The sequence below is a fragment of the Panthera uncia genome, chromosome F2, assembly GCF_023721935.1.
Source record: "Panthera uncia isolate 11264 chromosome F2, Puncia_PCG_1.0, whole genome shotgun sequence".
NCBI classification, from domain to species: Eukaryota; Metazoa; Chordata; class Mammalia; order Carnivora; family Felidae; genus Panthera; species Panthera uncia.
Window position 1 is genome coordinate 52077109 of NC_064812.1, and position 144179 is coordinate 52221287.

General features: G+C 35.6%; 2 long non-coding RNA genes, 1 other non-coding gene and 1 pseudogene across 5 annotated transcripts; all 4 read left to right on the forward strand.

The window, feature by feature from the left end:
- The first annotated feature begins 16708 nt into the window (after window positions 1-16708).
- LOC125924588 (uncharacterized) lies at window positions 16709-82541 on the forward strand. Of its 2 annotated transcripts, XR_007458477.1 has the most exons (5): window positions 16709-16780; window positions 22636-22731; window positions 27764-27805; window positions 71452-71511; window positions 72084-72123. It is a non-coding gene; the product is annotated as an uncharacterized LOC125924588 (long non-coding RNA). The 2 variants fall into 2 exon arrangements; XR_007458476.1 differs by lacking the exons at window positions 71452-71511; window positions 72084-72123 and adding an exon at window positions 82205-82541.
- Window positions 49251-49641, forward strand: LOC125924587 (non-histone chromosomal protein HMG-17-like; annotated as a pseudogene).
- A 3736-nt stretch (window positions 82542-86277) lies between the features above and the next one.
- On the forward strand, window positions 86278-86385 carry LOC125925013 (U6 spliceosomal RNA). Its single transcript, XR_007458667.1, has one exon. It is a non-coding gene; the product is annotated as a U6 spliceosomal RNA (small nuclear RNA).
- Window positions 86386-111115: 24730 nt separating this feature from the next.
- Window positions 111116-114345, forward strand: LOC125924591 (uncharacterized). 2 transcript variants are annotated; one of them, XR_007458478.1, is made up of 3 exons: window positions 111116-111201; window positions 112028-112185; window positions 114187-114345. It is a non-coding gene; the product is annotated as an uncharacterized LOC125924591 (long non-coding RNA). The 2 variants fall into 2 exon arrangements; XR_007458479.1 differs by having other exon boundaries at window positions 112028-112100.
- Window positions 114346-144179: the final 29834 nt, after the last annotated feature.

The following is a 144179-nucleotide window of genomic DNA, read 5'->3' on the forward strand; positions in this document are numbered from 1 at the left end:
TAAGAAAAATATGTTTTGCCGAAACCTGTTCTATTTCTCTAAGATGTACATATGGAATTTCCTACATATATGAATTTTCTTGGACCAATTTTAGTAGTTTTAGTATATTCAGCATTCTGGTTTTCAGAAACATAACAAATTTAGAAAAATAGATAGGAAACTAAAACAGAAACACTTAAGTATGAAAAAAGTGCCCACTTCCAGTCTAAGGTCAATGGAGTCACTATATATATAAGAATAATTTCAGAGATCACAATAAAATATTGCTAAGCAATGCAGTACTGCATAACTTCTTAAGAATTCTGTATAGGATGGGTATAGAAGAGAGAAATGTCATGGTGATATGCAGATGCTAAGTACCAACTGAGGACATTCAGGGGCTAGATGGCAGTTTTTACAGTGCAAATGATTTGATTTTGCCTAAATAAAATTCCAGAGATCTTAAAGTCAACTGTAAAAATTACCCAATTAGTGAACGAAGGCAACACAACTGATGTACATGCATACTCAAAATCCTAAAAGTTTTTTGGTTCTTGTTGAGTTTCCCACAGTAACCCATAATCACAATATCACTGCATTATCGAGGACTCTAAATTTTCTTTTCCTGCATTAACAGAAACAGCCTCCACCCTCTGATTATTAGATGCTCACTAAGTCATCATCAATCAAGTCATACAAATGTATGAATTCTTTCAGGACATTGCCTTGGCTAATAGTCTTCAGACCACAGAGATGGTCTTGAATATTCCAAATTAATTCTTAAGTGTTCCTGACTTTATGTCTGAAATTTATCAGTTAAAACTTAATTTATATTATCTACTGTGTAAATTACTTGAGAAGTAATATTTCAACTGCTAATAATATTATATCACATGTGAACAGAAGATCAAATAAATGGCTTGTTAACAAATAGAGGGGGGAAAATTATGGATTCCTAGGAATAGATAAAGGAGGGATTTTTGAAGGCTGGAATGTTATAGAAGTTAATCTTCAGCTACTTCACAAATATATCTGTGACTGAACCCATTATCAAATATTCAGCAAAGAAAACCAGAAGGGAAAAAAATATTTCTGCATTTGAGGTTTAATTTTTTTGTTTTTATTTGCAGTGGGGGTGGTTGAGAGATATTTTCCTGATAAGCTAGAAAGTTTGCCCATTCTCTTCAGGTAGCTGAGAGATCAAAGAAACTTCAAAGCAAAGAGGAAAAAATGAAGGGGCTGTTGAAAAATCTCACAGCAGCATTAGAACAGGAGGCACTTACTGCTTCCAGGGATATGTGGCACCTAAGGCCATCCTGTGCTGAGCCAAGATTAAGAATTCGTCACAAGTCAAGATTCAATTTTCAGGTAACTGAGACTGAAAAAGACCTGTGACTTCACATTCTGCAACATGATCAGCCATTTCCAGCAACATGGCCATTGTTCAGAATCTGAATCAAATCAAATGAGGTATGAAAACTATTCAATAATTTAATGCAAAAAGCTCTACAGCTTTCTTTTTTCCTATGGATTGCTGAAACATTCACTGGGAAATTTTAAATCGCCAAATTCATCTCTTCCAAAGTTCACATTGGAACTCTAGAGCCTTGCTAACTCAGTGTGTTCCATAGACCAACAGCTTCAAAATCACCTGGAACCTGCTAGAAATGCAGAATACTGAGTCCCACTCCAGACCTATGATAGGAGAATATATACTTTAAGATTAAAGTGCATTAGATTTGAATAAATAAAAGTTTGAAATACGTTAATCTAAAATCTGCTTGAGAGGTTAACTTAAGTCTATGGGTACTTCCCTTGGAGAACACAGACCACCGATTATTTATGCACAGCACAATGACATAATTGAACATAACCTTAATGGCATGTTTAGTGATCCTTCAAATTTTGTGTTTCTATTGATTCAGAATTTGAGTGAAAGGAGCAAAAGTGATCCAACATTCTCTTTGGTATTTAATGTTATTTATCCTCCTTCCTAGCTTTTCTCTCTTTCTTAAATCACTTTCTATTACCAAAGTTTTAACACTCAAACACACTCCAGCCAATGATGAGGAAAGTATTTATATACTAAATTCCTTACCAATATATGAAATATTTTATAACTATAAATAACATTATAAAAGGTAAAACTAGTATTATTAATATTCAAAATATTGAGGTGTACATATAAGATAGAATTTTGGATATGAAATTTGTCTTAACTAGAATATACTGCTGCCAGCTTGCATTTCCACATTAAACTCCTCCCACAACACATATTAAACATAACCAAAGCTAAAAGCAAAAAGCTTTCTTTACACCAGAAACTCCTTTTTAAACTATGTTCACTTTTTTTTTTATTAATGGCATCACCACCCCCACCAGTCATTCTGAATAATGAAGTCACGTCCAGTTCTATCATTCCCATCTAATCAATAAATTCTACTTCTTTTCCATTTCTTCTTCCAATACCCTAGTTCAGACCCATTTCACGAATCGAATGAACTATGGTAATAGCTTACTACTTGGAGCTTTAAATCTTTAATCTCTACCTTTTCCCAAAATTACTCCACAACAGCAACCATTATTAAAATAAAGCACAAGTTATATCTTGGTCCTCAAAACATTTTACCATACTCTACTACTTATAGGGTAAAGTTTAAACTCTTTATCCTAGTGTTTAAGGCTCTTCACAATTACATATCTCCAGACTCATCTCTTGCCACTGCTTTCATGTACTCTATTTTCCAGCCACTTTGAATTTCTCAACATCTTTCAATGTTCAAATATATTTTCATTCTTTTATCTGTATGACTTTATCCTGTTCTTTCAAACTGGACTTTCCTTTCTTCCTTCATTCTTTATCTGTCTGTTAACATTTGTCCATTTTTTTCAAGGCTGAGCTTAATGATGATGCCCTTATTTGTTTTGTTTTTTGTTTTCTTCCCTTGTTTATGTTAAATTTCATTATTTTTGGACAATCTCACCCAGTCAACTGTAAAGTCCTTGAAAAAAGAGTTTTTAAATAAATCTCTTTGTTAAATAAGATGTAACACAGTAACTAACATTCATTTAAAATATTTGTTAAATTGAACTGAATATTCAATTTGTTACACAGAGAGAACATTTACAGCTCGTTGAGAGACAAAGGATATTGTAAAAAAGAATGTATAGATACTATAATCAGTATAAGAAAACTGGTCTTGGAAATACAGATTTATGGTTGAATTTGCTAAGCTAAATCTGACACAGGTCATGCATTGTTTTTAAATTATTTTCTGTTGCACAGGGATAGTTCTATGTAATAAGAAGTACGGGAAGACATTTAAAATATCCAAACAGGACCACTACTGGCAAAGTAATATTGATTTCTTCTGATGAGAGATTTTCACATATACCAAAATTTATTTTTCTAATCTACATAATTCCCAGGAATCATACACCTGCAATATAAGGAAATTACCACTAGAATATAGGCCACAGAAAGTCAGAAAGTAAGTTTTGTTCACTAATGTATTCCAATCATCTAGTACAATGCCTGACATTGAGTAGGTACTCAGTACATATTTGTTATGAGAATGAATAAACAAGTGGATGAATGAATTAAAGGTCATTTTTGTTCATTCAGACTATTGAATCAGGAAGAATAAAATCAATTTCAAATACTAAAAGCATATCTGCGAAGTAGCATATATAAAATTAAAGCAAAATGACACAGTGAATAGTATGAAGATTTGTATTGGACTTCCTTCTAATATGCTTATACATTGCTTATTTGAATGAAATCACAACTGGAAATTGATTCATATTTCAGGAGGTATTCACATTCTCCTAGCCTTACAGCATCAGTGCACTGAACTAGGAGGTCCCAGAGTTGTGATTCTTTAATTTTTCAACAATTGTTAATGATGATGCTGGTACAAACGTATTTAGCCCAACCAAAATCAATTAGTCATCCCAATTCTCCACAAATTGTTAGACACTAATTAAAAGTTTGTGGGCAAAAAAAAAAATAACAAGTCATATTTTTAGTCAATTAGGTATTTCAAGTCAGTCAAGGTGTCTTTTGTTATTATTCTGTTATCTTAGTTTGTTTTCCTACATGTGTTAAGACAGAATTTGTGGGATTACTTTTCTGATAATATAATGACAACTATATTTTCATGTTTTCATAAATAAAAAAAAGGATGCTGAATTCAATGGTTTGGGTTTTTTTTAATTAAGACTGGATATTACTAGCATAAAATGAATTTACTGATTCTTTTAGATCTACTTCATATTTGTTATTCTATGTATCCTAAAACAACAATAACAATAAACAGCTTCCGCACTCACACTGTGCCAACCCTATGTGTGGTGTTTGAGTGTGTAATCTCATTTTACTCTTTCAAAATAAAGAACTGGTGCAAATGGCATGTCCATTTGAACCTACACAAAATGAGATTTAGTCAAGTTGATCTATTATCCAACGTTAAACAACTGTCGAGGGTGGCAAATAGCCCAGCTAAATGTCAGACCTCAAAGACACACTCATCATCGTATATACTACATGTCTTCTTTCAGTTTTCTTGATGGTTTTGCTGCCCAAAGATACATAGATAATTGGTCTGTAAGTAATAAAACAATTACCTCTGTTTAAAAACATTTATACCTATTAATTTGTGCTAAATGAACTATCCAATTAAACAGATTAACATTACACATGAAGCATGGTGCAGGTTTAGAGTCCGAAAATATATAGTTTTATTGAGTCAAGGCAAAAATTCTAGTATTTTATTTTGAGCCAGAAATGATAATTATACTCAATCAAATTTTACATGAGGACAGTTAAATATATTCCCATTTAGATCTGGTAATATGAAGAATATGATCAATAGATTTCCTAGTACTGATCCATTCTTGCTTTCATAAAATGAACCCCACTGGTCATGATGGATTAAATACAATTGGATATCATTTACTGATAATTTACTTGCTATTTTTATATCTATATTCATAATTGAGATTGATATTTCTATATTCTCTTTGTTAGGCTCTGTTATCAGCATTATAGGGTAGCTTTATCCCTTTCTCTAGGTTCTAGAAACATTTAAACAGGCTGAAAATTAACTGTTCCTTGAGGATTTGAAAAAAAGTATCTTATAATATAATCCAAATCTACTCCCTTAAGGTGATAAAGCAACATTCTCATTTACTTCAGCTTTCTCAGGTTTCCATAATGACTTTGTCAACTTTGTTAATTTCCTGATGACTCATTTATTTCACAAAAGGACCCTGAAATTAATAAGATTTTTACACAACACATTTATTTTCATAGTTCTTCCATATGCACTTTTAAAGACTTTCTGTCTTCTGTGACTGCCTAAAATAGTTTGAACATCTTTCCCACAGTTGATAGTTCCCGACAAATGAATCACACCTTCCAAAAAGCAAATAAAAAAACAGAACCACTATATTTTTTCACATCTGTGTCACTCTGGTGCTGACACTAGATTTCAGCTCTGCCACTGAAGGGACCCATAGTATTCTTGTGTTTAGAAGTCAGTTGCATGATAATACTGGTTAGACATGGAAATTCCATCCTACTAGATGATTACGGACTTAATGTTTCTGCTCCTGTTCCCAAAATTCATAAGTTAAAGCTGTAATCCCCCAGTATGGCTGTATTTTGGAAATGGGGATCCTAAGGAAATAATTAAGGTTAAATGAGGTCATAATTGTGAGACCCCAATCTGACAGGATTAATATTTTTATAACACACATCAGAAAGTCTGCTAACCCCCACCCACCCTAGCACAAGAAGGGGGTCATTTGAACACACTGAACACACAGGGAGAAGGTTTCTATCTGCAAGCAAGGAAGAGATCCTCACCAAAACTTGACGATGCTGACACCATGGCATGACCATACTGACACACTGATCTTGGAATTCTACAGCCTCTAGAACTGTGAGAAATCAATTTCTGCTATTTAAGTCTATGGTATTGTATAATAGAAGCCCAAGCGGACAGGCAGAGTAAAAAAGAAGTAGAGTAGCATGGTCTGGAGTCAGCAGTAGCTTCAGGCAGCTTCTATACCAGAGAGATAAAGCAACTCCTTTAGGTCAATTCTGTGTTTGGTTATATTGTTGTAGTCCCCCCATTAAGGTTCTATGAGCAAGACACATGCCCTACTAAATTCTTCTCTACTTGAACAAGTTAGAGTGTCTTCTGCTAAGAAACATTTTAAGCATATTTATTGCAGTAGACCACTCGAGGCTGTCTGCACCCTAATCTCCAGAATCTGTGAATGTATTATGTAATATGACCAAGGGAAATTAAGGTTGCAGATAGAATTCATTGAGTTTAAAATAGGGATATCATACTAGATTATCTGGGTGGGCCAAATGTAATGAGAAGGTTCCTTACAGGTAGAAGACAGGGTCAGAACAGTATCAGAGTAATGCTGTGTGAGACTCAGTCAGCCATTGCTAACTTTGGAGATGGAAGGGGGCCAAGTGCCAAGAAATGCAGCAGCCTCTAGAAGCTGAAAAGCAAAGGATATAAATTGCCTTCTAGATCCCCCCAAAGAAACACAGCTCTACTGACACCTTGATTCTAGCATAATGAGAACCATTCTAAACTTCTGAACAATAAGATCATAAATTTGTGTTGTTCATAATGCCAACTTTGTGAAATCAGAGACAATAGTGATCAAATTACAACCTATAAACTATGCACTCTTACACAAGAAATTTAATTTCTCTTAAGGCTTTGATTCCTTATCTATAAAATGATGTAATAATAATTTAATAATAATCTATAAAATTGTGTAATAACTGCCTCAGGGTGGTTGTGAGGATTAATTTACACAATCTATGTTACATACTTAGCAAATATTGAACATATAATACCCCTTGAAAAAATATTTACAAGAATTAACTTTCCATTTATCTATTTTGTCATAATTTCCTTTTATATCATTCTTTCCCTAGCTTTCCCTAGTTCTATTTTTTTTAATTTACTGTAGGCTAATTGCTTGAACTATTGATTGGCTACTCTACCTTCTTTCTTATTTACTAATGAAAGATTTTAAAGTTACTGCCTTTCTCCTAAGTATAGCCTTGGTTGCATGATGTAAGTTTTGGTAAGTAGTGTCCTCATTGTATTTAATTGTTTTTAAGTTGCTTTAATTTCTACTACTACTCCAAAATTGTTTGGGAGGGTTTTGTATTTTTTTTAATTTTTTTAATGTTTTATTTATTTTTGAGAGAAAGAGAGAGAAACAGCGTGAGCAGGGGAGGGGCAGAAAGAGAGGGAGATATAGAATCTGAAGCAGGCTCCAGGCTTTGAGCTGTCAGCACAGAGCCCAACGCAGGACTCGAACTCACCAACCATGAGATCAGGATCTGAGCCAAAGCCGGATGCTTAACCAACTGAACCACCCAGGTGCCCCTTGTATTGTTTTTAAGAATGATTGCAATTTGTTGCTGTTATTGATTGTTATTTGTTGTTATCAATAATTTCTAAATCTTCAACAATAATTTCCAACTGTATGGAACACAAATCAGATAATACGTCCTGTATAATTTGATTTTTTTGTATTTATAGGATTTGCTTGAGATCCTGTTAAATGGATATTCAACCTTCTCTGTTTCCACAATAATTAACCTTTTTAATAGGTAATCCATAATCCTGCATACTTACTTATAAATTTATGTCTGCTTATTCTCATAAAGGCTAGAATTTTTAATATATTAAAATTGTCTCAATTATTTTTCCTCAGATTTCTAGAAGGTATCTTTGTATATATTGTTTTTCTCTGCTATTTACTATTAAAGCATATCATCTCATCATGAAAGCCTATATATTTTTTCTATTTAAAATTTATTTCTTTTCCCTTCCAGGACACTCAATTTGATGACAATTTTGCCTTAACGAACACTGAATTTTTTTAATGTTTATTTATTCATTTTGAGAGAGAAGGTGTGCCTACACTGCAAGCAAGCAGGGGAGGGGCAGAAAGAGAGGGAGAGAGAATACCAGAGCCCAATGTGAAACTCAGTCTCAGGAACCTGGAGATCATGACCTGAGCCGAAATCAAGAATCAGACCCTTTCCTGACTAATCCACCCAAGCACCCCAAACACTTAATTTTTTTTTAATTTCCATTTGCCATTTCAACTTTTGCCCATTCTGTGTGTGTGTGTGTGTGTGTGTGTGTGTGTGTGTGCACGTGTGCTTATTCTTACATATACTGGAATTTTATTACCTTTACTAAACCTGAGTCTTATCAACATAATAGTTTAAGCGTTTACATTTTTAAGAGATTTTAAAATATGTTAAAATATTTTAACATATGTTTTGACATACACACGCATGTTATTCTGTTTTAATTATACATTCCACATCACAGTGGTGTTAATCTTATGGCTGGTTACTTTTTTAAAGTTTTTAACACATCACTGAGGCTGTGACTTAGACAAACCTGAAGGCCAACTATATCAACATGATTTAGTCATTTGTTCCAAAAAAAACTCGGTCCATGAAAGATAAGGTTGTAAACCACTATAGAACTTCACTATTTCATTCAGAAAATGCCCATGACCAATTTGTCAAAGACAAATCTGGTCATCTGGACATTTTGTTTATCTGTCAAGACTCAGTTCAAGATTCCTGCTTTGTTGTGTCCACTCCTAAACTATATCATCACGAATTTAGCCTTATCCCCATCGGATCCCCACCGTGATCCTTCATTCCAAGTCTACAAGACTCCCACCTTAGATTTACACTTTTGAGATAGCAGTAAGACTTTGCAGTATTACCCCTTATTAAAGAAAGTTCTAATAAATGTAACTTTAAAGTCTATAGTGTGAAACATTAAATAGTATTAGAATAAACATGAAGTGTCAACTGTTTTTGAGGATAAGGAATTTAACACTTTAATTTTCCCCTACCCATTCCTATATTACAACACTTTCTAATGTAATATGATTTATGTCAAGGTCATTGCAATTAATTTTACATTTCATGTATTCTCTTTAATAATGATACAGGCTTAGTTTCTAATAGTTGTTACATTTTTATACCTGAATTCTCTCATTTTGAGAGTTTATTTTGGGATTATTTCATAATTAGTCAGAATATTACTGAAATGTGTACCAAAAACTTTTAAACACTTTTCAAAGTAACCTGTAAATGAATCCCTTATTTATTTGAATATTGGTTCTATTTCTAAGGAAATTTATTTGGGTAAAAATTATTTCAAGTCTCCATAAACATTCTCCTCTGATTTCTGGTATTTAGTGTTATAATTTGGGGATTAGATTACTTCCATAGGTAATCTTTTTTTCTTCTTTTTATCTGTGTTCTTATAGATTTTTTCACCATGTGTATAGTTGACTTTTCTTTCTGCAATAGAGGCTTTTTTTTTTTAAAGCCTTACCTGAAGTGGGTGGTAAAATTTTTCCTGAAGTTATTTCATTCTGTATATGTTAATTTTTTTCTGAACAAACATTTCTCCAACAATAATTTAATGTCTTCAACAATAAATCTAATTATTTTTTATTTTTTTCTCCTGCTGAAACAACTGTAATTCTATTCTCTGTCATTCCTCTTCATTTTCCTTTCTCCCTGCTATGTAGGAAAGTATCTATAGTCTATATCATTATATCAATTATATCATTATATCTATATCATTATATCATTATATCAATCTCTTTGGGAATCCTGTTCTTTATTTTTTTGGGGGGGGGGTGAAAAGTTAATTTAGACATTGGATGTTTTGTTTCCTTGGTAACTTCTTTATCTTCTCCCTTTTTATCTTACCCTGTTCAATCTTGATGGTTTTCCATATCAAGGATGTCACAGAGCTTTCAAAAGTAATTTTTACAGTTTCTATAATAGCAGCTCATTTGCAGAGACATTGTCTTTTTCTGAACCTTCATCTTGCTATTTTCTTTCCTTTGATCTACATTTTTTTTTACTCTTCTCATATTAAATTTTGTAGGAGTTTTCAAGAGTTGATGTTTACCAAGAGATTTGGTGTTGGTTTGCTTTAGCACTGCTTAATTCTTGGGTGGTGGCTAAATCCTCATTTTGGACTCAGTTGAAAAGCAAGTTAATATACAGAAGTCTCAATCTATTACCAATTTTCAGCAAGTATTCTGCATAGAGCAAAACTTCTTTACTTTCTGTGCCATGTAATAGTTTAGCAATATAATACAACATAAGGAAACCTTAAAAAGCAAATAGACTCCCAAGGAAACAAATTTTATTGAAATACAGAGAGCAATAATCTACTTTAAAAATAAAATATACACTACACATGAATATATGTACTTCTTTATTAGTCATTGATACCAGATCTATTGACAGCTTTCATAACTCCCATAGATTCAAAATATTAATGAGAATAAAAAATACTTTGAGACACCTGAAGTCACTGAAACATGGTATCAAAATATTAATGACCTCCACTGGGGAGAAAGTCACAAGTCCTGCTAATATAACCGGTTTATTGCCTACATTCAAATTTAAAAGGAATGCATTTCCATTATAGATTAATGAAAATAAAGATTTACTTTTTCCTATCCAATTCCATACACCTCCTGAATTTGGACCCCAGGTTAGGGAACCTGCTCTACGGCTCCAGATTTGCCCTCATAGCTTACTTGAGGGGATTTGGGGCCCTAAATGTTGTGAGAGGGAAAAGATTGCACCCTGCCCTTTTCAAAAACCCACATTTCTAAAGCAAACAGATAGCACTCAGGTTTTTTTGCTTGGTACAGATCCTGTGTCTCCAAGAACAGCTAGAAAGTAATAACAAAAGAACAGAATATATTTCTACTGGCCAACAGGTGATAAGGGCTGTTCCTGGGTTTCTTGAAGTGTATCATACATAGGTTACCTACCAATGGTGTATCTTCAAAGACTTCTGCCATCAGTTTTCTCGCCTCTTTTTCTGTATAAGAACCTTGACATATTTGGAGGTAATCTGAAGGTAATAGCTATATCAGGGCTACTATCCAGATGCCAAATTAAACCAAAGGTATATAAAACTATTTTAATTTTACACACAACTACAACATAATTTTCAAGGTATAGCTTGTTTTTTGGAACACCATTCCAAATCTGTATTATATTACAGCTTCATAAGAAAAATTAAATAACTTCCATGAATAAAATGAATCAGAGCTATCCTTGAGTATAGAATCCTGAGAATACCTTTTCTCCAAAGACATTCAATTTTTTTATTTGCTGGAAATACCTTATGTCAAAATACACATTGGTAAACTGAATTTTCTTTTAAAACACACACACATGCACAGACACACATAAGCTCTGATACTGTACTTGAACTACTCCTTGCTTTTTGAAAATCTCAACTATATGAATGAGTACATTCTTTTAGCCATACATTCTATATAAACAGATAAACAGATAATCAATATAGTTACACTTTTGAGTCTTCTCATTCTTGTTCCTATGACATTACCAAACAAGCAGTTAGTGTTGAGGAAAAGCCCCAAGGTACTTTTTTTTTTATAATTGTAACCTTAAAATTGTGTATCTTCTAAACTGCTGCATGGCCATCAACTAAAGAAACTATCTCAGTTTCTGCCTCATTATAATGACACTCTAGCCTTGTTGATTTCCCATCCAGCTCTGCACAGAACCAAAGAGCATAGGACTAACAACAAGTAACCATAGAAACCAAACTCCATTATGTGTTTGCACAGAATGAAAGAGGTTATGCTGCCGTAGAATTTCATTTAAATGAATTTTTCTGATTGTTTTATGAGTTCAGATTCTCTAGAAAAACAAAATGTTCCTCAAGTCAATGGGTTATCTGTCAAGTGCAGGAACTGTGCTATCAGGGAAAATGATAGAATTCCATAAGACAAAAAACTTCAAGGTTTTACAACAATGAAACAGGGCAAGCTATCCCAGTTGAAAATACTTGGCAAGGAGCAAAGAAAAGGCTCTCTACTTACTACTGAGCTGGAGAAGGTAATCCGGAGAAAAGGACAACCATTCTAGAATGAAGGAAACTTTATACTCCATTACTGAATTGACTCATTAATGTGACTTTGCTACTCATTTTCAAAAGGAACTAGTAACTAAACAAAACCCACAGAGGGAATCTTTGAATGTGGAATTCCAAAATTAAATATTGCCCTGTTGTTTGTGTCCACTATAAATGTATCAAAATGGTATTTGCAAAACTAAACCAAATATATTCAGCTGAATATAACAGAAAGTATTTGGGGAGGCAAAAATATTTCTGCCAAATGATTTTCTTAGTAGAGTTAGGGTAGTCAAAGCTAAGAAGGGTAGTTACTAAGGAATATTATTGGCAACTTGTAGATTCCCACATATTAATTTTTTTAAATATCTAAGGAAGAAGGTGCTATATCTCTTTCCCCTCAAAATTTTTGCTCTAAATTCCCATCTCCTTTTGATTCTTTTGGGCAAAGTTGGTCTATGTATAAATATTTCTCCACTGACATTTTTTGGTTGTTACAACCATCTTTGACAAAGAAGGTGCTATACTAAAATTACCTCTCAATTCCCACACAGAGAAATATATGAGATTAAAGGTTTGAATTATGTATTTGACAATTGTGCAACAGCCAAGAATAGAAATAAAGAGATCCATGATGGCTTCCAGAAGACCATGATGCCTCAGTTATAACACCAGGCAGCAACTACCCCATAGCTTATCAACCTATGACTATCTCAAATATATTCTCTTAGAAATTGTTCAGACAGGTTTGGCTGTGAGATATAGCCAACTGGCTCTGATTACTGCATATGATTCCTGGGTATGAACTTTGAAGATCATAAAGTTCTTACCAATACGATAAGGTTGCAAGAGATAGTTTTGTTACTCAAAGCCAACTAAGATAATCAACTATCTTTGAAACACTTGCTCTATCTATTTGACACTATTGAAGGGATGTATAAAAGTAAGGTTCTCATCCTCAAGGATCTTAAAGTGTAACTGGCTTACTGTCATACAAAAGTGAAGAGTACATGAAACTACACAAGGGGAACAGAGGAAGCAAGATAGATATAGGAATTCAGAACAGAAGATATCAGTGTAGGATAGAAAAAAACAGGACACTTGAAGAAGGAAGTAGAACTTGACATGTGTCTTAATGGATAAGTAATATTTCAAGAGGAAAAGCATGTATTATTTCCTAATATTCAAATAAAGATGTGATTTCAAAAGTATGGTTATTAAACAGTAAGGTATTCAAAAGAGCACATAAATTCAAAATGAACAGTAATGAATTTGAATTATCTCCAAGCCTGTGATATTTTACAGATGATCTAGGAAACAGGATTTTATTGAAAAAGAAACAGATGTTAAAACAATTATTTTTGTTATGATGTTTTAAAAAATGCTAGCATAACAGTTGAATACTTTAGTGTTTGGTACCCAGATTTGTTTTCAAAAGCAAGACAATGACAAAAAGAAGTAAACATGTTAGGAAAAGTATAATTATACATTGCACTTTTTTGCTGATACTATTTTTATAAATCTTAAATTAGAAGGCCAGTTAAGTTTTTAATGCTTCTTTCAGTTTTAACCAGAAAAAGTGCAGAGCTGTTAATTTAAGCATCTTTGTTACCTTACAATTCTTGCAATAAATCAAAGAGACCTAAATTAGACACTATTGTCTTTGCAAAGTAACATGGTCGCAGATTTCACAACAATTTTCATAAAATTCTTATTGAATCTCTGAATATTTTATCCCATTTAACAAACTCTTAAGAAGATTTTAAGAAATAAATCACCTCCTTTAATATACATAATGCTTTCTGAAATTTGCTTCATTGGAAAATAGATTAAAAATTACTAATTGATCATTTATAATTACCCCTTAAATTTAGTCAGCATATTTCTTCCTTCTTATAAAGTCGCAACCTCCATTTGACTGAATTGACAGTGCCCATCAACAAATTTATCAGCTCCAGGAATTAACAGAATATTGGCCCTGGGGATGAAGAATTGGTGTAATTGTTCAGGTAACCCACCATTTGCGCTCTGAATGTAGATGAAAACATCATTTTGGATTTGGATATGGCTAGGGATACTTACTGACACCTATGTCATTTTCAGATGTACTTTAAAAAATTTTTTTTAATGTTTATTTATTTTTGAGACAGAGAGAAACAGAGCATGAACAGGGGAGGGTCAGAGAGAGGGAGACACAGAATCTGAAACAGGCTCCGGGCTGTGAGCGGTCAGCACAGAGCCCGACACGGGGCTCGAACTCACGGACCGTGAGATCACGACCTGAGCCGAAGTCGGACGCTTAACTGACTGAGCCACCCAGGTGCCCCATCAGATGTACTTTTGAGTCCCGTTGCAGAACGATGTATTTGACATAACTTGACACAATCTCTAGTGTCTCTCTCAAGCCTTTTATTCATCACAACATGTCCTCTACTAATAACTGGTGTGGAGCAAACAAGATAACAAGTGTGGAAAAGCTCTGAGGTTGAAATATCTGCCACTTCTTGTTTCCCCTATTTCCATTACATTCTCTTACAACTGGAAAATTCCTCCACTTTTGTTTAAAAAGATGAAGAACTTTAAATATATAGTTTCAATAATTCTAAATCTTGATTCCCATCCCAGACAAACATTATTCCTACTCTTTGGGTACCTTGCTGCAAGGTGTTGAAGGTGTGGTACAAAGACAAGGTAACCCATGTGCTTTGTGTTTTGAGTTAAGCACATTAAAATGTATATCTACATACTTGTATTAAAATATAGCAAAAAATTAAATCACTAAAAATAAATATTTAAACTAAAACATGGCAAAAAAAAAAAAAGATAACTGATCCAGATGCTAGAAAAAAAGATCTTTTTGAAATGTTTCTTTCAAAAATTGGTTGATATTCATTGATAAGCTGCCTTTGATTCTTAAATTAATCTGAATTCATCTATCCATATTACGTTGATTTATAAGTCATCTCAAGTTTCTTTGGGAGCTCAAATTTCAAAAACTATACATAATACAAGTTTATAATTTCTAAATAAAATCTAAAAAAATAACGAGAACCATGTCAAAGATGAACTATTACTATCATGCAAGAACAATTTTTTTTAAATATGAAAACTTAAAAAAACCTTAATTCCACTTTCAACCATGACAGAACCTGCCTTGATACTAGCCTTCTTTCCATAAAAGCAAGAACACTGGAAAAGCACGGAACAACTCTTTACAGATACTGAGAAAACACACAAAGCATGGCTGTGATCCTTAAGAAAAAAAAGAAGAAAACACTAAAATCTCCCCCTTTTTATAGGCGGACATTTACCAAACTCTGAGCAGAGAGGAGGACCTAAGCAAGTATAGCAGTCTTGCTAGACTATGGGATACAAAGATAGGAGCTGAAGGAGACGGAGTCTGAATTCTAGCCACCTGTCCTGAGCAGCTTAGAAAGTTACATCTCGAGGGAAAAACTGAAATATCTGATTCACTTCTCTGTGCCACCCTTCTTTCTGGGATATTCATGTTCTTCAAATCCAGGTGATGTGGCAGAACCAAACTCTATTTTTTGTCTCTTCAGATCTGAAAAATCATTTAAAGCAATGCTGACTTCTTTGCCTTGTAGGAGCTTCTCTATACCAATTTTGTGTCCTCTCCTACCGAGAATAAGCAAACATCCCCTGGTTCATAGGAGGTAAAAGAGAAAACAACCTGCAGAATGTTGAGGCCCAACTCAATTGGTTTGCCTACTCTTTGGAAACGCAGCCTCTCATCGTTGCCTTGATTTTCATTTTCCTCCTAATAGATATCAATTTTATACAATTAAGTTTCTCCCCAAAATACACTAGTAACATGTGACAGAGAAAAATCCTTGAGTTGTCTAATTCTCAAATTTAAAAAATCTGAGGGTCTGGACCAAAAGAAGAGGCGGAATATCAACTTGGAATCGAGATAACACACACTGACAGTAACGACTAAATCCAAAGACGGCTTCACTGAAGAGAAAGCATTTTAAGATTTTTAAATTTTTTTTTTTTAATGTTTATTTATTTTTGAGACAGAGAGAGACAGAGCATGAACGGGGGAGGGTCAGAGAGAGGGAGACACAGAATGGGAAACAGGCTCCAGGCTCCGAGCTGTCAGCACAGAGCCGGACGCGGGGCTCGAACTCACGGACCGCGAGATCATGACCTGAGCCGAAGTCGGCCGCCCAACCGACTGAGCCACCCAGGCACCCCAAGATTTTTAAAAAATCCCATAAGAAGATCCCAAAAACGTCCTAAGTGTCATTAGCAGTTAATAAAGTTATTCACGCAGAAGTGTATACAACAGAGCCCTGCACTTTTTATATTTTGTTTTCACTTTTTGGCGTGGCATGTGACACGGTATCAGCTTCATTAAACAAAATATTTGTAAAAAACATTAAAAAAAAAAGTCTGTACCTTTCATGCTACTTGAGGAGGATGAAGCGGGAGTGGGTGCACGGATGCGTCTTGCTTCCAGGGTTGATGGAGAACTCACCCTGGTTGTGGCCGATAATCTCAGACATGATTCCCATAAGGCTGAAGGTCCCTTACAGACGCCCACCAGGTTGTCCACCAAACTAAGCAGGGGGAACACGTCCCTCAGCTGCCTCCTCACCACGGGGCGCTCGCCCCTCAGCTGCCGCCACTTCTTGGCTTTGCGCAGGCGCTTTCGTAGGGAGCGCCGCGCCGGCCGCCAGGCGAGGTCCAGTCGCCGCGGCCTGGGGGCGGTACAGCTGCATCCGGGGCTCTTGGGCTTGTCCAGTAACCTATGCAGGTCTGCCCTGCCTCAGGTGAGCTCGCAGGTGTGCTTCTTCTGCTTCACTTTTGCCATGTTGTCAGGGTTGTTTTCGAATGTTAGTTTTCCTATATATATAAAGGAGGAAAGTGCATGAACGTATTCTCTATATATACTTTTAATCTTAACGAATTTATTTTTTTTAAGTTTATTTATTTATTTTTGAGAGAGAGAGCAAGTAGGGAAGGGACAGAGATAGGGAGAGAGAGAATCCCAATCCCTGCACTGTTAGTGCAGAGCCTGAGGCAGGGCTCAAATTCATAAACTAACCAACCAACCGTGAGATCATGACCTGAGCTGAGATCAAGAGTCAGAGGCTTACCCGACTGAGCCACCCAGGAGCCCTTTCAATGTTTTTATTTATTTTTGAGAGAGAGAGAACGAGCAGGGAAACGGCAGAGAGAGAGATAGAGGATCCGAAACGGTCTCTGCGCTGAGAGCAGGTGAATGTATTATTTTTACATTCAAAAAGTCAACTATGATCGATCAAACTCTAAACTAGCTCTAGCCAATAGAAATATAACACATCTATGTAATTTTCAAACTTTTAGTAGCCAAATTTTAAAGAAACGGGTGAAATGCGTTTTAATAATGTATTTTATTTAACCCAACATATCCAAAATATTATCATTTACACAATATAAAATGATTAATGAGACATTATTAATCAAATACATCTGTCATGTTCTCTACAACACAGTAATGTTGATGCAGTGGTTAAAGTGAAATGTAGTCCCATTAAAGCAATACTTAACAAGGGAAAGTTTTTTAGAGTGGTTTAGTTTTTCAATTGAAGTTAGAAGTTAGTTTAAATAAAATTTAAACTTCAGTTCCTTCAGTGTATTACTCGCATTGGAAGTGCTTCATGGCTGCATGTGATCAGGAGCTACCATCCTGAACAACACAGTTCTAACCTCCCTTGATGATGGAAATTAGTGATTTTCAACAGTCAGTATGTCACTTTTCGAGACGTGTCTATCAGAGAAACATCTCCCTCAGCAGAGAGACACTGTTGAGAACCACTAGTCAAAATGAACTTTCAGTTGTATATCAGAAATTTTTATTAATTTTCAAAACAATAAATAAGTTAATTAAAATAATTAGGAATAATTCTGCAAATCTTAAAGTCAATTCTCTTGTCATTCTGCCAAATATCAGTACTTCAAAAAACTTTGAGTTTAAAAACCCTATTTTATTTAAAAACATCTACCTTGTACACACGTTGGGTTTCATATTCTCACTATACCAATTATTAAATTTCATCAAGACCCCAGAACATTGGCCACTTCATCTATTCTGGATGATCAGCCTCCTAGTGACTGCATTTTTATCCTTGTTTGAACCAGACTCTGGTCCATTACTTTTAAGTACTCTCTACCTACAACCCTCATACCACTTTGTTATCTTATCCTTCTATTACACTGGATCCATATATTACCACCAGAAAATCACTCCATGCATTTGCTTTCTCTGCTTCTATATGCACACTATTAAGCACTGCTGGGAAAAATTGTATCTCTGTGCCAAAACAAGTCTCTGTTCATGTTCAGTCAATGATCCTTCTATTTGTTCTCATCTGTAAATTCTATCGGCCCTTCCACATGGCAGGGTTTTCATCCCTTTAACATTTTCCTCTTTCTCCACTCCATCCCCGCACTCATGCACACCTCCATGCCCTTCCTTCACAGAGAAAATGTATCTCCTTAAATTACAGCAAATTTAGAAACCAAGTAGCAGAGAAATTCCAACCTCTTACCTTTACCCACAAATGAATTTATCTTCGTATACCTCTTTACCTCCTTTTAGATAGATCTCACTGAAAGAAGTGCCAAGTTATCTGTTCAAAGTTTACTTTGAACTTCAATAAAACTTTTAACCCTTTCAGAGACCTTTTTCCTAAGTATCTTATCCCTTTTGTTTTCTTACCTTCAAATCATCTCTGCTGTGTTCAACAAAACAAAACATAACAAAAATTCCCATTTTTATGTGTATATTATTCTTTCTCCTTTTCTTCACAATTGGGCCCCAAGGGGGAATTGTATTGTATGACTCTCTTTATCTCCTCTTGATTCCTAGCTACCTTTCCACCTAGCTTATATCCCCACAACTCCACTGAATCTGCTCTCAGTGAGGTCAAGGTTAATGTCCCTTGTGCCAGATGCATCACACACTTCTAAGTACTTACTCTACCTGACCTGTCTGTGCCATCCGATTAACTCGTCATTTCTCCTTTGGCCTTCCTGACACTGCTTTTTGCTAGATTTTTCTCAAATATCCTGGCCACTTCTTTTCAGTCTTTGGTATTAAATCTTTTTATGAGTTCGTATTTTAAAAGTTATGAATTTTATTAATATAAATTTTAAATAACATCCTCAATAGTATAATATGAAAAGAGAACATGGTGGTTTTCTTCTCAAAATCATTCAGCCTATTGACTCGATGAAGAAAATTCACCAAGGCAAATGAACTGATTTGCTTTACTAAGAGCTTATACTCTTGGAAATAAAAACTCTATTCTTCAAATGTGTCCTGAGAGAAAGTTATGTAAAAATCTTAATAGCGATATAATCAGACTATTACTACACAATTGCACCATAAAGAATACCAGTCATGGATATAATCATAGAAAATTGCCAGACAATTGCAACATTAAAATGCATCAATGCATCAATCATAGATACAATCACACAAATGACTACAATCAGTAGTAAAACTTAAAGCAATTACAACTTTTTAAGGAATTATTGTGTGGGAAAATTATTTAAATAGCAATACCATGTTTCTAACTTTTAAATAAATGCAAAAGAATGTCTCTGATACATGAATGCATCACCAACAGAAGGGCACTTCTGTGGTAACCTCCAATTTCTTTCAAATGTCCTGGCCACTTAAATATCAATGTATCTAAATGTCAAATCTCAATTTCAAAGAAAAGATAGATGCTAAAATGTAAGAAATAATGTACGTTGGTATTAAATAATTGTAATTGTGTCCTATAAAAAATGATTTGTAAATTCATTCAGGAGATGCCATCAAAATTATAAGTCATTTAAATTAGTTTTCTAAAAGTGACTTTCTAACTGTTGCAAATAGATACGAGAAATTAATAATACTGTATAAAAAGTAAAAATGTAACTTAAGAGAAAATTAAATGACCAGAAGCTTATAAAGGGGGGGAAAAGTATGCAAATCACCCTATCTACTCACATTTTAGATGTCTTAAATATTTTTCCTTTTAATTTATTTGTTTGCTGCTTTTGGTCCTCTTCATTCCTACTGACAGAAGTATAACAAACTTAGATATGTTTGATTTGAGCCTCCTTGGTTAAATGAAAATTCTATTCTGTTGAAATTACCCAGTGCAAAGTTGCTATGAACATATTCTAGCCAGATAGTAGGTCAGTGTGAGAGCCATTCACTTGTTTTAATGTAAATATGGAAAATTTAAATAAATGTAAAGAATCCAAAATTCCTTACTGATGGAGTAATTTTCCCTAAATATATCTGCATTCTTTACCCAAGAGGAAAGGAGAGTTGTATGTGACTACGCAGAGCAGAAAAAACCACAACAGAATTGTCACATCTTACAAGCTTAAGACTACCGGGACCAGAAGATCACCAGGAAGTGGAATTTATGGCCAGAAAGTCTCATGAAAGGTTGCAAATAGATACAACTTAGATCAAGATAATTCATGATATCAGTCCTGCATCAAGCAATAAGCTAAAAATATGTATTTTCTTCCCTTTCATATGTCTCCTGCTTTGAACGAATCCCTGTTCCCGCAGACTAAATAGAAACTTACTTTTATTGTCAATTCAGCTACTTTGATAGCTAAATGGGCTTTCTTGATCCACCTTGAGAAAATACTATTATGTAAGTAAATAAGCATGTAAATAATATATAGCATATAAGAAAATACACAATTCGTTTCAAATGAGCAAATTACTAGTAAATCCTTGTTTTAAATTCTACACTATCAGAAAGAAATTCCCTTAGCTATGATTTTTATTTCAAAAGAAAATATATTAGACACATAAACTGGGATATCTTGCTTTGGAAAATTAAATATAAAGCCTTATACACCGAAAAATGAGATATTAAAAAAGACCTAACATTGGAACCTGGAAACATAAATGCATCAAAGGACTTCAGATGAAAACGGCAATTTCACTCACTTTCCTCCTCTCCTGAATATTAGTGCTATCATTTATTTAATGCCACTAAACTAGCTTGTGAGTTTTTTCTTGTTTACTTTATAGTGGCAAACATAATAATGTACCCAATTCTTTATGGAGTTTTGTTTATGTGCCAGGCACTTTACCAAATGCTTTGCATATGTTACCTCGTTTAATCCTTCCAGGAATCCCTTTGAGAATTCATCATTTTCCCTATTTTACAGATTAGGAAATTGCAGCTTGGGGAAGATGAGTAAAACTAATTGTCAGAAAAGGTAGAAAGCAAATCTAAATCTGTCTGACTTTGAAGCCTGAATTCTTAACCTGTACAGTAGATGTCCTTCATGAATGACTAAGTTATATCAGCTTAGTTACTGGGAAAAAGTAATTCAACTTTCAAAAGAATATTGCAATGTAATTAAATATAGGAATTTCTAATAATTTGAAAGCATTAATAATCCAAAATTGAGGGTTTTACAAAATAACTAGCAAATTCTCTTCAAAAATGTCAAAGTTATGAAATGCAAAGAAATTCTAAGGAAATCCACATTAAAAAAAGTAATAAAGAAAGTGTTAGGATGTCCTTGGAACCACAGTACAGGGGACAGCCATCTTGCCAGCGCAACCCAAGGAAAAGCCGGTGCCAGAAGGAATTGGAGGTCAACCAATCACCGAGCGACAGCACGACCTGACGCGAAAAAGGCCCACCCGGACCTAAACCCGGAACCACAGCAGCTTAAAAACCCCACCCCACCACACCTGGGTGCGACTTCCCTGACTCTCTCTCTCTCTCTCTCTCTCTCTCTCTCTCTCTCCCTCCCTCCCTCCCTCCCTGAGTCACAGAACCTCGCCCGAGACCTTAGTTCCCAAATAAACCCTTGGCTGCTAAAATTTTTTAGCCTCTGACTCCTATCTTTACCCTGCTTTATGCCTGACCCTAACAGAAAGAAATATGACAGAAAGAATGAAAGAAAGAAAGAAAGAACGAACAAAAGAAAGAAAGAAAGAAAGAAAGATAGATAGATACATGGATGACAACTTCAGGAGTTATCCTGGAATGGATTTGTGACAGAGGGAGAAAAAAGTACCTATTAAGAACACTGTTAGGACAATGGAAGAAATTTAAATATGGACTGTGGATTAGATAGTAGTCTTATGTCAATGTTAAGATTTGTTTTTTATAATTGTCCTGTAATGTATAGGAGTATTGCAACTCTAAGTTTGAAATTATTCCCAATTATATCAAAATTAAAAGTGGCTGATAAATAAAAGTAACCAAAGTAAGGCAAATAGGAAGAAAACAATAGAATGATTGATAAAACTTTATAATTTTTATATTCTGATAATTATATACACTAGGTGATTAAGGAAGAAAATTAGTAAGTATTTTACTATTTGATAAAAGAATAGTATGGATTCCTTGTAGCATATCTCCAGGGGCATCATAGTTGATTAGTATTTTTTTTTTTTTAAATTAAAGACAATCTCTCAGGGTCTTGCATAAGAAGATTTGGCTAATACTTTAAGAGTTTATTAACTTATGCTCAAACTAATCTTGAATTACAATATAAATCCTTTGAAAGAATATTGATAGTCATGTAAATTCTGTATAAATTCATTGCCACTGTATTTTAAATATTCTCCCTTGATATCCTTAATCCCCGTGTATTATAGGCCAATGCTGATGTCTTAACAAGAATGGAAAGAATACTGATTGTTAGTGGTTTTGAATGATACCTAGCTTCAAGCAAAGGTGCAAGATGAGAAAAGGTAGGAAAGCTAAAACTAAAGACTATTTTCCAAAATGATAAAAAATATACAAATATAAAATTATAAAGATGTACCTCAATCTGTTGCTAGTAAAGTACATCTAAGGATATTCAGTATCATATCTTTTTAATTTTGGGATGAATATGAAATTATTTTCAGTTAAAAGAAAAAAGTGACATGAATCCCCTGTTGGTAATGTACTTTAAATATTTCTATTTGGGAAACTTAGAAAACAATTAGACTGTGTAATCATATCTGAATTTAGGAGAGGATCTGAGTTTAGTAGGAGGTAATTTATAAAAGTTCACATACTAGACTACTTGCTCTAAAGTTATCTTTTAGGGGCTCCTGGGTGGCTCAGTTGATTAAGTGCCCAACTTTGGCTCAGGCCATGATCTCACAGTTTGTGGGTTCAAGTGCCGCGTCAGGCTTTGTGCTGACAGTTTGGAGCCTGGAGCCTGCTTCGGGTTCTGTGTTTGCCTCTCACTCTGCCTCTCCCCAATTCATGCTGTCTCTCTCTCTCTCAAAAATAAATAAACATTAAAAAAAACTTTTTTGGGAGGCACCTGAATGGCTCAGTCGGTTGAGTGCCTGACTTTGGCTCAGGTCATGATCTCGTGGTTTGTGGGTTCAAGACCTGCATCAGGCTCTGTGCTGATAGCTCTGGAGCCTGCTTCAGATTCTGTCTCCTTCTCTCTCTGCCCCTCCCCCTACTCGTGTTCTGTCTCTCTCTCTCAAAAATAAATAAACATTAAAAAAAATTAAAAAAAATTTTTTTAAATACTTATCTTTTAAAACAGTTTTGAGTAGATTTTGACTATATCTTTAAAAAAGATATATGAAGCAAATATGTCAAAATGTCTGGTATATCTCGGTGTGAAAATAGAAATGTCTATTTTCATTAGGTTGGGTTTCTTTTAAAATTAAAAATTGTTTTGGGACGCGTGGGTGGCTCAGTCAGTTGAGCCTCTGACTTTGGCTCTGGTCATGATCTCACAGTTGTGAGTTCGAGCCCCACATTGGGCTCTTTGCTGACAGCTCAGAGCCTGGAGCCTGCTTCAGATTCTGTGTCTCCCTCTCTCTCTCTGCCCCTCCCCCGCTCACACTCTGTCTCTCTCTCTCAAAAAATAAATAAACATTAAAAAAAAACTTAAAAAAATTAAAAATTGTTTAATTTCAAATAATAGTTTCTTAGAAGAGTATCACTGGAAAATGAGCTGATATTAGGAGAAAAGCAAAAAGTGATTATCTATTCCCAATCCTTGTTTTAATTTCCTATAAAATGCTGGTATTTGTGAAATCAGGAATCCAAGGATCAGTCAGGACCTTCAATTATCTATGTAATATTTTAACCTCCCTAGACTTGCAAATCTACAAAATTATGATATCTTAGATTCCTTTTAACACTGAAATTGATTCTCACACATACCATAGAAACATTAGCAAGAGAACATGGTTAAAGACAGGATTGTTGGTTTTCTATCAGCAGAAATTTGCCAAAACTAACTTAAGTCAAAATAAAATGGAGAGACAGGAAAGGCAGAAAGTTTCAGCATCATTAAGTGAATTATAACCAGGACCTACCTGAAAAGCAAAGACCACACTAAGCCTTCCCCCCACCCTCTCTTTTAGACCATATACTTTCATCTTTTCTTCTCTGTGTATGTCTACTTCATTTTTATCTTTCTCAGCAGACTGCCTTTCTCTTCTTTTTCATCTACTTGACCAAATACGGTCTCTACAACTTCATCCTAACATTAATCATTGATTGAATAGCCAAGTATACAATCATATCAGGAATAGCAAGTCTTGTCTGACCATCTATTACAATGCAATTATGGTCTCTTGGGCCATGGCTCAGTCATCAAGGCTGCGGAAGCACAATTTCTAATTGCCAGATTCTCCCAAAAAGAGGTCCAGAATTTGGGAGAAAATAAGGCTCAATTCCCTTGCCTCTTCATATGTGATTCCCAATAAATAAGGATACAATTAAATGATTTTTAATATTTCCTTGGACACTATGATTTGTAAGGGAAAAATTTGCATGAGCTTTGTAAGTTTGTAGACTCAGAGGATCACCATTAACTGATGATTGATATTAACTATCCACAGATGTAAGATCCTAAAATTGAGGAGTTGAGCTTTTAGAAATAAGTAAAGGGCTAAATTCTCTACGCTGTAAATTTCTTCTCAAAGACTCTCTGCAGGTGTTCTCATCTAAAGAGAAAAATCATTAAGACCTCTGCTGAATGTTCTGAGAATATTATCTTTCAGATACTTGTTCTAAGATTATTCTATGATTCTTATATTATTCTAAGATACTTTCAAGGTTGTTATCCTTCAGATTCCTAGATTGTTCTTGTTTATTATTTTATCTGCAATTAAATGCACTTAAGTTTTAGTTTTAGAATTTATTATGCCTATTAAACCATATCAGAAACTGTTGGTGCCTTAATCAACAATCATCTCATATCCTTTCTTCCTTTAAAAAAGAACAGAGTTTAAATATCTGATGCTTCAGGGCAAGAAAATATTGATTTATGTAAAATAAATCTTGATAAAATTACATATGATCTTATGAAATTTGGACAAGGACATGAAGGAAAAACAGTAGGTTTGGGGCAGAGAGGAAAATGTAAAGGACCTGAGAAAGTTTACCTCACTCTAAAAAGGGAACACAAGAAAAGGACATTCTTCTGGCCTTGATCATTTCTTACTTAGAAATATTCTCCAAGTGTGTTTAGACTATGAAGGGGTAAATCCGAAAACAAAATTCAATATGGAAATGTGAAGTTTAAAATAACCTGTGCCTTTGAGAATAGTAAGTCATGGGAGTAACCCAACTTAGCCTTTTTGTAGTGAGAGATAGCAAATCTAACTCATGTTTAACCCAGCCTAAGTTGTGTTATCTGTTATTTGAGCCTCATCATTCTATCAATTTTACCGAAGTAGTATTCTTAGTAGTTTTTGCTTATTTGTTTCTTGTACAATATTTTATTTTATTCCATTAATTTTATATCACAACTTCTGGAGGAGTAAAGTGAATGGGAAAAGGGGGAGGCACACATTGGAGACTCCATTGTGAAGGGCAAGAATGTAGAAAATTTGTTTTTCTAAAGAAAGAAAAAAAAAGGGATGACAGAGTCAGAAGTCAAATCAAAACCTTTTTCCTTGAAATTAGCGCTATCCATTAAATAAACTGTACTTCAATATATTAATAGAAAAGAGAATAATGCCTCAGTGCCAATCCAGAGTAATTTTTTAAAAACATTGAATCAACAGAAAATTGTAGATTTACTTCCATACAGAGCCAATATAAAAAGAAAATAAACAAAGAGAATCAGAACATCTCAGATTATAAAAATTCTGTCTAAAAAGTCAATAAGCAACTTAATTAATTTACTAATTAATTGAAGTAAAACTTCAACACTCCAAACTCACCTAAACAACCTTAAGTAAATGCTTTAAAAAATGATTTAAAAAAACTTGAATTATGAATTCTGAAATTCAGAACAGAAATGGACCCCTAGGTTAATTCACTAAGAAATTATTTTTAATATTAAGATAAATATTAACATTTCAGCATGTGAAATGAGACTTGATCAAGCTCAGGCAATAAATTAAAGAAAAAGACAAAATCATCTTAAAATACAAACTAAATTATATAGTCACCAAGAGAGAAAAGCTTAAACTCCAAAGTTAATAAGGAACATTTAGGGAAGTCATGATAATAACTAAGAGAAAGATCAGAATAATGAAAGAAACATGTTCAGAGAGAAATTGATGAAATAGAAAGAGAGGCAAAAAAAGATAAAAGATAGGCACAATTGGAGATGATAAAGAATAAAATGAAATAATTGAAAATGTTTTAAACCATAATTCAAAAATTGAATCTATCACCAGGTATCTAAAAAAAATCTGCCCTTTAATGTTTAACTCCAATATCTTTCTTTAAAAATAAAATTATCCTCAGAAAATTCATTCAAAAAGACTGTCTGAAGTCAGTGAAGGAAAATTCCGATGGCATGAGAATTTTAGACAAAGATATCTAAACCAAGACAAAGGCAGGACAGGTTATGTTTCATAACTCAAGGAAAGAAAGTGTGAGCCAAAGGCTTTAAATCCAGCAAAAGTGTTTTTAAAGTGTCAAGTCTATACAAAACTGTGTAATCATGGGGTGCCTGGGTGGCTCAGTCAGTTGAGGGTCCACTTTCAGTTCAGGTCATAATCTCGTGGTTTATAGATTTGAGCCCTGTGTTGGGCTCTGTGCTCACAGCTCAGAGCCTGGAGCCTGCTTCAGATTCTTTGTCTTCCTCTCTCTCTGCCCCTCCCCCACTCATGCTCTGTCTGTCTCTATCAAAAAATAAATCAGCATTAAAAAAATTTTTGTTTTAAAAAGAAAGAAAGAAAACTGTGTAATCATAAAAGAACTCCAGGAATACTCTATGAGCCTTCCTACACAATCCTTTACCAGTTCACTACAGTCAACAGATGATTGGAGCAAAATAAGTCAGTCACAGAAAAACAAATACCATACGACTTCACTTATATGTGGAATTTAAGAAACAAAACAAATGAGCAAAAGAAAAAAAAGAAAGAGAGGGAGGCAAACCAAGAAATATACTCTTAACTATATACAAAACAAACTGATGTTACCAGAGGAGAGGTGGGTAGAGGGATGGGAATGGGTGATGGGGATTAAGGAGTGCACTTGCTGTGATGAGTACTAGGTATTGTATGGAAGTGTCAAATCACTACATTTGAACTATAGTACACCTGGAACTAATAACACACTGTATGTTAGCCAACTGAAATTTAAATAAAAACTTAAAAAAAATAAAATTAGTGATAAAAAAGGGCTGAATTAAAGCACCTTTTAAAATGTGAATTGTTATCTTTTAAGAAATCATTGCATAGGAAAAAATTAAACTGTAACATCTTTGAAAGAATGTATGAAACATTGTTAGGGATATTTATTTTTGATTATAATTATTATTATTGAATTGTTATTCTTATTTTTTGTTGTGGGCAGAGGCTGTGGTGAGAAAAGATTGTAACAGGACCTACTTAAAAGGTAATGGAAAAAAATCATTTATTATTATAAAGTAGTCTTACTCCTTGAAACATGTAACCCCATTATACTAATGAAATGATAACACATTTCATATAGTAGACTCCTTTGCTGCGAAAAAAAAAATGATTGAAGAAGCTTTAGCAAAAGGGCTGATTTTGAGCTCTAAATACATTTAGTTGTAGATCTAAGATTAAAACAAATTGGAATAGTTGAAGAACAAGGTAAGAACAAAGATAAAATAGCCATTGAAACAGAAGGATTTAATAATGTTATAAAAACCCTTTACACAACCTTATGCAAATAAATGCCCAAACTTTGATGAAACAAATAACATCTCAGCAATATATAATTTATCACACTTGATAATAATAGAAAGATTAAACAGATAATTTCCATAAAATCAGACAGGGAGAAAAAGACACAGGGAAAGACAGAGACAGTAGAAGAAGAAGCAGAGATACAGAAAAAGTGAGAGAATTATTAAAGAACTACCCTTGGAAAAAGTTACTAGGTCCAAGTGATTCTATACAAAATAATATTACATTAAGAAAATAATATATTATGACTAATTAAAGTTTAATAATTGTGAAGATAAAAAATGTTTTATGATACTATATTGATAGATATAAAAAGAAAAGATATATAACTATCTCTATAGATTAAAGCCTGTGATAAAATTCAACATCCATTCTTGAATAAAATTTACTCAATATTATAGATATATACATGTACATATAATACTGTATACTCAGCCCTAAAGCCAGCATCTTAATGTGGAAGAAATAGAGGCATGACTATCAAATTCAAGAACAAGACAAGAATACTATCTATTTCCCCTCTTACTTCACAATATATTGCAAGTATTGACCATGAAATTAGATGAGAAGAAATAATTAAGACCCATAAGAATCGGAAAAGAAAAAGTCTAAAAAAATAAACTCCAAATGGATCAGTGATATAAATATAGAAAATCCATACAATTACTAGAGAAAAAACACAACTGTATTCTTTATAAGCTATATTTTTTTAAATGTCTAAGTATAACTCAAAATTCCAATACAATAAAAGGAAATACTGAAAAAAATTCTGCATGCTGTACCCCAACGCCCCCCCCCAAAAAAAAACACTAAAACAAAACAGATATCATAGAAGGGAAAATACTTGCCATATATATCACAGCTAAAAGGTGATCATTCAGGGGAAAATAATAAAAATAAAAATAAGAGCAAAAAAGTATTTTTTTAATTTTTTTAAATATTTATTTTTGAGAGACAGCGCATGAACAGGGGAGGGGCAGAGAGAGAGGGAGACACAGAATCTGAAGAAGGCTCCAGGTTCTGAGCTGTCAGCACAGAGCCTGACACAGGACTTGAACCCATCAACTGGGACATTATGACCTGAGCTGAAGCAGGACACTTAACTGACTGAGCCACCCAGAGTCCCCAAGTGCACTTGCCCCAAGTGCAAAAAACATAAATAGCTTACAAAAAGAGACATAAGAGACATACAAGTGACCTTTAAACATACAAAAAGATATTTAATCATTCATGATTTTTGTTTGTTTCAGAGAGAGAGAGAGAGAGAGAGAGAGAGAGTGAGTGCAGGCAGGGGAGGGGCAAGGGAAAGGGAGAGAGAGAATCCCAAGCAGGCTCCATGCCTAGCACAGAGTTGCAAGATAACCTGAGCTGAAACACAAAAGTTTGAAAACATACTCTGTTTGAAGGCTGTAGGAAATAAATACTTTCATGTATTACTGGTGTGAATACAAAATAGATCTAGCTCTATGGGAAGACTTTGGCAGTATTCAAAAAAACTTCCTACGTGTTTACCCTTTCTCATAAAGAATTCACTTTAGGAATTTACCCTTAAGAAACACAAAAATACAACTTAAAAACATAACTCATAAAGAGGAGATTGATTCTGCAGCTTTAAACAAAACTATGAAAAAAGTTTCTATGAACTCATGTTGTGATTTTCAGTATAGGCTCTTTTGTGAGAAATTAAGTTCCATAAAGTATAATGTACTACTTTTTTGGATAAGAAAGAAGAGTAGAAATATTTAATAAGTAATGCCTTAATTAAAAAAAAAATACAGGAAGTGAAAACCTGAAGCCAGTGAAATTAACTTCCTGCCAATGTGGGGGACAATGGCAGCATGGAAATGGATACAAAGAAAGAACTTGTCACTTGGAGAAATCCTGATTGCAAGGCTAAGGCAGGAAAAGTATAAGGTAAGACTAGATGGTCTCCTTGTTTACAGAGAGTAAGAAATTTCTTTAGAAAATCATGGGAATATGTCTAAAAGATCCTGAAGCCAGCTTGAATAGGCTCCCACTGGCCAAATGTGGAACTGTTTGGGTATCAATATGAATAAGAACATGATTCACTGAAATGAGAAAGGAACCTAAAGTCTATATTGTTGTTAAATAATAACAATTACAAAGTGAAGAGAAGGGAAAGCTCTTCCTTATGGACTCATATCAATTAACAAATGTTGAGAAAATTATAGAACTTAAAATGTATTCTTTTTCACCTATCAAAATAATAACAGAAATAATGGGTGCTGATTATGTTAGTGAATATATGCAGAACATGATATTCATACCCTCATAAAGTTGTTCCCTACAGATTACTTATTAAAAAGAACTTGTGGGGGTGCCTGTTCCCTACAGATTACTTATTAAAAAGAACTTGGGTGCTCAGTTGGTTAAGTGTCCTGCTTCAGCTCAGGTCATGATCTCACAGTTGATGAGTTTGAGCCCTGCATCCAGCTCTCTGCTGTCTGCACAGAGCCCACTTCAGATCCTAGGAAAAAAAATTCACATTGAACTGCATTCCTCCAGTTTAGAACCATTTGAGCTTCATTGTCTAAGATACTGCTAAGATGCTGTCAAGATGGTGTCTCTCTTACTTCAACTAGTTGTAATAAATTTAGCTTTCATACAAATTAATAATTAACAAAGCTTTGCTTTATTAACAGACTAAAGGGAATTTAGTTGTTAAACTAAACACAATGTGTTTAACTAAATACAATGTGTTATTCTTAATATACTCTGGATCAAAACATCTATTAAGGATTTTATTTGGATAATTGGAGGAATTTTAATATGGACTATATATTAAATAATTGTATTTTTTCAGTGTTAAATTTCCTGATTGTGATAATTTTATTAGAGTAAAATGGGAGAATATCCTCATTTTTTGAAGTTACATTCTCAAATATTTGAGAAAACAAAGCAAATGTGATTAAATGTTATCCTTTGGTGAATGTGCTATTCTTATAACTCTTAAATCGATTTGAATTTTTCAAAATAAAAAATTGTGAAAAGTGATGCAAAAAACTTGATAGTGACATGAATATAACTGTACTTTAAAATTCTGGTTTTAAAATTCCTTAATTAGAAGATTTCTAACATTTGAGTTCTTTTGTTTTTATTCTTTTGTTTTTAAACTTTATTTCTATATTAATTGGCAAATTTAAATGATTTTTCTTATTTTTCAAAATTTATGTTAAAACTGGCATCTCAACTTAAAGGTAATTCTTAAGTAGTCTTGGGAAAAATACCCATAGCTATTTTTGAGTTGTTTTAAAAATTCGTATTAAAAATAATTGAGATTTTGTTACCTAACAAGTGAACCAAAATACTTCCAGCTTAGCAGATGTTAAAACATTTATGAGAAATAATCTTTGACCAAAATGTAAAAATATCCCTATAAGCATCAGCAAGTCTCTCTCTTTTCCTGGCCTTATATGACTCACTTAATGGATAAATTGCTCATGCCCTGGGTTTCCTGCTGATTAGAAGTTGCTACTAGCACGATGCACATGAGAAAAATTGCAAATGTTTCTCAGAGACCCACAGAGCAATGTTTTTCCAACTTTGCAGAACATTGCCAAAAATATCTACCTGAATTATAGGCGCCGGGGATGGATATCATCAGAACACATCGCAAAATTTTAAATTAATATCATTTCATTTGTCATGTCATTACAGAAACTGCCCACTGCGAGGTGGTCAGTCGAGGAGCATAACTACTAAGACCATCTAAGCAAACAGAGTATCTAGTTAGATGTGAATTTTTAAGCTGAAGAAGTTTGTATAAAAATGTAGAGACTGGCTTTTGTTCTGTACAGACCATGATTGGGAGGACAAAAAGTTTTAGAGCTTTCTTTCTATTATCTTTATCTTTATCCAAAAAAAAAAAAAAAAAGATTCACAGTTATTCCTAAGCATACACAAAATTTGACCTAAGATACTATATATGCCTGTGAAAAGAGATGCAACTAAGAAAAATATCAGAGACAATATTAAAAAATGGAGTGGTAAGAGGCATAAGAAATAGAGGAGTTAAGAAACCAAAATGAAGAAATGTGCCTATTCCTTCTGAGTATTTTAGAATTCATACTTTATGAATCTCATGATCTATTTAAATAAACCCAAAGAAGGATTCAGTAGATGATGGCAGGTAGTTTTCCAAAATGTTCTGCAAATTTATTTTCTCTCATGTCTGAGCTTCAGTCACTATTCTCTCTGCCATGAAAACCTTCTAACATCTACTCCTTTACCACTCAGGTTTTGGCCTAGATATGAGAAATCTCTGAATAATCTTGATTGCCCATCCAAATAATCTTATATTACAAAGGGCATTCCGTTTTCATAATGTCCTGGAAATACTGATCTACTTGTCTGTTTGGTCCAACACTTCCATGAATAAAGAGGTTTGCGTTCCTCATTTAAATTCTTAGTATATTGTCTGCAGCCCCAATAAATCTTTGTCGAATGAGTGCATGAATAAATGAGTGGACAAATGCCTCTTTGTTTTAATTCTAGTACAATTAACATACAGTGTTACATTAGTTTCAGTATAGTGTTTCAGTATATTGGTTTCAATATGGTGATTCAACAATTCTATACATCTCTCAGTGCTGATCACCATTAAGTGTACTCTTAATCCCTTTCACCTATTTCACTCATCCCCCTACCCACCTCCCTTCTGGTGACCATCAGTTTGTTCTCTATAGTTAAGAGTGTATTTGTTTGTTTCTTTTTTCTTTATTCATTTGTTTTGTTTCTTAAATTCCACATATGAGTGAAAACATATGATATTTGTGTCTCTCCAATGGATTTATTTCACTTAGCATAATGTCCTCTAGATCTATGCATACTGGTATAAATGGCAAGATTTCTTTCTTTTTTATGGCTGAGTAACATTACATTATAGATATATACCACATCTTCTTTATCCATTCATCTATTGAGACACTTGGGCTGTTTCCATAATTTGGCTATTGTAAATAATGCTACAGTAAACACAGGGGTGCATATATCTTTTCAAATTGGTGGTTTTGTATTCTTTGGGTAAATACCCAGTAGTGGAATTACTGAATCATATGGCAATTCTATTTTTAATTTTTTGAGGAAACTCCATAATGTTTTCTACAGTGGCTGCATCACTTTGCATTCCCACCAAGAGTGAACAACGGTTCCTTTATCTCCAGATCTTCACCAACACTTGTTTTTCATATTTTTGATTTTAGCTATTCTGACAGGTGTGAGGTGATATCTCAACTGTGGTTTTGATTTGCATTTCCCCGATGATGAGTGTTGTCAAACATCTTTTCATGTGTCTGTTGGCCATCTGTATATCTCTTTGGAGAAATACCTTTTTGTTTTTAATTGGATTATTTGGGTTTTTTGGTAATGAGATGTATAAGTTCTTTGTATAATTTGGATACTAACCCCTTATTGGATGTATCATTTGCAAATATCTTCTCCCATTCGGTAGGTTTTCCTTTATTTTTTCTTTTGCTGTGCAGAAGCTTATTTTCATGTAGTTCCAGTGGTTTAGTTTGGCTCTGTTTCCCTTGTATCGGAAGACATATCTAGAAAAATGTTGCTATGTATGGCTACTGTCAGAGAAATTACTGCCTGTGTTCCTTTCTAGGATTTTAATGGTTTCAGGTCTCACATTTAGGTCTTTAATCCATTTTGAGTTTATTTTTGTGTACAGTGTAAGTAAGTGGTCCAGTTTCATTCTTTTGCATGTAGCTGTCCGGTTTTCCCAACACCGTTTGTTGAAGAGACTTTTTACTATTGCATATTCTTTCCTCCTTTGTCATAGATTAATTGACCATATATTTGTAGGTTTATTTCAGAGCTCTCTACCATTCTGTTCTATTGATTTATGTGTCTATTTTTGTGCCAGGACCATACTGTTTTGATTACTATAGCTTTGTAGTGTATCTTAAAATATGGAATTGTGATGCCTCCAATTTTGTTCTTCTCAAGATTACTTTAGCTATTCAGCATTTTTTATGGTTCTGCATAAATTTTAGGGTTATTTGTTCTAGTTCTGTGAAAAATGCAGTTGGTATTTTGACAGGGATTGCATTAAATGTGTAGATTGCTTTGGGTAGTTTGAACATTTTAACAAAGAAAAATTTTAACAATGACAAATACCTCTCTTTAATTGCCATACTCCTGTACCAAAAGGGTCTCCATTGCTGACGCCACCAGTAAATAGTCTAGGGTCCAAGATGTCTAAAAGGTGGCTTCATTGTGATAAGGGTTCTCTGCACAAACAAATAACATCACTGACCCTCTTTTCACATTTCTCCCACATGGATTCCAGAATATTGCTGATTTATGATACCAATGCCATTTTAATGAAGTCACTATTTCAAATATTTTTATTTAATTGGTATTCTTCTGTACTGTTGCAAAAAAAAAAAAAAGGAGAGAAAGAGAAAGAGAGGGGAAATGGAAATGTTTAAGGCTAAAGGTTAATATGATCAACACAGACCCCAAATTGCCAATCTTCTTTAATCCTACCCTATTCTAAGATTTATTTTCCTGACTTTCTCTTTGTTAGAATGAGCTTTTGCTTAGAAGTTTCCTGAATCTTATACAAATAGACTCCCACATCCTCCAATCATAACCATACTTAAGTGACCTTGTATGACTATTATTTAGGTTCATATCCAAATTCTACTACCAGAGACGGTATTGTTAAATACTGTTGTTACCTTTACAGTTAGCACAGTACTCTCATTATAAGATTTACATTTATATTTCTCCCTTCACGATAAAAAAATACCTGAAAAATAGCTTAGAAAGATTTTAGCAATAAAGAATGTGATACTTACAAATGACATTCATCCATTCATTTGTTCATTCAGCTATTCACTCAGCAATGGCCATCAATTTGTTAGGAGTGGTTCAGAATAGAGGAATCATGTGTTGACTAGCAAATAGTGCACCACAGGGAAAGTTACACTACATAGCAGAAGCTTATTGAGGTGTGAAGTAGTTAAAGATCCCATGCCAAGGGCCCTTCCTGAGTCCACTTGCTTCTTGGAAATCAACAATTATTTTATGACTAAAGTACCCATTCCATTAATATGGAAGTTACCTCCAATACTGCAATAAAAGGGTAAGGTTAAACCATTTTTTATTTTTCTTTCAGTAGATTTAACATCAGTAAAAACTTTTATAGTATATGGATTGTGGCATGGCTCCTTCTATGTGCAAACCAGAATGTAATTGTAAGAATTATTTACTATAGGAATATTTTTCAAACTAAGGACAAAATACTTTCTCCAAATGAAATATTGCCCCTGTATCCCAGATTCCAGTTGGGTACTTTAAAACTTGATTCAACACTTCCAACCCCTAAAATTCTATGCCCAGAGGAAGTCAGACTCTCTTCTTAGATTTATACAAATTTCTGTGATGACATTTTTATAGATTCCTCTACCTCACTGCCCCTTTTCTAAGAGAACTGCTTCTGAGTACATTGTCAAGCATCTTCTAAGCTCTCTGAGCAATATAAATTGTAAGAAGCATTCATGACTCGATAAACTACAGTCACAGCTCCTGAAAGCCCTGGAATTTCTGAAGTATTGAGTGGCAAAGGTATTTCTTGTTATGTTTATGAGGTGACTTTTGGACCCCACTTAAGGAAGTAGGATGATTACTAGGAGAACAAAGCAGGGTTAAAGTGTTGGAAGTTTCAGTCTCTGGCAGCAAGCAACCCCCACCTCCAGGGGAGAGGAGAGGGCCTGGAAGATAAATCAATCACCACTAGCTAATGTTTTTCATCAATCACCACAATGTGTTGAAGCCTCCATAAAACCCCAAGAGGACAAGTAGCTTTGGGGTTGGTGACTGACATGTGGAAATTTGGGGAGAATGGATCACCTGGAGAGGACATGAAGGTTCCTCTTACTTTTCTCCATACCTTGTCCAAGAAATCTCTTCCATCTGGCTGTTCCTGAGTTATATCTTTGTTATTATAAACCTGTGATCTAGTAAGTAAAATGTTTCTTTAAGTTCTGTGAGCTGCTCTAGCAATTTTTAAAAAAATGTTTATTAACTTTTGAGAGAGATAGAGAGCACAACTGGAGTAGTGACAGAGAGAGAGAGAGGAAGACACAGAATCTGGAGCAGGCTCCAAGCTGTCAGCGCAGAGCCCAAGGTGGGGCTCCTGTTCACAAACCAGGAGATCATGACCTGAGCCGAACTCAGACACTTAACCAACTGAGCCACCCAGGTGCCCTGCTCTAGCAAATTAATTGAACCCAAGGAAGTCATTGTAACCTCTGATTTCTATCCAGCTGGGAGCAAACTGAACTTTGGACTGGGTTCTGAAGTCCAAGCAGGAGGCCATGGGGACCTCTAATCTCTAACTCATCAGTCGGAAGCAGAGACAACTGGGCTTGTGCCTGAAGTCTGAAGTAGGGGACAGGGGGAGGGGCAGTCTTGTAGACTGAAGCCTTAACCTCTGGGTAGGTAGTGTCAGAATTGAGCTGAATTGTAGGACACCCAGCTGGAGTTCCAAGAATTATTTGTTGGTATGGTGAGAACCCCCAGACCAAAGTGGGAATTGGGTCCAGGAACAGGATGGACTCTCTCTCCTTCCTTCCCTTCTCACCATTCTTAGCAGATTGCTCTACAGCACAAAAGTATTTTGTTCTTTATTATACAGAACAATTAAGCATACCTCTTCTCTTACCGCTGGATGTAGCCTGAACAAATCATTAAAACGTTCCTACAATTAACTAAGTCCATTCTTAAAAGCAGCTGTGGCTAAGAAAGTAATATCCCCCCCAACCCCTTTTTCTATTATGTAAAGAAGCTTAATGTATGAACAGTTAAATAAATGAATAATTGCAGCTGAACTGGAAGTGCCCTGAGAACTCTTCCCTCTCATCTCAAACTCCTCCCCACCCAGTGTCAAAATGAAATTCACAGAACTTCTGGGATTACTGTTTCAAAATAACTTCCCAAGAGGCTCTTCCACAGGACATTACATTTATAAATCTGAAAGCTTCTATTACATAACCGTGCTGCCATCTGGGGTAAAGCATTTAGCCAGTAACATAGTTGGTTACAAATTGGTTAAAGCTCAAGATCTACTGATCCATCCAATCACACCAATATAGCCAAAAAACCTCAAAACACAACAACCTACAACTCTTTACTGAAATATCAATATGAGTTAGATCAAACCTCTTTAAGACTTGAGAAACAAAAAGTGAAATCAAAAACTAGAGAAAAAAATAGCCAATAAAAGATGCCTTTTTCTATGCATATATTGAATGTTTATAAGTTCTAATAAGGTATATTTTAGAGTTGAGTATAGTATATTTTTTTATGATGCCTGGGAATCTATACTCAATACCACAAGATATTTCTGGGTTTATTGTTTGTTTATTCACTGACTGACACTTTTCTTCATTTAATGAACCTGAAAATGTAAAACATTTTATGACACTCATCTCTACTAAACAGTATAAAACTAGTATTTGTTGAATGCTTATAATATGCTAGACACACTATCTCTATTTTAGAAAGGAGAAAAAAATAGAGACTCAGAGTTAATAAGTGATTTGACATAAATCATACTCCTAGTGAGTTACAAAACTGGAATTTGAACCAAGTTTGAAATCCAGGCACCTAAACATGACACTGGTAAGTAGTCCTTCAGAGACTTGCACTGCTGCTGACTTTCACTTTGTTTTGTTGTTGTTTTGTTTTGTTTTGAGAGAGAGACAGCACGAGTGGGGGTGAAGAGCAGAGGGAGAGAGAGAAAAAATCCTAAGCAAGCTCCATACCCAGCACAGAGCCCAACACAAGGCTCCATCCCACAACCCTGGGATCATGACCTGAGCCGAAATAAAGAGTTGTATGCTCAACAGACTGAGCCACCCAGGCACCCCCACTTTGTTTTTTACTGAAGCAAAATTTTATTTTGTCTCCTGCAAGGTTTAATAAAATAAATTTTTTTAAGTATTTACAAATTATTTGATTCAATCAACTTTTAAGCACTCACAGTATGCAAAATACTATAATTACACTGTGATGAATAGTAAAATAAAGTAACACCATGGGTTTTTCTGTTTTTAAAATATAATCACTTTAATTTCATACTTAAAATAACCTTGTGAAATAGATATTACTATCTTTATTTTAGAAGGAAACTGAGGCCTATTCAAAATCAGTGGGTCCTAAGGTATATACATATTCAACTTTATAGCTACAACAAATTTTCCAAAGTGGTTGTACTAATTTATTTTCCTATCAATAGTGTAAGAGTTCTAGTTGCTTCACATTATTTCCAACACTTGTATATCTTTTTCATTTTAACCAACGTAATACGCATGCAGTGGTAGCTCACTGTGGTTGTAGCTTTCCATGAACTTACAACTAGTAAAATAAGCACTTTCATAGCTTTTTTGAACATTTAGAAATCCCCTTTGGAGCGCCCTTTTGTCAATTTTTCTATTAGCTTTTCTATCTTTTGTGATTAACTTATAGAAGTTCTTTATATATTCTGAATCTAATCCTTTTCCAGATATATGTATTGCAAATGTGTTTCCAGATATATGTATCCCTCTACTATGTACCTTGTCTTTTTACTCTCTTAATGGTGTCTCTTATTGAACAAGAATTTTTAACTTTAATGGAATCCAGTGTTTCACTTTTCTCTTTATGTTCTGTTTAATAAATCTTTGTCAACTCCAAGGTCATGAAGATATTCTACTATGTTTTCTTTCAAAAATCGTATTGTTTTACCTTTTACATATTAGATTAATTCTGAAATTGAAGTTTGTATATGGGGTGAAGTAGATGTCAGGATATAATTTTTCCATATGGATATCCAATTGACTTAGTACCTTCTCTATATCTCTGCAATGTTACTTTTGTCATAAATCAATAGACTATATAAGTTCAATCTGTTTCTCTATTTTATTGGTCTCATTGGTCTATTTTATGCCAACACTACAATTTTTTAAATCATTTATTTTAGAGAGACAGCCCACAAGCAGGGTAGAGGGGCAGAGGAGAGAGAGAGAGAGAGAGAGAGAGAGAGAGAGAGAGAGAGAGAGAATCCTCAGCAGGCTCCACGCTCAGCACACAGCCCCACTCAGGCCAGCTTGATCTCACAACCCTGGGATCATGACCTGAGCTGAAAAGAGTCAGACGCTCAAACGACTGAGCCACCCAGGTTCCCCTAACACTACCATTTCATCTTGCTTCACACATCTTACCTCTGAGTTCATTTCACTTCTTTTTGAATATTCTTACAGTAGGTAAGGTGCCTTGCTGGCTTAGTTGGTAGAGCATGTGACATTTGATCTTGGGGTTGTGAGTTCATACCCCATGTCGGGTATAGAGATTACTTTAAAAAAAATCTTTCAGTGGGTTTTGTTAGTGGAAAACTCTGCTTGTGTCTAAATTTTTTTTATTGAGATATAACTAACATAACATTATATTATCTTCAGTTGTACAACATAATGATTCAATATTCGTTTATATTGTAAAATAATAACCACGAGAAATCTAGTTAACATCCATTACCACACATTGTTACAGATTTTTTTCTCCTAATGAGAACTTTTAAGATCTTGCAGGTTTTTTTTATGATTATTTTTTATTTTTGAGAGAGAGAGAGACAGAGCATGAGTGGGGGAGGAGCAGAGAGAGAGGGAGACACAGAGTCCGAAGCAGGCTCCAGGCTCTGAGCTGTCAGCACAGAGCCCGACACAGGGCTCAAACCCATGAACCATGAGATCATGACTTGAGCTGAAGTCAGACACTTAACTGACTGAGCCACCCAGGCGCCCCAATATCTTGCAGCTTTTAAATATATAATATAGCATAAACATTTTTTTTCTTTATCCTAACAGATAACTTTAGCTACCTAGATTTACAATTGTATTCTCCCAGTATTCTGAACATATTATATTCTGGCTTCTTTTAATGCTACCGATCTAACTGCTGTTCTTTTATAAATAATGTATTTTTCTTCATCTTTCAGACCTTCTCCTTCCTTTCAACTTCTCTTGTCTCCAATGTGTCCTATATCAGAGGATGTCTGTCATTCATCAATACTGAAATTATCAGACATTATCTTTTGAACAGGCAATTTTACTTTCTGTCTTCAGGTGAAGAACGTCTACAAATTGCATGTTGAATTTCTCAAATGGATAGGTGTCTTAGGTTTTCAATATCTTTATCTCTATATTTCTCTTCCTGAGTAATATATTTGAATATATAATACCACAAATAACCATCTATCAATACATACAATTTCAAAGAAAATATCTTTTAATTTCTCAACAACTATTTGATATTTTTCAAAATTGTCTATCTTTTGGTCATAGTATTTTCCTCAATTTCTATTTTAATAAGTTATTTTCTTATGATTTTTGTCATTTTAAAATTATTTCATAGTCACTTTCCAATATTTCTATTATGTGACAAGATAGGGGACAGTGCTACTCTCGATGTACTGACTCTTATTCATAGTGCGTTGTTTCTTTGTGTCTTTTCATATAATTTTGGAATGAACTAATCCTCACTGGGGCTTTACCTTTTGGGCTCTTTAACAGCTCTGTTGAAAACACAAACTATTGGGTTTTTTTCCCATGGGCATTATGGGACTTGCAACACTTTTATGTCAATTCCTTATCTGAATGTTCCCAGATTATACAGGTAGGATCAATTTAAATCCCAAACCCATATTTATGAATTATCACAGGAAAACAATTCAACCTACAGAACACTCCAAAATGGCAATCTTTCAAGTCATCTCTTTTTCCAGGGGATGGATTTTTTTCTAGTCCATCACTTCCCTACGCGTAGCTAGTTGAGAGTTCTGGCATTATTAGGTAAACTAAACTGAGTCTCAGTTACAACTCTTCTGTGCTTCTTGGGTGTTAAGACTCCATCTCCTAGTTACTCAGACTGGCTAGTTCCCTCAGAATGGCAAGCAGTGGAAGGCTCAGCATCAGCTTACACCTTTTCTTCTCAAGGCATTTTCTTTTTCTTTGTGATCCTTAAGGCCTTTTTTCCTAGTAAAGTCAGCCATGAGTTTCATTTAAATGTTAGTGTATTGCACTTTATTTTATTTTGTGTGTATTACATATTATGTTTTATGTATCATTCTTTCTTCCTGTTAAGGTCTCTGTAGGTAGTCTAGTTTGCCATATTGCTGGAACTAGAAATTTCTTCTTAATCCAAACTTTATATATTATCAAATTTACTGCACATTTACTTTTTAAAAGAATTTTTATTTATTTTTATTTATTTTAGAGAGGGAGAGAGAGCACAATGGGGAGAAGGGCAAAGGAAGAGGGAGGGGGAGAGGGAGAGAGAGAGAGAGAGAGAGAGAGAGAGTGAGTGTCTTATGCAGGCTCCATGCTCAGCACAGAGGCTGATGCAGAGCTCGATCCCACAACCCAGGAACGATTACCTGAGTTGAAATCAAGAAGTCAGATGCTCAATCAACTAAGCCAGCCAGGCGCCCCATTGCATACTTACTTTTTATTAAAAAATTATTTGTTATTTTAAACAAAGCCAAGATATCATAGCTAACATTTATAGCTTATCCTTTGTTATAAGCAATAAGGAATACCTCATGCTAAAGTTAAAAAAAAAAAAGTTGAACCTTTGTTTTTACAGTATACTTAAAAATTTGATCAGTATCATTCCAGGTCCAAAGTGACCAGGTAGCATGTTCTAAATATCCACATAGCGCTGCCTAGCTCCTGTCACTTTCTCACCAAGAAAATACCAACCAAAAGAAGGCAGTCTAGTTATGAGCACTGTTTTACCCATTATCAAGGTACTCTATTGTGATTCCAAACAGATTTATATAGCCAAGGGCAAAGTATGTGTGAAATAACAAATGCAGTTTAAAACATATAAATGTGAGTAAGTGATGGAAACAAGCTGCACACGCGAGGAAACAAAATCTCCAATAATTTTCATTCTGAAGATTTCCTTTGACTACTTTGTTTACTTTGTTACTACTTTGGTTACTTTGACTACAGTAATAACCAAATGCCACCTTGTCAAAATAGCTTCATATGAATCCCAATGATTTATTCAGTGTTGACTACTATAAACTCTTTTCTGATCACTGACGATACAAAGATGAATACCATTTCAGTGCCTAGGCACAATGTTCATAGTCCATAGTCATGATGTTCAAAGAGCAGATGTGTAGCCAGAAAAATACATTACATTGTGAAACACACAGTATTGGGGGACTAGCTTTGACGAGCGTTGGGCATTAATCAAAAGTGGGATATGAAAGATAGGCTGGTTTTGGGGAGGGAGATAGATAAGAGATTTTATAAAGGAAATGACACTATGCTGAGTCTTTAAGAACAATCATACATTTGCATGATTGGGAAGGGCACTTCAGATAGAAGCAATAGCATATGAAGAGTTCTTTGAAACTAGGAACTATGAATCTGGAATTCTGTTTGTACTTTGTTCTTGATAATAGTGATGAATTTTAATTTCCCAGAATGCCTACTCTGTTGACAGTAATAGATGGTCTTGGGTATTACGGAAAGAGATTAGAGAATTTCTGTTAATGTTTATGAATGTATAAAATGAACAGTTGATATCCATACTTTCACAAAGTTTTTATTCAAATCAGGGATAAAAATGTAACTATGGGGACACCTGGGTGGCTCAGTTGGTTAAGCATCTGACTTCAGCTCAGGTCATGATCTCACGGTTCATGAGTTCGAGCCCCTGCATTAGGCTCTGTGCTGACAGCTCAGAGTCTGGAGCCTTTCAGATTCTGTGTCTCCCTTCTCTCTGCTCCTCCCCTGCTAGCAATCTGTCTCTCTCTCTCTCTCAAAAATAAATAAGCATTAAAAAATTTTTTTAAGAAAAAAATTAACTATGAAGAATACAAATTATGTATCAACAGCTCCAGTGTCAGATAGAACCCCATTATGCTAAAGTATAGAGGTATTAGAGATACATTTGGGTGATATATAATAGAATAAATACTTAATAAAGTATAAAAACCTTAGGAATATTTATGAACAAGAGATGAATAGGAAATATTCAAATAACTGAAAAAGAAAAGAAAGCGAGAAACTGAACAATGGGAATTGAAACTATAGACAAAACAATTAGCACTGCAGAGCAGAATCATATAAAGATATTAAGATAGGAAAGATTTATTTGTTATATTATAAAGTATTTTCCTATCACAAAAAACAGTTCTTAAAATTGTTCAGACCAACTGAATTGGAATGAAGAGTGATGAGTACAGAATAAAGGTAAAGGAAATGATACAAAGGTCAAACCAGAACAAGCCATGAATTGGGCTTTTTTAATAGGAATGCACCAAATATGCAAATTATATCTCTGTGTAAACTGTGGAGATAAATCTTAATTTTACTAGTTTAAAAATGTTCATCAAAATTATTAAAATTGAATCTTCCATAATAAATAATGAATCAAAAAGGTGAAATGGATCAGTAGAATAAGATCACAATGGACTCTTATTAACCAGGGATTCTTTCTGTAGAAAATGAGACTAGAAGTAGATTTGGTATAATTACATGACATGGATTGATGGACAGAAGTAGGGAGAAAGAAATATGCGAGTATGTGAAAAACAAAATCCTGAACTAGATCATTGTGCAGAGAGCAGGACCCTGTAAGTAGTAAATGTCAGTACATTCACTTGACTCCATTAAAACTGGAATGCTAGAAAGGAGTATAAATAGAGGGGGAGAAAGTTTCATTAGGTTCTTTAATGCTACCCTAAGTGAGAAATAGTATGAAAAACAAAGACCAATGTAGATTTTAAAACTTCAAGCAAAAGGGTGGAACTGAAAGGGGAGTAATAGGTGAGGAAGAAAGATGTGACCAAAAAAGAATATATGACAACTATTTTAAGTTCCACAATAAAGAATATGCTTTTCAAAGACACCCGTTGCACACAGAAATGAGTAAATACATACTGCGTGAAAGTACACCATGATAGCTTGAGTCAAATATGCATTTCATGACATTTTCAAAATAGAATACCTCACGACTAAGCCCAGTTTTAAAAACTCGAAGATTGTGTGATATTAAAAATTAATTAGAAAAGTATTAATGTGCTTTCTTTTTTACATTTCTGTGTATTTGACTTTGACTTTGTTGGCCTAAGGCATCCTCTATCTATAAGGAGAACAGAATTTCTTATAGGAGAAATGAAAAGAGAAAGAAAATATTAATATTTAATTTCTGGGAAGCAGATAGGTACTCAGTGAAACTGTAATTGTCTTGCACATTAGTTTATTGTATTGATACTTTTCCTCCCCAAATATCCTGGTAGCCATTTTGCCTTCTTTCATATATGAAAGCCCAAGACTGGCTACTGTTACTAGATCTCCTTTGCAAGAGTTATTATCTCTTCCACCTAGGACCTACAAGGCAGAAGCCTTGCAGCTCGATACCTGAAGGAGGACAATATAAAGAAGAGACTGTGCTTCTTCTAGCCTGAGAGTTGGTAAGAAGAATAGGGACAAGGAGAACAAGAGAGTGATAGGTGTCCCTAATTTCCTCTCCCGAGACTTTGGCTCCAAGAGGTCCTTACCAACCAGTAGACAAGGAAGATAGCCATTTATCCAAAGATGCCACTTGGGTCCCGGATTGGCAGTTCCCTCTGATGTCATAGTCATTTAAGCCACTTCCACTGGCCTATGTACCTATGTGCTCTCATAAGAGGGGAAGAGAAGGCAAGCAGACAGCTTGACCACAGCATGAAGGGACAGATTATAATATTGCATTGGAAAAGTTAAAATAGATTGAGCATTTACTTAAATTTCCTCCCAGGAAGAAATCCAAATTAGCTTAAATACACAATAAACTAGATTTTTCTCTGCACATTTGAATATAGTATGAACTAAATGTTATGACCCAGCTTTAAATGTAGTAAAAACTACAAGATCACCACGCCCAAGATGTTCAACTTCAACAAATCATCTGAGAATATCATTTGTCAAATCAATAACTAAGGATCAGCTTATAGCAAGACATGTTATGGTATTAAAATATTAATGATTATTATTATGACTATATTTACATTCCACTTTTCTTCTGAGAACTCCAAGACATTCACACACTTAGCTCATTATTGCCTTCCTATTAAATAGAAAAAACCTCCAAACTCATTTAGTCAGGAAATAATTTACTTATACTACCAGTTAGTAGCTTAATAATAGGAAACAACAGTTTTTCTGATCTGCTAGCAGTGTTTGATACTTTTATCAGTTCATGTTTTTCATTGTATTCTTTTTTGTAAATAATTTGCAAATGGGAGGGTTCAATTAAAGTATAAAATACTTAGTTTGAGCAGTATTTCTACTGCTACACACTAAAAGAAACTCACAACTGATCTTTTTAAAATGTTCATGCTGATGGGATTTATTTCTAAGTCTTATAGGAATGTCAGATTGAAAGTAGCAGCTAAGTTATATTATATGCCCAATTGTATATAAGAATCTTTGTCAAAGTGTGGTCCAGGGCTTAAGCTTATTTCATCTGCAAGGTCCTTCTGGCCACTCTAAAATTGATACTTCATTGTAAATACGGTTTGTATGAATGGTAATGACTATTCCAGTTTAACCCTAATTTACTTTTAATAGGAAAAAATAAATCAAACATCATCTATTCAGTTTTTCAACTAAATTGTGACAGCCTTTTCCACTCATTTCTTTGAAAGGTCTCTGTGTTCATACAGTGTAATTAATGGGGGCACAAGTGGGAGAGTGTTCAGTGGAGAGCCTTTTGTGCCCTTGATGTGGCTTATGGATTGGAATAATGAAGGACAGGTATCCAGGCCAATTCTTAATTTCCTTTTTATTTCAACATTTTATTTGAATGGTGGTAGGAACTATTACTATAATTTAGTAAGTCTTTTCTTTCAGATAGTTATTTTGAAGGTAATTATTAGAAGAGATAAGATATACATCTGTACAGAGAAATTTTCTAATTGCATACAGGGGCTTCTTTAGAATGTTTTATACATATATTTGAACTTTTTATGATCAGTAAATTCACCAATTAAAAAAGCACATACACACAAAAATCAGTCCTAGTCCCAGCCCAATCATCCTGCTGGACACATGCAGAGAGGAAAAGTCCAGTAAGTACTAACTCAGGCAAGGGGTTCATTGTGAGCCTTGCGGAACTTGACCCACTGACTCATGCTGTGGGGTGCATTCAAGTCTCATAACAGCTTTTCAATCCATCAGAATCAGCGCTCAATAACTAAAACCTTATTTTACTTTTCTTCTGAGTTCTTGGTTACCCAGCATCAGCAGGGCTATTAATGCTTTCATAGGGATAAAAGATAGTTTAGGAGCGAGAGATGTCCTCCTAAAATAGTTTAAGCAAAGAGTGAAATGGAGTTTGGTGCAAGAATCCAGAATTGTTTTAACCTTCAGAAATAGCAGAAGGCTTCACCAATTTGTGTTCTAAGAGAAAGAAAACTTTAAACATGAAGCTGTATCACACGCCATATAATCTCAGATACAGGGCAAGATAGCTGGTCTATGGTTTTCCTTTACTATCACTTGGAGTCTTACAATCTCTCTACCATACTGTAGGCTATGTAAGGGCAAAGACTTCCTTATTCACCTTTAAATCCTGAACCCCAGGCTTAATGCTGGCACCTTGTCACTCCGTGAATGTTTTATGAATTAATAATTATGTATTTTGAGCCCATAGCAAAGCAAAGAATTGTCTCCTCAGGGAGCACTCCTAACTACTTCTGGTTTAAGTACTCCGGACAACTGCTCAATTTGAATCGATTGTTGCTCAAATGAACTCTTAAAATTCTTAATATGCTTCAGTTTATCTTTTAACAGTTCAGGGGTCAGAAGCAGGAACCAAAGGAGACACCCCAGTGGCCCCCAGGAGCAGTGAGCAACCTTGTGTAGATACCTCTTTTCCCCGTGAGCTTGCTGCTTTCTCACCATCTCTGGAGGTCATGAGTAAGTCCTCAGATCCTGGATCCTACCTCTGTGGCTTTTGCATTTTGAGCTTTCAGACTTTATTTAAGCATTTCTCTTTCTGGACGCAGTCAGATTGGGTCCAGATGAGACTGTTTCTGACTTAGAAACCACACTGCATCCAGTGTGAGACATCAGGTGAATAAAATTTTGAGGCTGAATAAGTAAGGTTAACCTTACCAAAGATAATCCTGAACTACAGTGGCCATAGAACAGAACTTTTAACCATTGTAGATAAGTTTATCCATTTACAAGGTGCCCTAGAGAAAAGGAGGTTTCTGGGGTGCCTCGGTGGCCCAGTCGGTTGAGCATCTGACTTCTGCTCAGGTCATGATCTCACAGCTCGTGAGTTCAACCCCCCACGCTGGGCTCTGTGCTGACAGCTCAGAGCCTGGAGCCTGCTTCTGCTTCTGTGTCTCCCTCTCTCTCTACCCCTAACCCACTCACATTCTGTCTCTGTCTCTCTCAAAAATAAATAAACATTAAAAAATTAAAAAAAAAAAAAAAGAGAGAAAAGGAGGTTTCAGCCAGGCATTCAATATAAAAAGTAGAAGGAAACTTATTTTTCCTCCTCTAAAGGTTTTGGTGACCAGGATGAGACCTAATGGGACACCCAACTGTCTCCTAAGCCTGTAGACGGCATCCTGGGAAAATTGGCAGAAGCCAGCAAAGGCTAAGAATTCTTGCCAAAGTCCTCTTTCCCAGATCTTTGATGCCAGGATGACAAAGGAAGGTAAAATGTCACATTGTCCTTTCCTTTTCAAATTCAGATTGTCAGGAAAAAACACTGGTTGGGATCCTTTCCCTTCCAGGAGTAGCTATTGCCTTCTTGCTTGTCACACTTTGTGTCCTGATAATTTGGTTTGGCAACCATTAATTTGGGTGCCCCAGTATATGGCCAGACAGAAATATGGGCAGCACCCCATTTGTGGCGAGACATGGCTGGGCAGAAATGTGGGTTGCCCTTCAAATCCCGTCATAACTGTTTTTAATATCTTATATCCTTCAGGCATATAAACTACCATGAATTCTTCCAGATCCTATAGACCGTTATAAAGAGTAATTAACTTGAGGGGCGCCTGGGTGGCTCAATCAGTTAAGCCACTGACTCTTGATTTCAGCTCAGGTCATGATCTCACAGTCTGTGATCCTCTCTCCCTCTCTGTCCTTTTCCTGCTCATGCATGCTCTCTCTCTCAAGTTAGATAAACATTTTTTAAAAGACTAATTAACTTGAAATTCAAGAAAATTTAAATATAAAGATGTATAAAATCAAATAGGTAATCCAATTGTTTTTTATCGCTTGCAAAATTGCATCCTATTTTTACATACTCAGCTGTACATATACGTGTATTCATTTTTGAATGATCATATATGTCATATATATATCTATATCTGTCTCCAGCATAACACTGATATATTCCAGGGAAACAAACCATTTTCTCCAATACAGTCTTTTCTAAATAAAATCTTCAATCTTTTTCAGAGTTGCCTTTTATTAATAAAAATGTAAAGTTCTTGACATATTGATTTCTATGAATCATAATATTTTATTTTATTATCTTTTAATAAAGATATACTTGACATATAATATTATATTAGTTTCATGTGTAAAAAATAATGATTCAATATTTGTATATATTGCAAAATGATCACCACAAGTGTAGTTAAAATCCATTACCATACACAGTACAAAATTTTTTTTCTTGTGATGAAAACTTTTAAGACCTATTCTCTTAACAACTTTCAAATATACAATACAGTACTATTAACTACAGTCACCATGTTGCACATTACATCCTTATGACTTATTTATTTTATAATTAGAAATTTGTACCTTTTGACTGTTTTTACCCATTTCACCCACTCCCACCTCCCTGTATTATTATTATTTAGTGATAAAAATCCAGGTATTAATTTATCTTCCCTTACTTTTCTCACATAAGAAATTACTGTGATTCACTCATTTTATTTATATATGTTCTCAATCATATTCATGTTAGGACCATTATGAAAATATTTAAATTATGACAACTTACTGATAAGCTATTAATGGTGGATAAATCATCGAAACTAGAAAGAAAAATATAAGTATTGAAAGTCAGTACAAGCAGTGTGAAGAAGAAGAGGCAAGAATGACCCCCGGACCTACCAAAGCCCATGCACCAGGGCATCCTGCGTCCAGCGCCTATGGCCTGCCACTGTCGCCACCATGCCCAAGAGAAAGGCTGAAGGGAATGCTAAAGGAGATAAAGCCAAGGCGAAGGATGAGCCACAGAGAAGATCTGCAAGTTTATCTGCTAAACCTGCTCCTCCAAAGCCAGAGCCTAAACCCCTGCAAAGAAGGGAGACAAGGAACCCAAAGGGGGAAAGGGGAAAGCTGATGCTGGCAAGGATGCAAATGACCCTGCAGAAAATGGAGATGCCAAAACAGACCAGGCACAGAAAGCTGAAGGTGCTGGAGATGCCAAGTGAAGTGTGTGCACTTCTGGTGACTGTACAGTTTGAAATACTATTTTTTATCAAGTTTTATAAAAATGCAGAATCTTGTTTTAATTATTTTTAAACTATAGTATTAGCACACAGAACACTCCCTTGATGTTTTGAGGGAAGGGTCTATGTAACCAATAGAATATCTCTGAAACTCGATTGATACAGGGGGAACACCTTTCCCTTCTAGTTTTCGGAAAATTCCTCTTGGTTCCCAGGAAGAGGGATTCCTTGATGTTAGCAGACATTAACCATCTTGGCACAAATGTCTTGTGGTGTGGAAAATTAAAATTCATTTTTTGTGTCTTTTCTTCCCTCTCTGCTTCAACATAGACTTGACCTCTTTAAACCCAGAGACCTGTTGGAACCTGACCCCCTCCCCCCCAGTGGTTCTCAGTATGTCAAGCATTCTGGACTTCACAGTGTCACCCTGGAGATGGTATCTCTCAAAAAGAGTTCCTTTTTTAGCTTGTGGATCTTCAGATTGATAATTCTGCCATTTTCATTTCATTTCCTAAAAGTCAAGGTCAACTTGTGAAAAGTTATTAAGCGACATGCTAAATGTGAAATGTCAACCCTCCCTCTAAACTTTCCCTGCTCAGAGCATCAAATGAAGACTTCATTGGGTTTTATAGTGGCTTTCTGATTTTGGTAGTCTATTTAAGAAAGCAGTTTGAAAGTTGTATACTGTTAAGATTGTCTCCCCATGTCCTGCCTGAAATACCATGATTGTTTATGAAAAGTAGCTTTAATAAAGCTGGATACAGTTTGTCTGTATCCAATAAATAAAAGTCAATATACAATACAGGGAAAGAACTGTAACAGTACATGCCAATTTTCTTTTCATTTATTTTTCCCTGATAAACCTCATGTTAACAGAGTAATTGTTGTTTATTCAGCTAAGTGTTCTCCCTGCACTAAAAATATGCATTTACAGAGAGAGGAATATAGAAGAAATTTCCCTTCTCATTTGCCATTGTCTCCTTCTGTGGCACTCCCCAGATTCTCTCCTATAAAGAATTCATTCTATAACTCTAGTCCTTGCAATTCATTGCTTTGAAAGTTAAATAATGCACAGAGGGACTCTACATTTTCAAAAAATACAAGTCCTACACACTCAGCAAAACTACATAACATCTTGCAGAACCTGTTTCTTTAGTATTTTTGTGATTACTGATAGTATTTTCTGATATATTCATTGAATATTCTTGTTATACATTGTTTTCTATTTTATCATGTATATCTATATACATGAATAGATTTATAGCATTTACAGTAGAAACTAGAAATTTAGCCCAACATACATTATCACATGTTATTTAACTGATACATTGGGTCATATTATTTATATCAGAATAAATATCTCAATATATATTCTGCTTAAGAAATCTCTTTTAATTTTTGGTATACACACACACACACACACACACACACACACCAAACACACCCAGATAGAGGGATTTTTTAATGTTATATTTATTTTATGCATTTACATAAATACATGCAGTTTTAACTGCATCCTACTTGCATATGTGCTTGCAGTTAGCCGAATTTTAAAGTCCATTTGGGATCATTTGAAAGCATTAGCTCTGACCAGAACTAAGCAGAATAAGCAAAACAGGCAAAATTAAAACACATTTGCTGACTTTTCTCTATCCTCTAAAGTCACCAAAGTAAAGTTCTCCAAGCTTGGACACTTATCCTTATTTTTTAAATAGTTTTGTGGCTATGCTTCTTCTTCTAAACTAAAGACTGTTATAATTTTACATTCACCTCATATCCAGGTCATTTGGGAATGGAACATGAAGATAGTAAAGAAAAGAATTTCCTTTTCTTGAAGAACTGCATTGGACACTCTCTATATAATGTCTCATTTCACCATTATAAAGTCTGTTGACTCTGAAATTGTTTTTGAAAGATGCAATTAATATTGCATTTGGACTAAGTGATATATTGGGGAAGGAAATAAGACTATGAAGGAGACAAGAAGTATGCCATCAAGAACTTGAAAGAACCTCAAACCTTTTATGATATAATGTAGTCCTTATTCCCTTTGCCAATTTATTTTATACTCTAGTGAAATTACTTTCTGATTTGAATCTTTTCTTTTTCCTTCCTATCTTCCATACAAATAATAAAGACATCTTTCAAGTCTCTAGGTCTGACTATGTCATTGCTTTCTTAAAATCTTTTAATGGTCCTTTCCAGCATATGGACAAGATAAAATGTGTCAACATGACCCTCTATTATATGTGGCACTTGCCAATCTGCACTTTTTCTTCATTCATTTATTCAATAAGTAAGTGGCTTAAATGTCTAAACTGAGAGAAAAATATAGCATAGTGATTTAGAACACAGGCTCAGGAAGCAGACCGCCTAGAAGATCAGACTCTGCCTGACAGCTGTTTGAAATTGGCCAAGCTACCAAAACCTTCTAAGTCTTGGTTTCTTCATTTATAAAATGAAATAGGAATAGACCCTACAATATAGGGTATAGGGAACTAAATTAGATAATCAACACAATGTATGTAGAATAATGCCTAGGGGTGCCTGGGTGGTTCAGTTGGTTAAGCATCTGACTCTTGATTTCAGCTCAGGTCATGATCTCACAGTCATGAGATTGAGCCTTGCATGGTATCACTCTCCACACTGGGCATGGAGCCTGCTTCAGATTCATTCTCTCTCTCTGTCTGTCTCTCTCTCTCCCCGTCTGCCTCTCTCCCCTACTTGCACTCACTGTATCTTTGTCTCTCTCTCACCCTCCCTCCCTCCATCTCTCTATCTCTCTCCCACACACACACATGTGCGCACACACACACAGAATAATGCCTAGGACTTTTTGAGGACACAATACAATAAAGGCAGACTAGCATGGTGGTAATGATCCTGTATCTAATGGATAACTGTATATAACAGATTGAAGACAGGCAAAAATGGATAGCAAGAGGAGAGATGAGTTAGGTGCCTATTGTGCTATCATCTGACAGTAGATGATGTTAGTCTGGAGTAGAGTGGTAGAGCTGAAATGGAACAAAATGAACATATTCAAGAAAAATTTGAACTTAGTATGTGTAAGATTTAGTGATATATTAGTTTTGTGGAATTAGAGATGTCAAGGATTATTTCCATTTGTGTGTGTGTGTGTGTGTGTGTGTGTGTAATAGGATGAAGGAAGACTAGGTTTGAAGTAGGACAAGGGCCAGGAAGCAGAATGGAAGATCCTGGAGTTGGTTTTGTATAGGTTGAATTTGATATATCTTTGAGTGAGCAGAGGATAAATGTCAAGTAGGCAACTGAATATACTGGAAAGTATAACTGAGGATGTCTTTGCACAATCTTCAGCTGGATACTAGGCTCACATCTTTAAGGTCCAGCCTGATGAAATCTCCAAAAGCTGTGTATAAGCAGGCTAGTCAGTCAACAAACTTCTTTTCACTACTCCTAGTTCACAGCTTTCCTTGAGGTTAAATGTGGCCATATAACTAAATTGTGGTCAACAGACCATGTCTTACTTCTTGGCCTGGCCCATAAAAAATGGACCTCAAGTCTTCCTCATCCCTAGCTGCCTGTCTGATGCCCATGATCCAGCAATGGACGCAGCCCCTTGGAGATGCCACAACCATAGGATGGAGGCCTTTGAAACCCCAAATGAAAGGGGCTCTACCGTGTACACCAAATATATAGAAATGAATGAGCAAGAAAAAGTCTACTCTATTAAACCTCTGATATTTTAGAACTGTTTAGTAATTAGCCTAACCTGAAATATTCCTAATTCTCCATGAAATATTAAATGTCCCTCTATGTTCACAAAGCCTCATGACATATTTGAATCATTATACTTTTCATATGAAGTACCATATTGGCTTATAAGCCTGTCTCTCAAAAACAGTAAGTTCTATGACAGCAAAGTCCATGGATTTCTCTTCTTTTTATCCCTATATCCTAACATGATTCCTAAAACAACTGGTTTTTGGTGAACATTTTAAGCATGAGAAAATGAAATTATTCAGTTCATTCACCCAAATTTTCATTATACTTTCCTCAGGCCAAGTTCAAAGCATACACTAACACCTATACATTACTAAGGCCCCAATTCCTTAATCATTTATTAATTTCTTATTTGTATTTGTCTTCCTTGACTTTGTTCCCTAATACTCACAATCTTCTTGAGTTGTCACAAAAATTGAATTATCTTCCACTATATAGTTATTAAATAGACTTTGAAGTGTTAAAATTTACTTTTAGGACCATAACTCTTCCTTATGAAATATCTTCATTTTATTGCTGCTGTTTTCCTTTCTGTTGTTTCTATTTCAGCCAAAGTAATGAGCCTTTTATTTTATCCTTTAGTTAAAGCCGTCTCCTTTAATATTTCCAAAATTATTCCAATTAATTTAAAAAAAAAGAACAACAAAAAATTTGGTCAAAAATATTGAATACAAAAAAGTACATTCTGTTTTTTCTTAGCCCTGATGCCTTGCTGTTTTCTAAATTCAGCTTGGCATCTTAAAGTGCCATGAAATAATTAGAGAGATCACAGAAGGCTACCCCTCTCCTTGGCTAGGGAACAAAACATGTCAGATCACCATATGCTACCCCTACTTCAGTGCAACCTTCTGAAAACTCATAAATTTCCAACTTCAGCGTTTCTAAGCAACCACTTTAATATTTTCAACCACGAATTGGATGAAGGCCCCAGTGAAAGCACACAAGGAAAATTCATGGAAATAACCCTAGGAAATGCCATGTGCACTCAAACAAAAGAGAAGGGAAAGTGTGCTTCCTCAAAGGATGTCTGCATGTGGCAGCTGGGTTCTGGTCTTCACAATTAGTGAGCATTGTCCTGTAATAGCAAATGCTTTAATCATCAATAATTTAAAAATGAAGCTTAATGATAAGCTTTCCTCACATCCTGTTGGTGTATTTTGTTTTAGTACATTTAAAAGTATAAGTGACTTAAACATTTTCGTATAAAAGAATAATTTGGCCCTTAGATCTGACTAATATTTTTCAAAGATGCAATTTTATATTTAAGCATTTAATATTTTGTGTTCATTTACTTATATAGTCAGTATGGTATAAAGATGTCTGAATTTCATACATAGGAAATTTACTACAAAATGACAGAATATCCAACTTTTAGTTGTCCAAGATTTATCAAACACATAGTCATGAATTCCTCTGAAAGATATGCAGTAAACCAGTGAAAATTTTGACATAAAGAAACACTGGTTTAATGACTGGTCTTTGGGAATGAAGCATGGAAACAATGAACATGACATCTAGATTTAGAATCACCTAGGTCCAAATTCTAATCCACCACCTACTAGCTATGTGACACTAGTCTAGGCATGTAAACCCACCCAGCTCTAAAATGGATTTTAATACCTATCTGGATTACTATAATGATTAAATGAAAATATACATGAATTCTAGCTATTGTTGTTAAGAGCTATCATTATTGTTTATTTATTATTGACTTGTATCACCCTTCCTAATTAAATGTCCCTTGGGGAAAATCGTGTGAAAGTGTTTTATTCCTCCAAGAAATTAACTCTATCTTTCTGAAAATGCCAGTGTGAAATTCTTCATGCGGTGGAAGAACTTGTCAGGGCATGTGCTAACCATTTATTCTCCCACAGCCCTCAGACAATGGTTTACTTCCTGCTGTCATTTATTGTACTATAATATATCAAAGGTCTTTAGCTCATCTATTTTCTTTTTGTTTTGTTTTTTTTTTTCGGAGACTCTCTGGCCACAGCAGTAATCAAACTTACCAAGTGGGCCAGTAATGAACAGAAATGTCACATATCCAGCAGGAATCTACACACAAAGCAATCTCCTTATCCTTTGCCAAAATCATATTCCACTGTGGACTGCATGCATTCCCAGAGCAACACAGTAATGCCTCGGGCCCTAAGTGCTTTGCCTCTGGCTCCTCTTTTCATGCCTGCAATTGTATTATTAGAGGTGTCCTCCAGTAGATGTTAGCTTTGCTCTCTATTTATTATCACCCAGAAGCCAAGAGCTTATACATTCAGGAACAAGGGAATACTTTTCTGGGCTTCTAATATAGTTTATATTTAGTTTGCAGCTTTGCTCTGAAAATTTTATAACTCCACTGAATATATTTTGTTAGTAACTAACACCTATAGCTTGTAATACTTTGGACTTTCAATATGTTTTCACACAAATTTCATTTGATTCTCAGAACCATCCTGCAAATTAGACTGGACAGGTACTATCATAGCTCAAGAGAATGTGATTGAAACTTGAATAACTTACCCAAGGCCACAAAGTGTATTAATGTCTGACTCAGGAGTCCTTTGACGGTGTCTTTCCTTACATATTACTATAAATTTTTGTAATACAATAGCATGTGATCAATAATGGACAGATAAATGTCCATGTTCCATGACTGAAACATCTGATATATTGTGAGTTTTGTTTTATTTATAGTATTTAATAATTTGACTTTCTTTGTAATCTCAAGTTATGTGCAAAGACAGTAAACAATTGGATTGTAGCCAGCAAATACTAATTTTGATTGTTGTCATGAGAACTATATATCATTGAAAACAATTGTGATGAATCACATAGCTGTACAACTTGTGATATATAATATAAAATAAGAAATATATAGTTGACCTTTTTCCCTGTTTCTGACACATAGGTGTCAGAATTTCCTTGGAATTTCCTAAGTGGTAAGAACACTAGAAGTGTCTTTTTATTTATTTATTTTAGAGCGAGAAGGAGAGAGAACATAGATGGGGGAGGGAACATACAGGGGGAGAGAGAGAGAGAGACTAAGAGAGAGAGACAGAGAGACAGAGAGAGACAGAGACAGAGAGGATCAGAAATAGGCTCCACACTGAGTGCAGAGCCCAACACAGGATTCAATCCCTGGGATTATGACCTGAGCTGAAATCAAGAGTCAGATGCACAATCAACTAAGCCACCAGTTGCCCCAATAAAAGTGTCTTGATATTCACAACAAGCTCCTTTCAACTACATCTGAGTTTATGTTAATGAAGTGACATTCTGTAAGCACCTAAGCATGAGGGCTGATTGCCTTGTCAGTCCCACCCCTAGACCTCAGGGAGGGAGAGGGACCGGAGGTTGGGTTCAATCACCACTGACCAGTGATTTAATCAATGCTGCCCATGTAGTAAAGCCTCCTTAAAAAACCCAAAAGGAGGGGATTTCAAGGGCTTCCTGGTTGGCGTACACATGGTAATTTGGGGAGAGTGGCACACTCAGAGAACATGGAATCTTGGTATCCTTTCCCTATACCTTGCCCTATGCATCTCTTCCATCTGGCTTATAAACCAGTTGTCCAGTAAGTCAAATGCTTCTCTTGCATACTGTGCACACCCTAGCAAATTAACTGAACCCAAGAAGCTGGTTGTTTGAACCTCTGATCTATAGCTGGTTGGTCAGAAGCACATGTGAGAACCTAGGCTTGCAATTGACATCTGAAGAGAAGAAGCAGTCTTGCAGGAATGAGCCCTACCTGTGAGATCTCCAGGTAGATAGTGTCAGAGCTGAGTTGAATTTTAGGATACCCAACTGACATCAGATAATTACATGGTAGTGTAAAAACCACCCCTCCATACACATTTTAATTGGAGTCAAAATTTTATATCTATACATTTGAATAATTGAAAAAAACATTCATAATCATTATCATTTCATTTAGAAAATCACCATAATATTGTGTGAGAAAGGTAGAGCAATTATTTTTCCTATGATAAATTTTCAGGAAATCTATATGAAGTGGCAAATGAGTGAACACAGCCCATTTTTTATGAGGAAATTGACTGCTATGCACTGAACCTATTTCTTCTTGAGGCCAGTTCTTCTGACTAGGTGTGAAAGATACTTTCCATTACCCCAAATTCCATTTTGGTTTAAACACAGTCACTACCTAATTCAGGCATTTAACACTGACTTTATTTTATGACACTATGGAAGACAAAAGAGGTAGATTTGGTTTCTGCAATCCAGAAACTTATATTCTAACTGGAATATATTGAGGCAAGAATATGAGTGCAAAAAAAGCACAGAGGCATGCAGAATATTTAAAACAATGAATTACTGAGACATATGCATGCCCAGTTCTGTTTATGGCTAGAAACATTTTCATGTGGAATTCTGAAAATTTAGAAGACTAATTGTCTATGAATGCCCATCAATAGTCAACACAAAAAAGAAGTTGTGAGAAAGCTATGTTCTAACCTGGCATAGGGAAACTGAGAAGAGTTTGAAAGAGGTAAAAACTTGAGGCCACATAGATAAACGTAGAGAAGCTAGAGAGGAGAAAAAAAGAGAAGAAACTAGAGTAAGAGTAAGCTACTTCTAAAAGAATGGAGCAAAGAACTTGGTGGATCTTTTCTCCAGAAAAGCAATTCAAGTGGTGAAAAATATTAAAAAAATTATTTAAAGTCTCTAAAAATTGTCATAAGGATACACAGAAAATGCATAAAAATTCATTTAATAAAAATTATTAAATATTGCTAAGAACAATGAGAGTCTATGGAATTTGAGCCAACATAATTTCTTTAGCCATCTTTATTCCTCAGCTCCACATTATAAAAGGTCTACCCTAGGCACTTGCAGCCAAGAAAATGGGGCTCCCTCTTTCCCAGAACATATGCTATCATCCCAGGAGGGGCAGGTGCTGGGATTTCTCATCCACAGTCCCCCCTCCCCTGGCCCCTGCAGAAGTTCTATTCCAGGCAGGTATTGCAAAGAAGACCCTGGTCTCTCTCTTTTCCCATCTCACTCCTTCTCTACCCCAGAAGGAGAAAGTAGTGGATACTAGGCTCTGTGACTTCTGCCCCACGACACTGACAGGGTGAAGATTTCAAGCTCAGAAAGGCAAGCCAAAAAGACCAAGGGGTACCATACACACATCCCGGTGTTGACTAGTTAACTACAGATGTCACTCCGTGAAAAAAAAAAAAATTATTTCTACCCTAAGCTCCAGTGCATAGCGCAGTAGTTCTGCCCAGGTAGAAATGTATATCATAAGGATGAAGAGCTCCTCAGCTCTGCCTATGGAGACTGACCTTATTTGTAACAGGAAATTGAGAATTTAATGACTAAGAGTGTTGCTAAAACAATGAATATCTTTATGGCAAGCAATTATAAGGAGGCTGGTAACTCCAATACAAGCAAAATTATAGAGAGGCCAGATGTTTAAAAGAAAGAACCAAGGACATAGAGAGCCCAGAAGAGTCTTCCTATAATCACAGTCAACTTTCAGGGATAGGGAGGCTTTGCACATGCACTAGGTTGCACTCACTCAGAGCAAACAGCAGAATGTAGGGAGGCAGCTTGAAGGCATTCCCAGATGACACACAGACTCATCAATACAGTGCAAAAGTCTGAACGGTAACAGGGGCAGACAAGTTTGACTTTTACTGAAGTCCTCTGATCCTGGAAACAGTCATGGTTAAAGAAATTCTCCACCTTTTGTGTTCTGCAAATGGCTTACTGCAAAGAAACGCCCTTTCCCATATTGACACAGTTGTTTACTTTTGACAAGACCAGACACTCTAAATTCCCATTCTGCACCTCATAAATATTTATGCTTGTCCTCATTGATTAATCCAGAACAAAATACTTGTGAACCAACTTTGGTTAAATTTTTCTCCTTACCACCTACTCCTGAACCCCTGGCTCAGACTGAGTCAGCATACAAGTTCTCCTAAACCTGCCCTCCTGAAATTAGGTTGACATCAGGATAATTCCTTTATCTGCTCTCTCAGTGCTCTACCCTTTCATCCCACCTATCCACATTCACTTTTTTCTAGCCTTGTTTCCTCTTCCCGATAAAAGAAAAATTATTTTTTTTTTTAGTTTTTATTTTATTATTTATTTTATTATTTATTTATTTACATGTAAATATAAATTTACATCCAAGTTAGTTCGCATATAGTGCAATAATGATTTCAGGAGTAGAATCCAGTGATTCATTCCCTACATATAATACCCAGTGTTCATCCCTACAAGTGTCCTCCTTAATGCCCCTTGCCCATTTAGCCCATCCTCCTACCCACAACCCTTCCAGCAACCCTCTGTTTGTTCTATATATTTAAGTCTCTTATGTTTTGTCCCCCTCCCTGTTTTTATATTATTTTTGCTTCCCTTCCCTTATGTTCATCTGTTTTGTATCTTAAATTCCACGAAGTCATATGATAGTTGTCTCTCTATCACTGACTAATTTCACTTAGCATAATACCCTCTAGTTCCATCCACGTAGTTGCAAATGGCAAGATTACATTCTTTTGGATTGACGAGTAATACTTCACTGTATATATATACACCAGATCTTCTTTATCCATTCATTATCAATGGACATTTGGACTCTTTCCAAACTTTGACTATTGTTGATAGCGCCGCTATAATTATTGGGGTACATATGCCTTCTAAACAGCAAACCTGTATCCTTTGGACAAATACCTAGTAGTGCAATTTCTGGGTTGTAGGTTAGTTCTATTTTTAATTTTTTGAGGAACCTCCATACTGTTTTCCAGAGAGGCTACACCAGTTTGCATTCCCACCAGCAGTGCAAAAGGGTTCCTCTTTCTCCTCATCTTCATCAACATCTGTTGTTGCCTGAGTTGTTAATTTTAGCCATTCTGATGGGTGTGAGGTGGTATCTCATTGTGGTTTTAATTTGTATTTCCCTGATGATGAGTGATGTTGAGCAATTTTTCATGTGTATGTTAGCCATCTGGATGGCTTCTTTGGAAAAGTGTCTATTCATGTCTTTTGCCCATTTCTTTACTGGATTGTTTTTGGGTGTTGAATTTGGTTAAGTTCTTTATAGATTTTCGGTACTAACCCTTTATCTAATATTTCCGTCCGTTGCCTTGTTTCCTTTGCTGATTGTTTCCTTTGCCACGCAGAAGATTCATATCTTAATGAGGTCCCAATAGTTGATTTTTGCTTTTGTTTCCTTTGCCTCTGGAGACATGTTGGGTAAGAAGTTGCTGTGGCTGAGGTCAATTCTTTTTAACCAACCCTTGTTGATGTAGTTGTTGCATTCTCCCTATTAAGTCCCTTTCCTCCCCTTTGCAATAATCCCTTCAAAAAAGTCTCTCTGTACCAAACTCTGGTTTTTTTTTCTTTTTGGCTGTGCTTAAATACAATTTCTGACTAAACTCTGAATGAGCAATAATCTACTCTGACCCAAGAGTAACACCTAAAAAGTCAGAATTTAAAACAGTATCACAGTCATCCTGGAAGACTGTGTGCATGCCCAAAGCTGTGCTTTCCCATGAGAAATCAGAGAAGTATTCTCCAAGCCACTAGTCCCAGACTAAACAGGGGACAAAGGAGCATAAAAAGTCCCTGAACTGATGTAGCTGCCTTTAAGCACACATGTATACCAACAGTAAAGGATAAAAGTATATAACTAAGGGGTCCTAAGCACAATCTTAATCGATAAAATTTTATGCCATACCAGAAGTTTCTCCTAGGTAGTTCAGATAAAAGATAAACAAAAAGCAATCATCATCATCATCATCATCATCATCATCATCAGAATCTTAGCTGGGATGTCAGAGGCTATACGTGGCAGGGGGAAAAGGCTTTACAGAACTTGTTAATTTGATAAATAAACAAATGACTAACCCTAAACATCTAAGGGACCAGTTACCAAAATATCTAAAATGTTTAGTTTTCAACAAAATATTAGGAAATATGCAAGGATCAGGAAAATGTGAACCATACTCAGGGGCATAAAGCAGAAAATAGAAATTACCTTTGAAAAAGTCCAGATGGTGAACTTAACAGATGAGGATTTCACCTATTATAAATATGTTCAGAGAACTAAAGGAAATCATGCACAAAGAATCAAAAAGCTATATATAATAACAATTTACCATCAAACAGAGAATACTGATGAAGAGATAGAAATTATTTTAAAAAAACAGAAGGCAGTTATGGAAGGCCGTTATTGGAAATACAATAACTGAAATGAACACTTTGCTAGAGTAGCTCAAAAGCAGATGAACTGGCAGAAGAAAGAATCAACAAACACTAAAAGAGATCAAAGGAGATGATGCAATATGAAGAACAGAAAGCAGAAACAATGAAGAAAATTGCACACAGCCTCAATGAGATGTGGGATACCATGAAACATACCAACATATATGAATAGGAATACCAAAAACAATTTTAAAGGAAGAAAGAGAAAAACAATATTTAAATAAATAATGTCTGAAAGATTTCCTTAATTTGATGGAGAATGTTACTTGACAACTTTTTCTCTAAAATGTTCATTTTTAATTATTTATTTTGAGAGAGAGAGAGGAAGAGAGAGAATAAGCAGGGCGGGGCAGAGAGAGGGAGAGAGAGAAGACCATGCAGGCTCTGTGCTGTCAGCACAGAGCCCAATGTGGAGCTTGAACTCAAGAACCATGAGATCATGACCTGAGCCAATATCAAGAGTCAGATAGATGTTCAACTGACTGAGCCACCCGGGCACCCCAGAATGTTACTTCACAACCTTTGATTAAAATAAATTCATAGAGATCCATAGTTGAATTATTAAAAAACAAAGAGAAAATCTTGAAAGCAACAAGAGAAAGCCAATTCATCATGTACGAGGGAGTGCAATAAGATTTATATTTGACTTCTTATCAAAAACAATGGAGAACACAAGACAGTGGGATCGCATTTTCAGAGTGCAAAAAGTCAACCAAGTATCTTACATTTAGCAAAATTATCATTCAAAACAGAAGGTGAAATAAAGCTATTCTTAGATAGCTTCAAATAATAAGGTTGCTAGCAGATATTCCTTACAAGAACTACTAAATGAAGTTATTCATGCTGGAAGCAATCAGTATCAGCCAGTAATTGGAATCTACACACACACACACAAAAAAAAGTGTTCGTAAACGTGATTATGTATGTAATCAAAAAATCAGTATAATTGCATATTTCTTCATCTAAAGAGTCCTTTGGACTAATTTAAGAAGAAGCCACATAAATCAATGTGAATAAAATTGAATAGACTTTTGAAAGGGTGATTGGCATAATTATGTCCCCTCTCCCAAGATGTCATGATCCCATGATCCCTGAACCTGTGACTACCTTACATGAAAAAGGAGGTTTTGCAAATGTGATTAAGATAAAGGATTTGAGACAGGAAGATTATCTGGGATTAACCAAATGGGCCCAACCTAATTACGTGAGTCGTTAAAAGAAGAGACCCTTTCCCAGTTGAGGTTGATTAATGGGAATGTGATTATGGAAGGAAGATCAAAAGGTTGCAATGTAAAAAGAACTTAATATGCCAAGACTGGTTTCAAAGTTGAAAGAAAGGAACCATGAGCAAATGTAGGCATTCTCTAGAATCTGGAAAAGGCAAGGAAACTTACTTTCCTCCAGAGCCTACAGAAAGGAACACAGCTTTGCCTATGCCTTGAATTTGGCTCAGTGAGACCTGTCTCAAACTTCTTACCTACAGAGCCATTAAAGATATAAATTTGTTTCATTTCAAGCCATGATCTTAATGGTAATAAGTTATAGTAGCACTAGATAACTTTGAAAATGGTGGAATCTAGTTAGTAATTTTAGAATACCACAGAGTAAGATAGAACTCAGATAGACTCAGATTGCTTCACCGGTGAATTCTATCAAACATCCAAAGAGAATTCACATCAATCATTCTCAAATTCTTCAAAAAAATTGAGTAAAGGGAACACTTCTCAATTCACTCCAAAAAGCTAGTATTACCTTAATACAAAAATCAGACAAAATTATCACAAGAAATGTAACTATAGAACAATATCTCTTAAGAATACAGATGGAAACGTCCTCAACAAAATATAAGCATCTTCAGGAATATATAAGAATTATAAGACCAAATAGGACCTGCCAGGAATGCAAGGGTGTTTCAATATAAAATCATTCATATTAAAAGGAGAAAGGAAAAAAACAAACCTAATTATCTCAATGGAAGCAGAAAAAGTAACAAAAATCGAACTCCCTTTTATGATAAAAACACTCGACAAACTTAGAAAAGAACTTCAACTGATAAAAGGCATCTATGTGAAACTCACAGCTAACATCATTCTTGGTGGTGAAAGACTAAATACTTTTCCCCTAAGATCAGGAACAAGACAAAGATGTCTGTTGTCACTTTTATTTAGCACTGTACTGTAGGTTCTAACAAGAGAGATTAAAGAAGAAAAAATAAAGTGCATCCATATTGTACTGAAAGAAAGCTGCCTCTATTTTCAAACTTTATTTGAGATATACTCATCCAGATTCAGGATATACAGTCAATATACAGAATTTAATTGTATTTCTCTACATTAACAAAGAGCATTCTTAAAATGAAATTAAGTAACCAATTCATTTAAAATAGTACCAAAAAGAATAAAATACTTAGGTATAAATTTAACAAAATAAGTACAAAGTTTATATAATAAAAACTACAAAACATTGCTGAAAAAAGAGAATACTTAAATAAATAGAAAAACATTCCATGTTTACAGATCAGAACACTTATTGTTAAGAAGCCCCAATTAATCGACAGATTCAAAGCTATCCCAGTTAAAATCCCAGCTGATATTTTTGCGAAACTATATGGAAATAAAAGGGAACAAGCATAGATATAGAATATATAGAAAAATAAGAATATATTAGGATGACTTAGACTTTCCAATTTCAGAATTTGCTGCAAACTACATTAATCAATATATTAGTGTGGTATGGGCATAAAGATAAATGTATATATCAACGGAATAGAATGGAGTCCAGAAATAAACCCTTGACTTTATCATCAATTTTTGTTGTTATTTTTTCATTTTTTAAATGTTTATTTTTGAGAGAGACAGAGCACTAGCAGGGGAGGGGTAGAGAGAGAGGGAGACACAGAATCTGAAGCAGGCTCCAGGCTCCAAGCTGTTAGTACAGAGCCTGACATGGGGCTCGAACCCACAAATCATGAGATCATGACGTTAGCTGAAGCTGGATGCTTAACTGACTGAGCCCCCTGGTTGCCCCTATCATCAATGTTTGAAAAGTGTACCAAGACAATTCAATGGTAAAAGAACAGTCTTCCAACACATGCTACTGGAACAAGATAGCCACATGCAAAACAGTGTGGTGGGACCTCCTCCTCACACCGTAAACAAAATTACTCAAATTGGATTATAGACCTCAATGCAAAATAAAGCAAAATCTAAAACCCTCAGAAAAAAACATTAGAGTAAATCTTTATGATCTTGGGTTAGACAAAGTTTCTTAGGTACAACAAAGCATAAATGATAAAAGAAAAAAGATAAATAAAACTACATCAAAATTAAAATCCAACCTTTTATGCTGTAAATGATACCATCAAGAAATACAAAGAAATCCACAAAATGGGAAAAAATATTTGCATACCATATGGTTGCAAGATATTGAGATAAGAGATTTGATAAGAGATTTGATAAGAGATTGATAAGAGATTTACATACAGAATATACAACTCAATAATAAAAAGACAAATAATCTAATTAAAATGGGTAAAGGGGACGGCTGGGCGGCTCAGTTGGTTAAGTGTCCGACTTTGGCTCGGGTCAGGATCTCGCAGTTCATGGGTTTGAGCTCCATGTCAGGCTCTGTGCTGACAGCTCAGAGCCTGGAGCCTGCTTTGGGTTCTGTGTTTCCCTCTCTCACAGCCTCCCCCACCCCCCACCACTCACACTCTGTCTCCTTCTCTCTGAAATAAACATCAACAAAATTATTTTTTAAATAGGTACAGGATTTCAATAAACATTTGTCCAAAGAAGTCACACAATTCAGTCATAACAAATACAGCAATGAAAAAATGTTAAATGTCATTAATCATCATAGAAATATAAATCAAAACCACAAGATATTACTTTATACTCAATATTATGGCTATAATAAAAAAATACAGACAATAACAAGTATTTATCAAGAACAGGAGAAATTGGAACCCTTACCCATTGCTGAGTGGGAATGCAAAATGGTGCAGCCACTGTGGAAAACAGTTTGGTGGTTCCTTAAAAAGTTAAACATAGTTACCATATAACCCAGTTATTCCACTCCCAGGTATACATCCAAGAGAAATGAAAACCTGTACATAGCATTATTCATAATAGCCTAAGTTTGAAAATAACCCAAACATCCCATCACCTGATGAATAGATAAATAAAAGGTATGTTATAACCATGTGATGGAATATTATACAATGAGAAAGAAGGGAAGACTGAAACATGTGACAACACGGATTAGGATTAAGTGAAAGAGGTTTATCACAAAAGACTAAAAACTAGATTTCATTTATATGAAATGTTCAGAGTATTCAAATCTATACAGACAAAAGATAAGTGATTGCTTAGGACATCCATAACAGCATAACAAAGGTATGGGCAGCATAACAAATTGACTGCTAATGAAGTTACTTTGGGGGGAGACAAAATATTTTAAGATTATATTGTGGTGACAGTTGTACAGCCCTGTGACTAAAAAGCATTGAATTGTGTACTCAAAATGGGTGAATTGTATAGCATACAAATTATATTTCAATGAAGCTCTCATTAAAAAGGGCATGCTGCTGCTTTGAGAAATGATTAAGGGTCCTTTATTTTTTTTTTAACTTTATTAATTTTGAGAGAGACAGAGAGAGCACACAACCATGTATGTGCATGAGTGTGGGGAGGGGGCAGAGAGAGGAGAGAATCCCAAGCAGGCTTGGTGCTGTTGGCACAGAGACTGATGTGTGGTTCCATCTCACAAACAGTGAAATCATGACTTGAGCCAAAATCAAGAGTCGAAGTTTAACTGACTGAGCACCCAAGGCACCCCCTGGTTAAAGGTCCTTTGACTAAAACAGACAGAGGAAGATCAACTCTCTGTAAAATAAGCAGAAAGAAAGAAAGAAAGAAAGAAAGAAAGAAAGAAAGAAAGAAAGAAAGAAAGAAAAGGATGTATAACCAAGGCTTACAAAGGGAAAGGACAATCTCTCCGGAGTTCTCATGGGCAACTTTATAGACATTCTTCAGGTGCTACCATCCTGTGCTTTAGATCTCAGCCTTCCCAGTCTCTGTGCCCCTTTGTTTACCTTGAGATGGGCCAGCTTTGATCACATGCTCAAGGAGATTTTTTTCCCTAAGAACAGAATTATTTATCTTTTAATTTCCAAACACATTTCACACACAAAAAACAACTTTTCTGTAATAATCAATCTACCAATACTTATCTGGAAAATAGTTTCAAGTAGGCCACGAATAATCATTTTATCAGCTACTTCCTCTGATTGGCCAAATTCATTCTGTAGTAGTTTTTCTTTGCTTTCTATCAATGGCTTTGGGGGAACAAAATCTTCCTCTGTATTTGAAAGTTCAGGTATTTTACTTCTCTCGATTGTAAGGGAAGTTATTAACAATAGGACAGGTTTCTCTCTTTCAGCACCGGTGCCTCTTATTTATTTTCTATTAAAAGAAATACCTGCAGAAAGTAATAAACTAAAACAAACAAATAAAACCCAAAGGATATAAAATGTAAAGTTAAGACTTTTTATTCAATCCAGTTGAACTACCCAGAGGAAATTATTTTTTAATAACAATTTTTCTATTAAAAAATAGAGCTCTATCTAAAGACACTATAAAATGGCTCATAATTTCATCACCCAGGTAACTACCATTATTGTTTTAAGTGAATATATAGTTAATATATGCATTTGGTCATAAAATGATACAAAAAGAAAAAAATTATATATTTTTGATTCTCCTTCCAGACATTTTAACTTCTATTCCCCAATAGTAATCTGTCCCAATTGTTTATTTGCTTTTGAAATTGAAAACTTATATATCAATATTTTCAGATTTAGTGCATTCATTTTTTTATTATTAAATATTTAATTTTTATTAGAGAATAGCAATAAATTAATATTTATGTATTCCCCTCTTAGCTTTAAAAGATTTACAAATACCTCTAGCCACATTAGGGACAGTTTACATTTATATCTGTTTAGGTAAAAATATTTTTTCCCTTCAACTTACAAACAAAGGCCATAAACAGCGTATTTCATTGGCAGGGTGGAATTTTCTTTTTATCTGTTAACTTACATATGCATGTTTGTTTTATTATCTATTTCACTACGTTGAGTTCCTGCAGATGTCTCCAATCTAATGACTTACTATTGTGCTTGAGCCCTAGATTTTGTATTCCATTTTTTGCAAAGTAAAGATCTATTTGAAATGAAGCTCTGGGCCAACAGGTATCCAAGAGGCTACTGAACTCACTTGTCAGAATGTTCTGTTCTTTTTCAGCTTACAGAATTTTCTATACTTTCTTGCCTTCTCCCCCAGTATCTTTATAAAACATGTTTTTAATGCTTAATTTCTTATATTTGTTCTTGCTCACTATCTATTCATTCCCTGAACAATATAAATATTTTTCTCTTGGCTTTGAACTTTATATAAATGGAATCATATAATATGAATTCCTTTGTGTAAAGCTTCTTTTGCTCAACATTGTGATTGTAGGAGTTCTGTTGCTGTATAAAGTGTAATTCATCCAGTTTCACTGCTGTATAATAGTCCATTGTACAATTATACAAATACATTTATTTTGTATACTGTAGATGAATATTTTGGATATGGAAGTTATAGGTTATTTCAAAAAAATGTTGCTATGAAAAGTTTTACACATGTATCCTCCAACATATGTGTATGCATTTCCTCAAGATATTCATAAGAGTTGAATTGCTGGTTTTACAGTATGTTTTACATATTATGTGTTGGCAAACTGCTTACCAACATGGACTTCCCAGTTTCTATTGTCACCAGCAATATGCAAGAATTTCTCTTGCTCCACATTTTCACCAGCATTTGATTCTATCACAGATTTTTTAATGTTACTAATTTGGTGAGTACATAGTAATCTCTCTATGGTGTTTTTTTGTTTGTTTGTTTGTTTGTTTAATCAAGTTAGTTCACATACAGTGTAGTCTTGGCTTCAGGAGCAGAACTTGATTGATCTCTTACATATGACACCTAGTGCTCATCCCAAAATGTGTCCTTCCTAATGCCCATCATTCCACCCACCTCCCCTCCAGAAGCTCTCTTTGTTCTCTGTATGTAAGAGTCTCCTATGGTTTGCCTCCCTCTCTGTTTTTCTCTTATTTTTCCTTCCCTTCCCATATGGTCACCTGTTGAGTTTCTCAAATTCCACAAATGAGTGAAATCATATGCAACTAGCATTCTCTTATTGGCAATGTGGTTGAACATCTTTTCTTTCATTGTCTCCTCTGCTTCTTTTCTTCTGTTAATTGAATTTTTAGTATCTTGCCCATATTTCTATTGGTTGTCCAAGAGGCTTTTTTTTTTCCTTTTTGAGTGTAGATTTTCATTATTTCTTAAAACTCACCAGGAAGGACACAAACGAGGCTGGCTGGAAGTTTTTCTCCCCCCCTCCCCCATACATATATATGTGTTTATTATGTTGACACTTCTAGGGAATACATACATGGGGAAAAATAAGGAGATATCTAAGAAGCACCAGCAGGAAAATTCTCAAGGAAGAGGAAAATATTAAAGTTAAGATATAAAAAACATAGATGTAGAAGTGTTATCCCACATCTGGAAGCTCATATGGAAAGAAAAAAAATAAAAGAGGTGATGAAATCATGATTAAGACTGTCCTAGAATTAAAAAAAGAAAAAGATGATGTAAGTCTACAAAATGAAAGTTTTCCTCACCAAAAAAAATAGGATAGAAAAGAAAAAAATAGAGAGATGTGTTTTTTTTTTATAAGATCACAATCAAAGAGACAGCAAAAGAAATCAAAGAAGTAAATTATAAAGGAACATAAATTGACTCTGGATACAAGATTAAATGGAGCAATATTCTCAAAGTGCTGAAGGAAGAATATTTGAACCTAAAATGTTAATGTCCAGCTAAACTTCATTTAAATGCAAAAACAAGACAAAGTGGGTCTCAGACATATTAGACCCAATTTAAAAATGGTTTTTGAGAAAAAATTCAAAATAAATAGTATGTAATCTCTACCATAGCAATATAATTATTTATTTAGATTAATAGATATGCATCAATAAGCAAAAATATAGATCTTTTAAGGGTGTATGCATATCCATAAATACATATTTAATACACCAGAGTGGATGTCCATGGGGGAGGTAGGGATGAATGTAGGAGTGGAAATGGGGAATGAAAAGGAAAAAATACATAAAAATTTTAAAAAAGAATTGAGTTGCATAAATTGTTGATGCTGCTGTGCTGTTTTGTGTACCTGAAATCCTCCCTCACCCACTGCCAAAAAAAAAAAAAAAAAAAAAAAAAGGAAAAAAATGTTGCCGTAGAGCATAAAAACAAGCAAACTACAAGGAGACTTTGAATTACACAATTACAATTAGAGAATTGATCACATCACTTTCAGAAACAGATAAAGCTTAATGCAAAATAGGCAAAAACAGAAAATGTTTAAACAACTAAATCAACAACCATGATTGTTGATTAAGTTAATAATAGATATACACAAGCTACATGTAACCAATGCATCTTTTCAAATACTCAAAACAATAAACAAAATTATGACTACATTGAAGTTAACATTTCAGTTCAAAAAAAAGAGCACCACATACAAAGCTGATAGACACTGCCAGATGGGAAATGGCTTTTTCAGTGTCTCAACCCATCAAGTAATCATATCAGGAAGAAAAAGATACTGTTGATAATATACAACAAACAGAAAATCAAATAAAAATCAAAAATAACCAACAATGAAACAGCCTACAAAACAAGGAAATCCAAATGACCTAAAAATACATAAAGATATACTCAGCCTCACAGATAATCAGAGAATAATTGAAACAATGAGACATTACTGTCCACCCTTAAGTTTGGCAAAAATAATTATATTCAGGTAATTCCAAGGATTATCAAACATGTGAGAAAGCAGGATCCTTTATTCTCTGTTGAGAGGCCAAACCATTAAGTCATTTTGAAGAGTGAATGCTAGCATTCAGGAGAAATTATGGAGGCATATACACAATGACTCAATACTATGTGAGTCAGAGGAACTATAAGCAGATCCAATAGGGTACAGGTATGAGGCTGCTCATCTCTACACTGTTTGAGGTAAATAGGAACTGAAGCAACTAAAGAGAACATCACTTGGGAAATGGTAAAGTCAAAGATGACAGATACAGAAAATAGAAAATTATACAGGAGTCAAAAGCAAAGTAATATATACCACACCACATCTCAATCTCAATCTCTCTCTCTCTCTCTCTCTCTCTCTCTCTCTCTCCCTCTCCCTCCCTCCTTCCCTCCCTCCCTCCCTCCAACACTCCATTAGGGATGGATTGAAAATGTAGTGCCTTGGGGCGCCTGGGTGGCGCAGTCGGTTAAGCGTCCGACTTCAGCCAGGTCACGATCTCGCGGTCCGTGAGGTCCGTGAGTTCGAGCCCCGCGTCAGGCTCTGGGCTGATGGCTCGGAGCCTGGAGCCTGTTTCCGATTCTGTGTCTCCCTCTCTCTCTGCCCCTCCCCCGTTCATGCTCTGTCTCTCTCTGTCCCAAAAATAAATAAAAAACGTTGAAAAAAAATTAAGAAAAAAAAAAAGAAAATGCAGTGCCTTAACTTGTTCTTATCTGCTATGGCCTTTCTCATTCCCCTACCCACAACACCACTAGATTTGTGGTCTAGAATTTTTAGTTCTTGACTGATGTGGGTTTTTTCCTTAAAAAAAAAATAGACTGTGGTTAATCATGAAAAAATTTTATACCTTTCTTACTCACCATTATTTTCCATATTTCTTTTGAATCTTCTGGCAAAAGAAGTTGACTAGATCAAGGTTACTTGATCATGATGAAAGTCTGGACTAGGAAAGTGACAGTGTAAGTACTAAAACCCTTCTCTGATTGGTCATAGAATTTCAGGGTCACTGGAGTGTCTGAGATTAAACCTTTCAAAGGATGATCAGTTCAGCATTACTTGACATGTGTTCTGCCCAAACTTGGACATCATTAGGAGCAGCCCAGCCTGCTACTCTACTCAAAATGTACAGAGTCCTTCTCATCACCACCCCATTTTCCATTCTTAGTGGAAAACTAATCTTGTCCCAATATTGCTTTAAAATAAGAACAGCTGTTTCCCCACAACCAGTGCTTCCCAGTCTAGAACTTTTTAATATGTGTAGTTATGTCATAGCAGTCCTTTTAGAGTAGAGGATGAAGGTTGTCTACAGATGCAAGAGTCTGAGCATCCATATCTATGTTAGTTTTACCATGGTGAATCTAGTATAGAAGTCAGCAGTGCAGCTCCAACTAATCCAAAAATTTTAACCTCTTCAGTTGTTTCTGCTTTCAAACTTGTTTGGTCACTTGTTAAGTGTGTATAGTCTTCTTGCTGGAATTAGAGATTTTCACCTCATTTACCTGATTTAGCTACCTTTATCTCTTCATTCTAGTACAAATTAATTCCATCAAGCAGTCATCAAATGCAGGAGGTCGAAATGGAAAAGGTAAATGAGTACTGCTTTAAAGTGATGAGGAAATGTGGATATTATTAGAGTCCATACTTTAAAAAATAAATTGATATACTACATCAGCATGCTAAATGACAATTGTAGGTGAACAGTTTTGCAGACTAGCTCCTTTACAGACTAAATGCTTAAACCAGAAGCATCCCTGTACTTCAAGAGTGTTCCTCATTTTTTCCTATTAATTTAAGAGTTCTGTCTTCGATACTAGCATTTACACATTTTTTGAAAAGGGGGGAAATGTATATGTTCTGAAGTTGAAATATCTCCCAGCTTTTGACCCCCACTCACACAGAGACAATACTCTCAAAAAACACCAAAACTTCTGTTATTTTGTGGAGCAAATGAGACTGTATCACTAGTCCAGTATCACATTTCTCTTGTAATAGATTTCAAGTACAAACCCAGTTCATTCCAGGCATTTTCCAATATTATCACAAGGCAGACATACGAGATTTGAGTTTGCTCTCCGAGTTTTCTTACGGACATGTACTAACTTCTATCCTTTCCCAAAAGTATGCTGGAAGAAACGTCTCTAAATTAAGCAAATGATTTTCTTCCCAATTTAAAGCTCACACTTATCAAGTCTTAGAAGCAATCAGAATGTATCACCTGATCTGTCTGGTTGAATGCAACCGTATTTTCTGTCTTTGCCCTCTCAGTATTTACGTTGCCATAACATTAGCTCCCACATTTTAGGAATTCACATATCACAGTGAATCTATTGCCTGCCTGACTTACTCTTTACTAGCACACAAGTCATCAGTTTGGTCTCAGCAATGGTTACCATGTGTCAGTGGTGGTGTGGTGGCTTCCATCTGTATCTATAGATTTGATGATCTCTCAAACATTGGGATTTTTTAAAAAATTAGAATGCCATAACCTCTCTCTCTACTTTTCTCTCTACTCAATGTTTTATAGTCAATTCTTTCTATTAGACACACATAACTTAGGGAAATATGTGGATGCATATAAGTAGGTACATAACCATATATATATTTACATATCTACAGCCAGAAAAATACCCTAAATCATTTCATTCAATTCCACTTACATTATATGTATATAATTTCTTTTATCACATCTCGGGAAAGAGCTCATTAAATCTCTTCTTAAATATCCCTAAAAATGTACAATTGATTAACATTTACAATTCTGACAGCTGTAATTACATGGTGTTAATTCCCATAATAAATTTAACTTTTTCTATATGTAATATTTACCCACTGGTTCTAGTTTTCCTCTCCAGAACCATTATGAATCACATGCAGTTTTTCATGGCAACTTTATTATATGCATTTTTGTTTCCAAGACAAACTAAGAACAAAGACAAAATACTTGAACAAAACTGACCAGCCACCAAGCATAGCTTCCCTGCTTTATAATTATCTGAACAATAATGATATGGGAATAAGTTTTTGAAAAATTTATGATAGTATCAATGGAACTGTTTCTAAAGTACCAAAACAGAAAGCAGGGAGCCATTATTAAAAGTAGGATAAACATTCTAGCAGCTTCCTGAAAAATGTCTGAAAAATAAACTATTTTTAATAACAGGGCAAATCCTTAAAAAGAAAAACTGGAAAATAAAAGTCACTAACAGTAGGGAGCAACATGTAAAGACAGATGTGACCTTTCGGTTTTGTTTCAAAGGAGAGTTTAAAAGTTACATAACTCTTTGGATAATAAGAATTCTAAGAAAAAGCTGGACTGAAAGCTGTGACAGATACTATCACAAAATAAATACCTAAATTATTCTTTTTCCCAAGGGAATGAGTATTAGGAAGAGGAGTCATGTTTCTTTACATTACCTGGGGATACATCTTAGTGACATTTTTAAAAACAGGTTTAAGTATAACATTTAAAAGAGGAATCCTGGATCAATGGTAGCAGCAGGGATTAAGGAGGTAAATTATAACTGAAAATCTATGACTTCTCCTCCCTGGGGCTTTTTTTTTTTTTAAACCTAACTCTTGGTTATTCAAATAGACCTAATTATGCTCTCAACTTTGAATTCAGTATACTAAAAAAAATGAACAAATAAATGGTGATTGATGATGTTTTTTGAAAAGAACAAAACCTAAAGTCTCAGAATGAAAATATATTTGGTCTGGCAACACATAGTTGATAGCAAAAGTCCATAGTGTTATACAAATAATCTTCTAACATCTTAAATTTCTTTCCTTCAATTCTGATCTGCCCCCTCTATCATCATCCTGGGCCAGGGAAGCTGGTTTTGTTCCATAGGATTACCTAATCTACTCTGTCAAGAGTCCCCAGAACAATTCAGTTTATTCATATTCAGATCTTTTAAATCACTTCCACTAATATTATTTGAGCATCTAAATGCCAGGCAGTCTAATTGTTCCTCAAGATATAAAAATCAATAAATATGACCACTGCCCAACAACAGGCAAATATTTATTCACATAATTATCAAGACATTTAAAATCCATCAAGCAATTTTGCCATATTCTGCTTCATTTTAGTTCTGCAAGACTGTCCAGGATGTGTGTGTGTGTGTGTGTGTGTGTGTGTGTGTGTGTGTATGATCCTCAGACATATGATCCCCATTACCAGCACTTATGACTTGGAACATGTTACTATGTCTCCCTGAAACTCATTCCCTTCTCTCTAAAACACAGTAGTCATGATTCCACATGAATTGTTGAGGGAGCACGTGATAAAATGTATATGTACACATGCTTAGACTATAAGAATTATTCAATCAATATTAGTTATTATGTTTCAACTATTATTAATTATTTGAAGGAATGAAACTTTCTAGAATCATATAATTTTAGAGTTCATGTATTTCAATAGTTCCTTCATAGTGTTCTGGTAAAATGGGTACCCTAGGCAATGAATCATTGACAATGCCAAAAATATAACCTAGGATTCTTCATCCCAAGATCTTTTAATTAAAATTTTTGTGTAGTTCTTTAACCTAAGCTTTATGTCCTCACCTCTTTCATATATATCATATATATATATGTTGGCCTTGGCCAGTTGAAACCACCACAGCAATTAGAACTGTGTTGCAGTGTGAGTAGAATTTATATTGATTGCTTTAAAAAAAATTTTCAAGGTTTATTTTTGAGAGAGAGAGAGAGAGAGAGAGCGCACGCACATGCGTGAGAGCATGAGCAGGGGAGAGGCAGAGAGCGAAGGAGACACAGAATCTGAAGCTGGCTCCAGGCTCCCAGCTGTCCACACAGCGCCAGATGCAGGGTTCAAACTCATGCACTGGAAGATCATGCCTGAGCCGAAGTTGGAAGTTCAACTGACTGAGCCACCCGGGCGCCCCTGATTTCTTAAAATACATACAGACTTTTGTTTTCCAGTTATTGTGACAAAGACATAAAACATCACTGACTATTAGTGACATTGACTTAATGCATAAGAGTCAGGAAGAAAATTTATCTTGTCCAGGGTGAATATTTCTATCATTACCAATATAAGTAAAACTCACACATCTTCCCTTGGGGTGGGACCATTCTCAGAAAACATGTTAACAGTGCCATATATTCTTGCAAGATATATGTTATAAGAAAAAAGGTACTATTCCAACATGGAAAAAGACTGGCCTGTGATTGTTAGGTCAAAAAAGACCATGATGATCAAGATGGCCTTTTTTTTTTTCTCTTGAACAAACCTCATATTTCCCCTTCCTCTCTCTCCTTACCAGAGCTTTCATTCAGATGCACATTGTGACTACCAGGTAACAACCTACTTCAGTCTCTCTTTACTGCAGGGCCATCCTTCATTCTGTCACTGTCAGCATCACATTTTTAAATCCCCAAGTCAAATAATCTTCTCCTCAGGGGCCCACTCCTTTGTTATTGAGCCACTCAGCCTTTCTCATAATTTCTCAAACAATGTATTATTTTACTTTGTGTTTTGCTTCTTTTGAAACAATTTTACTTTTCATCGCATCAGGATGAACATTTCTTCATATCAGGATGAACATTTCCCCAAAAGAAAAACATCCCCACTCCCTGCTCCTTAAACACCAGTTACATTTTTTTCTGTCTTCTCCAGCAGACTAACTTCCTCAAGGACTGTTGGTCAACTTTGTATCCTCCTCTATGATCCAAACCTTGGCAGAGTACCCAACACATAGTATGCAGTCAAGGAATGCTTGTTGAATAAATGATTGAATTGAATATTGTGCTGCATTTTGTGTACTACAGAATAAAATTTTGTCATAATGTGGATTCAGTATTTGAATATTAAAATTTTCTTCCTACATGAGTTGGTATATTTTTCTCCCTGATTCAAAATGTGATATAGTTGTGAAACTATGCACATAATGATACTGAAATCATGGCAAATAAGAAGGAAGGAGGACAATTGCTCCTACCTTGAGTTAGATTCAAGTATAGATGATTATGTAGATTCTTTGATCTAATGACCATGCGAAGGGAAACTGACATGTAGTTTTTAAATCAATTCAATAATTTTTTTAATGTTCAGAGGAGAAATTAGCCTCTTAAAAAGTAAAAAAGCATTACCTATCAAAATACAAAAAACAACAACAAATTAGAAATATAAAACTTCAGTAAAGCATGACTGTTACCCCTGAGTGCTATTTAATAAATGCTGCCTAAGATCTTACTCATCAATTATCTTTGCTTTATTCTCCATTGGTTCATTTCTTTATTTAATAAGCATGTATTAAAAGATAAAGTGGTGGAGAAGTGCCCGGGGGGCTCAGTTAAGCATGTGACTCTTGATTTCGGCTTAGGTCATGAATTCATGGTCATGAGGTTGTGTAATCGAGCCCAGCATCAGGCTCCACGCTGGGCACGGAACCTGCTTAGAATTCATTCTCTCTCTCTCTTCCTCCCCCTCTATCCTACCCCCATTAATGCACTTGCACACCTGTGCGCGCGCTCTCTCTCTCTCTCTCTCTCTCTCTCTCTCAAAAAAAAAAAAAGGTAAAATGGTAAGTTGATAAAAGCTTAGATTCAAGCTCTAATGACAGCCTAAAGCTTCCATCCCACTTCCACCCTCTCACTTACAGTGAGAAGCAAGGTGTCATAATTCCAAAACATGAAGTATTTCTTAGAGCAGGATAGGAGCAGAAGGGAGAAAAGGAACTAGTCACTTGACTTGAGATCTCAGAGTAAGAATGTGAGTAATGAAGGGAGGGGGGGAAAGCCCAGGAGTTAAGATGAGAGAATGCTACAAATAACTAACCCATTTCATAAATGCTTGAAAATGCATGAATTAATTAAATCTGAATTTGAAGTTTCCACAAACATCACTTAGGGAAAAAAATAGCCAAAGTCACAAGAGTCGTATAGGATCAAGAAAAGTAGGGCATTTTTCACTACCAAAGGCAAGAACTGACTTTCCAACCATTTGAATTGCCAGGCAATAGAGAAGATTCTAGGTAAAAAATATTAGAGAAGACTCCAACAAAGACACTGAAAACTCAAACCAATTCACTCAAACCAATTCATCTTCTTCAAAGATAAATCTGTTCAATCCAATTTCGTATTCATTCAGTATTTTTAAATAATTGATGATGTGCCAATCACTACATTCATCATAGAGTATACAAACATTCATAGTAGACATAATTTTTGCCCTAACAAAGCTTACAGTAAAGTAATGGAAACACATAAATTGATCAGTTAACCAAAATAAATGTAAAATTACATTCTATTGCTATTAATTGAACATATAAACACACTTAGTGAAGGTCACCAGTAGTTTAACGGATAAAAATGCAGAAAGTGGGCTGAGTTAAATAAGGAAAACTTTTCATTTATTTAACAAAATTAGTTAAATGTCTACTGTATGTCAGAAAAAGCAATGGAGAAAGAAAAAAGTGTGTAAATGTGTATAAGACATACCTCCCCATTGATGGATAAATGGATAAAGAAAATACACACACACACACACACACACACACACACACACACACAGTGGAATATTATTCAGCCATAGAAATCAAGTAAATGTTGTCATTTGCAAAAATATGGATGGACTTTGAAGGCATTATGTTAAGTGAAATAAGTCAGACAAAGACAAATACTACTCCCTCACTTAAATGTGGGATGTAAAAAAAAACAAAACTCATAGATACAAAGACCATTTTGGTGGTTGCCGGAGGAGGTGATAGGGGTGGGCAAAAATGGGTGAAGGTGGTCAAAAAGTACAAACTTCTAGTTATAAAATAAATGTCACGAGGATGTAATGTACAGCATGGTAACTACAGTTCATAACACCTGTATTGGATATTTGAAAGTTGCTAAGAAAGTAGATTTTAAAAGTTCTCATCACAAGAAGAAAGTTTGTAACTAAGTGTGGTGATGGATGTTAACTAGATTTATTGTGGTGATAATTTTTCAAAATATACAAATACAGAATCATTGTGTGGTATAACTGAAATTAATGTTATATGTGAATTCTATTTCAATTAAAAAAATTACAATCAGAAAAAGAAGACATAGTCCCGAGTCCTTCAAAAAGCATATGACTTAATAGGGAAAATAGGTATATAACCAAATAAATATCAACACACATACAATATGATGTAATAGAAAATATATATAATAGAGATAAGCCTTTGCACATATCTCCATTATATGCACATATAAAAAAGCAATCAGAACACAGAGAAGGAAATGATTATTTTTTCTTTCCTTTTTTTTTAAGTGTGTGTTTATTTTTGAGAGAAAGAGACAGGGTGTGAGTGGGAGAGGGGCAGACAGAGAGGGAGACACAGAATTGGAAGTAGGCTCCAGGCTCCAAGTTGTCAGCACAGAGCCTGATGTGACACTCCAACTCACAAGAGGTGAGATCATGACCTGAGCTGAAGTCGGATGCTTAACCAACTGAGTCACTCAGGCACCCTGGAAATGAATATTTCTTCCAAATATTATTTAAACATTACTTTTAAATGTTTAAATTATCTGTAAGATAGTCCTGATATTAGCTTAGACCCCGTCAAAACTGGGCTATGTGCTTCTCTCATTCTCACCTTTGTCCTTCACTGTAACTTCAGTAAGTCCTTCCCACTAATCCAGTTTTGATACAGGCCTACAATCGAATCTCAAAACCCCCATCTGCTAATCCGCCATCGGAGACCAAACTCTAATCCTTGGTCCCGCCAAAAATTTAACTCAGTTTACCCTTCACTAATTTGGCTATCCCGTTATATAAGTCCCCTCCCCCCGTACCCAGCAACTACTCTAGTCCTATATACTAAACGAAGGTCCCATAAATCTGTCCTCTCCTACTATAGTTAGCTTGTTAGAAATGCATGTTGAGTCCATCTATTAAATAAATATTTGTTTGAGCACCTATAATAAACTGAGCTTGAGAAGTGGTACAAAGGTGAGCAAAATAAAACTCCTATCCTTCATATTCTGAGGAAACAGACACTCAAAAAGGATTAATTTCAATAGCCCATTAAAAGCAAATCACATTAATAAGATGCAGGCAGAGAAAGGAATACCTAATTCAAATTAGAAGAGATGAGGAGACAGACCTTCAGTCAATGAGGTGACCACAAGTTCCAGTTTGCCCTGAGAAATGCTGGGCTACACTTGTTATGTTGACATACCTTTTTTCCCCAACCTTTCATTTAAATTCCAGGTAGTTAACATACAGTTAATATGTTAATACAGACAATTTCCTTAGAACTGTGCCTGGAACATGGTAAGCATATTCTGTTCACATGTTTCGCTCAAGATTTATTCACAACAAAATAGTTATTTGTTGAAAAATTTTATAACTATTTTAAGTTAAAAGTTTGGTGACATAATGTTTATGGAAAATTCAAGACATGGCTTAAGAAGAAAAGAAAAGAAAAATTAGTTCCTACATATAACAAATCTGCTCCTACATATAACAAAAGGATGAAACGGTAGATACTCTTTTAAATGTCAGAAGTTTTTTTTCCCTCATTTTATTAACATAGTCTACTCAAAAGAAAAAGTTTTAAGGAATAAGAAGAAGAGAATTTCGTTAGAATGATATCTTCATAATTACATAAAGCAGAATTATCTCTAGCCCACTAGTAAGAGCCGCAAGAAGATGACAGAATGTACCTACCATGTATGTATCATGACTAGCCCATCATGACTTTTCCAAATTTCGCTTAAATTTTGCAAGTTTTTAAATACTGCATTATTTTCTTCAGGTTATTTCCTATCTTTTAAAGCAATTAAATAACAAAAATATACATGTTCATATTTAAAGTAGTTGCTGGAGGAATTATAAATTAAATTCAAATGCACACGTGTATTGGACACTGTTGGGGCCCCATACCACGCTCCCTAGGCCAGCTCTACCTTCAGTTGTAGCTGTAATGGACAGTTCTTGCATATACTGTATGCTTCCCTCCCCAAGTTCCCAGGGCATCTTACTCTAAAGGCACAGTCCTGAAGTGCAGCAGATACACATCTCTAGGAGCAAACTTCAGTCAGTGAGAGATAAGTGTCAGTGGAGAGATGTCCCAGTCTCACATTCATCGGAGGGACAACTCTGAGGTTTATTCTACATGGTTTCCCACAAGATTCCTAGCAAGATTGAACTCACTTGCCTAGAGTTATAACTAGTTCAAGAACCCACTTTTAACTGGCTTCCCCTCATCCTTGCTTTCCTCTCCACTGCATTCTCTCTTTACCCCAGCATTCTGGGAACACCACCCAAATAAGTGATCTGTGCCTAAATCAAAATCTAAGAATTTGCTCTTGGGAGACCAAACTATGACAAGAATCCTACTATACTAAAAATTTAATCTGATCATCTTTGTAATAAATTTTTGATAAGTTGAGTGGATAATTACATCAGTTGGTCAACATGCTAATAATCCTAATCTGTTTTTAATTTCATGACTTCTTTCTGTTATCATGAGAACTGTGCTGCTCATATGAAAATAATTTCATGTGTCTTAATATCTCTATCACCATACCTAACTCTTTTCATTATTAGAAAGAAAATAATCTTTTGTAACATCTACTCACACGTTCTATTGTAGAAAAGGGGGTAATATTAATGATACTGCAATAATTTTCAAATTTGAAAGAAAATGTATCTCAACAAAAGAATTACAGCTTCTTCACATTTGCATGGTCCTACCTCTCAATCAATACAGCTCACACAATACTTTGCTCAAGATTTATTCAACAAAATAGATATTTTTTGAAAAGTATTGTTCACTTTCTTTCCCTGTCAGAATGTCTGTTGACATACTAGTGAATTGTTTATAAAATGAACGCTGAATCTTCCTTTCAGCTGACAGGTCCCTGTGGTTTGCTGTTTATTAGTTTTGTTTGTTGTGATTCAAAATGCAGGATCTATTTTTCCCCAGTGTTGCTGTCTTTTTTTTTCTTTTCTTTTCTTAGTGAAGTAGAAGAAGATAAACAGAATGTTCTTATTTACAAGTAACTACTCAGATGTCTTTCAAACCCACTTTGAATTTCCATTAAGCTCTCCTTTCACGTATCAAATCTTAGAAATGTAAAAGAATCAAATGCAAAACTTGAGAATTTTTTTTTAGCTCTTTGTGTTTGAGTTGTAAAATATAGAAATTTATTTCCAGGGTCAGAAAAGTCATGTCATTGAAATCTCTTTAAACTGTTGGCATTGAAATGTGAGCAAGACGAATGGTATACTCAAAGCAATTATTTTTAGAAAGAGGCAAATTTTTGTCATTCATCTCCTTACCCATCTATCCATTCATCAAATTTGTATTAAATACCTAATATGCTGGGCACTGAGCTGGGTGCCAGAAATAGCAGAAATGAATATCTCAGTCCCTGACTTGAATAAGTTCAATCGACCTGAGTAAACAAACATGTAAAAGATGATTGAATTTTAATGTGACAGGTGGTATAATAGAGGTATTTTCTGGAGGCTGAGGGAATGTGGGAGCATAGAGTAGAATTTAATTCTCTCAGAAAAACTTCACTGAGGTTATACTTTAGATGAGTCTTGAAGGATGAGTTAGGCAGACAAGAGAAGGTGGACATTTAAGGCACATGCAAAGACAGTAATAAATAATGATTTTCATATTGTATTTTGTTTAGATTTTCTTGGAGAATCCAAATTCTTTGTCCTCTGCAGTACATAAGTGAATAGGAAATAATCCATGCTGGCCAAGAAGGCAAAGGTATGCCTTGAAGGAATTTGGATTTTATGTCATAGGTAACTGGAATTCTAAATTTGATCATTTTAGCAATATGTGTGTTTTAGGACCTGTGTTGGATCTTAAGTCACTGTGGAGAATGAACGATGGGAAGTATCATTGGAGGGGAGAGAAGATGTGAGAATAGTTAGGCTCCTGCTCATCTTCCCATTATCCCTGCTATAAATGTTACCACATGAGAAGGCTTCCCTGACCATCTCCCTGGTATAGTGACTGCCTCATAATATGATTTTAAGAATAGATAGATAGATAGATAGATAGATAAAAAGAAATATGATAAGGGCTGCAAAAGGTAATAAAGACTTGAAAAGCAGCTATCAGAATGGAATACAATAAGAAGACATTCAGAAAATATTTTCAATATAAAATCAAAATGATTTGGTGATAAATTTAAAGAAAGTTACGATCATTTTGATATTTTTTAAAGTGAAAGTTAAAAGTTTAAAAACGGGGGTGGGTGGGGAGGGAATTGAAAAGACCTTCAATCTACTAGTTGGGAAACTGGTTTGATGATACTGCTGTTAACTGACAGAAGTAATAGATTCAGAGGTTGTTGTTGGATGCATTGTGCATGTTGTAGGGAGTAAATAGGGAGTGCCTTTGCATAGAGAAGGCTATAAATAAGGTTAGTTTGTAACATGGCGAGTTTTAGATACCTTCCAAGATATTCAGGCAGACATATCCAGTAAAACAGCTGGCAATAAGATAGGTAGATAGATAGATAGATAGATAGATAGATAGATGATAGATAGGGATAGATAGATGCACAGAGATAGAGATAAACACTTTAGGAAACAGATCTGAGCAGGGTATACAGGATAGTAGCTATTAGTGTTTTCTAGTGGTAGATGAATCTGTTGTGGATAAGTTTTCCCCAAAAAAGATATAGAGTAAAAAGAATCAAAGGGCGTAAGAAGATCTAACAATACAGGACAATAAAAAAAGTAGGAAAAGAGCAAAAATTGGGAGTTCAAAAAAAAGTTCTATAGAAAATGTTGTCAAATGTGACAAATGTTAAAGAGATCAAGCAAGGTAAGAAAAACATACAATATACAGTTTCTAAATCCATATACTATTTTAGCTGTGGCAATTGATAAATTATGTAAAAATATTCATGTTTTCATTCATTCATTCAAGTGAAAACTAAAAATTCTAAAAGTTAATGACATTAAACACAAAATATTTCCAATGTTACTATAGACATGGTAATAGGTCACAATAAAGTCATAGCTCCTGTAAGTTGAGACGATAATGTTTTGAATAGAGAAAATGAAATTCGAAGGGTGAATTGGCCACTGTTCACATACTTATATATCCCTTTTTTCTTAAACAGACAACCTTTAGTGTGTATTTCTGGTCATTTTATTTAATGTACAAAGTCTCAGAATTATCCCCGAGCATATAGTGATAAATGACTTAGAACTTCAAAGAGAAGCAAGGTTCTTCTACTCTCAAAGGTAATAATCATCTAGCATCCTGTTAGCTAGAATTAATTTTTGTCTGACTAAGGAAGCAGAAATGTAGTGAATAACAAGGCCATTTGCCTAGGATACATAAAAACAAAATATTAGAATATATTTTTATATATTAGAATTATATAATATGTATACTAAAAGATAATTATGTAAGCTGAAAGCTACTTTTATATTTCAAATATATATTATATTCAGCAGTATTTCCTTTTAAAAAACTATATAAATAAAAAATGTTTATCTATAGAAAAGAAATATAGAACCCCAGTGAAATAATTTGTTAATAAAATATTATATTATGCATAGGCATTATAAAAATTGGAAATATTCTCTTGAAGGAAAATATTACCCCTGTTATAACATAAAAATAATATATAATGTTACATGCAACAACTATTTTAAGTATATTTATACAAAAACAAGTTTTACTGTTCTATCTTTATATTTGCATCACTTATAATACTGTAGGCTTCAATCAATACTTCATAATGACAGTGATCATACCAATAATATAAACCAAATAACCCATACTGCTCTGTCTCTATCAGGATCTTACTATTACCTAAGAAAAAATAGTAATTAGTATTCATTAAGCACTTAACATGGAATGTATTCTATGCTAAATGTCAATCCTTTGTCATCTCAATTAGTAGTTTGAACGATTGTACTCTTGAGGTAACTGTGGTGAAGTGAAGTATTTGGTTAAAGTGACTAGTAAGTGGTAGAGCTGGTTTGAAACTAAAGTCTTTTTAAGTTTGTGTTCTTCAACACTACACTGAAATCAGTAAACTCAAAAGATACTTAACCAATCCATCTCTCTTTAAAAAATGAGTCAATGCTTTCACTTCCAACTTAAGATGAAGGCTGGAAACATGTGTTTGCTTTTTATCCACCTTTCCAATTACTCTTGAAAGATTCTGAAGTACAAAATAAATAATTTCATGCCAGAAAAAAGAGTGAGAGGTGCATTACATTATAAAAGAGATTCCAACAAACTTTTCAAAGATGAAGTTGTATGTGAACAGACTGACAAAGGAAAAACTACAGGGGAAAAAACTACAGGCTAGAATATGCCATAAAAATACTGCTGAGTAGGTGTGAAAACATTCACTTGAAAGTAACCTGGGGAGGATTTGGGCTTAAAGTCAACTGAAGTAACAAAGCACCAAAGTGAGAAATAAGACTGAAAACAGGGAGATTCATTAAAAATATTACATAAAATAAATTTACCAGTCAGCAACCTAACTTCCCTTCCAGAACCTCTCCACAGACAGCCAGACTTTACCCCAGTCATGACACCAGATAGTATACTTTAAAACTACTGAAATAATTCGTTTGAAGAAAGCGAAAGTGGGACTCTAAAGTAAGCTTCAGAGGCAGAAGACCACAGTGATTAAGTCTCTGTTGTTTTAATCCAGACATTCTAATTTGAATCCTAACATGGCCACTTACTAGTTTTGTAATCTTGAGACTATTGCCTAACTTGTCAGTTGCACAAGTTTCTTATCTGTAAAATGGGTACAATAAGAATATCTCAGAGCTATTGCAAGAATTCAATGAATATATACATATAGAAATAAAATATATTTTTAGACCAAGGCATAGACATAAATAGAGATACAGTGCTAAGAATGTTTCTGGCACAAATTAAACACTTTTTCCATCTTTCCTAGACCGTTCCCACTGACTTACAAACATACAAATTCTCTCATCCTAATGAAACAAATTAAAACAAAAGCCTTTCTCAACCACACATCCCTCTCTAATTACAGATCTTTTTTCCAGTCCCCTTTAGAGCTAAACTCCACAAAATTGACAATACAGTAGTGGTATACATCCCGAGACCCTCACGGGATGCCTGAAGCCGCAGATAATACCAAGCTCTCTGTATATAGTTTTTTCCTATACGTACATACCTATGATAAAGTTATTTTATAAGTTAGGCACAGTAAGAGATTAACAAAAACCAAAAATAAAATACCACAATTATTAACAACATGCTACGTGAATGTGGTCTCTCTCTCTCTCTCAACATATCTTAACCAACTGTACTCACCCTTCTTGTGATGATGTGACACGATAAAATGCCTATGTGATCAGATGAAGTGAGGGGAATTATGTAGGGGTGGTGACGTAGATGTCGATGACTATTGACGTTCAGATAATCTGTCAGGAGTAGGAGCACCTGTTTCGCCACCGCCTTTGACTGTGTAACTGAATCTGTGGAAAGCAAAACCACGGCTAAGGACTGCGTTGTCTCTGACTCCCTTGTGCCTATTCCCTCTCCACCTGATTCCAATCTAATTTTTGCCCCAACCTGTACTCTCAGAATAATGTCTGAAAAGTAACAGGTAAGATAAAAATGACTTTTCATATTAAACAATCAATACTTTATTAAGCTGGTAAAGCAAAAAATAGAGATCTGATCATATTATCTAGTTAAGATCACTAACAGAACAACAATTTAAAAAGATTTCCTCTGGTGCTTGCTTCAGCAGCACACATACTAAAAACTGGAACCATGCAGAGAAGATTAGCACAGCCCCTGTACACGGATGATGTGCAAATTTGTGAAGCGTTCCCATTTTTTTAATTTAAAAATTAAAAAATTAAAAATTAAAATAGAATAAAAAGATTTCCTCTGACCCACGGACCAGGATTAGGACAGAAGAGGTTAGTGATCTTTGCTTTTCATCACAAACTACTGACGTACTTAATTGGTACACATATGATTTGAGAAAGTAATTTAAATTTATAACAGCACAAGTCGTTCACTTTCTGCTATTTGTTAGCTACAGAAGCTTCATATTTCCACACAGGAACCTATGAGCTACCTTTCAAAAAACAGTCGCTGGTCTTTTTTATTTTTCAAAGTATAGACTTCAGGAATGCCTGGGTGGTTCAGTCAGTTAAGGGTGGGACGTTGGCTCAGGTCATGATCTCACAGTTTGTGGGTTTGTGGGTTCATGGGCTCGAGCCAGGCATCGGGCTGTCTGCTGTCAGCACAGACCCTGCTTCAGATCTTAAGAATCCTGTCTCCCTCTGTCTCTCTGTCCCTTCCCTATGCGCGCGTGCGTGTGTGTGCGTGCGCGTGCACGTACGCGCGCACTCTCTCTCAAAAATAAATATTTTAAAAATATAATAAAAATAAAAGTATAGACTTCAATTATAATTGGATACTTTTATTCAGGGGAACACTTTTTGAATGTTTGGGGACCTGATTTTTGCATAAAGGCCCTGAACAAAGCAACAACTACAGCATTCCAAACTTATGCAATTCCCAGTGACATAATCAGTACATTTAAAAATCATTACATTAATGATATAAAAAACACACAAGAACTTTGCAATAACCATAATAACCAACATTAGCCAATGGACACCCTGTGGCAGGACCTGGATCAGAAAATGACCAGAATGGGATATTGCACAGGCTGTTTTTTGCAGCCAAACACACTGCAGGTAAAGGAGAGCAAGTGAAAGCCCCACCTGCCTGTCTCGGTCAGCTGAAGTACAGGAAAAGATTGCTTAACTCACATGTATGACCCAGGAACAGAGAGAGAGTTCCTGTAGCCTGAATTAAACACATACATGCGTGGTTACACACACACACACACACACACACACACACACACACACACACCACATACCCTCCTACATATTTTTTATCTGAAATGATTTCATGTCTTTTCAAGTTGAGACAGAATCAAAAAGGATCCAACACAGGATCTATGTCAAAAACTTCTAGTACATAGAAGGAAGAAACAAGAATAAAAAAGCAAATGAAGAAAATTTGCTATAGAGAAACTGAAAATTGAGACAAAGGATTTTCCCAATCATATAAAAAAATTATATCTTTATTTTAAAAGAGCTCAAAGCAGTAGGAGCTCAGCAAAGAATGACAGAAAGATGATATATGAGCTGGAATGAAGAGTGAACCTGTACACTACAGTTTGAATTGATCATGTCTAGATTTTTTTTCAACTTCCATCCTCAACACAAAGAACTCTGGACAAGTCTCCTGCTCCATGGAACAGATTCCATAAAATGGCTTTCACTCCCTCATTCTACTTCCTGTAAAATATATAAGAAATAAAATCATAGTTCTCATTTTGTAATCATACCACAAAAGGTTTGAGCCAGCAATTTACACAAACCTGTATTTTTCTTGTCTGCAAAACTGCTGATGAGAACATTTTTACCTTGTCTAGACAGCCTTAGATGATATGATGATCAGCACTGGGTTACTTTAACCTTGACTCTAATTTGGAAGACAGGAATCCATGAGGAGTAAGATCAGTTTTCAGTGCCCATTCCAACCAATTATGTTACTTTTGAGTTTTGTAAAAATAGTGTAGCAGTGTGTGCTCTTAGAGCAAGAGAGACAATAAACAAAGCTAGAGTTAGCTCACAATGTGACATTACTTACTGGTTTCTCTTGCCTGTTAGCTGAAGTGCTTACTTTGAGGTGGGGGGATGAGCCCCCAAGTTGTCCTAGACACCAAGAGAAAAAGCTTAAGACCCTGCTTCTGGACTTTGTGGTCTAGAAGAGAGAAGACGATAAGCATTCACCCACTCACCTTTAGACAGCTGCCTCAGAGCCTCCTTCCTACAGGTAGTGCTGAGCTCGACGTGCAGTATTTTGAGATTTAAGTATCTGGTGTCAAGTATTTCTAAATTCTCCAGGAAATTGAAAACGGACTGCAGCAATTTACTTCTACTTTTCTGGGGGAAAGGTGCTAAAACCAAAACATGAATATTGAAAAGGGAAGAGATCTTAAATGTAAACACATTAGCCTAAATATGTAAAGGAAAAGACTCCTAGATAAAACACCCATTTTAAGCATCTTTGGGGAAATTACCTTCTCTCCATAGCAATATCTCTATTATCTCCTCAAAATGCTAGAAAATAGTCACATGAAAATGTGATTCCTCGATGGCTTTTTGATGAAATAGTGTGGCCCTAACCCAGAAATTCCTTACTCTCATGATGCCCTATCATCATCTGTCCCTATATTCACTCCTTTGGTCAGCAAAAAGTGGGCAAAAAGAATTACAAAATTAAGTGCAAAGTAGAGAAAATTGTTTATATATTTAATAATAGCAAAAAAATGATATAAATCAAAACAATGAATTCTACTGGACAAAGTACAAGCACATGCTAATACCAATAAAAATACTAGGTTTTTTTTTTCTCCCACAATCTTTCTTACTTATGTTAAACAGCAAAATAATAATCATAGCAAATTTTAGTGAAGGTGAGATATAAAGAAAAATATTTTCAAAAATAACGTAGACAGTGATATCTTAACAAAGTTTATTTTAAAAGAATAAAGATGGATCTGATAGATATTTGGCTAATGTAATATATTGCAATATGCACATTCCACAGTAGATTATCTAGATTTTGCTCTGGATTTATCCCATGAACATTCACAACAGACCAGATTGAGTGCCTGTGCAATTTAGGTAGAAGAAAAATATAGATTAGAAGTAACAATTGACATAAGGTAATTTACACATGTGCATTTCATTATATTTTTGTACTGTGTTTCTGATATTTATATAAACTAAAACAAACAAAAAAAACCCACTCAGTTCTATCTAAAAAAGCATAGGCAAAGGATAGCTCCCTGGGGGAAAGTGGAATATCACACAGATTACCATTCCTTAAGCTCAACAACTATTTATTTAGTTGTGATTTTTAAAAGTAGGATAAGAATCCATTAACTCATGTTCCTTCTGGGAAAAAACATCTGATAACTACAGATAAGAAATGTTAATTTTCGTGCTCTAAGCATAAACCAGTGCAAAGATACAGGTCCTGTTTGGTTTTTAAATGCCATTTAAATGTGCCTTTGCATCTGAAATTTCTGCTTAAAATTTATCAACAATGTTGAATGATAAAATAGTAAGGAATAATTTATATTTCATGATCTAAGAAATAATGTCCCCCAAATGAAATTTTGCAACATTTTAGTACATGGAAATTTTGGGTATAGTATTTTGTTGGGAAAAAAATAAAAACAAAAACTGATTGGGAGTTAAAGGTTTAAAAGACTCTATTTAGCTGGGGCCTCTGGGTAGCTCAGTCGGCTAAATGTCCCACTCTTGGCTTCCGGTCATGATCTAATGGCTCGTAGGTTTGAGCCCCGCATCAGGCTCTGTGCTGACAGCTCAGAGCCTGGAGGCTGCTTCAGATTCTGTGTCTCCCTCTCTCTGCCCCTCCCCCACTTATGCAAGTGCTTTCTCTCTCTCTCTCTCTCTCTCTCTCTCTCTCTCAAAAATAAACATTAAAAAAAACTAAAATAAAAAGGCCTCTATTGAACAAATATTTTTATTTGATATTACATGAAATGTCTGCCTAATACTATATAACACAGCAGATTAAGGGTAGAAGTCAGATAAATTATTCATTTTTTTCTATTTCAAGTGTGGGAATACTGGGAGTTCTATATCTGGTAATACTGTATTCCATATGTTTCAATATTAAACACATATACACCAACATGACCTTTAGGCCATAATATGAAGTGAACCAAATTTATATTTCTCTTCCTAGTTGTTTAATGTATCTTCCCCCCTTCTTTTGGAAAATTTATTTCAGGAAAAGCCAAGAGTACCTGTATGAAATTATTATGTTACTTTTCCCAGAAGAATGCCCATTTTTTGTTATCTCTACTTAAAGAATAAAAATTAACTGAACTTGAGTAATCAGAGGTATCATGTATATAGTACAAAGGGCATGGGCTTTGGAGTAAGACAATGTATGTTTGCACCCCTTACTTAGCTATGCAAACTTAAGTAAGGTATTTAACTCCTCTGAGCCACAATTTCCTATTATGTACCTAGATTATGATACCATTCTTTTAGTATCACAGGCAAGATTAGCTGGGAAACAAAGCACTTAGCACAGAGCCTAGCACTCGGTGGGGGACAGCTGCCTAGCTATTTATAAGTGTATATGTGTGCATATATGTGTAAGAAAAATCAAAGGATTTTCTCTACCTTTCTTTTTCTCCCCCTTCCCCTCTTCCTCTCTCCCCCACCTCACTTCCTTCATTTCTGCAACAGGTAAAGCTATATGAGCCATAAAAGAAAAGGTATTGTGTGAAAGTATCTCCTTTTTCCCTTCAACTATAGGACAGCTGTGGTTTTAAAAGCCATGGCCTTATGAACTAGCTCCCTGTATCCTCCAGGAAGGTAAACATATTTGTTTTGTTAACATCTGGTCTTTTTCAATGCCTCACCAAGTTCTGTTATGGGGCAGGGGGAGGGGGGGAAGAAAAATTGAGCTTTGGCCTAGATGGGGTTAAGAAGGGGATATTGAGAGGATACTAGATTTCAGACCCCAGGAATGATTGACTTTCCTAAAAGGAATTGCAAAGTGTAACGGTTGGCCCAAAAATTTTGCAGTGAAAGATTCTGGGGGGAGGAAGACTTCTTTAAGGGACACTATTCAAATGCCTAGGACCCATAATGTTTCCAGAAAACTGATGCAGCTGGTCATTTCATGAATCATTTAAGTGAGAACACTTGGTAGCCACATAGAGCTATTTCTGCCAACTCAATTCGTGAATAGGAATATTTCCCTGACTTTATACAGAAGCTTCTTCTGTCATCTGCCCATTAACCATAACGATGAATATGAGACTTCCCATTTTATATCATTCAGGTACTCAATGCAGACATCTCCCAGCAACCCTTGAGAATTTAAAATATCAACAAAGGTCACAAGACTCCCAACTAAATTCAGAGGAGAAACTCCTGAATCTACATTTTAAGATAGGATTGGGCACACTAGGACACTGGAGAGTGAACACCCTGTATGTATGTATGTATGTATGTATGTATGTATGTATTGCGAGCACGAGCAGGGGAGGAGCAGAGAGAGAGGCAGAAAAAGAATCCCAGTGCAGGGCTGAACTCATGAACTATGAGACCATGACCTGAGCTGAAACCAAGAGTTAGATGCTTAACTGACTGAGCCATCCAGGCGTCCCAAACACCCATTTTTGTTTTAATTTTTTTTAAACGTTATTTTTGAGACAGAGAGAGACAGAGCATGAATGGGGGAGGGTCAGAGAGAGAGGGAGACACAGAATCCGAAACAGGCTCCAGGCTCTGAGCTGTCCGCACAGAGCCCGACGCGGGGCTTGAACTCACGGACCGCGAGATCATGACCTGAGCCGAAGTCGGACGCTCAACTGACTGAGCCACCCAGGTGCCCCCAAACACCCATTTTTAATACGTACTTTATAATAGCTAACATCTATTTAGCTCCATGTTCCATGTACTGAGCTAATTAATTACATGCACTGATTGTAATTCTGTGGGGTAGGCACTACACTCTTCTGTATTTTACAAATGACAAAACAGAAGCCTAATTTGTTCAGTAAACTGCAAGTGCTTCTCTTGTGTCAGCAAATGACAGAGTCAAAACTCTATTCCAGGTGAGTCTGATCCCAATGCCCATGCATTTAACCACTATTAATGGATTAAAAAAGACTATTACTCCAGAAAGCCAAAAGTGGAAAAGGCACGAAGGCGGGGAAATGGAGAAGTGGGAAGTGGTGCTTCCCTTTCCTGAACTCAAACCAGTTAGACAGTTGTTAACCAAGAAGTGAATTCTCTTGTATGATATAAACGAATGTAATTCTCTTGTTAAAAAAGCAGGACTGGACATATATACTTCCGGCAGGATTGGTGTGAGTGTATTTCCCAAATGCATTCTTTTCATTTAGTTGCTTGGTAGGCAATTCCTGCTTTAGCTGCTGTGTTCTCCAAACCACAGATGCACATATGTAGACCTCCATGAGTTTCTTGTGAAGTGCCTCTTCAGAGATTTGAGACAAGGAGATAATCCCCCACCGTAAAATGCACACACACACTCTTGACCCCGGGGAGTGGGAAGAACACAGAGCGTACCCACTTTGAAGAATCTACCTCCCACCACCCAGCTTCTCCGACTTGAATACCTTTATTTCTTTTCATGGGTGAGGGACGAAGTTTCCAATACCAGTTTCAAGCTATCTCCTTTGTAAGTCGTATGTCAGTAGTCTTCCTCAGTTTATTGTATACAGGGAATAGGTAGAATCTCTCCTCAGAGATCTGGCCAAACCTGAGATCATAAGAGTTCTATGTTTACAACTATCCCAGAACAAAAAGAAACTTTAAACTCTTTTATTCAACAATAAATCCATCTTCTTATCTCTAAACCCTTCATAAGCTTCACTTTTTCGTTGCTGGCTATACAACAGTAGATCTGTGATGAGGGTAATGACTTCCATTGTAAAGCTATGCAAATGAATTCCAAGTGTGCTGTCAAATGATGAAAGGAAAAATGATGATAATTTTATTCTACTTGTTCTAGAGTAAACATTGGTAAACTAATTACACGATACACCTCCAATGAATATCTATGAATGGAGCAAGAGTCTCTGATTACCGGTTTTGTCTTTATTTCTATTTGATAAATTACATTTAATTACAGTGTAATTAGATAACACCTTTAGCATTAAAAAAAATAAGCCATGTAATAAGGTATAATTTCTGAGAACAGCATAAATTCTAAAGATTGTAAATAAAGAGACCACATGATAACTGTGAATTCATCAGAACATTTTGGTTTATATATTTTTAAAAAATATTGCTTTGCATAATATGGAACTTTATTCAGTGTCAATTCTAGAATTCTTCATGAAAAAGCAATTGAAGAAACCAGTCTTACATGCAAATGCATTTTATAAGAGGTAAAATTTACCTAGCTAGAAATGAAGCCTTGAAAATTGAAAAAAATAACACACCAAATTCTCCTCTAATTGAAGCAACTACTAGTTAAATCAAGTAATTAACTAATTAATCACAATTAAACAGTGAATTTCAAAGCCTCTCCTAGTAGACATTTGCCAGAAATTATTTACTTTTCTCTCTTCAGTCACCTCCCAACAACCACTGTTTTCCTGCATTTCACATCCAAATCAGCAGGGTGAGATATCTGGAAACCACTTTCAGCCAGGTCCTTTTGTCCAAGGATGTATTTTAGTATGTCCTTGTGATGAAAATACAAGAAAATGACAGTGGCTGCTTTCATAACTCACTTCCCTATTCTGTTATGTAAATGCCAGCAGACATGGCTATTGGCAGTAACAGTAGTGAGTCCAAATCTGCTGACTACCAGATTAGAGGCAAAGGGGCGGAGGAGGGAAGGGCATTTTGGTACCTTTCATCCAACTACTCAAGTGTACTATTCCTACCTGTTATCTATTTGGAAGAAAATATTTACCGCATGCCACAGTGACATTTGGGGGACAAAGATAAAACTTCCAGAATACATCAGAAATTATACCTTCTATAGCAAGTTTTGGCATGAAAGTTCTAACATTGTTCTTTTTGATCACTCTCTAGTTATAAATTCCTCTTTGCATGCTACTTATAAAAAGCATCTATACTATATTTTCTCCCTTCAATTTTATTCTAGGGTGATCAGAGTCTCTACTAAAAATGATATTTAAAATCGATTTACCACAGCCATCTGGAATACTTGCCTCATTAAGTGAAGATTCTGGATCATGGTCTCTATCTCCATTCCAACTCCCACGCTTGTCTTAGATGATTCCAAATCAATGTTGATGACCCAAACTACACACCAGTCTTTCATTGCTACCTTGTGGCCTCCAAGATCACCAGTTTATCTCATCTAACATCTCCTTAGGCATACTCTGGACATTGCCACCTATAAAACTTCCCCAGCTTTGGAATACTAAATTCAGACATACCTTCCCTAAGTACATCTTCCTACCCTTCCATCTTGTTTCCTGAGCCATTTCTGTTCCATCGGTTTTCCTACCACATTGGGACCATTAATCCATCCACCCCTCTATTTATTTCTATTATAGCAGCTCCCCTTTTCACAATATTGTTCCTGCATAAAGAAGATGATGTCATGTGGCAGTAGTTCCTATTCAGACAAGACACTGAGGTAAGCATTTCTGGCTAGAGAAGTGGCCAAGGAAAAAGAGAAAATTAGAATAAGGACAAAAAGTACACTTAACTGCCCTTTTCCCCCAACCAACTGGTGTTGGACTTCTTTATCAACAGGCCATCAGAGAAAAAAGAAATGAAGACAAGACACCTTTAGAGGATGAGAAACATTCATAAAAAGAATTTTGAGCTTTGAACTAATGGAATATTTGCTCCTAGAGACTATGTTAAAATACAAGATTCGGTTATCTTTGTCAAAGTTGTGTTTCTACCCTCAGCGGAAATGGGAGGTCCACCTCAAATGAGTTCAGAACTAAAAAAATTCAGATACACTTTTGCACTTGAAGTCATTGTATGTAATTCCAATCTATGAATTAGTGTCCGTGGTCCATTAGGTTAGTCATTCTTTTGCTAATACATTGAACTCAATTTTCCTGTTGTCCTTTAGTTGTGTCTCTCACAACATCCTAATCCAGGATGCATCCAGCCAACCTTCGATCTCCCCTGTGCAAGCTATGGGGCTAAGAGGAAAATTCACACATACAAGGAGATTAAAACCATTAAAAACTAAATTAGGACATCAATCCTGCTTAGAAATACTGCTAGTTTTCTCTTGTTGACTCTGTTTCACCTCCTTACCATTTCTTTTTCTCCCAAGAGATTATCTCACTGTTTATGTATATATGTCGAAGAGAATGTGGAAGCCTTCAAAGATAACCAACTCAACTTTGCACTACCATACCCATAAGCCTACCTAAAATGGCTCCCTTCCTTTCTACTTTCTCTCTCATTATCATACATCTACTTTCTCTCTCATTATTATAGGAGATATGCAGAGGATGTGTCTGCTGGTTGACTCTCCAGCTGGATCCAGGAAATTCGAGGCTCATTACCTCCTCTCCTGATCTTGGAATGTACATTCTACATTCTGCCCACTGTTCTCACACTAGGAGCCATTTCAAGGATGCAGCATTAAGAGAACACTGTATTACTGAGACCATCTGGACTGTATACATGATTGAACCCCCTTAAGGCCTCTACATAAACTTTTAAGATCCTTGGTGGGCAGATGTAGAGATCTACTTATTTTGTAGTTACTCAAGACAAACGTTGTATGTAAATTCCCTTGCTTACTAAGACTGCCATCTACCAATCTGGAGTGGCCTGTCTCTTTCTTTGGTCTTCTTGCCCTAAGGTGTACAATGTCCAGATTTGAATTTCATCCAGGGAACTCCTGAGGTTGCAAACCAATAGGTATCTCCATTCCTTAAGAAAAGGAATACTTCCTTGATTTCAAACCTAGCTTCTCCTTCTCTTCATAGGCGATCCTCTTTAAGGAGTTTTCTATTTTTAATCGTCTTCAGGGCACCTGGGCAGCTCAGTCAATTAAGCATCCGACTTGGGCTCAGGTCACGAATTCGTGGTTCATGAGTTCAAACTCCGTTTTGGGCTCTGCACTAACAGCTCAGAGCCTGGAATCTGCTTCAGATTCTGTGTCTCCTCTCTCTCCGTTCCCCTCTCTCTCAAAAATAAATAAAGATTTTAAAAAGTCGTCTTCAGTACTTTTCTTTCTCTCTTGTATCTGCTTTAACCTAAAAATCTGTCATATCACACAATTGATTAACAGCTTCCCTGTGTTCTGCAACTTCAGAGACCAGGTCTAAGGCAACTAAGAAAAGTATCACCTATTTTGTTCTCATGTAGGAAAACCCTACATAACCATCCAAGGAAAACACTACAACTTGATGAGCATGGAAAGGAGAGGGAGGCCCAGTATATGTACATCTTGTACAATGACAGCCTCTTCTCTCTTCATCCTTCCACTCTCCATGCCTCCAACTCCTCCTCATTCTCCAACCACCACAAAACATTCTTTGTGCTGTTAGAAGGCCCTCCTTACTTTACTGTCTTCTTCACTGTGTTACAGTTCTTCTCCTTTGCATATCCTTATGCAATGGAAAAGTAGCCTTCACAGTTGACAAACTTCCAACCTCAGACTTACAGGGCCAAGCTGTAATTTTAGGCTAGGCTTTTAACTACCCCAAAATGGGAACATTATCTTAAAACCATGTTAGATGAATTTCACCTAATCATAGATCAAATACAATTTAAGTCACATGATTATAACCCTTACACATTCCACTATAGAGATCAACTTTCGTAAGGTCACCACCAACATTCATGTTATCTCAGTCCAGAAGGAACTTTTATTATTACTACCTTACTTGACTTCACAAAGGTTTTTGATATGGTTTATTACCCATTCTTATATACTCATCACTTTATAAGCAAACAAAACACTTCAATCCTGTGACCATAAGACCACATTCTCTCCTGATTTTCTCCTCTGTCTTAGGCTACTCTTTTCAGCCTCCTTTCTCAGTTCTTCCTCCTCACTTTGGTTACTAATATTTGATTTGCACAAGGCTCCAAACTAAATTTCATTTTCTTTTCACTCTATCTTCTCTTACCGGATACTCTCAGTCTATAGGCTTTAATTTTTACATATGTGTTAATTACTCCCAAATGTTTTATCTGTAGTCCAAATAATTCTTCTGACCTCAGATCCACATAGAAACATCTAAAGTTCATGATCAAAGTCAAAATCAAACTCATTATCATCCAATATTTCTCCTCCAAAAAACCAGACTTCTCCATTATTCTTTTAGTTTATAGCACTAGCCTTTACCTCATTATTAACCCAGCAATCTGAGAGGTACTGTTTCATAAAAACATGTGCATATAGGATAACATAAAATAGAATGTTTTTTACATTCAGAAAAATTTTAGAAAGCCAAATATAACATATAAATTGCTTAGCAAAGTGTCTGACATTGTAACTATTCTAAAATGTAATTATTACCACTATTGTCTTTCACCCATCATTCTCCCTCACTGCCTCTCCAAAACCAATCCATCACCAAATCCTCTTGTTTTTATCCTTCATATACAGATTCACTCATATCACCCTCCCACTCTGCCAATATATTCCAGCTTCACTGTTCCTTCTCTCAAATTTCCTGAACTCACCAAACACCTTTCCAATTCTGCATGGGCTTCTACACCCTCTGATTTCTCTGAAATCAGAACACAATTGTACACTGCCTCCTATGCCCTACTTTTTGTTAGCTACAGTCCAAGTTTACAGTTTAAAGTTATATTCTATGGAAGCATTATCTGATACCTTCCAATCAGTAATTTCCAAACCGTAAATCATGGCCCACACTGTATTGTGAAATCAATTCAGTGTGTCTATAACCACTGTAATTTTAAACTGGTGGAATGTTTCGTCAGGGCATAAAGTGGGATGGGATGGAATATATAATGCATTGCTTGCAGTGAAGGTAAAGTACTATTTTATAAATGTGTGTGTGTGTGTGTGTGTGTCTGTGTGTGTTTGATGAAAGTATATTTTTCGTATGGTGAGTCACATCCAAACGTAAGTTTGAAAGCACAAATTGGTAAACCACTCTTCTAACATTAGTATGTTTTCATAATACCAGCATTTTTTTTTTAATTTTTTTTTCAACGTTTTTTTAATTTATTTTTGGGACAGAGAGAGACCGAGCATGAACGGGGGAGGGGCAGAGAGAGAGGGAGACACAGAATCGGAAACAGGCTCCAGGCTCCGAGCCATCAGCCCAGAGCCTGACGCGGGGCTGGAACTCACGGACCGCGAGATCGTGACCTGGCTGAAGTCGGACGTTTAACCGACTGCGCCACCCAGGCGCCCCCAGCATTTGTTTTTTTAGTAAATTTAGTTTCCTTTAGTAAAATGAACACATTCAAGCTGTTATGTGTATATCTGCAATGGAAGTATTTGTCTTACATAAGATTTAGGCAATAAAGTAAGCTAAGGTTTAACTTCCATTAAATAATGTGTCAAAACATAATCTCCATTAAATAATCGATTATCTTCTAAAGTTGAGCCTGCGTCACTGAGGGTTTCTTTTTTTCCACATCTATCAGGAAGCTATAAAATGAGAAACATAATGATGGACCTTTGGCTACAGGTGCTACCACCGCTAATTTCAGGTTCAGCAACCATTATAAACATGGGCTTAGCAGGCAGACATACCTGTGTTCTAACACCTTCTCTCTTGGGTCCCAGTTTTAAAAGTTTTGCAGAAAAAAAGTCTCCTGAAAAAAAGGTCTTACACAGCTCCTTGAAGTTTGTTTTTCCTCATCTTTCTGTTGGAGATAACACTCCCTACCTTACTGGCTTATAAATGTTAAATGGTATAACATACATCTAGAATAGTGTCTGTCAAGTGGCAGGCGTTTGATAAATGTCCCATTCTTCTTCTCTATTCCTTTTCCTTCTCCAATCCCAGAGGCAATTCCTTTTCTACGTGCGATAAGCATCCTGAGACTCTTGTCTTGGTCTCCTAAGAAAGGCTTTTCTAACATACTTATTTTATAATGTTATTATATTATAATTGAAATTAATTTTAAGTACACTGCAAGGTAAACTAATAGTTTCAGGAAGTGTTTCTTAATTTTTTCATCTTATTCATCTTTTTTTCTATTGTCTTATTCATAGCTGAGCAGGCCACCTGTTTGGACCAGACTCAGTAATTCCAGAATTCACATTCAAATATTCCAAGTCAAGTTTGGAAATCTTCTGTATAAGTGGGACTGTTTGCTATCTGATGTAGGTATGCTGTCAGTTTTTAGATTATGTCCATAGGCTGGCAGAAAATAAAGTGTGTCTCAAAAGGAAGATCCTATTAATGGCTTCACCAAAATATGCTTTATGAAATACTTGGAATGGATGTCATGATTCGATTGACCTAACAAAAATATACTATTTTACTCCACTTCAATCCAAGACTGAAGAGTCTATAACATTTCTTAGAATGTCCATGAAATTCTATAAAGATTATCTATTAAAGAAATGAAATGGGGGGGGGGGGGATGCCTGGGTGGCTCAGTTGGTTGAGCATCTGACTTCAACCCAGGTCATGATCTCATAGTTCATGGTTCAAGCCCCATGAACTGTGAGATCCCATGAGCATTGGGCTTTGTGCTGACAGCTCAGAGCCTGGAGACTGCTTCAGATTCTGTCTCCCGCTCTCTGCCCCTCCCCAACTTGTGCTCCATCTCTCCCTCTCTGTCTGTCTCTCTGTCTCTCTCTCAAAAATAAATAAGACATTAAAAATTTTTTTTAAATAAAAGAAATGAGATGGGAAAAAACAGGGATTTAACAACAATGGAAGTTGTAAGAAAAGAAGCATTTCCAATACTAATAAAATTCTCATTATTATACAGATAACTGTGGTTAGCAATTTAGGGGAGGTGGGATGTTACAGTTTGATTCTCTTCTATAACTCTGGAGCCATTGATTTCACATGTCCCTCGATGTGGCAGACAACTAGAAGAAAGGAACAAAGGTGAATTAACCATACTACCTACCAAAATATGCTCAGAAATTCATATTAAAGTATCAAGAATCTATACTAATTCTTTAAAGATTTTTTTTCTTGCTTTTTAAGTGAAACTCTTTTCATCCAGACATGTCTCTGTTTCTGGATGTCAAAAAGAAAAAGGAAATTGAGCATAATAGTTTCAAGAGACATAACTTTGAAAGCAGCATCACCTTTTGAGCAATCTAGTCCTCAATTTGTAACAACTCTGATTTTCTAAATGTGCTTATTTCATAACATGTTGAAACATTTTTAAAACCTGGTAACAATATTTATCTGAGTATATTTTTTATTTTAGAATGTGTTAGGCAGACAGTTTGCTCTTGAACAAGGTTACATATTTTTAAAGCTGGTGCACAGAGAATACATAATAAACATAATCCCAATTTTCTTTGTTAGACATATTCATAAATAACTTGATGCTTCATAATTTAATTTAATTTTATTATTATTTTGTTATTTATCACCAGCAAATTCACGTGAGGTCTGAAGTCCTTTATACATGAAGAATATAAAGATATATTCCTTGGAGGATTTTCCCAAGAAATAAAATAAATTCTGGCTGTTTTTTAAGTCTATAATAACCCTAGGCAGGTGTCTGCTCTGTGAACGGAATACAGAAATCACGTTTATATAAACTTAAAATTTGGTTGAAATTAGAAAAAAAATTATGCTATTTTTTAGTTGATTTGTTAAATCATTGTCACTATACAACTCCACCTGATTCATCTACCTTATGTATTTGATTTTAATTAAGTTCTCTAAGTTCTGTTAGCTAATAGTAAAAATCAGAGAGGCACTAGAATCATAATTCTAGATAGAAATTTGACAAAATTCTCTTTTGTAAAAATGTCGAATTTAAATATATTTCTTCTGTTTTTTATCTCACCCCAACAACTGAAAATTCACTGGAAAAATCTCTTAATTTGTGAAAGATGGCATCCAATTATTAAAAAACCCCAAAATATTGGTTATGCTTAACTCTGAATTAAATTTTTCCAATGAAAAACTAAACTAATCAAAATTAATTTTTTTAATGATTTTTGCCACAACTCCTCATTTGGGGAGTAAAAACCACATCTCTGAAATATATGCTTTAAAAAATATGTTTGAAAACAAATGATTAAATAATATATTTTTGTTTCCTGGACATCTAATAGATAATTTTGGTTGTTTCCTCTTGGGTCCATTTGCAATGAACCATCCTTAACCAAACCCAAAATTCTCACCTTGTATGTCAATTATTAAGAAGAAGAGTAAAAAGTGGGAGAGAGGAACTAACATCATTGGAATTTATAAGTAGGATATAAGCATTATACTCAATACTTTATTACATTTTATATCATATTATATTTATTATCATATAATATATAACAAAATGAAAATTAATCGAGTAATATATAATACTAAAGAGTAGTTTAAAATAGTCATTTGCAATGAATTAGACTTTCACCCTAGATTTTTAAAATGTGGTCTCTCAACATCATTTCCATCACTGGTGACATAATTGGTTTTGTACTAGAATCATGTAGTATAAGTCATTTTCATTTCTTGTCCTCAGTGGCTTTGAAATGTGTATATTTTAAATTAATTATTTTTCAATTAATTTTGATTTGCAGCTTCTTTTCAATCATAATGAATTTAGAAAATTAATTAACAAGATGACAACATACAAAAACAGGATTAGGTGAAAGACCCACATCTGAAACCACATAAGAAATAAAATGTCAGCTGTCATTTTAATTTATTGTCCCTTATCACTTAACTATCAAAAGACATAGTTCTGGCATTTAGAAAAATGACAATGTACATAATAAATGTCAAGACTTTATCCCCCCTCCAAAAACAACTTTATTTTAAAAAGCATAATGACAAAAATGCAGGTGTCATGTAATTTGTTCTTCTTTTCACACTATAAGCTTTGCCTAGAAACATGCATCAGCCAAACCTGATATCTGTTGCCTAGCAACCATCTGATAATTGTGTGACTTAGATGACCTGGATATATTTCTGACTGTTAACCCTTATACAACTGAGTTAATTAAACACTTAGAAACTCATAGCGTTCCTAGGTAAACAATATTGAAGTGGAATTTAATTTTAACCTTCAACAATTTAATTAGGCTGATTTTCTTATTAAAGGAATTAAAGAATTGGAATAAACATGGTAAAGAATTTTTAAATTAGCAATTATGAAGAAAACAGAATAATGGCTTGAATCTTCTCATCTAGTAGACGTAAGAATAAAAATACACTGCATAACTTTTGTAATTGAAATGAAGCCTCAGTTTCTACAATTATCATCCAATTTATATGCATGCTTATTTATTCAAAATTTCAATGTCAAAAAATCCTGAAAAATAAGATCACTGACATTAGCTCAGTTTTGTCAATGACAGACTTCTCCAGTGCTTAAACAAAAAATCATAAAGTTAAACAAAGAGATGTTAATCTGCCAAGCATTCAGGCAAACATATTAATCTCTAACATAAATATGGAACAATAAAATTAATGATTCCATCTGTTAAAAAGAGTTATACTTCCAAAAATACACTTACTGGATTTATTATGTAAACATTCACAAATGAAGGATAGAAAAACAAAGAAGAGAGAGACTAAAAGTTTTGCAAAACAGTGACATTTAAATAAGTACAATTTTGCCACTTCTTGAGGCTAAAAAAATAATCAAATGCTTTGCTGAACTCTCTGACAACACTGTAATCGTTAAAATGATTATTTCCACTAGGAGCCAAGCGTTCGAAGTTCTTCCAAAAAATTCAAAGTAATTATAAATAGAATAATTTTCATCACATTGGTCAAACTACTATTAAATTTTATGAGTTGAAGTCGGCAAAAAAAAAAAAATCTGTGTGTGTGTTTGTATATGTACAATAATTAAGAACAAAACTAACTGGGTACTCATATATTTAAATTTTTTAATTATCAACATTTATCATTAAGAGTATATTCTATTATAAATAAATAAATTTATTATAAAAAATCAGTTTACTGAACCCTGAGTGAAAAATCAGACTCAGTTGTAAATGGGCCCATGTTGCAATATTGAAGGACGATCTCTACTAATTGCACAGAAAAACTCTGATACTCCCAGGATAAAATATAACACAGATCAAGGGTGCCTGGGTGGCTCAGTCAGTTGAGCATCTGACTTCAGCTCCAGTCATGATCTTGTGGGTTCATGAGTTCAGGCTCCACATTGGGGTTTGCTGCTCTCAATGCAGAGCCTGCTTCAGATCATTTGTCCCTCTCCGTTTCTCCCTGCTTGCACTCTCTCTCTCTCAAAACTAAATAAACATTTTTTTAAAAATTTAAATATATATAATACAACTGGATTATATATTGTATATATTGTATCATTGTAAGTACTTACTTGAATATATAAAGTATCAGGGTTTTTTTTAATACGAAATTTATTGTCAAATTGGTTTCCATACAACACCCAGTGCTCATCCCAACAGGTGCCCTCCTCAATACCCATCACCCACCCTCCCCTCCCTCCCACCCCCCATCAACCCTCAGTTTGTTCTCAGTTTTTAAGAGTCTCTTATGCTTTGGCTCTCTCCCACTCTAACCTCTTTTTTTTTCCTTCCCCTCCCCCATGGGTTTCTGTTAAGTTTCTCAGGATCCACATAAGAGTGAAAACATATGGTATCTGTCTTTCTCTGTATGGCTTATTTCACTTAGCATCACACTCTCCAGTTCCATCCACATTGCTACAAAGGGCCATATTTCGTTCTTTCTCATTGCCATGTAGTACTCCATTGTGTATATAAACCACAATTGCTTTATCCATCCATCAGTTGATGGACATTTAGACTCCATAATTTGGCTATTGTTGAGAGTGCTGCTATAAACATTGGGGTACAAGTGCTCCTATGCATCAGCACTCCTGTATCCCTTGGGTAAATTCCTAGCAGTGCTATTGCTGGGTCATAGGGTAGGTCTATTTTTAATTTTCTGAGGAACCTCCACACTGTTTTCCAGAGTGGCTGCACCAGTTTGCATTCCCACCAACAGTGCAAGAGGGTTCCCGTTTCTCCACGTCCTCTCCAGCATCTATAGTCTCCTGATTTGTTCATTTTGGCCACTCTGACTGGCGTGAGGTGGTATCTGAGTGTGGTTTTGATTTGTATTTCCCTGATGAGGAGCGACATTGAGCATCTTTTCATGTGCCTGTTGGCCATCCAGATGTCTTCTTTAGAGAAGTGTCTATTCATGTTTTCTGCCCATTTCTTCACTGGGTTATTTGTTTTTTGGGTGTGGAGTTTGGTGAGCTCTTTATAGATTTTGGATACTAGCCCTTTGTCCGATATGTCATTTGCAAATATCTTTTCCCATTCCGTTGGTTGCCTTTTAGTTTTGTTGGTTGTTTCCTTTGCTGTGCAGAAGCTTTTTATCTTCATAAGGTCCCAGTAATTCATTTTTGCTTTTAATTCCCTTGCCTTTGGGGATGTGTCGAGTAAGAGATTGCTACGGCTGAGGTCAGAGAGGTCTTTTCCTGCTTTCTCCTCTAGTGTTTTGATGGTTTCCTGTCTCACATTCAGGTCCTTTATCCATTTTGAGTTTATTTTTGTGAATGGTGTGAGAGAGTGGTCTAGTTTCAACCTTCTGCATGTTGCTGTCCAGTTCTCCCAGCACCATTTGTTAAAGAGACTGTCTTTTTTCCATTGGATGTTCTTTCCTGCTTTGTCAAAGATGAGTTGGCCATACGTTTGTGGGTCTAGTTCTGGGGTTTCTATTCTATTCCATTGGTCTATGTGTCTGTTTTTGTGCCAATACCATGCTGTCTTGATGATGACAGCTTTGTAGTAGAGGCTAAAGTCTGGGATTGTGATGCCTCCTGCTTTGGTCTTCTTCTTCAAAATTACTTCGGCTATTCGGGACCTTTTGTGGTTCCATATGAATTTTAGGATTGCTTGTTCTAGTTTCGAGAAGAACGCTGGTGCAATTTTGATTAGGATTGCATTGAATGTGTAGATAGCTTTGGGTAGTATTGACATTTTGACAATATTTATTCTTCCAATCCATAAGCAGGGAATGTCTTTCCATTTCTTTATATCTTCTTCAATTACCTTCATAAGCTTTCTATAGTTTTCAGCATACAGATCTGTTACATCTTTGGTTAGGTTTATTCCTATGTATTTTATGCTTCTTGGTGCAATTGTGAATGGGATCAGTTTCTTTATTTGTCTTTCTGTTGCTTCATTGTTGGTGTATAAGAATGCAACTGACTTCTGTACATTGATTTTGTATCCTGCAACTTTGCTGAATTCATGTATCAGTTCTAGCAGACTTTTGGTGGAGTCTGTCGGATTTTCCATGTATAGTATCATGTCATCCTCTTCCGTGGGCCTTTCGTCTGCGCTTGGCTCTGGAGACTCCGTTCTGCTAGTCTTCTGGCGGTTTTCTGGGTTATTTAGGCAGGTGTAGGTGGAATCTAAGTGATCAGCAGGACGCGCGGTGAGCCCAGCGTCCTCCTAAGCCGCCATCTTCTGCCGGTCCTCTCTGTTCTCAGTTTTTAAGAGTCTCTTATGTGATGGCTCCCTCCCTCTCTAACCCTTTTTTTTCCCTTCCCCTCCCCCATGGTCTTCTGTTAAGTTTCTCAGGATCCACATAAGAGTGAAAACATATGGTATCTGTCTTTCTCTGTATGACTTATTTCACTTAGTGTAACACTCTGCAGCTCCATCCATGTTGCTACAAAAGGCCATATTTCATTCTTTCTCATTGCTAAGTATTATTCCATTGTGTATATAAACCACAATTTCTTTATCCATTCATCAGTTGATGGACATTTAGGCTCTTTCCATAATTTGGCTATTGTTAAAAGTGCTGCTATAAATACTGGGGTACAAGCGCTCCTATGCATCAGCACTCCTGGATCCCTTGGGTAAATTCCTAGCAGTGCTATTTCTGGGTCATAGGGTAGATCTACTTTTAATTTTCTGAGGACACTCCACACTGTTTTCCAGAGTGGCTGCACCAGTTTGCATTCCCACCAACAGTGCAAGAGGGTTCCCGTTTCTCCACATCCTCTCCAGCATCTATAGTCTCCTGATTTGTTCATTTTGGCCACTCTGACTGGCGTGAGGTGATATCTGAGTGTGGTTTTGATTTGTATTTCCCTGATGAGGAGCGACATTGAGCATCTTTTCATGTGCCTGTTGGCCATAGAGATGTCTTCTTTAGAGAAGTGTCTATTCATGTTTTCTGCCCTTTTCTTCACTGGGTTATTTGTTTTTCGGGTGTGGAGTTTGGTGAGCTCTTTATAGATTCAGATTGGTTTCGATACAACACCCAGTGCTTATCCCAACAGCTGCCCTCAGTTTAAAATCAATGAAATTTGGGTGCCCTGGTGGCTTAGTTGGTTAAGCATCCAACTCCTGATCTTGGCTCAGGTCACGATCTCATGATTTGGGCGTTCGAGCCCCACTTTAGGCTCTGCTCTGATGGTGCAAAGCCTCCTTGTGATTCTCTCTCTTCCTCTCTCTCTGCCCCTCCCCTATTCTGTTTTTCCTCTTTCTCTCTCTCTCAAAATAAATAAATAAACTTCAAAAAATAAAACCAATGAAATCAATTTGTATCATTCAATTAATATATAAAGTTGTAAATGTAATTCAGTTGATGGTTCTTAACCCAATGAAATCTCTTAGTAGGGTTCTTCTAACAAAATTTAAATTGTAGAATTTGGAAGGTGATAGGAGAAAATCAAGATAACCTGATGTTCTAGGAGTTTTGCATCAAATTGAAAAAGAAAACATAACTTAAAAAATCAGAATCAAGAAAATAGAAAGAAAAAAGAATATTCTTGAAGCTAGAGAGGAAGAACAAGGGCAATAATAACAGTGAAGGAAAAGACACCAGTGATGCATTAGGGGAATAATTATTATGGAAGTTAATTCTGAAAAGAGAACAGAAGGGAAAGGTTCCAAAATACAGGTGGAAGTACAGCATCTGTTATTGGGATTAAGGAGTGAAAGTTAATTTAGGGAGTCAATTTATAAACTGGGCTAAACAATGAATGTGTAGGGAGAAGTAGAGAGATGTAAGGTAAATTTCATCTTTGCTTTTTCCTTTTACCTGAATGTAGACAGCTGGGGATTTTCTGACCTTAAAGATGAAGGAAAGACAAACAACCTTCCCATGACAAATCCTCCAGTACAGTCTGACCAAAGTCTGTCCAGGGAGGACATCTGCAGCTGCCAGGGCCATGTTCCAGCTCTGCCCAGGGTATGAATGCCCATGTGTGGGAGGGGGAGGAATCAATATAAATGAGAAGGAGCCAAGAGCAGTTGGAACAAGCATCTTTGCATGCCGTGGTAGAAATGACTTTAAATTTCCCTACCATGTTCTCCTAAACATTATACCCTCTGTGCATGTGCAAATATAAAGGGCACAGAACAGTGGAATGCTGATCCTGTAGGACAAGAAGGGAAAAAGTAATTAACTTTTAATAGATTCAGATTTTATTTTGCTTTATTTATTTTATTTTACTTTACATTATATTATTTTATTTTATTTGTTTTAGAGAGAGCACACAAGCTGAAGAGAGGGGCAGAGGGAGAGAAAGAGAGAATCCCAAGCAGACTCCAGGCTCAGTGTGGAGGCCCAAGTCGGGCTGGATCCCCCCACTCTCGAAACATGACCTGAGCCAAAATCAAGAGCAGGATGCTCAACCCACTGAGCCACCCACATGCCCTGAAGACTTTATTTTGCTTTAAAATTGAATAGTTATGACCATTGGATTTTGGTATCAGATAAACCCAGATGCAATACTTTGCATCTTTGCAATCCCATAGCTGTGTAAACTTGGGCAAATTGTTCAATCTCTATGAAATGAGATTTTCCTTGTCAATTAAGGAGACAAATACTTTCGTAAAATGAAATTAAATGATGTATGCAAAACACTTAGGAGAATGCCTGGTGCATATTAAGTGCTTAGAAATAAAGGGAAAAAGGGCACGGTTGGGGCCTGCAGGATGAAACAAATATTTTGCACTTACAAACATATTTGCACATTTTCTGATGCTATGTAAATAAGAAATACAAGAGATTTTCATTTTGCATCTACTCTGTACTCAATTTGAGTACATCAATTGAGTTATAGTCTTAAAAATCTTTCTGAAGCCAATACAGTTACTATCACTTACTAAATGAGAAGCCTATCGTTAGAGTAGGCAGTTAGTTAGGTTCTAACAGGATATCTGGAGGCCAGCAAGGAGGAGGTCATGGTCAGCCACTGGGTAAATCAGAGGCCTGTCCTGGCAGCACTCCACAAGAAGCAGGATCAAACCAGACAGGCCCAACATCCAGGCGCCATGGCAGGAAACCCCTGACAAAGCCATTTGCAACAATGTGGATGGAACTAGAGGGTATTTTGCCAAGTGAAATCAGTCAGAGAGGAAGACAAATATCATATGATTTCACTCATATGTGGAATTTAAGAAACACAACAGATGAACATTAGGGGAAGGGAAGGAAAAAAAGATAAAAACACAAAAGGAGGCAAACCATAAGAGACTCTTAAATACAGAGAATAAACTGAGGGTTGATGGAGGGAGGACAGTCGGGGGATGTGCTAACTGGGTGATGGGGACTAAGGAGGGCACTTGGGATGAGCACTGGGTGTTATATGTAAGTGATGAATCACTGGGTTCTACTCCTGAAACCAATACTACACTGTTTGTTAACTAACTTGAATTTAAATAAATCCATTTTTAAGAAATACAAATAGAAAAGTAAAAGTAAAAACAAAAAGTGCAAATTCTGCATCCCTAGCCCAGGTAATAAATATTCTGCCTCTTAGTTAACAACTGTCAATGAAAGATAAAAACCCAACCTCCAGGACAGGCAGCTCTACCTCTCTCTCTCTCCCTCTCTCCCTCTCTCTTTCTCTGTTAAGCTCTCCAAGTCTCCTATCTTGAGAGTGTACTTTTGCTTTAATAAACTTTTCCCACTTGTGTCGGTCCTATGTTGTGTGTCTGTCCTTGAATTCTTTCTCGTGACAAAACCAAAAACTTTCGGCGACAACTTTCAGAGGGGCTGGGTTGAGGCCCCATGACCTGGCATCTCACTAGTTCACCTGACAACACCATGACTAAAATAATTTTTGTAGTTTTATCAAAGTTGCCTCATCTATCAATTTTTAGAACCTACTTTTGGGCTATGTACTTTTCTAGATGCTTAGTATACAGAACTCAATAATTAAGACAGAATGAAGGCAATCAGCACGAGTCTAACCTGGACTTTGTTTTATTCCAAAGCCTATGCTCCTTTCCTATGCTACTTTATAATTCAAACAGCTAAACTGAATGCCCTTTTCCCTGGTGGTGAGCAACAAAGAGAATTCTAACAAGGTAGCCACAGTTTTAATCAGCATAAAATATCTAAACCACAGATTGAGTGGATTTAGTGTATAAATCCCAGAGGAAAGTTAATGAAACCAGAATGTTGAATGTTGTTACATATATATTCAGCCATAATTGGCCAGGAGTAAATGTTAGTTTTATATAAGTGACCAAGCTAAAATAATTATATTGTTTTAATGTTAGCAAGAATTCAAGTTAAAGGTTAATAGAATAGCTCATGCATTCAGTGAATATTCATTGAACACCTCCTAAGTACCAAAGTGTAATTCCTAACTCCTAAAGTAGGAATTATAGAGGTAAAGATTAGCGAGATTAGGAGTCTTATATGAGACATAAGTAAGCAGGTAACGATGACAGAGTGTGGTAGGTGCCACAAGGGAGGAAGACAAGTTATAAAAGCAGATAAGAGAGTAAGAATAGAAACTCATCAGGATTTGAGGGGTTGGGGGGCTGGAATTTTTCTTGACAAAAGGGTATCTAGAATGAGACCAGAAGGGTGTGATGATTAATTGTTTGTCAACCTGACTGGGCTACAGAGAGCTCATATGTTTGGTTAAACGTTATTTTGGGTGTGTCTGGGAAGGTACTTCAGGATGAGCTTAACATTTGAATTCATAGACTGAATGAAGCCATGTGCTCTTCCCAGTGTGAGTGGGCCTCACCTAATCCTTTGAAGCCCTGAATAGAACAAACAAGCAAAGTAAAGGAGAGTTCATTCACTCTTTCTGCCTGTCTTTCAGCTGGACATTGGTTTTCTCTTGCTTTTGGACTTGGACTCAGACTGAAATTTATACCATATGTATCCTATTGATTCTGTTTCTCTGTAGAGAACCCTAACCAATACAAAGGGTGAATAATAAAGATGGACTAAGGAAAGAAGTGTCTCAGGCACAGAAAATGGCAGGGCAAAATCTCAGAAGCAGGACAGTGAGTAATCCATTCCAGAAACAGGAAGTGGGTCGGGGGAACTGCAGCAGGAAATGCTGGGAAGAAGAACTGAGAGATGAGGCTGGAGTAAACAGCTGGAGTAACAAGATCTTAAAAGAAGGAAGATGTGAACCAAGTTAAGGAGCTTAAACTTTAATTTTAGGGTGGCGAGGAGCCATTCGCATGTTTTTGGCACAGGGGTGACCTACAAGTAACTCTGTGTCTGCATTTGCATCTATGCAAGAAACAGGCTAACAAAATAGGACGCTTCTGCCATACGGTGGGTAAATGATGCTGATGGCCTAAAAGGTGGGAGGGCTACAGAGCCGAAGAGAACAAACTGGATTCAGTTCAGGAGGTAGGTTTGAGAAGATGCAGTGATTGGCTGGATGCAGGGTCTGTTTATGGAGAAGGAAGAATTTGGCTGATACCCAGTTTTTTCAGAAAATAAGCAACCGTATGGGTGGTGATGCCTTTCATTAAGGTTTGTGTGGAGGGAAATTAATGAGTTGAGCTCTTCATAATTGTTGTTTAACTGTCTATAGCAAGGAACAGTAGGCAGTTTAGAATGCAGACATGGAATTCAGTTAAAAGACCTAAGTTGGTAGTATAGATCCAGAAGTCTTTGGAAAAATTTGCACTTTGTAATTATAGCTCTTGGAGAGAATGAGATCCCTCCAGGTGAGAGCACTCACACAGCATTCATATACAGTAAACTCAATGAATATTAAAAACATGTAGAAGGGTCAGTAAGGCACTTTGTATATCTGCTTTCATTTTTAACACAACCCAGCTGTTGCTACAAGTTGTATTAAAGGTAAGGAGAGGTTTTTATACTAAACTGGAATCAAATGCTGAAAGCCATTCTGTGACAACAGGTCATATAGAAAAAAAAATTAGAGAAGGGAACAGCCACCATTGATAAGAAGATATAAAAATTTATTATTACTAGTATTGCTTAGGGCAGCTATTCAAGAAGATACTGATATCAAAGAAGATGTATTTTCAAAGAAAGTACCCATATGTTAACTTCATAGAATTTAATGAACACACAAGTGGCCATGATTTATTCCTTTTCTGCAAAATGTATTTGAACAATACATCTAGTTACCTGTAGTGAAACATGACTACACATTTTATCTCAAGGTGAAATGTGAAGTTCCCATTTCAAAAAACTTCATCATTCATGAAATAAAATCGTGTCTTGATGGTAATCACACGGCAGATTTCATGCATCATGTCACATTCAATTACTGTTAAATTGGTCAAACACCAGTATGCACTATTAATACAATGGACCAGTCAAAAGGCCAAATGGTGAGTCTAAAAATATCAATATCATAACAATTCATTATTGTGTGCATTTGCTTTTGAAAAATTGTATTTTTTAAATACTATCCCAATAAGATAAATATAGCTTCATTTTCTTCCATTCCAACTTTCCCTTGTTATTTGAAGCTGTGGTTTTGCTCCCACTTACCCTTTTTCCCCCTCTTTTCACCTTTAGGTACTTAGTCTCTTGAGAATTACATCAAACAAGCCAATTCCTAGACAAGAATTTTCTCAGCATATATTTAGAGGTGAACAATAAATATATTTGCTATTGAAAGTATAAAGAACTTCACGAGAAATGGAGTAAGGAAAAACTGAGATGGAAATATAAGGGTAATAATTTTAATAATGACTAATATTTGTCACATGATGGTATATGACAGACATTCTGCTAAATACTTTACTTGCTAATTAAAACCAAAAATACAGGGGCACCTGGGTGGCTCAGTTGGTTAAGCATCCAACTTTGGCTCAGGTCATGATCTTGTGGTTTGTGAGTTCGAGCCCTGCATCGGGCTCTGTGCTGACAGCTCGGAGACTAGAGCCTGCTTTGAATTCTGTGTCTCCTTCTCTCTCCGCCTCTCCCCCACTTGTGCTCTGTCTCTCTCTATCAAAAATAAATAAATGTAAAATAAAAAAAATTTTAAACCAAAAATACATATAATAAAATGGTTCAGAAGAAATGGTGGCCAGAAATAGATAGGAAATAATATTTTTTGAACACTAACATTGTGCCAGAATTTTTGTGTATATTACTAAATTTACTCCTCTCAACAACCTTCTCGAGCAAAAATAAGATTCAAAGATGGACATATTTGGCCAACAAATCCTCACGCTTTCCTCTGACTGTTGCTTTTGTCTGTGTCCTGAAGCTTCATGTGGAGGGAGACACTAGTCCTAGGTAGCTCTAAATCCTGCTCTAGGGAAACTAACAAAAGACAAAAAAGACTTTGGAATTAAAAAGCAAAGATAGATTTAAAACAAAATGCAACAAAGATGTCAGAATTGAAGGCCTACTACATAAGGGAAAACAAAAAAGGACCAATGATACAGTCAATGGATATCCAAATTAAGAGCCAGTAAGGAATTTTTGGTAGAGAAAAAATGAGGTGCTACTGTTTTGAACTGAAGAGTAAATGTGCTCATATAACTTGGGACACAGAAGATCATCTTTTTTGACAAGAGCCTACAGAAAGAAAGCACATGAAAGACACATTCCTAGATAGCCTCTTTCTGAAAGAGTGAAATACTTGTTAGTATTATAAAATACTGAAGCTTTCAACAAAATCTTCCATATATATTTTAAATGATCTGGTAGCAGTTTGAAATATAATGTGAAAATATGGTTACATTTCATTGCATTTAAAGAGTAAATTGTTAGAGAACTTGGACTAAAATTAAAAATATCATTGAAAGTCAAGGCCTTGTCTTATATACATGTAGAAATAAACAACACAGCTATAATTCCAGGACTTTGAGGAAAGACCAAATCAGAAGGTCATTAAGAACTACCTTCTGTGACATAGATCAAAAGAACCTTATTTTGAGACCCACTATATTGTGAATGAACCTTTCATGAGAAGACATGATTCTAATTATTGTTACTGGATTTTAAAAATATGTCTCATGAAATAAAGGTATAGGCCAAAACCTCTCCCATGACAAATCTATATAGAAAAATGGCACTGAACATTATGGCTAGGAAGAGAGATAATCAGTAATTCCCATTAGTGGCAGATATAAAGTCCAGAATTTTTGTCAAGGATATGGGGCAAAGCACAGGCACTTTACTGACTCATTCTTTCATCGTGGGGAAAAATATAATTGTAACCTGAAACTGCTTGTCTCTCATTCTAGTTAAAATAGGATTACCACTGAGGTTTCTTTCTTTTTCTTTTTCTTTCTTTCTTTCTTTCTTTCTTTCTTTCTTTCTTTTTCTTTCTTTCTTTCTTTCTTTCTTTCTTTCTTTCTTTCTTTTTTAACTGGGGTTTCATTTTAAAAGACTAGAAGTTGACAGCTGGGGGATGAGATGAAAAATTCTGCTTGACTCTGATAGTGCAATGAGCTAGAACACAATGTTAAAGAATCACCAAAAGAAAGGACCAGTTTTAGTTAGCTGTCATCATTCACTTGTTAGCAAATACAAAAATCATATCTGCACAACGATCTACTACCCTAGACACATCTAGTTGAAGAAAAACAGACCATTAATAATGATACCATTAAATTGCAATTGCAGTGCACTCTTCCATTATTCCATTAATTTCCCTTAAATTTGCAGAAGTGTAATTTAACTACCCTTAAATTTATAATCTTTTTTTTTTTTTTAAGTAGAATCCACACCCAGCATGGAGCCCAACATGGGGCATGAACTCATGACCTGGAGATCAAGACCTAAGCTAAGATCAAGATTCCAGAGCTTAACCAACTGAACCACTCAGGTGCCCCTAAATTTATAATCTTAATAAATATTAAAGACTTTTTTCTTTTCAAATTTTTTATTTAAATTCTAGTTAGTTAACAGACAGTGCAATATTGCACTGTCAGGAATAGAATTCACTGATTCATCACTTACATACAACACCCAGCACTCATCATAACAAGTGCGTTCCTAATACTCATCACCCATCTAGCTCATCTCCCTGCCACCTCCTTCCATCAACCCTCAGTTTGTTCTCTATCTTTAAGAGTCTCTCATGGTTTGTTTCCCATTCTCCTTTCTTTTCTTTTTCCCCCTTCCCATATGTTAATCTGTTTTGTTTCTTAAATTCCACATATGAGTGAAATCATATGGTGTTTCTCTTTCTCAGACTGATTCATTTCGCTTGGAAAAATACCCTCTAGGTCCATCCATGTTGTTGCAAAAGGCAACATTTCATTTTTTTCGATGGTTGAGTAATATTCCAGTGTGTGTGTGTGTGTGTGTGTGTGTGTGTGTGTGTGTGTGTGTGTGCCCCCCCCCCCCCCCCCACACACACACACACACACCACACCTTCTTTATCCATTCATCAGTTGATGGACATTTGGCTCTCTCCATAGTTTGGCTATTGGTGATAGTGCTGCTATAAACATCTGGGTGCACATAACCTCTGAAATCTGTATTTTTGTATCCTTTGGGTCAATACCTAGTAATGCCAATTGCTGGATTGGATTATAGGGTAGTTCTATTTTTAACTTTTTGAGGAACCTGCATAGTATTTTCCAGAGTGTTGCATCGGTTTGCACTCTCACCGACAGTGTAAGAGAGTTTCCTTTTCTCTGCATTCTCACCAATCAGTTGTTTCTTGTGTTATTTTAGCCATTCTGACAGATGTGAAGTGGTATCTCATCATGGTTTTGATTTAAATTTCCCTGATGATGAGTGATGTTGAGCATCTTTTTATGTGTCTGTTAGCCATCTGGATGTCTTCTTTAGAAAAAGGTCTACTCATGTCTTCTGACCATTTCTTAACTAGATGATTTGTTTTTTGGGTGTTCAATGTTGTAAGTTCTTTATATATATTGGATACTAACCCTTTACCAGATATGTCATTTGCAAATATCTTCTCCCATTCCATAGGCTGCCTTTTAGTTTTGTTGACTGACTCCTTTTCTGTGCAGAAGATTTTATCTTGATGAAGTCCCAATAGTTCATGTTTGCTTTTGTTTCCCTTGCCTCTGGAGACATTTCTAGTAAGATGAGGCTCCGGTCAAGATGAAGAGTTGCTGCCTATGTTCTCCTCTAGGAGTTTGATGGTTTTTTGTCTCACATTTAAGTCTTTCATCCACTCTGAATTTATTTTTGTGTATGGTGTAAGGAAGTGCTCCAGTTCCATTCTTCTGCATGTTGCTGCCCAGTTTTCCCAGCGTCATTTTTTGAAGACTTTTTTCCATTGGATATTCTTTGTTGCTATACTGAAGATTGGTTGGCAACCCATTTATGGGTTTTCTATTATGTTCCATTGATCTATGTGTCTGTTTTTATGCAAGTACCATACTATCTTTGATGACTATAGCTTGTAGTATAGCTTGAAGTCTGGAATCGTGATGCCTCCATCTTTTCTTTTCTTTTTCAGTATTGCTTTGGCAATCTGGAGTCTTACTTATGTGGTTCCATAAAACTTTAAGGATTGTTTGTTATAGCTCTGTGAAAAGTACTGGTGGTATTTTGACAGGGATTACATTAAATATGTAGATTGCTTTGGGTCATATAGACATTTTAACAATTCCATGAGCATGGAATGTTTTCCCATTTCTTTGTGTCCTCTTCAAACTCCCTCACAAGTTTTCTATATTTTCAGAATACAGATCTTTTACCTCTTTGGTAAGGTTTATTCCTAGGCATCTCATGGTTTTTGTTCCAATTGTAAATGGGATTGAGTCCTTGATTCCTCTTTCTTTTGCTTTATTATTGGTGTATAGAAATACAGAAACAGATTTCTGTACATTGATTTTATATCCTGCGACTTTGCTGAATTCATGTATTAGTTCTAGCAATTTTTTGGTGAAGTCTTTTGAATTTTCTACAAAGTATCATGTCATCTGCAAACAGTGAAAGTTTTTGACTTCTTCATTGCTGATGTGGATGCCTTTTATTTCTTTTTGTTGTTTGATTGCTGAGGCTAAGATTTCCAGTACTATATTAAATAGTAATGATGAAAGTGAACATCCTTGTCTTGTTCCTGACCATAGAGGAAAAGTTCTCAGTTTTTCCCCATTGAGGATGATATTAGCTGTGGGTCTTTCATATATGGCCTTTTTGATGTTGAGATATCCATCTATCCCTACTTTGCTGAGGGTTTTTATAAAGAATGGATGCTGTATTTTGTCAAATACTTTTTCTGCATCTATTGAGAGGATCATATACTTCTCATCCTTTCTTTTATTAATGTAGTGTATCATGTTGATTGATTTGCAAATATTGAACCAACCCTGCAGCCTAGGACCACGATGAATAATTCTTTTAATGTACTATTGGATTTGATTTGCTAGTATCTTGTTGAAAATTTTTACATCATGTTCATTGGGATATTGGCCTGTAATTCTCCTTTTTAGTGGGGTCTTTGATTTTTGGAATCAAGGTAATGCTAGCTTCATAGAATGCATTTGGAAGTTTTCCTTCTATTTGTTTTGGAATGGTTTGAGAAGAATAGGTACTAACTCTTCTTTAAATGTCTGGCAGAATTCCCCTTGGAAGCCATCTTTCTTTGGACTTTTGTTTGTTGGGAGATTTTAGATTACTGATTTAATTTATTTGCTGATTATGGGCCTGTTCAAATTTTCTGTTTCTTCATGTTACAGTTTTGGTAGTTTGTATGTTTCTAAGAATTTGTCCATTTCCTCCTTATTGCCTGTTTGTTGGCATACAATTTTTCATATTATATGAATTTTATTTGTATTTCCGTGATGTTGGTTGTGATCTCTCCTCTTTCATTTGTGATTTTATTGATTTGGGTCCTTTCTCTCTTCTTTCTGATGTCTGCTAGAGGTTTATCAATTTTATTAATTCTTTCAGAGGACCAGCTCTTAGTTTTGTTCATCTATAATATTGTTTTTTGACGCCCTTGGCCAGATCCCATCGAAGCAGCACCACAAGCCTGGCAGTGTACAAGTAGCCCAGACAGGGGCCACACCATTCCACAGTGAGTCCTGCCCCTGGCAGAGGGGAATATAAGGTGCACACCAGTCTGACTGTGGCCCCAGCAGTGGGCTGGGGGCTGACATCGGGTCTGACTGCGGCCACGCCCACCAACACAAGTTACTCTGGACAGCACAGGGGAAGTGCCCTGCAGTTTGGAGCTACCACAGGGACAAGCCACAATGACAAAACGGAAGAATTCTCCTCAAAAGAAACTCTAGGAAGTAGTGACAGCTAACAAATTGATCAAAAACTATTTAAGCAATGTAACAGAAAATGAATTTAAAATAATAGTCATAAAATTAATCTCTGGGCTTGAAAAAAGCATAGAGGACAGCAGAGAATCTATTGCTACAGAGATCAAGGAACTAAGAAATAGTCATGAGGAACTAAAAAATGCTACAAATGAGGTGCAAAATACAATGGAGGTGGCCTTAGCATGGGTTGAAGAGGCAGGGGAGAGAATAGGTGAATTGGAAGATAAAATTATGGAAAAAGAGGAAATCTGAGAAAAAGAGATAAAAAAAATACAGGAGTATGAAGGGAGAATTAGAGAACTAAGTGATGCAGTCAAACGGAACAATATCCATATCATAGGAATTCCAGAAGAAGAAAAGAGAGAGAAAGGGGCTGAAGGTGTACTTGAACAAATCATAGCTGAGAACTTCCCTGATCTGGGGAAGGAAAAAGTCATTGAAATCCAAAAGGCACAGAGAACCCCCTTCAGATGTAACTTGAATCGATCTTCTGCACAACATAGCATAGTGAAACTGGCAAAATACAAGGATAAAGAGAAAATTCTGAAAGCAGCTAGGGATAAACACACTCTAACTTACAAAGGTAGACACATAAGAATAGTAGCAGACCTATCTACTGAAACTTGGCAGGCCAGAAAGGATTGGCAGGAAATCTTCAATGTGATGAACAGAAAAAATATGCAGCTGAGAATCCTTTATCCAGCAAGTCTGTCATTCAGAATAGAAGGAGAGATAAAGGTTTCCCCAAACAAACAAAAACTGAAGGAATTCATCACCATTAAACCAGCCCTACAAGAAATACTAAGGGGGATTCTGTGAGTGAAATGTTGCAAGGACCACAAAGTACCAGAGACATCACTACAAGCATGAAACCTACAGATATAACGACTCTAAACCCATATCTTTCAATAATAACACTGAATGTAAATGGACTAAATGCTCCAACCAAAAGACATAGGGTATCAGAATGGATAAAAAAAAAAAAAAAAAAAAAAAAGACCCATCTATTTGCTGTCTACGAGAAACTCATTTTAGACCTGAGGACACCTTCAGATTGAAAGTGAGGGCATGGAGAACTATCTAGCATGCTACTGGAACTCAAAAGAAAGCTAGAGTAGCCATACTTATATCAGACAAACTAGACTTTAAATTAAAGGCTGTAACAAGAGATGAAGAAGGGCATTATATAATAATTACAGGGTTTATCCATCAGGAAGAGCTAACAATTATAAATGTCTATGCGCCGAATACAGGAGCCCCCAAATATATAAAACAATTAATCACAAACATAAGCAACCTTATTGATAAGAATGTGGTAATTGCAGGGGACTTTAATACTCCACTTACAACAATGGATAGATCATCTAGACACAGGATTAATAAAGAAACAAGGGCCCTGAATGATACATTGAATCAGATGGACTTGTTAGATATATTTAGAACTCTGCATCCCAAAGTAACAGAATATACTTTCTTCTCAAGTGGACATGGAACATTCTCCAAGATAGATCACATACTGGGTCACAAAACGGCCCTTCATAAGTATACAAGAATTGAAATCATACCATGCCTACTTTCAGACCACAATGCTTTGAAACTTGAAATCAACCACAGGAAAAAGTCTGGAAAACCTCCAAAAAGCATGGAGGTTAAAGAACACCCTACTAAAGAATGAATGGGTCAACCAGGCAATTAGAGAAGAAATTAAAAAATATATGGAAACAAATGAAAATGAAAACACAACAATCCAAAAATTTTGGGATGCAGCGAAGGCAGTCCTGAGAGGAAAATATATTGCAATCCAGGCCTACCTCAAGAAACAAGAAAAATCCCAAATACAAAATTTAACGGCACACCTAAAGGAAAGCAGAACCGCAAAGACACCCCAAACCCAACAGAAGAAGAGAAATAATAAAGATCAGAGCAGAAATAAACAATATAGAATCTAAAAAAATTGTAATATTGTTTTTTGTTTGCTTTGTTTCTGTATCATTTAGTACTGCCCTAATCTTCATTATTTTCCTTCTGATGGCTTTAGGCTTTATTTGTGGATCCTTTTCTAGCTCCTATAGGTGTAAAGTTAGGTTGCATATTTGAGACTTTTATTGCTTCTTGAAGTAGGTCTGTATTGCAATACACTTCCCTCTTAGGACTGGCTTTGCTGACTCCCAAAGATTTTGCACTGCTGTGGTTTCATTTTCATTTGCTTCCATGTATTTTTTTGTTTTATTTCTTCTTTAATTTCCTGGTTAACCCATTCATTCTTTAGTAGGATGTTCTTTAACCTTCATGTATTTGTGGTCTTTGCAAATTTTTTCTTGTCACTGATTTCAAGTTTCATAGAGTTGTGGTCTGAAAATATGCATGGAATGATCTCAATCTTTTTGTACTTCTTGAGGGCTATTAAAGATTTTTTTTAATGCAAAAATAAAATTTGTCAATTTCCTCAAGGTTTTCATAATTTTTTTAAAGAAACACAAGGACAAAATTATTTAAAATAGAGAACATTTAAATAACTGTACCTATGTATATCTGCAATTATCTAGAGCTGCATATATCTTACATAATGAATTGGTTCTTACCCTAGCTTTCCCTTATTTTAATTCATTCCATGTTCCTTCTCCATCACCTGATGTAAATGCCCAGAATTTTACTGTGTTTATATTAAAGATCTCTTGACATTATGCCTTTGACTAAGTGACATGCATAACACACACCCACAAAAAATTTTTAAAAAGGATATCAAAGAAAATCACATGATAACATCAAAGATTAATATCCTTTTGATAATTTCAAATTTTCAAACTCCACGAAATTTGCTTTGCTTCTGACAGTTTAACCTTGTGAACTACAGCATGTTCTTTTTTTTTTTTAACTATGGAAATTTTCAAACATACACAAATGTGAGAAAATAGTATAATGACTACACATTTTATCTACTACTTACCCTAACAATTAACATTTATTAATCTCAGCATGCCAAAATTACATGCCCTGATTAAAGAAAATAAACTCTGAACCACAAATAAACATACTACTATAGTTTACCTTATACATTATAATTTAGGTTTAAACTGAATCCCAGAAACCCAACAGTTTAATATATTTCCCTTTCATTAAACCACAGAGTTTATGGGATCCAGTTTAAGTCTAAATTTTATGTATGTATATACATACATAATTATATATTATATAATATAACATATATATTAATTATACATACATATATACTATATATACATATATACATACATATCTGTGTGTGTATATATATCCTCTATTCTCTCTGTTAAAAAATGAAATACTTAGTGGATTCTGACTATAAAACATAATAGTGGAATTCTAGTTCTGGGTCTACCATACCAAACCAGATAAACCCATACAAGTCACTTACATTTTACACTTTCTAGCATCAGTTTCCTCCTTTCTAGGGTTAAGAGGTTAAAATCATCTTCTCCAGCTCTAAGATGTTTTCTCAAGACAACACATTTCAGTTGTGTGCATACAAAATTTATAATTATTATTTGAGATCCTTCTCTAATTTATGTGGCTTTGCCACAAAACATGTATCTTTCTTTCGTTAAAAGATGCAAATTAACTGTTCAAATGTACAGAATATATGTAAAACTAAAGGAAAAGCAACTGATAACCAGGATACATGTTTTACACTGCATCTGTAATTAAATCTTTCTTGAAAATTATTTCAGTATGTCATGAGAAGAATTTTTCAAGAATGTGGTAGAAATTTCTGCAAACTCTCCTAACAGCAATCTGAGACTGCAAAAAATATATATAAATGAATAAGATTGAACATACAAATGAATAAGATGAAAAAAAAAACATTGAGTATTCCCCGATCTAAGGATAGTAAAGAGCCTCATCCCCAGATTAAAAGAAAATACTTCAATTTTGAAGACCCCAATATAACTCAGAACTGGACAGGAATTTGCATTCATTATCTGTGTTCCAGTAACCACAGATTTAGTGGCCTAAACCAACATGAATTTATTACCTTATAGTTCTATAGGTACAAAGACTGATACAGATCTCACAGGGCTAAAATCAAGGTGTTCACATGGCTGCTTTCCTTTTTGTAGCCTCAGGAGAGATTTGATTTTCTGCTCATTCTAGGGTTGGCAGAATTCATTTCTATATGATTGTAGGACTGATGACTTAGTGCCCTGGTTGTCAACAGCTGGGGCCACACTTAGGTCCCAGAGACCTCTTCCTAATTCCTTGCACATAAACCACCACATGTCTGAACCAGCAATGGGGCATCAAATCCTTCTCACATGGCCATTTTTCTCATACAGAGCCAGGAAAAATTCTCTGACTTTAAAGACACATGTGATAAGATTGTGCACACCTGGATAACTTAAGATAATCTCCCTATCTCAAGGTCAATAATATGAATCACATCTGCAATGAAGAGTCACAGGTACTGAGGATTAGGGCATGGACATCATTGGGAACCATTATTCCACCTACCACAGAACTGCATCTTCAAAAACAGCAGTAATTGGTCTGTTCCTCAAATTCCAAACTCAGTAGTAGCACCCTGCATTGCACAAAACTTAAAATAGCCTACCATATTATTTTTAGCTTCCAAATATTTAGAAAAAAAATTGGGAAAAATTCTGACTTCATGGAGATATTGCCACGCATTCATTTGTCTATTTGTTCATCTATTCATTCATCCATTAAATGTTTATTATGTGCCAGGCACTACACCAGGTGATAAGAAAACAGCTATTAATAAAAAAGACATCATGCCAACAACTGCCATGGAACTTATGTCTAGAAGTTAGTACACTGGTGCATTATACCCTATATAAGTATAAGTACTGTGAGTATGTGCTATGAAGGAAAACATACTAGGGTTTTCAAGGCCTTTACTGAGGGAACTACCATAGCATGTGCTGTTAAGAAAAGTGTCTCTGAAGAAGCAACATTAAGTTAAGAAAATAAAAGATTAAAAGGTTGCCTGAAATGTTGATGACCAGGGAATTAAGAAATTGAGGATAAAAAGAAGCCATACAAGACAAAGAGAATAGCATGTGAACAGGCTCTGAGTTATAAAGGAACATTCTCTACTCCAGGTATAAATAAAAAACAAGAGATAATACAAAGACCAGGACTTCCTGAATATCTGCAGAGTCCAGGTTAGAGTACCAATGTAGACGCCTAAACAACTCTCCTCCCCACCCCAGATCCATCATGCCCTTTGCAGTTTTCACACACGTGAGTATGAACATCCCACTCTTCATGGCCAAGTTCCATCTATCCTCCCCATCTTTTCATGTTTAAGGATCAGAAAATTTGCTATTGTCAAATGGCAACACTCTCAAATTTGATCGTTGGATTCAACAGAATTGCTAACAAAATGCCAGTTAGTGAGATTTTGGCAGAAATTGACAAATTGATCTTAACGCTCATAGGGGATTTCAAGGGACCCAGAATAGCCAAAATAACCTAGAAAAAATAATAGAGTTAGAGGACTCACACTTCCAGATTTCACAGTTTACTATAAAGCAGAGTTATTAAGACACTGTGCTACTTCCATAAGGTAGAAATACAGATCAATGGAAAAATTTTTAGGTCCAGAAATAAACGGTCACATTTATGATCAACTGATTTGTGACACAGATACCAACACCATACAATGGGGAAAAATTATCTTTTAAAGAAATGGCCAAATGGTGCTGGAACAACTAGATACCCACATACTAAAAAAAGAAAAAAAGAAAAGAAAAGAATTTGGACAACTTACTCAGATCATAGACAAAATTAACTCAACATAAAATAAATGTGAGAGCTAAAGCACTTGAACTCTTAGAAGAAAATATAGAAGTAAATCTTCATAACTTTGGACTAGGTGATGGATTCTTAATATCTGACTCAAAAACACAACAAAAGCAAAAGATAAATTGGATTTCATCAAAATTAAAAACTTCTGTTCTGCAAGGAACACCATCAAGAAGATGAAAATACAATCCATAAAATTGGAGAAAATATTTTGAAATCATATCGGATCGGATAAGGGACTTGCATTCAGAATATATGAAGAACTCTCATAAGCCAACAACAAGAAGATAAATAAACCAATTAAAAATAGGCAAAGGATTTGAATAGACATTTGTCCATAGATCATATACAAGTAGCTGATAAGCTTATGAAAATAGGTGCCATCACTATTAGCCATCAGAGATAATACAAATCAAAACCAGCAGACATCACTTCATATCTACTAGATTGACAATGATCAAATAGATAAAAGTCTGAATTTAATGAGGCTGCAGAGAAATTGGAAATTTCATATACTGATGGTGGGTATAGAAAACAGTCTGGCAATTCCTCAAATGGTTAAACACAGAATTACCTATAACCCAGAAATTCCTCCTAGCTAAGAGAAATAAAAACATAACCACCACACAAGAACTTGTATATGAATATTTATAGCAGCATTATTCATAATAGCCAAAATGTGGAAACAACCCATCTACTTATTAAAAGATAATAAAATCTGGCATATATATATATAGTAGAATATTATTTGGCAATAAAAAGTAAAAAGTAATGAAATACTGATGGAAAACAGTCTGGCAGTTCCTCAAATGGGTAAACATGGAGTTTGTCATCATTAGATTATGATGATGGTTATACAATTGTGAATATACAAAAATTAATATAAAACATTCATTGAATTGTACACTTTAAATAAGGTTGAATTGCATGGTATGTAAATGGTATCTCATGAGAGCTATTTAGAATAGTGTCTATTAGGGGCACCTGGGTGGCTCAGTCGGTTGAGCGTCTGACTTCTGCTCAGGTCATGATCTCACAGTTAGTGAGTTCCAGCCCTGCGTTGGAATCCATGCTGACAGCTCAGAGCCCGGAGCTGCTCCAGATTCCTTGTCTCCCTCTCTGTCTGCCCCTCTCCTGCTCATCGCTCTGTCTCTTTCTCTCTCAAAAATAAATAAATCCTAAAAAAAAATTAAAAAAAAGAATAGTGCCTATTATAAGTTTGTGTCTACTATCCTGGCTGTTTTGCATGTTGCTTTCAAATTCATATTAATCTTAGTATGTTTACAAGGATCCCTAGCCTAATGTTAAATAGAAACAGTCATAATGACTATACTTTGTCTCATTACTCATTTTAGAGGAAAGTTTCTAACCCTTTATCATTAAGTATTATGTTTGCAATAGATTTTAGGAGATCCTCGACCCATATCTTATGTCTTCCATAAAGAATTTTCAGACTACCCTAGCCTTCAATCATGTCTTCCTCTTTGAGTGCCTGTGGTATTTATTATCTGCCTCATGGATGTACAGATAATAATCTTTTCTGTTCTAACATTGCTTAACACAAAATTACCTTTGAAAAGTAAACTAAATGCCCATAAAACTTCCCAGACCAGGCCGGACCAGCACAAAATGAGCTACTTCACCTCTGAATAACCCACACCAGCCATTTAGCATGTAGCACTGAACAGATTTAAAGTAGCTTTTGTGTGATTATTAATTAAGTTTTATGTACCTTTTATGACTGGATCTTATTTCTCTGATTAAGGTCCTGGTGGGCACAGACTGTGTTTATATGTAGTTCCATGGAGTCCTCAATAAATATTCGTCAAATTGATGTAATACAGTTCTTTTAAAGGCCTGTACTATCATTGCCACCCCAGTGTTTTATATTGTATCCATTACTTCCATTTCTTTATAGGACACACATGATTTTCAGAGATGAAGGAACATAAATTGAGGGCATTGATTTAATCAGTGTGAGCCTAAGGTGGGAGATTCTGCTGTATTTATCAATTAGCACAACTTCAAAATTAGCAGCAAAATAGTTTCGTCGACGAGGCCCTGCAGAATGCCAGTCCATCTGGAAGTGAGGCACATCCTTGTTTACCTCTTGTGTTGGTTTTTTAAGAAATTTCACTATTCTGCTTTAATGGTCAACTGCTTCAGCTCCAATTCGGCGCAACCACAGAATCAAAACGATGCTAAGGAGCTACTCTTGAGGTAATTCAGGCCTATACTTCTCATTTTGAGGGTAAACAAAGAAGAGAATAAATCATTCAACAAGTTCTTGTAAGGACCTGATATTAGTACTGACTGCAGTTAAACCTTCCCAGTTGTGATCTATTGATTGGACAACTAAACTACGACCTACTTGTTTTGCTTTCCCTTTCTGATTCAAGATTTTCACTTAATGAACTTGCTGGTGAGATATGAATTGTTGCCATTCCTTGGGCTGCTGAGTTAAAAATACCCAGGAATATCAACAGGAATTATAGAGTCAGATTTTTAAAGTCTGCCAGGATCACCATAAAAATGTGAATAACATCTTTAGATCAAATAGTACATAAAAGAAACTTTAGCAATAAAAATTAATAGTGTATCAATTTACTGCCTTATGGTCTGCTGCTTATTGAATTAGTCCAGTTGCGGAGGATAAAATCATAAAGCTTACTAAAGAAAAATAACATAAAAACGTATTTGTTTATGATCTTTCAGTACCAAGAGAGGAATCAAATCTGTGATTTGAAAACCATTTTTCAAAAATATAACAGAATACAGAATAAAAAGCAATTTACCTTTACTCAGTAGGGTATGTTAAGACTGCAGGAATAAAGTGAAGAAACTCTCCACTATGTGCAGTTTTTCAAGGTGAAATAAAATCCTTGTCAAATCCCAGCGGTGAAAGGAAATGAGAAACGATGATTAATAACACTGTTGGCAGGACAAAATAAACCTTGAAATCTAAACAATCTTCCATCACACCGAAAGCACATGAATCTATTATCTCTTCGCATTTTAATTGTTGGTTATTTCTTAAGTACTGTTGAGCTCTGTTTAAACGTGTGCAAACATTTTTCAATATTAAAAGTAGAATTACAGAAATTATTAGTGAGCCAAATAAATGCCTGATAGTGCCTATTGCTTTTAAGTACATAGAAATCCCTTAGCTTCTCTGGTAGTCACTTAGCAATTCCTAGATCAACATTGCTTACACACTGTGTCTGACACACTTACAAATGTGCTGGGTAAAGTTTCTAACTACATAAACTATATTTCATTGTTGTTTGGAATGTCCTATTCTGGAGCCTTACTTGGATTATCAAGCCTATCTTTAAACAAACAACCAAACACAATTACAAATATCCTCCTCTAGAATTTTTCACCTGATTAACAATCTCTTAAAAGTTATTTTTCTTTTTTACCTTTGATTCATAGGTTTTCATCATAAATTGTGCCCACTCTGAAACTGGATACTTCTGTTCCATTTGGGATTGCTCAAATGTGAATATTCATTTTCCCAATAAAAAAAATTATAGTACTATCAAACTATATGAATTAGCTGTTCTTAACAAATGTATCTCCAAGTGATCCAAATACTTTAGATTATTTTGTTTTTCACACACCATTACTGGAAAGGCAAATGTACTGGCAGGGTACTTGTATCCATGTATTAATCAGGGATCCAGGTTCACAGCAGCTCTGCAATCTTTTTCTTTTTCTTTTTTAAATATTTTTATTCATTTTTCAAGGAGAGAGAGAGAGAGAGAGAGAGAGAGAGAGAGAGCGCATGAGTGGGAGAGGGGCAGAGAGAGAGGGAGACACAGAATCCAAAGCCGGCTCCAGGCTCCAAGCTGTTAGCACAGAGCCTGATGCAGGACTCGAACTCACGAACTGTGAGATCAGGACCTGAGCCAAAGTCAGACAGTTAACCGACTGAGCCACCCAGGCACCCCAGCAGCTCTGCAATCTTTAAGGTCACCACTGACTGTGTCCATGCCCACTGGCCTGAAGGGGAATGAAACACTGACTGCGCACAAGGGGTCCTTAGGAACCAGGACTGGAAATGGCATTCAATACCACCTCTCACATTACACTGGCTCAAATTTAGTCACAAAGCCACAAATATCTCCAAGGGAGGCTGAGAAATAAAATCTTTACTATGTACCCAGAAAGCAAACACAATTTTTGATGAATAACTAGTTACTTCTCTCAGAGTTACATAACTTAAAACTTTGATATTTTTTTAGCTGGATGAAAAGTGTTTATATTTCATTAAAATCTGACCAATTAGGTCACTTATAAGTTAGTCGTAAATTCAGAATACTTTATCTGATGTAACATTTTTATGATGCACTATACCCATTTTTTTGAGATAAGAAAACCTGGACTCAAAATGAGTCATATGATTTAATCTAAGGTCACAAGCTTATCTCATCTTTAACTACAAATCTAACTTTTCTACCAGATGTTTTCAGCATCCTCACTGAAATATCAAGAATACTAACAAAGTAGTGTCTAGTTTGAATCAAATACCTCATGCTAACTTAGGTTAAAACTTGTTGTATTTACTGAAATTGAGAAAGTGTGTGAGAAAGTAATCAATATTTCAGATACATAATAGGTACTCAGTTACATGTTTTAAACATTATTCTCACATTTTAACAAAGACAAATCTAGGCCCAAATCGTTTCCGTAGTGAGTTCTTCCAAACATTTAAGGAAGAAAAAATACCAATTATACACAAGATCTTCCCCCCAAAATGAAGACAGATCACTTTCCATCTCATTTTGTGAGATCAGCATTACATCAATACTAAAAGCTGACAATAACATTATTAGAAAAGAAACTACAGACCAATATCCTCACAAACATAGACACAAAAATTATCAACAAAATACAACAAATTAAACACAGAAATACATAAAAAGATGATATGTTAGAAAGAAGTGGTTGTATCCTGGAAATTCAAGACGGTTCTGCAACATTCAAAAATCAATCGGCATAATTCATCATATAAACATATTAAAAAAGAAAAACCGTATGATCTTGTAAAAAGATGCAGAAAAAGCATTTTAGAAAGCTCCATATCCATTCATAGTAAAAAACCCAGTAAATAGCATTTTTTCTAAAAAACTTAGAGCAAACATCATAATTAATGGCAAAAAATTGAATATTTTCCCCCAAACTGTGGAAAAGCAAGGATGATCACTTGATCCTATTTAGCATCACACCAATAAGGAGTGAAAAGAAATAGGCATACAGATGAGAATGGAAGAGATAATCCTACCACTATTTACAAACTGCATGATTTTCTACTTAGAAAGTCTTTATGGAATCTAAAAACAGGTAGAATTATCAGAGAGTTCCAAAGTCACAAATTACAGGGGCGCCTAGATGGCTAGTCAGTTAAGTGTCTGACTTTGGCTCAGGTCATGATTTCACAACTTGTGGATTCAAGCCCCGCATCGGGCTCTGTGCTGACAGCTCAGAGCCTGGAGCCTGCTTTGGATTCTGTGTCTCCCTCTCTCTCTGCCCCTTCCTACTCATGCTCTCTCTTTCTCTCTCTCTCTCTCTCTCAAAAATAAACATTAAAAAAAATTTTTTAAGTCACAAATTACAGAGTCAATATGAAAATTCAATCATTTTTCAATATGCTAGCAATAAAAATTAGAATTGAAGTTTAAAAAGAAATATTATTTATAATAACACTAAACAATGAAATATATATACCTATAAATTTAGCAAAATATGTTCAGGATATGCATGCTAAAAACACAAAGCACTGATAAAAGAAATCAAAGGGAACCTAAATTAATTAAGAGAAAGAACAAAGCTGGAGGTATCACAACTCAAGATTTCAAGACACACTACAAAGCAGTAGTGGTAATCAAAACAGTATGGTACTGGCCCCAAAATAGACACATAAAGCAATGAAACACAAAAGAAACCACTCTTGGTCAACTAACCTACAACAAAAGAGGCAAGAATATACAATTTATTGAAGATAGTCTCTTCAATATATGATGCTGGAAAACTAGACAGCTACATGTAAAAGAATGAAACTAGACCACTTTCCAACACCACACACACAAGAACAAATTCAAGATGGATTAAATATCTAAGTGTGAAACCCAAAACCATGAAAATCCGAGAAGAGAAAACGACAGTAATTTCTCTGACATGGATTATGGCAACATTTTTCTGAATATGTCTCCTAAGGCAAGGGAGACAAAAGCAAAAATCTAACAAAATAAAAAGCTTTTGTGCAGCAAAAGAAACAATCAACAAAACAAAAAGGCAACCTAATGAATAGGAGATATTTGCAAATAATACATCTGATAACAAGCTAATTATCTAAAATATATAAAGAACTTATATAACTCAACACCAAAAAAAACCACAATCTGATTTTAAAATGGGCAGATAATCTAAATGAACATTTTTTCCACAGAAGACACACAGATGGCTAACAGACACATGAAAAGATGCTCAACATGACTGATCATCTAGGGGGTTCCTGGGTGGTTCAGTTGGTTAAGTGTCCAACTCCTGATTTTGGCTCAGGTCATGATCTCATGGTTCATGAGATTAAGCTCCACATTGGTCGCTGCTGTCAGCGCAGAGCCTGCTTCGGATCCTGTGTCTGTCCCCCTCTTTTTCTGCCCCTCCCCTGCTCACGCTTTCTCTCTCAAAGAAAAAAAAAAGCTACACTAATTAAATACTGTGGTTCTGGAGAAAATAGTGACACCCAAGTCAATGGAATAAAGTCCAAAATTAGATCAATACATACATGGTTAATTTATATTTTACAAAGATGTAAGAGCAATTCTACTGAGAAATGATAGTCTTTCAATGCATTGCTCTGAAACAATTGGATATTTTATCTATCTACATTTCCATTTATATCTTATACCCTTCACAAAAATTAATTCAAAATGAATCATAGACCTACATGTAAAGTGTAAAACTATACAATTTCTAGAAGAAAGCATAAGAGAAAATCTGCATTATTTTATGTTAGACAAAAAGATTTTAGATCCAACACTAAAAGCATGACCCATAAAAGAAAACATTAATAAATTAGACTTTGTTAAAACCTAAAACATTTGCTCTGCCAAACATACTCTTAAGAGAGTGAAGAGACAAGCCATAAACTAGGAAGAAAAATTTGCAAGTCACACATATCACAAAGGATTTACATCCAGAATATAGGAAAAATTCTCAAATTCAATAATGGGAAATCAACCCAATTTTTAAAGAGATTTTATTTTACTTTTTAAGTAACTTCTACACCAAACATGGGGCTTGAACCAACAACCCCAAGATCAATAGTTACACACTCCATCAAGTGAGCCAGGCGTGCACCCCTCAAACAACCTAATTTTTAATAAATGAGCAAAATATTTGAACAACAATATCTTCACCAAAGAAGATATAGGAGTGCCAAATAAGTAGATGAAAAGATGCTCAGAATCATCAGTTATTATGGAAATGTAAATTACAATCTCAGTGAGATACCACTACATATAGATACCACTACATATCTCTTGGAATAGCTAATGTCAGAAAAGCTGACAATACAGTAATTACTGTGAGGGAGTGGGCAACTGAAATTCTCATACATTGCTAGTGAGAGTACAAAATGGTACAGTGACTTCGGAAAATAATTTGGCATTTTCTTATGAAGGTAAACATACACTCACCACATGCTCTGATAATACAATCAATCCTCATTATTCACATCTGTATTTGTGAACTTTACCACTTGCTGAAGTTTATTTATAACCCTAAATCAATACTTGGGAGGCTTTTGCAGTCATTCAATGGCATGTGCAGAACAATGAAAAATTTGACTAACTCAACATTCATGTTCCCAGTTGAGAATGAATAAGGCAGTGCTCTGGATTCTTGTTTTCACTCTCATAATTGTAAATAAATGTTCTTTTCTTGGTTTATTTAGTTGTGTGGTTTTTTGTTTGATTGTTTTTTTTTTTTTGGTGGGCTTTTTTTTAAATTTTTGTGCTTTTTGTTGTTAATTTTGTTTAAAATGGCATCCAAATATGTAATCCCTTGTTGCTGTTTAGTATTTCCAAACACACGAGAAGGCTATGATGTGCCTTATAGAAAAAATACATATGTTAGATCAGTTTCATTTAGCCATGAGTTACAATGCTATTGGCTCTGAGTTCAAGGTTAATGAATCAACAATATATATTAAATAAGGTGTTTTTAACACACATATAACAAGGTTATGTATTGATCAGTTGACAAAAATGTTACTGTGGCCAGAGGCTTGCAGGAACGTAACTCTGCATTTCTCCTAGGAGCAATGTCTCATTATTTGCTAATTCAATGTTCAAGGTGGCTTTATAGAGAACATTACTACCACAAATAATGAGAATTGATTGTGACACTCCTAGGTATTTTCCCAAGATAAATGAACACTCAGGTTTAAATAAAAACATATACATTTAAGTTTTATAACATCTTTTTTCATAATCGTCCCAAACTAGAAACTCCCTATATTATTTTCCATTATTGTCATAACTAATTACAACAAAAGTAGCTGTTTAAGCAACACAAATTTATTATCTCAGTTTCCACAGGTCAGAAGTAAAGCAGATTCAGCTTAGTTTCTGCTTAGAATCTCATAAGCTCACAGTCTCACGACGCTGAAATCAAGGTGTTGATAAAGCTAACTTCCTTTCTGGAGGTTCTGAGGAAAATATATTTACTTATACATTTAAGTTGTTGGAAGAATTCAATTCATTGCAGTTGTAGGACTGAGATTCTTGGTTTTTGTTGGTTATTAGCTGAGGTCCATTACCAGCTTCTAGAGACTATCCCATGCCTGTGATTACACTGGATCTGTGATTACACTGGACTCACAGGGATAATCTTATTTCAAAGTCAGCTAATTATCAACCTTAATTCCATCTGCAATCTACAGCCCTGATTCCATCTACAAACATAATTCCCTTTTATCATGTAATATAACATATTTACCAGCATAATACGAGGGAACAAAGATCAGGGGACCCCAAACCCTGCCTACCACACTATCCAAATGTCCTCCACCTTGTGAATAAATAAACTCCATACAGTGGAGTACTACTCAAGAATAGAAAGGAAAAAGCTATTGATACATTCGACAATATGGATGAATTTCAAATGCATTATGCTAAGTGAAAGAAGCCAGATTCAAAAAGGTTACACAGCGTAGTGCCTATTTATATAAAAAGCTAAAAAGCAGATCAGTTGTTACCTGGTTGAGGGTAAGTTTGACTACAAAGGGGCAGCATGAAGGAGTTTGGGGAGGGAACTGTTACTATCTTGATATAATTTTGTCAAAACTCAAAGAATTGTAAACCAAAAGAATAATTTTCTTCTGTATGAAAATTTAAAAATGAATTTTAATAATTATTCCATTTGGTTATTGGTACTCTTCCTTTGCTTTCAAAGTCCTTACCATTTGACTTAGTAGGTACAATACCAGTATAAAGACATATAAGAGAGTGAGTTTTGTTACTAGAAAGATGGGGTTTTTTTTTGGCTTAGAGACAAATCATACTAGAAGAAGGGCCACTTTTCCTCAGTTTCTTTTTCACAGGACTCACATTTTTCACCAAATGATTCAAACCAGTCCATCAAACTGTTCTCATTTAAATGTCCACGTCACGCAAAGAATCTGCATAATTCTTTTTTTTTTTTTTAATTTTTTTTTTCAACGTTTTTTATTTATTTTTGGGACAGAGAGAGACAGAGCATGAACGGGGGAGGGGCAGAGAGAGAGGGAGACACAGAATCGGAAACAGGCTCCAGGCTCCGAGCCATCAGCCCAGAGCCTGACGCGGGGCTCGAACTCACAGACCGCGAGATCGTGACCTGGCTGAAGTCGGACGCTTAACCGACTGCGCCACCCAGGCGCCCCAAGAATCTGCATAATTCTAATCAACTTTGGTCTTCTCTAGATTTTCCCTCTTTTCAACCCATACAACACTTACTTGGGCTTGACCAGAAATAACTCTTGGTAGCCAGGCTCCAAGCACTCTCTAAAAATCAAAAGGAATATGTGGTGAAAGTAGCCTATTCTGACAGTAGGTTAAGTTCACAGCCACCAAGAACATTTCCATTCCTCTGTAAATGGTAGTGTGGCTACAAAAGAGCAGGAGTGGTCAGATTTTAGGCAGGGACTAAATGAAATTCCTATGATGTGACTCAACAGCTAACTCCTCAGATTCTCACCTGCCAGGGAGGGCATTGTTATCCTGATGGCACAAACCTCTATGTGGATAGTGGTTGTGCTGTTTGCTGGCCACAAGATTTCTACTCTCAGACTATTTTATATCATGCTTGACTCGATGAGGGGAAGACAAATATAAAGAAAATGAAAACTCAGCTACAAATATCCATGATTGAAATGTCTTCATTATTACTGAAAGGGTGGTGTCCTCACAAAGAAGGAAAGCTGAAATGGAGTTCTGGAGTTACAGGGCTTACACATATATGGCTGCCAGAAGAAATTTATCTGAAAATTCCTAAACCTTGATTAGAATTTTCCTCCATTCAATCTTTATTAACTCATTCTGAAACTTCCAATATTTTCTGTAGCATTTTCTGCACATATATAGGAGACACAGATATTGGGTCTATAATTAATGGCTACTTCAAAATTTGCAAAAAGGCTAACATTAGATCCACACTGTCCTCAGCTTCCATATCCCCCCTCACTCCCATATCAGAAACCAAAACCTCTACTGAGAAATAGTCCTTAGCTAACTCTAGCTTCATTTTCTGGGAGTCAGAAGCATCATCCTTGTTCTTAAAATAACCTTAATGCAGGATCTCAGTTCTGATAATTGTGTTTCTTCCTGTTCCTAAGCATCATTCTAGTTTGTATGGCTCCATTTCTTACATTCTAGTTTGTATGGCTCTGTCTTTCTAGCTTAGCTACTGTTCCTAAATTCCTCCTCTGTAATCTGCTCCATACACTAATCACCTACTAATATAAGGGTATTTTTCCTAAGTGCCAGGTTAGTATTTAAAGACCATTCTATCCAGTGATAGATATTTTGGGTGCTTGCTGCAAGAGCTTCTCTTCTCTTCTGCTTTTGCTAGATTTTCATTGCCAGATCTCACCCTTGTTCCCAATGGATTGCTCTTCTTCATTTTGCCCCATTTTCCATTTCTCTTTCCAACTGTTTACCTGCAGTTTATCATCACCATTAGATCTTGTTGAAGAGGAGATTAGGGCACTTTAGGGAATCAATGGAATGTGATGAACCTAGTAAGATCACTACCAGGATGAGGATGGGGCTCTATGTGCTAAGCCTGGATGAGACTGTGACCAAAATGAACACAGCTGAGATGGCACTGAGCAATGATGTCTTGGGTAAGCACCCATCTCCCACCTCTGAATAAATTAATATAAAGGCACACATTTCCCCCATCCTTTTCCCTCCAAGTCTTCCCAATCTCTCTAGGTACTTAGTCTCTACTTAGACAATTCCATTTGTTCCACTCTCAAAAATAAATAAATAAACAATGTATTACAAAGTTGCATTTTTTCTTATAGATCCACTTTTACTAGGTAAGCTCAAGGAGCTCAGAAAGGAGATGTGCTCAATTTAAACTCTGGGATAAGTACAAACTTTGTCTCCTATGTAGGATAAACCTTCACTTCACCCCTGCAATTGCATCACACTTGTCCAAGGATATAAGTAGGTACCAAAATAAATCATAGAAAACTAAGATGAAAGGTTCATCACTCATGCCCAATCCATGTGATTATCTGTATATGTACATTTATGTGTGTGTGAAGTACTAAACCTTGAACACCTCACCATGGTCCCAGATATTTACCACAATGTAATGACAGTTATGATATAGAAGTTCTTGAATACAGAATGTTTAACTCATGACTCACTTATTTATATCAATCCCCACAGTGAGAGGAAAGCTTCAGTTTTCCTGTCCTATATCTTCATCCATCCATCTACATGATCCCCTGGCCATTGCATCACTTTACCCATTCCTCTGTATAGCCCCAAATGGCAATCAATACCGTCAGATGGAAATCTCTACCATTATCTGCGTACTCTTTCAGAATCAAAGCTTTGGTCTTTCTCTATTGACCACTGCCCCTCTTGGCTTCATCAATTCTAGCAGTTTCACTGTTTGTTTAATGACACAAACTAAAAAAATGTTTTAAGTTTATTTATTTATTTTTAGAGAGAGAGGGAGAGAGCATGTGGGGGTGGGCCACAGACAGAAAGGGAAAGAGACTCCCAAGCAGGCTCTGTGCTGTCAGCTCAGAACCTAATGTGGGACTCAAACTCATGAAAATGAGATCATGACCTTAGCCGAAATCAAGAGTTGGACGCTTAACCGACTGAACCACCCAGCACTCCCCACCTTTTTTTTTAAACAAACTAAAATTCTTGAATCGTCTGTCATTTCTTTCTTTTGCCTATCCCACGTACAAACACTCAATTAGTCAACTTTAAAAAAATGTTTCTCAGTCCATTCTTTATTTTTATTCACATCCCACTACCTTGGTCTAGGTTCTTTGTAGTCCATTTTTTGGCTATTGAATAACTGCCAAATCAGTCTCCCTGGCTTCAGTTTTATTTCACTCCCCCATCAATCATCCCAGTTTACCATAGGCAGAATGGCTTTCCTTCCTAATAAATGGAAGGGATTTAGTTTTTACCCTACAGAAAGCTTTCAGTGACTCACAACAGAAAATACTCAATATATATCTGTGAAATGAAAGAATAAATATTACTCAGAACATCTACCATGGTACTTTGCATATGAGAGGCACTCAATAATTAGAATAAGTTTTCCAATTGATGTTAATTTTAATAGATCTTAAAAGAGAAGAGTGTACAGAAATCTAAATATTTTCCTCATAAAGAAGGTAATCAGAATCAGCTCTTGAAACATGTCTAAACAATATCCCTGCAATGCTCCTAGATCTTTAACATGATCCTTTTAGAACAATTTAGTTCTAACTTTATCATTTTCAATGAGCTCATGGTCTGCTTAGTTTCATCAAAGTTTCGCAAAGTGAAATTTCCCATAGGTTCAAGTGTTTCCTCCTAACTCCTAATTCTTTCCATAAAATTTCAGGCATGTCACCATCACAGCCTGTTTTAAATACAGATATACACATATGTATGCACACATACATGAATTTAACAAAGAAATTAATTAAAAAAAATTTTAGTGTTTATATTTGAAGGAGACAAAGTGTGTGAGCAGGGGAGGGGCAGAGAGAGGGAGACATTGAAGCTGAAGCAGGCTCCAGGCTCTGAGCTGTCAGCCCAGAACCCAATGCAGGGCTTGGACTCACAAACCGCGATGACCTGAGCCGAAGTTGGATGCTTAACCAACTGAGCCACACAGGCGCCCCACAAAAGAATTAGTTTTAAAACATAAAAGTAAAGATTTATTCTTATTGCAATATTTCATTTCTTAAGTAAGTATTCTTTAAAATTCAAAAGTTGAATAGTTTTACTTATTCTTAGAGTAAATTAGGACAGAAATCCCTCATTAGAATTCTAAATTCCTAAAAGTCAAAAAATACAAAAATGACACTAAGACATTTAGTCTATTAGGCAGTTTAATAATTCCTAAAGCATATTACCTGGGTATTATAAATCCCCAAAAGTGAGTATCAAGCACAAAAACAGAGGAAACAATAAAACTACACAGCAAGGATAGAAAGTGATTTTTTAAAAATTCTTTTCCTTCAGTTTTAATGTTACAGGTTATGTCAGTCATGTGTGATAGGTAATTTTATATCTCTAACTGGCAACACTATTTTTTGCAGTGTAGATGGTATACAAGGCGAAAAACAGTATGAATGGTTTTAATACGAAAAAGTTCTTTGAACAAAGTTCACTTAAGACCATTTATTACCACAGAGGTAGAAAACTGTTTCCATCATCCACATGAACCCGCACGGCTGCTGTAAGTCCAAAGCACCATTGCCAAGAGTGATGTGAGTCATTAAGCCTCAAGCAGATGCTAAGACTTGGAAGATCCAGGGCGTTGCACACTGTTCCAGCGTACCACAGCCCATAACTTCTAGGCAATCAAAGGTCAAATGAAGAGAACGCGAGCCTACTATTATGGAAGATTATTTGGCACACACTCTCAATTTTTCTGTCTTCCCTGATGATCAATAGCATTAACCTGAAATGCAATGCATTTTATACAGAACTTGCCATAGGAAGCACAATTTCTTTAGACAAAACTGGAAAGAAGTGCCTATAACATGAATAAGTTGCTATTGCAAGCCAATTACTCCTTTGGGATGACCGCGAGTGCTCTATTTTTAGTGAAAAGAGAGCTAATAATTTCACTAGTCCCAACCTTCACATCAGCACAATCGGGTCCCTGTACGATCAATATGAACACAGAGAACATCCGGTCAGAAAGAAACACAGCAATTGGCATTACCACCTCACACGCGGAGCCACAAGGGATGGGATATGAAAGGGAGAACCATAGACTTCTTTTTGCAAGCTGCATCCTAAATGTGAGCCAGAGGAATGAATATTTATTACATGGACTTTCAAAAGGAAATATTTAAAATTTAAGAGGTGATGAGACAGAAACAGAATGGCAAACCTACTAAAATCCATCACATAATTTAATGGTCTTCTAGTATCCTCAGTCTCTCCCTCTATAACTTTTCCCTTTCTCCCTTCAAACAGGTTAATTACGACTTTATTAAAAAAACAACTTCAACTCATGCTACCAGTAGTACTGACTACAGACGTCTTGAATTCTGCCTTCTTCCCTCACTGTTTTCCCTCAGGACTCCATGCTCCAGCCACACCAGACTAGAGACAATCTCCTAATGGGGCCCACTCTTCCTGGCCTTTGCAGATGATGCTCTCCACTTGAAAGGTTTTCCGTGCTCCTCTTCATTTTTTAACTAATTCATAATCTAATCACTTCCTTATGACTCTCCAGTTAGATTCAACTTCTCTATGCTTCTGTTGTATCCTGTTCTTACTTCTATTTCATCATTTTTCATGCTGTATTTTACTTGTCATATTATTTGATTCAAGATTATTCTCTCCTTGAGGATGAGAATTGTGCCTTTTATCTCGCTATCCCTGTCCTGAGCATAGTCCCCTGCATATAACACTTATTGAATAAATAAGTACAAATAAATAAAATGTATCCAAAGCAATGCTTTCACTGTGCTTTCGATCCAGAAATTTAGCTTCTAGGAATTCACCTAACAATTTTAAAATAAATTTTAAAATCAGGAGAGTCTTGGGGCGCCTGGATGGCTCAGTTGGTTGAGTGTTCGGCTCTTGATTTTGGCTCAGGTAACGCCTCCAGGGTTGTGGGATCGAGGCCCATGTCAGGCTAACACTCAGCACAGAGCCTGCTTAAGATTCCCTCTCTCTCTCTCTCTCTCTCTCTCTCTCTCTCTCTCTCTCCCCCCCAACCCAGATCTTCTCCTCACATCATGCACACACTCTCTCTCAAATAAAAATAACAATAACAATAATAATAATAAATTAAAAATAAATACAATCACAAGATTCTTTACAACTTCAGATAGGCATAGGCAATTTCTTACCACTTGTCTTAAAAAAGGCTTGTTTTTAAAAGGTGAATTCCAGATTCAGATACAGAAATGCAGATGTGAACATCTGCACCCAAGTTTTAACAATGATAAAAGATACGAGCATAGCAGGTTTATGGTAGACGACATTCATTAAATGGAATTTTGTCAAGCCAAGCTTTGTGATCTTGAAAGCCTGGGTTTCCCATAACTTAGTGCTGAAAACTTTAGAAGGAGAAGCCGCATGGGGCAGTTGGGGAAGACGGTTTGAGGTGTGAGGAAAAGACAGAGGAACAAGGTGGAAGAACAAAGGAGAAGACGGTTTAATTGCTTGAACTGTCTCACCTTTAATCAGAATTTAATCTTTTTGAAAATTGAAAGGGAAAGTAGACAACCTTGCAGAATGACATCTGCAGGCTAACTTCAAGAATTTACATCTAAAGAACAGTTGTCAATTTTTATTCATACTGTAACCTAAAGAACTGAAAGTTTGTATGTTATGTAACAAACTTTTTACGTACACAGTTTGTTAATTCTGTCTATAACTTATCTATTCTTCCTCCGGTGTCCCCCATTGTTTATGTAAGTAAATACCCAATCTAACCTAAAGTTTAGTCTGTTATCAAAAAATAGCCCTTTGAAATATATTCAGTCTCTTAGATAAAAATGCTTAGTCTTGCAAAAAAACTCCTCCAGCTGCTTCTCTCCTTAAGATAATTGCATTGTTCACATGCCCCAGACCAGAGGTAGAAGAGGACAATCTACAATTCTGGAATGCAGATTCCTTAGCAACCTGCTATAAAGCTCCTTTAGTTTCCAATACAAAAACTGATCCCTTATAAACTTTGGTACACTCTTCTTTGCTTGGACCCATGTTTCTGGTCACGGTTCAGGTCCTGAGGGCCTCATCTTACCTCCTACTGGTACTAAAGATAGTTCTAAGGCCTGACTTTGATCCTACTCCTTCCTGGCACAGAGAGTCCATCCTATGGCCATGACTGAAGAGCCATGCTGCTAGACCAGTGCTTTTGGGTCTCCCCAACTATGTTTTCAGTGATGTGGCATGGGTCAGTCTGCCAAGTGCAAATCTAAATTCATCCCAGAGTTGCAAGCAAGGGCATGAAGAACACCTGCCCCCTCTGTATTTGGTGATATTCTTATTTATCTGACATACTACCGCTCTAGGTTGAATTCTGAAGAACAGAAAGAGAGACCCCTGCATTTGACTACATCAAATGGGGCACTTTGTCTCTTTCATCTGTCTCTTCCCACAAGCATTCAAGACTGGGAAAGGAAGTTCTCCCCTTTTTTCCTTCCACCTCCCAAAACTTCCCCTAAAACGCAGTGATCTAGCTTGCCAAACAACATTTATCCCATGATCAAAGGGATGTAAACTTTAAACAATTCAGCAGCAAACAATAGCAATGCTTATACGGCAAAGGATAGATGCAAACACCCTCTTTTTGAATTTCAGAATGAAATCTCTTCCTGGATTTCATGGATGCTTAGGTGAACGAGAGTGAAGGAAGGCTCAGAAAGACAAAATAGAAATCATAAGAAATTTAATCTATTAACATTGTTCTACATATCAAGTTAACCCTCCCTGGTCCACCTGCACAATTAAATAAAGCACCCTTTGGTAGCAAAAGTTAATTTATAGTAAGCATTGACAAAAAGTAATACGTAGAAGTGATACCAGCACCTGTCCCCTTTTCTACTTTCCTACCCCTGGCTCCAAAGTATGCTGGGATGGATGCAGTACACAGCTAAACCAAAGATCATTGTTTCTCCTGAAACAGTTCAACTTCTAACACTCTCAATTCTGGGTGAAGACCCAGTGGAATTGTGTTGAGTCTCAGGGCACCACCTTGACTAGAGGCAGAGGAACAATTAACACTAGTTGAATTAGCCTCAGCCAATGTACAAAATTATACAGTCCCTCTCCCAGTGTCTGCCCATCAGAGTGGAACCTGTTTTTATAGTTCTCTCTCTCCTAAGGCTCTTACAGAGAATTATTTCCTTCTGAGACTCAGAAAGAAGAGACTTATATTGTCGATTAGCTCAACTACTTTATCTTACTTAGAAAGACAAGTTTAATAAATCAGAACATTCTTCTATCTGAATCCTGTCTACCAACATTATGTTATCTTTAATTCATGAGTGTATGTACTATCTGAACTTTGAACAGTAGGATGGCCTTGACTCTTTTTTTTAATCTCTAGGGGGAAATTCGCATACACAAATTAAAATCTTGTTTCACCTTTTTCATCCCAACTCTCAAGCTGATATATACACACCTCGAGTCTTTAGAAATCAAAAGTAGGTAAAAGAGATTAATGGTGGGGAGCAGAGAAAAAGAAGGCAAAGTTCAAGTCTACTTCTCTAACCACCCTAGGAAAACTGGATGTTCTGTGAAGGATGACATTTGAGAACATAGTGAGAATGAAAAAAACAATGTGCAGCTGTTGAGAATTGGGGCTGAGAGATGCTCCTATATATGCCTAACAGTGACTGGGAAGAAGAAATATTTATTCTGGGTCAGAGTATGATGGAAAACATTTTCAGGGGGTATATGTTAGTCCGTTTGAGCTGCTATAACAAAACACTATACAGACTGGGTAGCTTATAAACAACAGAAATTTATTTCTGACAGTTCTGGAGGCTGGGAAGTCCAAGATCAAGGCACTGGTAGATTTGGTGTCTTGTGAGAGCCTACCTCCTCAAAGATGGCTATCTTTTTACTGTAACATCACATGACAGAAGGGGAGAGAAATCCCTCTAGAATCTCTTTTATAAGGAAACTAACACCTATTCATAAGGGCTAGTCACCTCCCAAAGGCCCTGCCTCCTAATACCGTCACATTGGGGATTAGGTTTCAACATATAAATTTAGGGGAACACAGACATTCACTCTATGGCAGGATATTGGAGAAAAGAGATTCCAACTTGCTAGGATATGTTTTACAAATTGATCATCACACCCAGAGATTTTGCTCCACAGTAATAGTGTTGTCATATAATGAGGTAAGTTGCCTGGCTCCTATTTAAGGATTCTTTCAAAATATTTAAACTTTTCACTATCTTTCTCACTAAATCCTGTGAGAATTATTCAATTTAATCTTTGCGAGGTATTATTTCATAAAATTTCTGAAAACACAAAACTCTCTAGATCCCCTCATGTGTTGGTGAGCTAACTGAAGTCATGTTAAGAGGTGTGCTTTATCACTGGCCAACACTAAATGTTATACTTCACATATACTTGGGGAGAGAAGGAGTGGAGAGCAAGGGAGAGAAAAAGGAAGGAAAGAACCAAAGAATGGAAAGAGAGAGGGAAGGAGAAAGGAAAGAAGAAACAAAAGAACCGGGCGAGAGGAAGAATAAGTAAATATTAGACAGCATAGCAATACTTTCTTCTTGACTTACATGAAATAGTAAATCTTATACAATTGACGATAGAGAACTCCTCAGGGAGTAACTGAAGGGACAGTGTGCAAAACAAATCTTTAAGCCAATAGAATTCTGAATACTGGTCAGATCTGGGTATTAAGAAAAACTCTCAGATAACAGATTTGCCCATAGCAGACCAAATCTCTCTTCACCAAGTAGTCCCAAATGTCTTCCATGGCTCATGGGGTTGGGGAATGCAAGCTAAAAATTGTCCAAATATTCCACATTTGCCACAGATGCTGTAGTTCTGGAAGCCGACACTTCACAGTTAATGCTGAAAGAACTGATACTACAAAACAAAGACATCTGTACCCTGGGAGGTGTGTGTGTGTGTGTGTGTGTGTGTGTGTGTGTGTGTGTGTATACGTGTGCACAACTATGCACTCACATAAGTGTATGGAAGCAAAAGGACAGTTCTTGTTTTTATCAACTTTTGTCTATAATATTGACTTTGAATAGCTTCCTTCTGATTACAAAAACAAAACCATCATTAAGAAACTTTGAAAAATACAGAAAATCATTACAAAAAAGAAATAAAAATTACTCATAATGCCATATGTAAGAAATAAGAAATATTAATATTTCAGCATGTATTTCCCAAGATTTTTTTCCACTGGGATTACACTATGCTTAATATTTTTTAATGTTTTTATTAATTTATTTTTGAAACAGAGAGAGACAGAGCATGAGCAGGGGAGGGACAGAGAGAGAGGGAGACACAGAATCTGAAACAGGCTCCAGGCTCTGAGCTGACAGCACAGAGCCCGACGCGGGGCTCGAACTCACGGAGTGTGAGATCATGACCTGAGCTGAAGTTGGATACTCAACCGACTGAGCCACCCAGGCGCCCCACACTATGCTTAATATTTTATAAACTACTCATTCACATAATATTAATCACCCTGAATATTATTATTGTCTGTCATGAAGTATATATTCTTTCGTCATGGGTCATTAATGCCTACAAGTATTCCCATCATACAGATTTAAGGTGCTTTAATAATATTCTTTGGCTGTAAATGCAGTTGTTCATATATTTTTTTTTATGTTTGCAATAAAACATTAATGCTCTAATTCACATCCATCATTATTTACTTAGGGACAATTTTAGGAGACAAAATTAGAGATGAAAGATATTTTCATTTAAAGTATTTTGATACAAATTACCAAATTATTCTACACATGTATTCTACATATGTCGTGTTACTTTTACCCCCCTCTATAATGCATAAGTCCCATTTACCTGAACTATTGACAACACTGGCTATCATTTTTCTTTCATTTTTCAAATTTTAAAATACAAAATACATAGATTTTTATTTTCTTTATCAATTGTGAGGTTAAATAACTCCCATTCTTTTTTTTTTATTTTGTATTCTTTTGTTGGTTCGTGTCCTAATCAGTTCTATTATTTATGTATTTATTGCTCATTCTTCCATTATTTTTGTAAAGGCTCTTTATTTAATAAGAATTTTCACTTTCAAGGGATTTTTGAAGAAAAAAAATTTCTGGAAAATACCTCATCAAGGTTTTTTTTAAGTTTATTTATTTTGAGACAGAGAGAGAGAATAAGCAGAGGAGGGGGAGGGAGGGAGGGAGGGAGGG